Here is a 144,179-nt window from a genome sequence, read left to right as displayed (position 1 = left end):
TGTTGCTCATCTCACCACACTCTGGTACCCAGCAATTTGACACATGCCTGAGAGTTATTTGGATGATATCAACGTCCAATAGACTTTGCCTATTGGAGCGTCCTGTGCAAATGCAGAGATGAGACAAGCCTGCTATTCGGGGGGGGGGGGGGGGGGGGGGAGGGGGGCATGAATAAAAGAAAATGGAACTTGTTGAACAATATCAATCAGGTATGGTACACAACTGTGGGTTTAAGCATTCAGCAACCTCATTCACACATACTACCCCAACAGACAGGCACCAGAAAAAAATGGCCATACTAAACAAAAGCCACAAGACAACAGTGGTTTTTAAAATTTAACACAGGAATTTCTCTGTGAAATCCTAAATGTGGAGAATTTATTAATAAGCTACTTTTTATTGACACATGTAATGAGGGGGCTGGCAAATCCAACCACATGTCAGGTGAAGAGGCAATACACAGTTGCAAATTCCCATAAAAAATGAATGAGGAGTGATAGTATCTTTGTAAAGAACACTAGCAGAAACAGAGGTTGTTTTTACCACGGCTGTCAAAGGAGATTACTGTTATTCTCACAGATCCGGTGTAGCTCCCATCTGTAAACTACTCCTCTGTGTCACATAAAATTTAAAAATGGGTAAACACAGAGTGGATTTCTACGAAGTAGCCCATTTTATCACGTAAAATGCTAGTTACATGTTGGCAGCTTACAAAGACTTTTTTTTTTGACAAGTTTTCTTGCCAAGAGCAATTCATCAGTCATGCAATGTGCACAGTGCTGAACTCACTATTAATATCTCAGTGGATCATTTTTTCAGAGGCTGATAAGCTGATTGTAACATTAAAAAAGAGAATATACATAGATTTAAAATAGCTACAGTGAAGGAAATTTGAATTTTTGAAGGAATTTGGGGTTGAAGCCACAATGTTGCTTCATAATTTGTCACAAAAAAGGAAAATCCTTAAGTCAAAATATTTTTGGCCAACGAGTGATAGAGTGTTAATCATCTGGCAATGCTGAAACAGTATATCTGAAATTAATGCACTTCTGAAATGCATCTAGTGGAAAAATGCACATCTACTGATACACATGTACCTCCAAATGACTACTCAGGTAAGGTTATTTCTTTATTTGTTTATTATCCATCTGGTCTGGCTTTCACTCCAGTTATAGCACTACATCATATTTAGATGAAAAAGCATCTGCATCTAATTTGATGCAAAAAAGCGATTAATGGCGCGCCTGCAACTACATTCATGAAGAGCTTCAAATTACAATCATACAATGCATACACTGTGCCACTCATGCGGTTTTACAACAATAATTAAATTAAGAGTTAATTTCATAATTGAGTGGAACAACTGTTAGGAATCAAGTAATCAGAGGTTAAAACAGTGGGTTGGAGCGGTGGATGGAGCGGAGTTTGACAATCATACTTGTGCAAAACTCAGAGCCCTGATTGGTAGCCTGGTGCCTGTTTTATTGACTGGGGACAGTGGTTTTGTGCATGTGCCTGTAATTAACATAGACACCAGCAAATCAGTGAAGCGAGGTTTTCAAGACATTCCATCAAGCGGTTGTCCTGCTAGGGGTGACCGAATGGTCGTGTTCACAGTATCGGAGACATCTAAAGGTCCCAATCGTCAGATTAACTCAGAGTGCATGGAGAGCAGCCTGTGGTAATATAAAGACGGAGGCAGCAAAGGCGATGTGGACAGGGCTTTCACCTGGCGAGACACATCTGGTAGGTGACCTGCTAAGAGTTAGGCTTCATTTTTTTTCAGGGAGAGAGAAGCAAGGAGTTCATTACCCCTTGGCTGTAATTATGAAATATGCCCTTTTTTTATAGGTTAATACCACCATCCCAGCATGACACTATGAGGCCACATACTGCTCAGCTTTTAAAGAGAGGAGTAATTAGAGAGAGCAGTAGCAGCCCTGTTCATTTCCCATTATAATGGTAAAGAAAGAAGGCAGTGCCCAGAACATATGTATGGATGACAAGCATCTGGATAATAAAGAATGATGCCCATCTCTTGCATCAAATAGAAGACTATCTTTTATGCCATCCCTGGCTTTTCAGTGCAGTATTTACCATCGTTGAACATTTACTTCATTTACTGCTTTTGTCCTGTTTTTCTGTTTGTTTTCAGTTGTATGCCATTTGTTCCATGCAAGACTCCAGATATGTGCCAACCCTTAACAGTGCATATCTTTCTGTTTCTTTCTTCTGTAATTTGATTGTGTGGTATTTTTTCTGTCTATGAAGTAAAATTATTAATTTCCTGAAATGATTTTAGAAAGTGCCACAAAAAGTCATGTTCTTTGAAGGGATTGCTTGGCTTCAGACCGTGACAAGATAGCAGCGATGAATGGTTTGCTACCATAGAACATCCTCTCTGAACTTTTCCAGCTACTACTGCTTTGTTCAAGGCTTTGCTAAGATAACTGTTCACTACACCAGCCGGCAGCTGAGTTAATTGGACCTTTTAAGAATGGTAGGATGTCAAATGCCATTCCAGTGACAATGGGAATAAAGAGTGAGCGTAGCTTTCAGCGCTTAGTCTTCAGTTTGTCTCAGCCCCTGTTTTGACATATGCAGACTTCCGGGAACCTTTTGTGTTAGAGATAAATGCATGAGAATGAGAGTAAGAACAATTTGTTTTAGCTGGTTGTAATCTAAGCAATCCAAAACTGTATTATTTTGGGTCAAAAAGCAGCCTTTCATATTTTTTTCTGTAGGTTAGTGTGTCTGGTCTTTTATTTTAATATATCAATGAGCTAAAGTGAATTATTTGTTCTGTTCTCTGACCTTGTACTCTGTTCTCCCTCTCACAGAAAAATGGGTCCCCAACATTAGTTTAGCTGACCTGCTTGCTTACCAACATGTGCTAGTTCCCAGAGAGGGGAGCATGCTATACCTGTGTGTGAAATAAAATGAATGAAAACACCTTTAGCACCATGCCTTTCTGCCTCAAATCTGTTTGTTTGTGTGCCAGAGTAACCCAGATGAGGTCTTTCCATGACCTTTGTCTAGCTCACTATCTAGAGTATCTGTGGTCACCTTCACCCACCTTGAGATGGGTGTTGTAGGGTTCATGGACACATACCTGCAATTGAAACCCATTTTATTTTCATTCTCATCAATCTTCAGGCAATTCCTGGAAAGCTCAGGGCATGAATGTGTTTCTAGGATGACTTCAATTAAAGAGCAACCATCTCTCTCTCAGAATGAAGGGTGTATGGCCTAAGCCAACTAGAGAGATGTACTAGTACTAGTAGCGCATACTACTAGTAGATACTAGTAGTATGCGCTGCGTGACCATTAACGCTTACCAGACCATAAAACTACACTGTGCCATCTTAAAAGGAACTTTGCGTGCAGTGAACTTAATTTAATAAAGCCCAGACATTCTGGCACAGACTGGTACTTCAAACGGGATCTCCAGCAATGGTTACACAGAGGTTACTGGTAATTCTCACGTTCTTTGCTATGCTACACCTGCCTGGAATTCCATTGTCCAATTAGATTGTGTGCCAACTGGAGCCGCAACTTTTCAACCAGTGACCTAACAATGTGTGCCCATATGCAATAAAGCCTTCAAAATACAGCAAGAACAATGGAACTTTGTCTCAGATAGCTACTTTGCCTCTGACAGTGAGCTCTGATATGGGAGCCTCCTTGCTCTGGGGGGAGGGGAATCCCCCCGAAACAAATGCGACTACCGCTTTACCTCACCACTGGTTCAGGAAGGCAATGCTGTCAGGGTTTTGTGAACTGCTGGTCCTCTGCTGAACATGTGACCATCTAACCTGATCACAAAGACACCCCTCAGTGTGAGTGAACCACAAAAGCTGCCAGACACCCTGCCTCGTGGTGAACTCACCCTAGAAAGTTCTGCCTTGTGTGTCCAATGTTGCGTGTTCTGAGAGAGAGCTCTCATGTGCCTTGCATCACCCGACCTCAGGCTGTCCTCCACTGAACCTTTCTCACGTCCGGAGCCAAGACTACCCTGCCTCATGTTGGACTCTACAATCCCACAAGCACCGAGAGAGTCTGGATGCGCTTCATCATTACCCCGCCACAGGCTGTCTCCCTCCGAATCCGTCTCGTGTATTCTGAGACAGCCCTTCCTCATGTCTGCCTCACTTTGCATGTTCCAAGAGTCCCGATGTTTCTTGATCCTAGGAGGAGACCTCCTTGACATGTTTCTCCACCCACAACCAGCAAGGAAGCATTTGGTGGATACGTCCTGGAGTCTCCCCAGTACAACTGTTATCCATCCCATCTAATGGACTAGCCCTAATATCAGTAATATATAACATTGTTCTTTAATACTGGCAGTGTGAGTATAGCGGACATGATCATGCACAAGATGTGTTTAAACACATCCGTTATCTGTACATTCATCAATTTTTTGAAGTCCATTACATAATTATGGTGAGTTCATTCTTATAAGCTGAACGGCATGGACAAAACTGCGCCTGAGTAATGTTTTGTCAGCTAATGTCAAACTAGGGTTGTCATTTTATTATCTTCTGTAATTTGACTCACAGCTATTAAATCCCAACTCTGAAACTCCCACTCATACTTTTCTCTGTCATCTGCATTCCCACTCTTTCTGCCATTGTGTTCCCATTATTACCATATTCCACAATTATCCATTAATGCATCATGTATGTTGTCTTTATCTATTTGTTTTAGTCATTCTAGTTTATTTTGTTTCATTGGTGTTTGTTTTCATTATTAACAAGCTTATTTTATTAATTACACCATTGTCTTGTCTGTATTTTGTGTTGATAAAATTTTTTATTAAATTTTTTATTAAAAAATTATACTTTATTAAATTTGATAATAGCAGCAGAATTTAACTGTCCTCACCAAAAGACCCGTGCCTCTCAGGGGATAGTGATATTCTCTACATAACTGCCCTTTCTGAGGCATGTTTCTAACAGGGTGTCAGTTTCAGGGTATAAAACATCATGCAACCTAGACTTTTATTGCTCTGTTCTGCTTTTTTTGTTTTGTAGCTACCATGTTATCATGCAGCTGTCTGATACCATGGTCTTGCAGGCTCGCATTTTCCTTGCAAGGTCAAAATACTGTGCTATAAATATATTAATCATGCTTTCAGCATCCAGTAAAATGGCAAACAGTTTCTGTAGATTGTAGATTGTTTGTGTACTTGAGACAACATGAGACAGGTAGATGTCTGAATTAAATGCCTGGATAAAAGGCTTTTTATCACACGTGTCCACATACACATCCTGCCTCCTCAGCCTCTAGGAGCACCAGGCACCACTGACTCACAAGTTCTCAGTAGGTAGATTTAGAGAGAGTAGAGAGATTTGATCAGGGAAGAGAGAAATCAGGTGCTGGGTGAAAAAGGAGTAAGAAAGAACAGACTTCTGTGAAAGCCTGGAGAGAGGGGATTGTGCAGTTCTCCAAGCTGATAGGAAGCTGTAACCCACTCCAATGAAGAGCTTAAGGAGGCAGCTCCAGATCTCCACTGTGGAGATCTCTGACAGTGAGAAACACTGCATTCAAACGGAAAGCCACTTAAGACTGAAACAACTATTAAAGGTCAGGGAGGTGTATCCACTTCCAGAAATAGTTCCTGAGGTTGTAGGCTGTAAACGGGGAAAAGCTTCTAGAATAATAGGCACATGCTGCTCTTCCTCTCCGATGCAAGGAGGAGTATAATGGGATGAGGAGGATAAAGCAGCCCTCTGTTAGACCACATAGAACACTACCTGTCTTCTGCTCAGGAGATGCTGAAAAGTGACAGTGTGCCATCCCTGCTCTGCAATACTGGCTATGGAATGGAACTGCTGCAATGAACTCAAGCTTTACTTGTGTGTTATCCCAATCCAATCAGTTCCACTGTTTTCCAGAAATCTCTCGACTGCCAGAAGGTTCTTGACTAAGTCCAGGGAATAATTTTTCAATTTTTTTCCCCACCTGGCCCTGGATTTTCTTTTTTATCTTTGTTCCAATGTCAACCAGTTCTGTCTGTGATATCTAGTACAGTACCACATTGCTGGCTGGGCATCCAAACCCTCTCAAACCTATTCTGAGTTCCTACCAGTGCATCTGATGCTTGAACAATCACTGTTGTAAACAAGCCTCTACATCCCACGTGGAAAATCAGTGGCTCTCTGCAGCTACACGTCTTTGAGTCCAGCACATCTCCTCCTAATGCAGTTTTGGCTGGATAGTCATCTGCACTCAACATCTCCATTGGCGGTGACACATTCTCAAAAAAAAAGTGTGGTTTTGTCCTAACAGTTGGCTCCGTTCCTTGTTCTTAGATGATCAGTTTGTGTTCCTGTCTGATAGAATATGCAAACAGCGTTTCTCAATGTCCTTTCATAGAGGCAGTTCTCTCAGCACATTCTGTTTCCACCACAAAGAAAGCTGAAATTTACTGCTTTGCTCCATGACGGCCGCCTTTTGATTTGTTACAGAGGCATGTGTCAGTATTGGCTACACGCAAACATGACTGGCCGGGGTTCTGAACACGCTATGCAGGTTACAGGGTTAAGATCCCCCTCAGGCAAAACAGTTTTGCCTTTCTAAGGAGGAGCATATTTACATCAAGATATACATCAAGACTGCCACTGAGTCTCTATTACAATAAAGTGTCATAAAGGGGTATTTTTGCAGTACAGCACCTCAAAATGGCTTGTGAAGAAGCTCTTCACTACAGCAAAGCTGGAAGCTCGCTATTGATTGCAGGGCTATAAAAGGGATGAGCAGATAGTTGCAAACCCTTGGTAAAATGCATCCTCTAGCAGTTCTTTTGCCAGTGAATGACTGCCGTACAACCTGGGGGGAAATGAAGCGTATTTCTGTTGCTGTTTCTCCATCCATAGGCTGCTCTGTTACAGTGTGCTTTCTTACTATCGCAAGGCAGGGAATTCTCCGCTGCTGACTTGAAGGCAGAGGCATTCCAGAGGCCCAGTCGTGCTGCACTGAGAGTGTATATGCTTGTGCTGTGATTTAAATTTAAAACCCAAATGGGTGGTTTGCAGTTCTTTGTTCTCATCAGTTAACTAAAAAAAGGAACAGCATGTTTTAGGGCTAGAAGGTGGCGGTCGGTCTTTGCAATGAGCAGATTTGTGATGCAGAATTGATTCATGCCACAGGCTAATAGTCCCAGTTCTGTCTGTGTCAAAGGTACCCTTCAGGGTTACTGCTTATTACTTTCCCAGTATCAGTTAAGTAAGTGATACCAAACAACATCTTTGCCCTTTTGTGCCGGCACCTACTGATGACATAGACTCCTGTTCAGGCCCCTGTGGATGACATCATGGTTTTCTCAGCAGCCTTGACTACCTAATCTCAACACTGACATCAGTGACTCTGATCCATTTGTTGACCATGGATCTGCCTGATTCATTCGTTTTGTATTCTAATCAGCTGAGGCTGAGAGATGTTTTGCTGCTCTATAGATTCTCCCTCACTGGACCACCTGCATGACAGACTGATATCCTGTGACAGGATGGAGGGGGGGTTGGACGGGGGGATGTCACATTCAATGCCTTTATTCAGCCTTTTGGTGGCTGTATGTGCTGAAACAGTGTGAATGAGGAGCATGAGACCTGCCCGGCCAATGAACCCACCAATGAAAGAGTCCCCAGGCCTATCCAGATGAATTGCTGAATGACTGCGTAAAAACATGCACATTGAATTTGTGGGACTTTTGCTACCAGCCAAAGGGTAGCTACTATTACGTTTTAATGGCTGTTGGTACTTGCACTACAGTGGCAGAATACATGACAAAACACAACACATGTAGATGGGAGATTCTCAGATTAGGTGAGTTAGATATAGATACCCTCTTCTCAAGATATTTGACATTCCTGACTAAAAGTTTAAGCATGAAGCGTTTCCAACACATTGTACTATCCTCAAATCTTAGGCACAATTTAATCGCTGAATGCAGCCATGTTGAAGAAACAGGGTTTTGGCTGCAGTTGGATGGAGGCTCATCTTGCTGCCAACATGGTTGTAAAGGTGTGGGAAAGCAAAGCTCCAGCCCCTATGAGCTCACAGTGGGTAGGAGGATGACTCCGTCTCATCATCCTTTAGGTCAAGTATCCACCCCTATGTAGGTAGGTTTGCCAACACAAGAGCGTTCACCTCAGAAAGACTCTGAGCCCTCTGACTAACCTGTTCCTGTTGGCAGCTGAGGAAAATAGGTGGCTTTCAACAGCTCAGATTGCACTCCATTTGGTAGAGGGGATTACACTATAGGGCATTGCAGTATGGGAAGGGATAATGGTTCAATTTCACCATCAGGAGAGGTCTCAGGGTTCAGACTGGAGTGGTCCATTCAAATGTGCGTCTGCATTCTGAAAAAAGTAGAATTTTGCCAAAGAGCCAAATGCAAGAAAAATGTCATGTCAGTTGAGTGAAAAAAAAACACACACACACATTCTACTCCCATTCAGAGCTGTGATTGGGGGAGACCCAGTTGTGTCAATGTGAGGTGTCAGGTTTAAAACAGGTGGACTCCTGCAGCTGAAGAACCATAAGGCTTGCATCCACTCCCCCCTCCATCAATGTACCCCGCCCCCTGCTAATTGCTGACAATAGTAGCAATCCAGAAACAAAATGGAGATTTTTCACTAACTGCAAAATCTGCCTGAGGTCCTCTTGGAATTTGCTGCAAAGACTCAAAATGCTCCTGTGATGTTCAGTGTCACAGTTGGCTGGTTAAGGCTTTTTATGCTACATTGCAGTCTTGCTCTTATGATGTGTTAAGGGCCACTACATTGCAAAAGACTAAGGATGTTCATTCATTCAGGAGGTTTTCATTGCACAAAGACATCTTTAACACAGGTAAAATTGTGTATCAGTCTCAGATTCTTTATTGCATAGGCACAGGCAATTCCATCATCACCACACACTGCATATTGAAGCTGTGTGGAAAAATGTTCCTACAGTTGCCTACTAATTAGCTGGTGGGGTAGTTAAATTGGTGCAGTGCTATGGCGAGCGATCAGCATTTCATGTTACGTGTGGTACAGGGGCAGCAGTGCAGCACAGTGCTAAGGAGCAGCGCTTGTAACCCAAAGGTTGCCAGTTCAGGTCTCCGCTGGGGAACTGCTGCTGTACCCTTGGGCAAGGTACTTAATCCACAATTGCCTCTGTAAATATCCAGCTGTGTAAAAGGATAACATTTAAAAACTGTAAAATATGTAAGTCGCTCTGGATAAGAGTGTCTGTTAAATGAAAATAATGTAATGTAATGCAATATAATGTACATGGATCATGAGGGACGCTGGGTCTGATTACTGACCTTTGAAAGCAAAACAATTTCCTATACTTGTGATGTAAACCATGGTCTATCACTAATAGGGTTTTCATCACGCCCTGCTGGTGGGTACACTTTCAGCAGAGCAGTCAGAAGGAGAGTTTTAACAAGCATTTATGGAACACCTCTCTGATTATTATGATAACCAGTAATGAATAGAAAAATGGAACAAATTTGGATCTGGTGCATTCCAGCCTTCCTGTGTCACACCTGCTGAATCCATCTCTGAATGATTTGTTAACATAACACCTCATTACCCCATACTAATCCGTCTGCATGTGAATGAGGTTCACTGCTGCACTTTGATTACAAACATAGCTCTTCTTCAGAATGTTCCAACTGCTGTCCCTGTTGGGATAATAATGAGTGCATTTAAGGTCTTGGGTTTTGTATTTACATTTATTTGATTTATATTGATTATAGTTCTGTTCCTTCCAAGGGCACCTCCAGGCATGCTAATTGGTGTGACCTCACAGGAAATATTGTGTAATTGCGGTTTTACAAGTAAGTCAGTGACGAGAAGAATTGTCTCTGGCAGATTTAGTCTGATGTGTGTTGTCCTGAAATCCATACGCTAAGAGAGCATGCTTATGTTGGGACAGGAACTTGCTGTGTAACAACATACAGTACCAGTTAAAAAATTGACTCACCTGATTAAGAAAATGGGAAACATGCATTCAAAGACATATTGATCTAACGACTTATGCTTCAACCCTTCTATGGGTAGATGTGTTCCAACTTTTGATTGGTATTGTATTTCTCTTTTTCTTCATATCACTTGCACCTCTGTCACTTTCCTCCATTAAAAGCTACATATGTGCTCTTGAAATCCCCTACAATTTGTGATGTTGGACCTCTTGGATCTCTTTCTCTATAACTTCCAAACTTCCAAAAGAACCTAATACGGGACTTTGTACCATGGTTGCCATACGTACTGTGTGTGCTGTGCTCACTCACTGTAGTGCTGAAAGTACAGGAGAGGCTTACTCTACAGTCAAGGGCCTCTATGGCTATACAGTCATTCTGAAGGCCATCAGGGCCCACCTCACTTGACGAGGTGGGTAGGCCCTGTATGAATTGTTGTTGTCCCTGTAGCTCTGGGTTTGTGTGTGTGTGTGTGTGTGTGTGAGAGAGAGAGACAATCATGTCTTCAGCCCCACAGGAGGACTTGGAGCTTCTGAGGATGAATAACTATTATGTTACATATTTCTTTGCACAGATATATCTCTTTCATTTAACAGCACAATAGGTGCAGTCTATTGCTTCTACTGTTCACAGACCTTGTACTGCGAGAGAACAGTTTGTTCCCCAGCATCATCCAAGCTGACCTGTTATTACAGTAAGATGTACCGGGTCCCTGAGAAAACACTGCGCCTAAACTGTATACAAAGTACAGTTAAGATTCTTACCTGCAATAAAACCAGACTTTACTGAATCTGGCAGCCTTTATTCTTCTCGTCCTAGGTAAAAAAAGGAGATCACCAACAAAAAGTGAGCTGTGACTGGGCAAGGAACACCATAAATGTGCATGCAACAAACCCGGAGAAATGGCTTGACAGATTAAACTGGGCAGTGGTGCATTGCTGGGGGCATTTTGGCTTGGCGTAGGATGTTACAGAGAGGGACCGTGGCAGAACTGGTGGGGGGTGTGTGGGGGGGGGGGGGGGGGGGTACAGAGCAGTTACAGGGAGAGCAAGTGCACAACAACAACCACAGGCTGCTCTGTCCTCACACGGTAATGGCTCTCCGGAGGTGAGCGGATTAGGGAGCCGCCCACAGCTCTGCGCGCTGCAGGTGAGCTGCCCGCTGGGATGGCAGAGCCGGCCATGTAGCTGTCCTTGGTGCTGAACCTCCCAGCCATGCTGCCCGTGCTGCCCAGTTCAGACCTGCCTGTAGGGGGCGACGGAGCAACCCAGACTTCGACCTTGGAAACCGCTGCAAGCACCACAAGGACTCATGCGAGCAGAAGAGGCCATTGCTGCCGATGGCTGGGATATGGTGGGGGGGGGGGCATTAACTGATGACCAAACCAAATTCATAACTGTAGCATCCAGAGTTGAACTCTTGACCCGGAGGGGATCTGGGAAGCACAGAGGGCCTTATTAATGAAGTAACTGTGAGATAAACATTTTTTGTCAGTACCTTATTAGTCATGTTACTGTGTAACCAATTCATTAATCTCAAGAGCTCTCCATTAGAGGGGAATGAGCAGTTACCTTGTTTTTATTTGAGAATGCATGCTGACACAAGAAGAATTACCCACAATTGTCATTGTTGCTTGTGTGCAAACAGGGCTATAAAAAATACAACCATGTTCTTACTACATCAATCACTCACTATTTCCTGCTTTGCTTGGCTCCAGTGTTACATAATTTGTAAAACTTCTCTGGGTTTTTTTTTGTCTGGCTGTCAGTAGGTTACACCTCCTCCCTTCCCCAGGTCACCCATACTGCAAAATGCAAACATGTCCACTAAATTTGACATTCTGTGATTTGTGATTGGATTTTGGATAATATCCCATTTTAACTACGACCTAACTCTAACCCTAAACCTTATCCTAACCCCAACCCTAACATAACTCCTACTACCACAAACCACATGATGGTTTGTGGTAGTAGGAACCTCATGATCCCACAAGCAGATGTCATGGTCTTTCAGTTCGGAACTGCATTGCTCCTGGGACACTGACACTCTGCCCCCAGGCCCCATTGATCCAGGCTGCAGACAGCAGACAGCTCCATATGCACAATGTTTGAGGAAGCAAGGATCCTTTGGCACGAGGGAAGCGAACATGGCAACCCAACAACAAAACCATCATCTTTTTTGCTGCCGCATGCCAGACAAACCAAATTTTGCTCTGGTGTGACAAGAAATCTTGAATAGCTGTTTAAGAGCTGTGCTCAAGCGAAACAAGAAATATATATTTGATAGGATGGTAGACATTTGATAGGATGGTAGACAGTAAATATCCGGCTGTATAAATGGATAACATTGTAAAGAGCTGTAACCTATGTAAGTCGCTTTGGATAAAAGCGTCTGCCAAATGAATAAATGTAAATGTAAACATGCTGGAGGACACTTGGTCGCAGAATGTTGTGACATCTGAACATTCCCAGACCATATGCAAGCAAAAACCCCAGCGAGCATGCTGGGGGCAAAGCCAACATAGGGAACTCGGCACAACCTTCATGGAAAAATAACTTACAGAGGGATACAGTAAACGAAGGCATCTGCTCACTGGGACTGCTAGAAGGTAGAACAGTGTTGGGCCAGACAGTATCCCAGTCAATTGCAATATGGGAGGTAAACCTTCCCAATAGCTGCAGTGGATGGAACTTTATAAAATGCTTATAAAAGAAAAACAGGAGTCCTTGGGACCCCAATATTGAAGACCTACGTCCAGCAGCTTGTGGAGAGGATGTGTTATGAGCGCTGTTCCCCAGGGTCCTCCAAAGGCACGCAAAGCAGGCCGAAATTGCAGATGAAAGAGAAAAGCCTTTGCTGTTATAAGTCAGGGACGACCAAAGACTGCTGTCAGCATAAACATCTGCAAGGTTATGTATTCCCCTACCTCTCCACCACGCATACCAATTGAAGCGACCGCCCCAGAAGACAAGTCGAGCCCTGAAATAAAGCAGAGAAAGCTGCTTAAGCCATGTGTCTGCAGGTTTTTTTCCACAGATCACCATGCTGAAAGTAACTGTGACTGCCCCAAACGCAGCTCATAGAGTCAATTTCGTTCACACCTTCAGTGGATCGACTAAAGACAAGTTTTCGTTTTCAATGGCAACCTGGCAGAAAGACATAAAACGAAAAGACAAAAACAGCAACAATAACGCAAATGGCTTCCAATAGTTAAAGGTAAATATTGGAAGCCATTTTCCGCATGTCATTTAAAGGGAAAATTTTAAAAATCAGGACAGAGACAAACTGAATGTGAACCAACTTCTATTCCAGAGAGTTCCATGACAAGAACTGGTGATAATCCAAGCAGCAAGAGATCACCAAGCAGACACCAAGCGAGCACCAAGCAAATGACCAGAAACCCTGTTTAAAATGTGGCAAAGCTCCTGCATATGTCCTCTGATGCAACGCAGAAAACTTAATACAGCGACGTTTGCCCCTCCAGATAAGCTCTGAAATGAGAGCGTCCTGCAGTTTACACCAGCGCCCCTCAGGAGGTAAAAGAGGAAACGGAGAGCAGTAAAAATGGATGCGTGGAAACACATTCATTTTAATAATAACCCGGGACCGTCTTTCCACAGCATGTCTGACTCAGCCTCTCAAAAGATGTCATTAAAATGTGTCTCTAACAATGGTGTGCAAAGAAGGACAGATCTCTACGCCGAGATATTTAAAGTGCTGAATCACAGAAACAGTAGGAAGAAGATCTATGTTTCTCAAAGCCTCATTCATGGCCAATTATGTAGATTTGAACCAATTGATTTTGTACCCAGAAATCAGACTGAATCAGTGTAAAAAAGGACGAACTGAATGAGAGACCTTTTTGAGGAGCTGTGGTGGTGCATCATCTGCTTAAACTGGGGAGAGGTGCAGGGTGTTGCCAACAGGAAGGGGAGCACGAGGGACAAAGAACATAGCAGAGGGGAGAAGGAGCCAGGCTGGGACAGGACCGCTGGAAATCTTAAACAGGGGAGGACATTCATTACATGTCTGCTCCATCACTTGGGCGCTTAGCATATAAAACTTTTTATCATACTAATAATGTTTTGGCCAAAGCCTACAAGCTGTTCAATTATTGAGTGCTGCTCCAGGTGGTCAAATGCATCTTGAGTATCTCAAGATGGATGGGGAATAAATAATATGCAGACAGCACCAGACATTGTCAGAGACTTGACGGATTTTACTGCAGCGAACCCTTCTGACTGCAGTGAGTAAGATCAGTCATGTGGAATTCCAGGCTGCTAGCATTACTACTATCTTTAGGTTTTTCACTAGAGGAAGGAAATGGCTATATTAACATCACTTAAAAAAGGCCTTCTCAGCTGATGACTAAGACATCAATCATCAATAATAATGGGTCCAGTTGTGACCAAAAAGTGAGGAAAATTTGAAAGGAAAAGATGGCACATCTTCCTCTGGAGCTTTACTCCTTTTCACACCTTTGATCTGATAGAAAACATAAGAGCATCAAAGAGGCAGAAGGTGAGGGCAGCCATTTTAAGTCCTTTTCCAAACTGAGCCTGCTCCTGAGACTGCACTGCGAAGTCTAACAAACTCTTCAGGATGTCATTGCTGCAGAGTTCCTACGAAGCATGGCATTTTTGAGCGAGAAGAAGCTGAACATCAGCATGATAGATAGTTCACAGTCTTTCTATATATATAGGACCAGATAGTCGGCTCTCTGCGTGCCACACTGAAAATCATGCGTCTGCCATTGTTGATGGTGCAAGTGGTCTGATTAGCTGGCTCATTGTGAACATTCTTGAAGGGGCATGGTCTAAAACAGAACATCCATAGTCGGCACAGGGAGGCAGACAGCCCTGGAGCCTCTGTTACCAATCAGAATCATTTAGATGGAGGACAGGAAGGCACTTTGGAGCTGAACATTTTGTCATAATAGAGCATCCGTGGATAGGTTATTCTTTGATGTCTTTGATGTGATGTAGTAAATTGTTTCAATAATAACTGCAAGTGCTGTTCATACCAATAAAGCACCCTTGAGTCTAAATTTCAGAGGCTGAGAGAGAGCAAAAGAGAGAAAGAAGACAAGAGAACAGAACAGGAGATACACCTCACCTGCAAATGAAACCACTTAGCTAACTATGTCTTGATATATTAGATAGCTGTTTCCTTCCACTATATGTTTAGCTGGTCATGAAAAAAATGTATTTAAAAAATGAAAAAAGGACACATGATAAAAGGGCATGAGTATGTGAATTCTCAAGATATGGTGAGCTGATGATTAGCTGTATCGAGCTGAATTCTGTTTGATTAGTTATCATGTGTTCTGAAAGGGTGTGTGCTTCTGCTAGACATCAGTGTGCAAATAGACATGATGAAAAAGCTCCTGTTCTTCCTTGTAAGAAAAAAATATTATTTTGCTTACCTGCTTCTAGTAGCAGCTCCTCCCAAGATCAGTTTTTTTTTACTGGCATTTCAATAGATAACATTTTGTGGAAGTTTTTATTTAATTAAAAAAATATTAAAATAACGGTCCATCCTATTCATACACCGACCAGTTGGTCAAATACTTAGTTAGTTAGTTAGATCAGTGGGTGCCCTGACTATTGAAAGGATAGCTAGCTGGCTACATTCTTACTTTTTTATTCTTTGCAGGATCCCATAAGGGTTTGATTACCTACCAAGTGTTCAAAGAGAGGCAATTGACCATTATCCATAATCAAAATATTTAACTAGTTCTTTATTGAAGTACACGTTTAACAACTTAGTCTCATGAACTCATTTGTCAAGCGGTATGCCAGCTAGCTACAGCCAAAAACCTACATCTTCCTGTGACCTAAGGACTAAATTGACTCACTGTGCCAGTTGATGGTATTGAAGTACATTCCAGATGTATAGTTTTACATTTCACAGAGCCTCAGTCAGGGATGCATATGCACTTTAGAGCCTGGTGTAGGCTGCAGGGCAGACACTTTCCCACTGGAACTCAGCCAATGCAGGCAACGGGTACGCAGCTGAAAACTGCCATACTGCATCTGGGTCATGGTTATGAAACAAATTCAGTTCCTACAGAGAGAATGTAATTTAAAACTATAGTTTGAAAATCATGGAGGGGTTGGATTTGGTATTCACTTATTTCACTTGTTGACCCAGGTGCAATTCGAAAGTTTTTTTATCAGTTACCTTCACTTTTTTTTTTTTTTGGCTTGCACCTTAAAAACGAGTAGCACAATTTACTGTGATGTGCACTGTAAATAAAGGGCCTGGAATTTTAAGCTTTCCTGTTTGGGTATAAAATGTCACATAGAGGTTTCTCTCCTTTTCCCTTCCTGCTCCAAGGCAAGAATTGTTCAAATAGCCCAGCAAAGCTCTCCTGATCCAGTTCCAGATGCCTTACCTGCACTGCTGCCTGACTGTGCCCAGCCAGATAGCCAACCTGACCATCCCTTCCCCCTCAGACTTTTCCTCCCTATTACTCAACTGCCTGGTGCCAACCACGGGCAGATGCAGTGCCCCTTGTGCTGGGTTCTGCTCAAGGTTTCTTCCTTTTAGTTCTGCTCAAGGTTTCTTCCTTCCTTTTGAGGGAGTTTTTTCTCTTGGGGGTTCAGAGCCATGGCTCTGAAGCAGGATCTTCAGAAAGCTGATGTGTAACAAAAGCCCCATGTAAATAAAACAGAACAGAAAACTGAATGCTATAATGCTGTGTCAAGATCATTCTGCATTCTACTGCTACTGAAAGTCCCCTTGGGTTGGGTCGGGTCTCCCTTGGCCTGGGGTCACTTTCCTTTGCAATCAATTGCTCTTGAATAAATGTTGAAATCTTGTCATAACTAAAGCTACATTTTGATTCTGTTACAGTTGCATGGGTGTCAATAGGTGTTTTCCATGGATTATAGCTCACTGAGCCTCTTGCAGAGGAAGAAACTGGGGGCAGACATACTCTGGGGCCATAATTTTAATAAACCAGTAGAAGCCAAAGAAGAAGAAATTCACTCCCCCAACACTGTTCTGATGGGCAGGGAATGGACATAAACATTAAGAATTTCCTTCATAAACTGTCTTGACTGAGCTGTCAGATCAGCTATTCTTGTTATTCTTGCAGACGCCATCTGCTACCCTCTATCTCACACGAAGTTTCAAAACAACTGAACACATATTGAGATGTTTTTTTCAAAATTACTGGTTTTATCATGAATAATGCAAGGGTAATGTATACTGAAGACATATCAAGTTTCATTGTCAAACATTAAAAGAAGCCCAAATGCTGAGCAGGATACTCCTATTTAAAAGGCCTTCATCAAGGGGAACGCTCTTCTCTGTTTGTCAGACTATTCCCGTAAGGGGTTTGTGGTACTTTGGTCCAGAGTACTTTTTGAAATACAAAATATCCTCTATTACCCAAATTCTGTTAAATGACATATTATGACACAGGAACTTAAATCTACCTCCTTTGCAAACACAACTTTCCTTAATTGCTAAGCATATCAAATCAGCCATACATCTCATAACGCTTCTTGAGAGCCATCTGATTGAGGTGTATTCGGTTCATGAATTTGGGGATAAAGCCACAAAATTTCTTTCCATTTCTTCAGAAAAGGAAACACTGTATTTATGTTGAGTCTGTAATTCTGTAGCTACTGAAAGGAGCACATTGCTGGGTTGCCAGTTAATACCAGAAGGAGAGCATAAATATCAATGAGCAATGCTTAAAACAATTTGTTTTACTTAAAATGTAGGCCTACTAGAATGCGCCAATTATGGAATGACTCAAGCAAGTTAAACCTTTATTTGTTAATTATCAAAGAGACATGACTTTCATGTACATAACTGAACTCAATCTTCTTCTGTCATAAAATCTGGTAACATGCAACTGTGTAATGTTAACACCCAAGAAGAGGGCAATGGCTCCTGGGAAAGCATGTATAAATAGTTGAAATTTTATCCTTGGAAAATTCATTTACAGTTTTTTGACACCGTCATTGATACAAGACAGTTAGAACCTTGATTGAGGTCACTGTGCTGCTGAAATCTTGGGCAAATGGAAAAGCATTAATAATTAAAATATAGTTTGAAAAAGTGGATCTGTCTGCAACATCTTAGTTTTTTTTTTTTTGTTTTTGGGGGAGGACCAAAATGCAGTATGGAAAAAAAACAAGGGGCAAATAATCAGTATTTTTCATATATCTTACCAGACTTTTTAGTTACTTCTAAGGGGTGAGTTGGAAGGTAATGTAGCCAGGGGCAGGTGGAGGTCACATTTTAGCAGAATATGATCCCTATAGCAAAGTGAAACCAGGTCCTTTGAAAAAAACCATAAACCAGCCATTTTTGAAATCCATTTGCCTGAACAGCATTCTGCTTCACAAATTCAATCCAGACCAGTATTCAATTAACTGCTCAATCGAACTTAATTACTTGAGCTCAGCAGGGGCAAAACCTGCATTTCCTGGAAACCACTGTTCCAAGTAACATAATAATAATGCTAATAATACGTGAGTCTCGTCAGCAGCAGACTGTGTTTGATAACCAGCAGGTAATGTGTTTGATCAATTCTGTTTTTTTGTACAAAATTATAAATCTCACTTTTCGTTTTGTCTGCTTCACAGTCACCTTGGTGTGAAGATTTACAAATCTCATTCGATGGAATGAGAGGGACCAGTGGTGTTTTTTTTCTTTAGAAATAGAGGTGCATCATTTAACTGAATGCAGTTTATGTCCTTGAGGCTGTGCCAGATGTATAGTGCATGGTGAAAATGTATTCACAGTAGTATTAGGGTGCAAAGCTGTAAAAATCATATCAGCCATTTAAAAATGAAAAATATACCGTACTCTCTGGGGGAAGAAATCCAAGAAAAAAAAAGTCAGAAAACCTTACACTACACAGACTTTGTGCATTTACTCAAATCTGCACATGTGCATAACAGTATTATAAGAAATTATGAGAGGCTATGAGTGGCACCCCAGGAAGCTGGTACATGAGCGGAAGAGTAATGGACCAAGGGCTGACCTTGTAGTATGCCTTTTGTGAGAGGCCTAAGATAGAGGTCACTAGGCCTTTTAACAGAGGTAGAGCATCTTCAGGTGGTATCAACAGTCTGCCAATGAGGTGAGACAGCATAGGCCAGCACCTGAGATCTGCTTTACAGTGGTAGACAGGGCAATCTGTTTGCAAATCATGTCCAATACTGTAGACAGATCAAGGAGGGTCATCACCAAGAGAAGTGTGGCCGCACAATCATGTTGGGGGGCAATTTGAGAGCGGAGGGGGATGGGGGTGACAGGCTTCTTTGGAAATGGGGGATGGGGTGGTGGGGGCAATGAGAGAAAGTGATAGAGTCAGAGGCGAAGAAGGGGAGGAACTCAGAGTCTGAAGCTTAGAGCGGACAGGTTGGAACCGGATCTTGTGACAAGGACAGGTCCAAGAGAAAATTGCAAATGGTGGGGCACAATGAGGGCTTGTTAGCAGTGTCCTGGATTTTCATGTGGCAATGTACTTTTTAGCGAAGGAGAGAGGAGGAGAGAAAGAGGAGACGAGGGAGTGATAGTGGTCGATGAGCAATCACAATTTTTATCACAATGCGCAATCATACCTCTTATTAAAATGCACAATCGACAATAGGCAAGCCTTACAGCCACAGGACGAGACTGAAACGGATTCATCCAACACGATTCTCTACCGCGGTAACCTGTGCTGAATTCAAATTGAGACTGGCCTGGCATTTTGTCAAACTTCATGTGTAGGCTTATGGAGAACTGTGCTAAATTACTCTGATGTTCAGTGTGCAATAGAGTAGGTGCAGCTCATTTAGTGCTTGTATTTTCTTTCTATTATGTTGCTTGGCAATTCTTTATACAAAACCAAAGCTGCTGGCAAGTTAGCCACACTTTTTCAAAACTGAAATGTTGCCATAGAAGCATTAAAAAGTCAATTTAAATTGAAGCATTATGCTGTATCTAGCTGTATAACTTTTATTTAGCCTTTTCTGGCAAGTTGGACAACTTTTGAAAAGGTAAATCCTATTTAATACAGGCATTATTATTTACATAGCTACACTATATGTGTCAACACCGGTGATGGGTGTAACGTGTTACAAAGTAACAACAAAGTAACGCATTACTGTAATCACATTTGTCTGTAACACAGTAATGTAACGTGTTACTGTTCTAAATTCAGCAATCACACTACAGTTCCTAACAGCGCGCACAAAGATTACTGGATTCTCCTATAGAGGGTATGCACTGACGTCACTTTCCTGCCGGAATACGCCCCCTCAGTCGGACTGAGTGGCAAAACATCCTGCAACATAGTAGGGGAAACTGCGAAAGCAGGAGTAAAACAAACGATTATCTGCTTAAATTAAAGGCAGTTGGACTCGACAGTGATGATCACCAAATTTGTCTGACATCTCACATGTCACAAACACTCTCCTATCAAAAATGCATAACTCTCCATTGACGCCAATTATCAGGAAAACACTTGGTAGCTTAATTTTCCAAATCAGCTAACACAAAAGCAAGAGGACAGCACAGTAACGTCGGCCTAAATACCATATTCCTTGGATTTTTCTTTTTTTGTGACAAGAGATGTCCAAGAGAAATTTGGTGATCATTGATCGCTGTTTTGGAACATTAAGCCACGTTAAGCCGTTTCACCTTAAGCGTTTTAGAATGTTCCGCAAAAGCTTGGACGTACTTCAAGGCGGGATTTGTTGGCGAAATTAAAGTGACGAGGACACCAATGGATATTCTGGTTGCATGTGGACAGTTTTGTACAAATATTTTTATTTTATTACAACTTTTATTTGGAAACCTGTAAGCTACACGTTTCGGTGCCGGTCCAGTTGTTTCTGCAAATTGCAGCGATCCATTTGTTTCTCTTTTCTTTAGCTTTTGGCAGTAGAAAGATAGCTCCGATTTCTTGCCGAATCTATTTGTACAGTCAATCGCACAACAGCTCTTTCCCAGTTTAGATGTGTTTTTTTATGTTTTCGCAGCTTATTTTGTTTTATACAGGCTATTGATATCGGCAAGTTTTTTTTTTTGAGACACGTAGCCTGCTGCCATTGCCGCATTGATATGGCCTACTTGAAAGTTGTTCCGTTATTCAGACATATTAACTGTTCTTGCCATGACATTTTTCCTGTGAAATGCTCTTTAGGTTTTCACCAACTTTGCAGTCGGCTTTGTGGTAGCCTGTTTTATTAAAGAGCATAAAAGAAAGACTTGTGTTGTCTTCCTTATTACAACAGGACTTTGTTATATGTGTGCACATGTAGGCCTAAGGTTCAAGGTTTGGATATAGGCTGTTGCTGAGTAACACAAAAGTAACGACTAATGTAACGAGTTACTCTCCATAGAGAGTGAAGAAGTAAAGTAATGTATTACATTTTTTTTAAAGTAGCGAGTAATGTCTAATACATTACTTTTTTTTGAGTAACGACCCCAACACTGGTCAACACAAAAGAGTCTTTTTTCCTTAAGCCACAAAACAGGCTAATTCAGAATTATTTGTGGTTTTATTACCAACTCTATGTTAATCACAGTCTCATGCAAACCCCACGATTCATTTTGTATTCAAGCAGGGAGAAGAGGCTCAATCCAGTTTGTTGCGCCTGAAGACGAGGCCAGAGAGCAGCATAGCTGAAGGAACGGCTCTCCATTTTCTGTAAAAATCCAACAACTAATAACATTCATGTAAAAATATAAATGGACTCATTGGTCTAAGGCAGCCACCTACGCATGCTCCGAAGACTCATACCGTTGTAAAGCATACCGACTTGTTGCAGGGGAGTCAGAGCTGAAGTATCCACTCTCTGCCTGCTTCCTGGAGTGGGAATGCGTCACGTGCTACTGAAAGCAGTGGGAGAATTCTGCGCTCCTGAGATGACTCAGTGCACTCCATATGCATGCCAAATGAAGTGCAAGGCAAGGAACATGAAAATAGTTCTGTTTTTTTTTTTTTTTTTAAACAAAATTGCAACGCGCACCTTTGCAAATTAAATCTGCATCCACCGGAGCAAGCCGACGAGCCTAGCAACAATTGTTCATTAGAGTGGTATTGTGTAGAGAGCTGTACATGTCTTAAGGATGCTTCCTGAAGGCTTAGTGTCAAATGAGTGCCATTTGGAACATGAAAAATATCCAAGTGCAAAATATGTTTCTTTTATTATGTTTTTTTTACTGCTGCGTTTTTTTAACTTCAGCAACAGTGAAAGTATCCTCCAATGCCAAATCTTAGATAATGTAGATGGCCTGCAACATGAAATATTAACTGTATTAAAAGCTGTAGAGATATTGAAAAGAAAATTCTGAAAGGAGTGAAGTCCCGTATGTCAAAAGAGATACCAAATTGTGGAAGCATGTCAATTTGTGTGCTCTGCCCATTAAAATAATGGCATTCTATATTTTCTCTAGTTGAATGCCCTGTTTTTGGGGATCGCTTTCGCTGTCACTTCATTTGGAATCTTTGGTCCTTTTTCTTCTCTGTGACCTTCAATATTCAGGAGCACCTTCGGGAGTTTTTACCCTTCCCTTGATGTGCTCCCACAGCACTTGTTTTATAGATACCAGGATGATCTTTATTGTGCTCCTGTACTAAGCTTGGCCCCAATATGCCATGCAACTGTTAAACTTTACCACTGATTTATTAAATCATGTATAGTTTGATTCATGGTCATCTTCCAGGAATCTCTCCACTCCAGTTCTGTGAACGCCATACATAGCAAGCTCTTGGCCGTGCAGCTAAATCTCATCCCTCTCTGGTCGATGTTTTACTTCTTGCATTTCGTAAATAAAGGGATGGACTACCTCATTTACATGTGACTGATAACTGTCTCATCTCTGAACAGTGCTGCTCTTAACCAGGCAAACATTCCTGGTGCTCCTGCGCCTTCCGGCCTCAGGCTAACTGTGTTATTGCTGTCTTTGTCCTTCAAAGCCACCACCGAATGCATAGGCGGGGTCATCAATGCACAATTAATATTCGTCTCCCAGCATGCACTTGTGCGCACCACTGTTTTCCAGCAGCATTGCAAACACTCTCAGCATTAACAATGCAGGCTCCACAAAATGAGTCCAAATTTGCTGCAAAAGCACAAGGAAGCCCAGAGGCTGCAGGCAGCCACGCAGCTTTCGGGCCAAATGGCTGATGACTCTGAGATATGGTGAAGTGCAAATCCGCAGTTGAGAAGGTGATTGAGTGAAGGCTGACAAGCGTCACGCCAAGACCACGCTTAATTGCGCACAGTGAGAAGCCAGGGAAACTGCATGCGCGTACAGAGGGTTGGGATTATGGCTTCCTGACGTAAGCAATGTCATGCACATTTAGACACAGCCAGCAGTAAATGAGCCGAAATAGGTCAGGCGACGCTGTAAAAAGATATGAAATTTTACCGTCAGTTTTATGTTTTGTGACCAAATTGTGCATGGCCCAGTGATGTTCACAATCCATGCTTGGTAGTTGCAAATTCATGCACTTAAACTAAGATGCACTTAGTTTTTGTCCTTCGTATATTACCCTGGATAAGAGTGTCAGTGGAACGTGGAAACTAAACGTGAATCACGAGCATCCCAAATATCAGCTTAGTAAGGGAGTGTTACTCGGGGGTGACTGGGACACAAATGCGGACCACGAGATTTTCAGGTTCCGGGCGTGTGTTGTAATCGGCAGGCAGTTCGTAAGACCAGAGACAGGCCGGGTTCGAAAAACAGGAAAGCAGTCCGGGGGCAAATCCAAAGTCGGGTGAACAATCAGGCGATCAAGTCCAGGTGGCAAGCAGAATCGTGGTCAGGATGCAGGCAGAATCAGCAACACAGCAATCAACAGGACAAACTACGGCAGAAACAAGACAGTTAGAAACACTGAAACGAACTAGCAACAAGACAGAGACACGCAGGGAAGATATAGGGCTGGGGTGACGAGGAGATGGGATGCAGGTGAGCAGGCAGGCAGGGGAAGGTAATGAGGAAATCAGGTGGGCGGGGACCAGGCGGGGAGCGGGGCGGGGCTAGAACACAAGGAAAACAAAACCACATGGACAGGGAAAAACAAAAACACCACAGCTAAGGGCGCGGAGCTCTGTGAGAAGTCACTGAAGTGTGAAGAAAGCATTTGCCTTATGCACATGTACAGACTCCAACCAGTAAGTGTGCAGTATTCCAGCTTATTCAGGTAGCATGTGAGCGTCAATGACACAAACACACACACAGCTTGGGAGTGATTTAGTGTGATCAAACACTAAAGGCTTTGAAAAGTGTGTGTCTCAAGATAGTGTCTGATAAATGTGCACATTGTGAAAGCTGTTGAGTCATTGACATGTGTGCAAAAAAAGTGTTTGCCAGACAAAGTAGGTGTAGCCTATGATTTAGGGCAACAAAGGGTATTTCACACATATCTACAAGCTAGAATGTGACCAATCAACATGCTAAATCTGAATGAAATTAGGCAATGCTGTCAAGAGTTATGCAAAAAAAGAAAAAAACAAGAACATTTTGTTTCTGGGATAAAATTCATTGTTTGTGAACAATATAGCTTTGCTCTGTGCAGCACCATTAAGATAAATAAATACATACCTACATATATACATACATAAATATAAAGTATAACACTTCTCTTCATTATTTTAAGAAATGATGTGATACATACATTTTTTCTGTTACAAGGTGTGTGCTTTTTCCGGTTTAATCAGCTGTATGAATATATATGGAGGATTCTGTACATACGGCATACATTTATACATGCCAGATTATGCAAATGTGCACACTGAAAATGAGCCTACTATAAATAAATATAGGAATTTTGGATTAAGCATAGATGGACTCCTTGCTTGCACTCTACTAAAGTCTACAATTGTGCGGTGTGCATGCAGTGATATATGCAGTTTGCATGTATCGATGCACAGGATACAAACACGTGTTTTTGTGAATAGAAATGATTATAAATGCAGCGTTTTTTGGTGCATTTTAGGACAGATGACTGAGCGCTGTACAGCGAGCGTAGAATGAGTTACCTCGCTGTGCAGCGCGTTGTCACCCGTGTGTGCAGTACGAGCGTGTGGGCGTGTGTGGGAGTCGGGTTTTCAACAGGCCCTTGGTGATTTCATGTATGTACAGCCTTTTATTCCAACGCATTCAGCCAGCAACGCCCTTTGAAATCCACAGCGATGGATCTGCTGCTCTGTTGAGCCAAAGGACCGCTTTGATTACATTTGTCATTTAAGACTATATTCCACCACTCACTAATATCCGACCAGCATATATTAAGTGTAAGATAATTATGAAAGAATTTGTACTGTTGTAGAGGCTTTCATAGCAGTGCAGGGCTCAGAATGGTTTGGGCTGGGGATATGTCGGGACTGTGTAGCAAGGCTTCCTATGCACAGAGCCGTAACTGTTGCAGACAGCCATCAATAGCATAAAATCTGGTAGATCTTTGAAGGGATGTTGATTAATATGACATTTTTGCTGGTGTTATCCATTTCTGAATCTGTTGACAGTTGCCTTCGCTATGATGTAGTAACATTCATTTGGAACAAAGAACATGCCCGTCTCTTTGCACATAGTACATCAAAGCACTTTCACAGGTGTTCTGTTGGAATGCCTATAGTTAGTGATATTCTTGCACACCATACCATTTGAAGGCCACAGTACAAACAGTCTGCTTGTTCAAACTGAACTCATGGAAAAAAACTTTTGTAATGAAAGCATGTGGTGCAGCATTGTTTCAGATGAGAAGTGTTCATCTCCCCACATGCAGAGCAGAGGATTCATTGTGTTTTCAATTTGGTCGTCATTATTTCTCCCCCCCAACCCACAAGATGTTCCCGTTTCAATCACTGGAGCTGGTCTATTAACTGGCTTCACACTGATCAGTCACAATCAGTCCTTCTGCCCTCCTGTATTTAGTACAAATGTCCCCTTTCAAAGAATTTTAAAATAATCTACATGTTGTACATTTGTTGTACACATGCACATGAGTCTTGCTCATTTTTGTGCTTTAATGACTGCATTTAAATTTCCCAATTAAAAAAATGTTCCTGTCATTATTCAGGACTAAAGCAGGTGGAATTCTCACATACTGTAGACTGGAATCTGGCAAGATTCACTAGAGTAAATATGTAGCATTTTATCAAGTGATGGTCAATGATCACAGAGAGGTCGCTCTACAACAATGACTTGCTCAAACATTGAATGTGCATCTAAGGCTTAAAAATGTGACACAGATCAATTCTATTTGGTTTGTGAAGAGAACTGAAATGGTTTTGGTACAGTGTATCCTTGAATTTATTACAAAAAAACCTAGTCACACAACTGAGCCCCATTTTAAGAACTCTGCAGCACATTACCCATGTAGCTTATTCTCACATTTAGGATACAAAAGCACTCAAAGCATCCCAAGTGTGTCGCTGCGGAAATTGAGAGCTCGTTTAATAGAACTGATTTTCTTTCATGGGCCAAAACTTAATAGCATGCACACGCAGAAGTTTCCTTCCTAAAGGAGGTGGCAGTAATCTCATGATCCATTAGCAGCAGTATTACTGCATAAGTGCCTTCTGTCCTGAAATGAGGGCATATTCTGAACAGGCCTGTCCATATTTTATCACAGAAAGATTTCCTTTTGTTGCAAATTAAGGGAATCAAGGGAAAACCTGCTCATGAAACTGACAGCTCCATCTCATGGATGGGTCTGTAAGAGGCATATTTCTCCTTTGCTCCAAATAGCTCATGAAGTTTCTAATCAAAAGCATGATTCTGCTGACTATGAATAATTCACAGGTGCACACAGGGCTCTGCTAAATTTAGTCACAAATGCACTTTTCACAGAGGACTCACTGAAGCCTAAATGCCAAGGCTATGGCAGGCCAGCAAAGGGGTCATTTGACTTTGTTTCATAAACTTTGTTGCACAGTACCCTTCTATAGGTAGTGTGACGTGTTGCTGAAATTCACTTGATGTATGCTATGATTAATTGCACCATGACATCATTACGTAACATGGTCTCGTTTGGCTGTACATCATGTCATTGCATCACACGTCGTGTATCATAATTCTTCTAGCTATGACCACAATGTAGAGTCAGAACTGGGTGAAGGTGGGACCCAGCAATGCAGTGCTCTTCAGCGGCACTTTACAATCAGTATCTTAGCAACACGGTCAGTCTGCAGAAAGGAATTCAATGACATACGTGCAGGGGGGTGGTATCCTTAACATTTTAGCTGTTTCACCTCTCAAAGTCTACCAGTTGTTGGTGTGATGTCCCCAGATGTGTCACTAGTCACTATTGGAAGGGAAAGCCATGAGCCTGAAAAGTTGCTAAATATGGTGACTGTGCTGCTTAGCAGGTGACTGTGCGCATGTCAGTGGTAAACAGCAAAATGGACTCTGGCTCCCTCTGCTGGACATAAGTGAGCAGTTCATCTTAGTTTGGCCAATATCTACAAAATGCATTTCACTGCTTACCAGAATTGGCAAATGCCCACCACCAGACTGGGGACTGCACTACAAGCGCAAACATTGACATGGTCAAACCCTCCTAGCTAATAAGGAGTGTACAGTCAACGTGTCTGTGATGCACAGTATTGAAAACAATACACAGTGACAAAATGAAGGTGGCAGCAGACCAGTGAGGACGGTGTGGGGGAGAGAGAGGTGAGCTGAGAGAGCATGGGGGTCTGCATAAGATGAATCACTTTGGTTATTAAATCTGTTGTCTGGGAGATGAGAGTTTCCATAAAAGAAAAAAGAGAAGAAAAAGAATGGCCGGACTCACATTTCTTGTTAATTACTTTATTGTATTTCAGTGCCTGCATTTCATTTATCATTGTTCACTTTCAAAAGTCCCTGTTGATGCATTCAGAAACAAAACCATAGCAGTAATAAAAAACAACCAAACCTGTACACCTGCATTTATAGTAGAGTTTATATATATACACACACAGCCCAGTGACATGATTGTCACCGTGACCACAGGCTCAGAAACAGTGGCCACCTGTACAGTTGTCAGTCTCGAATATAGAAACCCTGATTCACACCTATTAAAACCATCTGGTGTTCACTGGGAAATACAATCAACTTTCTGGCTACCGCTGCATTCCAATCTGCCCCCCAGCTCTGGTGCTGAAATGCCCCAGTCCAGCTGGGAATGCCTCGGCCCTTGTCTACACTACAGAGTGGTGTGCTCGGAGAGCTCTGGTTTATTTGCACTGGAACTGAATGTCCAGCACAGAAGCACCGAGGGCTTTTTCCGGCCTGTGCTGGGACTGTTTCAGCCAAAACCTTCACGAGCTGCAGACTTTGAAAAACTGATTTTTGAGTGGGCGTATTTACAATGTCCTTTCCATCAGCAAGTCAGACAGATATCAGGTACATTACAATATACATTATAAGAGCAATGAGTTAAATGCAGCCATTTAAATACATTAAAATACATTTTGCATTCCAAATATCACATTTTTCCATAGGCAGACTGCTTGCCACACTAATAAGAAGCATTCCTTTAATTCCAATTTTTAGAAACTGATCATTATTTGCTTTAGTAATATATTTTAAGAAAACATTTCATAGTCATACCCAGAGATAACTTTTTTTTTCTCTGCAGAACACCAACAAGGAAAATATATTTTGTCGTTATTGGATATTGAATCAATCGCATCATTAACCTGGTTTTACAACAGTTGACGCTAACAAAAGATTAAGATATGACCAAAAGTTGGGCTCCATATCTTATTGAAAGGCCATGATCATGTGTTCAGAGATCAGAGATGGCTTGGTTCGTCATAAATATACTGCCTATAATGGAATTTTTAAGAGCATACATTTTCCAAACCCTTTCACAAACAAGCTGGGCTGGGGTTTTCCAATAAACTGGAAATCTGTCTTAATGTATATGCCTGTGGGGACAGCACTGGTATGTATGCTGCAAATGTACCAAGTTTGTCAGTACTGTACTAAAACAGGGTATCCTCACTTTTGCTGGAATCCTGGGTTTATGTACATCTTTAGCCCCCATCTGTGTACAAATCAGAGATGCATAAAACATAGTAACTAGTCTATTGCCCTTTGTTTTGATACAAATACTTACATACATACATACATACACACTGGCTGTCAAAATAATGGAGTCTACCTGGAGTCTGAATGCATATAATCAAAACAACGCAATGCAACAGACTTGATCCTAAATGAGTAGCCCATTCCAATGGAAAACATAACATCAGATTCCATTCACGTCCATTGTACCTCGGTTATTGTAGAGTGCTTACACGAAGCTACATCATGCACACATCGTTGCAGTGGACTGCGGTGTGTTATTGCTCAGAGGAACGAGGTCAAAACATGATGCATATGCATGTACCTCGGGTTAATATTGGCCATAGTCTTTTTTTTTCACATTTTTACAGGGTACTGTATGCTTTCCTCAAGACTCCATAACTTTGTCTGCCAGTGTTAAACAGTACATAGTTATCCCTTGGCAATCCCAACTACTGGTGTGGAACCAGCATGTCTTCAAAAATGCATAGAAGACCTGTACCAAAGTGATCTCTATTCCCCTGAACTTGAACCTGGCAGACTTTTCGGCCAGACAGAGGGAGACGAGGAGGACTACAGCAGGAAATGTGGAGACAGAGGTGTTCCCTGTGTCGACACAAAGAAGGCTATTTGTTAAGCACATCCACTGTTTGTTTTTACAGTGAAAGACAATGGGTAAATCTTACAAATGTAGAACATCATTGATTGATGCCTTTCAAAATATGCTTCCATTAAGAAACTTATTTTGCATTAACACTTAAATAAGAATCTTTAATTTAACGTAACATATCTTGCCATGATGGCCTTGATGCTATAGGTGAGAGTTTCTGCCAGATAAATAATATATAATAATCATCATGTTTTTAGGAAACAAGACTGAAATTTAATGGAATGTCTAATAATAACCATGTCAAGTGAAGGGTAACAAATGAAAATGTATGAATGTGGAATGTATAAGTTTCATGTCTATGCCAGAGGATGTGTTCAGGCAATTCAACTACCCCCAGCTGATCCAGTCGTTATCATTTACTGTCAATGTAAAAAAAAAATACATATGGCATAATGTAGAAAAATTGTAAATATGATTTTTAATAGAAGTAACAACATGTGTAACCATATAAGTTAATATGGAAAATTATGATGCCATCAAATTCATGATTTCTAAGGTAAAGTTCATCACTTTGGAGTTTGATTGAAATGGGCTCCAAGTGAATGATACCAACAGAAAGATGCACTTTGATAACAGGCTACTGAAAACAGAATTTGAAGAAGGGTTCAACAACCTAATCAATTTATATGAAGAATAAAAAAATAAATACAATTTTAAAGCTTTGATTAAAAACAAACCTTAATTTACAATGTACAGTTCCTACCCTCCTCATCATAAATGATTTCTAATAAAGTTTCTTTATTAAAACTTTCTTTCAGACTATGCTCCATTGTTCTTTGACACCCTCCCCAAAACAGATGTAAAAATTCTGCAAAATGACTCAAACGAAAAGGATAAACTCAGAATGAGTGAAAATGTATTTGCCACTGACAGACAAAGTTACAGATTTAAAGACCCACAGGAGATATATGTATATGCATATATGTTGCAGGTGTGAAATGAGGATACCTGTCAGGAATTGGCAAATACAGTACTGTATAATACATATACAGCACTGCTGGTATGGCCATAAAAAGGCTAGTATCCTCTAGATGGCAGTAGTGGTTTGTTTATGTCTGATGAAATTGGCAACAGTCAAGAAGTTTGCAGGAGCATGTATTGAGCTTGCACAGTGTTGAGTTTGAACATAATGGCTTGGTCCTGGTGGAGCAGTGGTCGGGATGAATGGAGCAGCAGGCGCTTGACGCCTTGTTCTGTTTTTCAGCTAGCGGTCAGTGTCACAGCCCTCCTCCTCGCCCCTTCAGTCCGTTCCCCTCAAAGACCTGACTCAGTTTCTGTGGGCTGGGTTTGAGCCAGGGGCCAGGAAGAGGCGGGCTCCGGGGCTGCGCTGGGGTTGCCAGGGTGTGCCAGCCTGTCAGGGCCGAGGCCTCTGTGAGGGACAGCCCTGAGACGCTGGCCCCTGAAACGCTAGCCTCGGAGAGACTGGCCCCTGACTCGGACTCCGCCGGATCGGCGTCCAGAGACATGAGGAAAGAGAAGGGGGCTGTCTCTGCACCCCTGTCCCCTTCGCTCCCCTCGCTGTCTCTGTCCTGCCTGGGCCTGGGTAGCCTCTGGTTGGGTATGGGAAGGCTGGTCTCATTCTCCTCCTCGCTCTCCTTCCTTTCTTCCTCTTCCTCCTCCTCCTCCTCCTCCTCTTTCCTTGCCCTCTCCCTGCTCTGGCTCAGCCTCGCCTGTGACCTCCTTCTCTCCCGCTCCCTCCCTCTCTCCCTCCCTCGCTCTACCTCCTTGTCTTCCTCCCAGTTCCTCAGTGCATCCCTGGGTAAGCTCCGGGCGCCTCTTCCATTCTCCTGCTCTCCTGCTGACCTTGACCTCCGACCCCTGCTGCGTTGGCCTGCCTCACTTCCCTCCTCCCACTCCAGGTCGGTTTCCGGGGTCCTTCTCCCGCCACCCCTGCCCCCCCTCCCTCCCAAGCTGCCTCCTTTCCTCCCCCTGCCCTTTCGAGTCCCCCTCTTTTTTTCCACCTTTGACCTCCGACCCTTCCTGGAGGCAGGGTCGGGATCACCTACTGCAGCCATACCCGGCTCCTCGGGGTACAGTGAGGAGGAGGGGGAGGCTGCTCCGAGCTCACGGCCTGCAGGAGAAAGAAGGTCAAGAGGAAAACCGCATTAGCTTCATGTAAATGTAAACAGAAACCACATGAACTTAGCAATGCAAACAACTATACAACCACACATAAACTTAGCAATGTAAAGAACTACACAACCACTTACCAAAGTAAATTACTACATAACCACAAACTTGGTAATATACATAACGTGAATAACTACATGCCCACAAGCACAGCAATGTAAATGCCACACAATCATAACACAAGTTAGCCATGTAGGTGACTACACAATCACAAACATAGCAATGTAAATAACTGCTTAACTGCAAACTTATTGCAATGTAAATGACTACACAACCACAAACTCAGCAATGTAAATAACTACACAACCACAAACGTAGCAATATAAATGACTACACAACCATGAATTTGGCAATGTAAACAACTTCAAAATCACAAACCTAGCAATGTAAAGGACTACACAACCACAAACTCACCAATATAAATGACTACTCAAACACAAACTCAGCAATATAAATGACTATACAGGAATGACACACAGGAATCATGCTAAGGGTGCAGGGCACGTGACCATAAATGAGTGGGTTCACTCCTGAGAGGCTCAGCACAGCTGTTACTTTCATTCACACTCAATTACTCCTGCTGCAACAATGGCTTCTGGACTGTAAAATTTCACTATTTTAGGTCAGTACCAATAGATAATGTAAATATAGTCTTCAGACAGTCTGAATGGGTCCTCTAATTTAAATGTAATTGCATGCTAATGCCCATAAAACATTTTAATCCTAATTTAGTTTGAACACCTTTTCCAATCAGGACACTTATTGTGACACAATGATCTGAAGATATATTTCTTTCATGTGACAGTGACTAAATATAATTCACAACATTTTCACTTTTATAGGGTAATAGTGTAAAAATGGCTGGGTAAAATCACTGATAACACAGATGTTGTGTTTACTGACCAGATATTCAGCTTCGCGTAACTAAAACAAAAAATTTGGTCTCAGCTGCCATTGCTGAAGCAAGTGTCCATATTTGCTGGCCAGTTATGAATATTCACGAAGGGGTCTGGTTAAAGACAGAGCATGGATAGCAAGCCTAGCAACACAGACAGCACCAGAACCTTCTAGACATGGATGTAAAGATGGCGGAAAGCAGCGGAATATCTGTTCAGCAAACACTACGTCTGCGAGTCTCTGGGAAGATACGGATCTAAACAGTTCTAAATGGTTTATTTCTGGGCTCGCCCTATACCGGTCTTCAGACCACCCTGTAGCCCTAAACATTGGGAAGCAGTGTGACAGTGCAATTACAGAAATGGGCTTGTAAGGAGAACGATGCGGGCTCAGATCCCATGTGGGGCGCCGTGGCTGCGCCCTTGAACAAGGCACTTAACCTGAATTTCATCAGTAAATATCCAGCTGCACAAATGGATGTGCAAAAACTGCAAGCTATGCAAGCCAGCGCAGATACATGAATCTGCTAAATGAATGATTAATGTAAGGTAATAACCCCGTGGGCTGTCTCTCCACGCTGAGCCAAAACCTGCACTCTAATGACACTGCTGCTGTCTACAGACTTGCTGCTTCATATCAGAGTTCCCTTGGGGACAATATATGAATCCCAAATGATACTATTAATAAAACAGAACTTAAATGGTAAATTATACAGCCAAAAATGTATTTTTTTTCATAGCTAAACTGTAACACACTCCCACTTTGAACATTACAGTTACAGCTAAAAAACATATATGTCGTTGAATACCTCTCTCTTATAACAAGGTTGTTTTGCATATCTTTGAAACATTTCTACTGTTTGTAGGAACATGAGTATTCTCGTGTGGACATGATTATGAACATCTCAGACACCTACAGTAACATGAGTATTCTAAAGTTTCTGAAATGTAGCCATCTATACTCGCTATGGTTGCAGGAGTGCTCTAGTGTTTCTGAAATAAAACCATCCATACTCACTACACGTCATGAGCAATCAACTGTATCGTTACATTACATTATTGTCATTTAGCAGACTCGCTTACCCAGAGCAACTTACATAGGGTACAATTTTACATGTAATTCATTTCTACAGCTGGATATTTACTGAGGCAATTCTGGGTTAAGTACAGCAGCAGTGCTCCAGCAGGGAATCAAACCAGCAACCTTTCGGTTACAAACCCTGTTCTTTACCACTATGCCACACTGCTGCCACTCTATCTGAGATTATAAATGTCTTAACTACCTATGGTGAGTACTCTAATGTAGCTGAGATTCTAACCATCCCTGCTGCCTACAGGAACAATATTCTAGTATATTTGAGATTCTGACCCCATCTGTTGGGTACTATACAAATAGAGTACATAATGCAGTCCTGAATGAATGACATGGGAATGGTGTGACTTAGCCATGTGCAAACATTAAAGACCGTCAACAACAGGAACATGAAGGATGCAATAAAAAAGGGATGTAGAGAAACGAAAAAATGGAGAACTAACAGGAACGGTTACCAACCGCATATTCTCTGTTCGTCCGATGACATAGAAACAAGGCTCTCCAAGCTTGGAGTTGGTCATACAGAGAGACAAGCTGGACAGCTCCACTGAGAGAGAGAGAGGGAGAGAGAGAAGAAGGAAGGAGAGAGAGAGAGAGATGGAGGGAGGGGGAGTGGGAAAGAGAAACAAAGGAGGGAGGAAAAGAAGGAGTCAGAAGGAGGAGAGAAAGGTGTGGCAGAAAGGGAGGGAGGGCCAAAGGCAAGGAACATGGAGAGAAGAGAAAACAGCACAGGCAACAGGGGAAAGAGCAGGAGAGAATGACAGAGAATCAGGAAAAGGAGAGAAGGAAGAAGAACACCCAGACAGAGAAAAGAAGAGAAGCAACCACTGTTAGTGCACTGTCAGAGAGAGAGAGACCATCTGTGAAGCACAGTGCAGAGAAAGAAACCCAGTCCCAGAGAGCCAGGGCGCAGCTGAGCCATGCAGGCCGGGAGGAAAGCCCTGTTTCGGGTTCTCTGGCTCTCCGTACCCCTCCAGGCCCTCGCTCCCCTCCCCGCACCCCTCACCATAGTCAGGTACGTATCCGTTCCCCTTCTTCAGCACCAGGTGGATGCGGTGACCCCCTCGGCGGATCTGCTCCACTGCCTGGCTGTGGGTCATGCCTGCCGTGCTGTCCCCATTGATCTCCACCAGCTGGTCACTGACCTGCGAGACACCGTGCCAGCCTCTTTCAGAGAGAGCAGTACACAGACACACACAAGACTCTCACAAAGACAAACAGACACACACACATACACACAAGCATGCATGCAAGCAGTCTGCACACACAGGCATGTGTATTTTAACAAAGGTAGACACACACACACACGCAAGCAGTCTCCACAAACACGTGTACTTTCACACAGATACACACACACTTTCACACATACACAAAAACACAAACAGAAGCATATTGTATGCACACACAAACCCTTATTCGTTCTTTAGATTCATTCACTCTGTGCTACTGAAACTTACTCCATGCTGCTCCCTCCCACTGGCATTACTCACCTGGGAACTGGGAGTTTAAGCTGATGCTTTTACATCACAAAGACGTTACTGTCTTTGGGATTTACAGATACTTTTATCTATCACACTTTGATATTTTGTTTCATAGACGTTCAATACAGTGCACATCACACACCACATAACCGTCATCAGATCAAGGCATATGCACTGAATGAATTTCACAACTGATGCTCGGCAATAATAAGGACTAGTAATACTAAAAAGAAGAGTACCATTATTCAAGCACCACAAAGCTTTTTACTGAGGGGGTGTGCGCTCTTGCCTCCACCTGAAATCACCGGAAGTCACTATCAGGTGCACGAGGCGGCCATTTTGCACCAGATCGCACAGTATGCCATGCTGTTAGAGGAGTGTCAAATCTGACTGTACAACGATTAGATGGCGGTCGAGGGTTTGGGAACTCGGCCAGGACATCCCACCTCTAGGAGTGTTAAGCGGCACATGGCCTTCAGAGGCATTGGTAAGCTTGGTAAGCTGAGTTTGGAAAGGGGCTGGGTGTTTGAACTGAAAGGACAGTGTGGCAGCGGGGCGCCCCCACTCACCTGGATCTTATGGCTGCGTGAGGCGGGGCCCCCCTCCATCAACCCCAGCACGTACAGGCCCATGTTGTACTCACTGCCCCCCCGCAGGCTGAACCCGAAACCGGTGGGACCTCTCTCCAGATCCACACTGTAGTATCTAGAGTCCTGCTGGGGAGAGAAGGAGGGAGAGAATGACAGAGATGAGGGGGAGCAGAGAAAGAAAGATGGAGAGTGGGATTGAGGGAAGAAGGAAGAAAAAGAGAGAAGGAGGGGAAAAAGAGACAAGGATGGACAAAGAGAGGGGAATAGAGGAGGGGGAGAGGGGGAGGGAGTCAAAGAGGGACAAAAAAAGAGTAGCAAGAGAGGAAGGAGGAGGGGAGAAAAAGAGGAAGGAGGGAGCGAGAGATGAAAGGAAGGTTACAGAAGAGAAGAAATAGGGGAAGAAAGAAAAATGAAGGAAAAGATAGAAGAAAAGGAGAGAAAAGAAGAGAACAAAGGGTTGAGAGAAAAAGGCAGAAAGTTGAGACAAGGAGACAAGTTGGCACACAGAGTGGGAGCGCAACATTCAGACAAACTTTGAGAGGGGTGTGGAGCGCAAGCACACCAGACAAGTTTCTTCACACGCACACACACACACACACACACAGGCAAAGGGTGACCTCCGACCTCACCTTGGGGCGTGACCTGTGATTTTTCCTCGTTCTGTAATTGGGGTCGAAATCTGTGGACTCTGACAGGCTGGAGGAGTCTGAGAGAGAGGGAGGGGGTGGGGTTAGTGTGCCAGCCTGCGCGGGTGCAATACACAGAGCGCGGAGCTGACAGTGCGTGCGCGAGCAGCGAGTCTGGGTGACGGCCTCGGTGGCAGTAGCAGTGGCCGTGACTGCAGCGCTACCAGACTGGACGAAAGCTCAGGGGCGCGTGAGCGTGTAGGGAGCGGCACGAGCTGCGGTGGTTCAGAGAGTGTGACCGAGCAAAACGCAGACCGGTGTGTGCATGCTGTCTGTGATTCCCGCAGTGGATGAGTGAATTCGCCCAGTGCATTTCCAATATTGTGTGTGTATGCACATGCATATGTGTGTGTGTGTGCATGTGTATCTATGTGTGTGTGTGTTAGTGTGTATATCAACATATATGAATATGTGTATGTATATGTGGCATGTGTGTATATGCATGAGTGAGTGTGAGTGAGCATGGCATGTGTATATGTGTGAGTGTTTGTATGTGTGTGTAACTCTGTGTATATGTGTGTAACTCTGTATATGTGTGTAACTCTGTATCTCTGAGTATATGCTTACAACTCTGCATATATGTGTGTATCTCTGTGTATATGCGTACAACTCTGCGTATATGTGTGTAACTCTGTTTATATGTGTATAACTCTGTATATTCGTGTAACTCTGTGTATATGTGTGTAACTCTGTATATGTGTGTAACTCTGTATCTCTGTGTATATGCGTACAACTCTGCATATATGTGTGTATCTCTGTGTATATGCGTACAACTCTGCGTATATGTGTGTATCTCTGTGTATATGCGTACAACTCTGCGTATATGTGTGTATCTCTGTGTATATGTGTGTAACTCTGTGTATATGTGTGTATCTCTGTGTATATGCGTACAACTCTGCGTATGTGTGTATCTCTGTGTATATGTGTGTAACTCTTGTGTATATTCGTGTAACTCTGTGTATAGGCATGTAACTCTGTGTATATGTGTGTAACTCACTCTGTGTCTATGTGTGTGAGTGTGTGTATATGTGTGTAACTCTGTGTATAGGCGTGAGAGTGTGTATATGCGTGTAACTCTGTGTATATGCGTACAACTCTGCGTATATGTGTGTATCTCTGTGTATATGCGTACAACTCTGCGTATATGTGTGTATATCTGTGTATATGCGTGTAACTCTGCGTATATGTGTGTATCTCTGTGTATATGCGTACAACTCTGCGTATATGTGTGTATCTGTGTATATGTGTGTAACTCTGTGTATATTCGTGTAACTCTGTGTATATGTGTGTAACTCTGTGTATATGTGTGTATCTCTGTGTATATGCGTGTAACTCTGTGTATATGTGTATCTCTGTGTATATGCGTACAACTCTGCGTATATGTGTGTATCTCTGTGCATATGCGTACAACTCTGCGTATATGTGTGTATCTCTGTGTATATGTGTGTAACTCTGTGTATATTCGTGTAACTGTGTATATGTGTGTATCTCTGTGTATATGCGTGTAACTCTGTGTATATGCGTACAACTCTGCGTATATGTGTGTATCTCTGTGTATATATGTGTAACTCTGCGTATATGTGTGTAACTGTGTATACTGTATGTGTGTAACTCTGTATATGTGTGTAACTCTGCGTATATGCGTGTATCTCTGTGTATATGTGTGTAACTCTGTAATATATGTGTGTAACTCTGTGTATATGTGTGTAACTCTGTATATGTGTGTAAATGCGTATAGGCGTGAGCACTCACTGGTGCTGGAGCGGGGGACGATGGTGAGGCGCAGGGTGTTGCCAGCACGGCGCAGAATCTGGGCGAGCTCCCTGTGAGGCAGGGCGACCACTGAGCGGCCCTCCACGGCCTCCAGTCGGTCACCTGGGCGGATCTGCCCGCTGCGAGCCGCGGGGCTGCCCCGGCGCACCGTCACGAAGCGGTGCGGCAGCAGGGAGGAGGCTGGGGGGGAGGGAGACAGCAGCGTGTTAGAGACGCCCCCCCTACGCACCAAACCCCTCTGTCCACACACACACAACGAGGGAGGGGCCAGCCCCACCCGAAAGAGTCAAAGCCCGAGTGACTTCATCCAGAGGGAGCAACCCAATATTACTCATGCTGTTCAGGGGTGCGGCGATACACCCCTGATTTAGAGAGACCTTGATTACCTGACTGCTGCTCTCCCCGATAAGGGCTGCTTACATCTGCATTAGAGTAATGTCGAGAATCAATTATCTCCTCCTGAGGGCTCCGCACAGGTGAGTCAGAGAGGAGGGCTCGACTGGAGAGAGCACTGAAGCGATTAAGTTCTCCCTCTCTCTCCTGCTCTCCCTCCCTTTCCTCTTTTGTTTGTCCTCCTTCCATAAAGCAATGTCGTTTTCACTTAAGCTAGCTCTGAGAGAGCGAGAGGAAGAAAAAACACAGCCGTGCCTTCCTCCCTGTGCCATGACAGATGGTCACTTACAGTATCCCTTTTTGACACAGAAGGATTTTTAAAAGTCAAAAGTCTCTCACTTCTTCTTCCCTCTCTCTCTGTCCTCGACACTCTGCTCCCTAGAACTGCCAAGAGCGCTGAGATGCCCAGGCTGTTCCTTCCAGATCTCTCCAGCACTGTACTCAGAGCTGCCCCAATCCCATTCACCTACAATGTACCAACAGCCATTGTCCTGTGTTACACACAACACTCTAAGATGTTATCGGTGTGGGTGCCAGCCACCAGGCTCCACAACACACCCAGCACAATCCATTCCCTTTTTTCACCTCCTTAATTCAGATAAAAGCGCACGCCTCCGCCCCGAGCAAATTCATTTGGGTGCTGTTAAAAGACCAAAAGAGGTGGTCCTTCAGCGCAATGCCACGTACAGGAAATGGCAGCTCTGCGAATAATTGATGATTGACTCAATTATTAACCAGAGGCTGGAGGCGACGGTAAAGCTTTTCAGCCCTGAGTCAAAGATGCATCCGGACAGCACGTCTGAGGGGTGTGCCAAGGAGCACGGCGATTAAGCGAATGCCCACAAATGCTGTGCTAAGACGTGGCTTACCAGTGTCCATACTGTGCTGTGTAAAGCAGCTTGCTGAAGGTGAAAGTGAGAAAATGCCGGAAGACGTTGCACACATTAGAAAAATGCGTCTGGCGGCCATAGTGACAGGGCTTATGATCTGAGGAAGGGAAGACTTATTTTTTGATCATATAGATAAGGAGTGATGAATGTGTTAAACTTGGTAAACTTGGATATGGTGTGTAAAGTTAAAGTTAAGGTCGTGTTTTGGGAGTGGCTAGGTGTGGCCAGGGACTGAGAGTCATTATCGGCAGTTTTTGCACGTCTACAGTCTGCAGAGATGAATGGGCGAACGCTGTGGAAAGTTACTGATGTGTATGAGCCACACATTTGTTGGCCATCCTGGGCTTTGCCTTAGACCAGGGGTGTCCAAACCTCCCCATGGAGGGCCACTTGTCCTGCATGTTTTAGATCTCTCCCTGCTCCAACACAGCTGATTCAAATGATCAACTCGTTATGAACTCCTGAAGCTGCTGAATAACAAACTGATCATTTGAATCAGCTGTGTGGCCCTCCAGGAGAGGTTGGCAATGAAGATTACTTTACAAACAAAACAATAGGCTTTCAACCATCCTGACATAAATGCCTAAATGTGAACCCTCCCTTCCCACCCTGAAACAGTGCAATACACTGAATGGTGAATTCCTATCTGTGCAGTGTGTTTATGTATGTGTGTGTATGCATGCTTTCACATCATGTCTTTCCCAACACATACTCCATGGCTTCTATTTCATGTAACCTAATCTCTCAAAGTAATGCCAACATGATTATCTGTTAAACTCTGCCACACGATATACTGCTATCAAATGTGCCTATGGTCCCAACCTAAGTACAACCAACTGACCAATGTGCAACACTCATAGATGTGCTCATGCTCATGCATTTTCATGTTCAGTGGAATTTGTACTTTAGCTGAGGTAACACAGACGAAGTGGGTTTTCTTATCCTTGTCTAAATGAGCAAGCGAATGCTCCTAATGCTGCAAGCTAAGGCTAATATAAAGCAGTATAACGTTCAGAAATGTTTTTACAGTGGTCAATCACTGTATTCCTGTTGAATGAACAGTGATGCAGCCAGACCCCAGCGACTGATGTTCACCAGTCCATGTGCGCACTGCATTTCTCAACAAAGTATGCAACTGAATCTTAACGAGATCGAAAATATTTCTCATACTTCTATGATCATAAATATACTGCTCATCTGTCTATGTGGCAATCCCGCATAGGTTTTTGCCAACATATGCGCCAGCCGGCCACCGTGAGTCTGGCTGCCCGCCGGCAGACATAGCCCAGTTAGCGGAGAGGGTTAGGGGTTAAACAGGAAATGCAAACACGCCGCTGAAAGCTTTTCCGCTCCACCGAGTCCCAAATCAGCAAACAGCAAAAACAGACGCAAACTAGACCGACTGGGGAAATCAAGTCAGAGTCAAAATAAGAACATTGAAATGACGCTTTAAAAGGACAGTTTAATCACAACGGCAAACCCACAGCAAATCCCTGGTCTCTGAGATAAGGGTGGAGGCGGGGGGTGGCGGGGTGGGGGATCAGCACGAAACAAGCACAGATGAGCCCAACTCAGCCTCTGCTCTCTGCCACGTTCTGATCCGCTCTTGTGGTTCGCTGTGCGGCTGGCTCGGGGGGTCCACCTCCCCGTTTGCTGTGCTCTCCCACGTGCTGCAGTAACCTGTACAGAAACTGCAGCCCACCTGTCCTCAGAGCAGAGGACAGAACAGACCGGCTCATTGCAGTCAAAGAGCATGAGGGCACTTCCTTTCCTTTGTACACTCCCTACCCGACAGTAAAATGATAAATCAAAGCGGGGAGCTTCTAACAATAGCAAAACGAGCAGAGTCATACTTATTTTACAGGTCATTTTTTAAAAAGACACTAGGACACAAATTAGACCGCGAGTCTTCCGTGAGCTCATTTCTGTATGGGCAGCAAGAATGTGAGAACGTGTGTGTGCATCCACGGTCAGTGTTTGGCAGTCAGAAGCCGCCGTATGCAGAGTGGAGAGCTTAATATACGCCATTACAGTTGGTTCACTGCCTGTCCTTACCACCCTCTGTATGTGCGTGTGTGAGTGTGTGTGAGTGTGTGTGCGCGTGATTGTCAAACAGAGCACTTTGTCCAAACCAATGGATGCATAGGCTGATTATTCAGCATGAAGTAAACTGATGTAGAGTATTATAGTAATGTACCAGGTTTATGTGTATCATCACTGCTTTAGCTAAATCCTCCTGCTGTCCCTATGTTAATCTGACAGAACAGTCCTATTAATGTAACATACTGAGGGTATCACAAGGCGCATACAGTAGTATAGCACTGTATTAGGACCAAACATGCACCACAGTACACCAGCAAACACCTGCCCAATATTGCCTATTTTAGTACAACACCTCAAAAAACTAACATGACAACACATGTTAACAACTGGAACTCGCACAAGCTTATGAATTATTATTCTCTTTCAAATAAATATTTGAATGCTATGCCCTTTCCTCTTTTTTCCTCACGCCTTTCTTTCGCTCTATGATTGTCTGCTCCCCCTCTTGCTGAGTCTGTGTGTGCCAGCTCTCTGTTCAGCCTCCACTACCGCCACCAAAGTCAATATTGGAGTTCGCATTAGTTTGTGCCATTAACTCCGAACACAAACTTTTCCCCATGCTGACCTACTTAGCCACACACACACAAATCCACACACACACCCACACAAACAGAAATGCACACATGCACACACGCACAAACACATCCACACACATGCATACATATGTGCAGTGATACAACTAACAAAAGGCAGAAATACTCCTGTGCACACACATGCATGCTGTTACACACACACACACACAAGCACACAGACTTTCCTGTGAGTTTGTGGAATCCAGCAGGCTCATTACTATTTCATGTGTACGAAACAGTACTCTTTGATGTTAATGCTGACGCCAAACTTTCTGCTTCCGTTGAGCAAAAGCAGACAAGATGAGCTTTAACAAGCCTTTACCTACGGATCGCGCAGTGGGAGCGGGAGCGTTGTGTGACGTTATGGGACTGGCAGGCTGGCGGAAGGCCCTGACTCAGGCCCCGCTCGCCGCGGTTGCTCAGGAGCCGCCACACATGAAATGGTTACTGATGCTCAGAGCCATGAGCCCCACGGATGAGAGTTGAATGCAGGTGAGTTCCAGCTCACTGCGCTGTGAAATGAAACAAAAAAATCAACGGTTCCCCAATGTGCAGATCTGTGTGTAGATGTGTGTAGGTGTGTGTGTGTGTGTGTGTGAGTGAGTGCATGTATGCACGTGTGTGTGAGTGTATATGTGGTAATGAAAGTCGGTGTGTGCATGCATGCGTGCGTGCGTTCAAGTGCAAGACATGCGATTCACTCAAAAAAGGCCAAGTTCACAGGACCACTAAAACCTTTATAATTGTAATCCATGTGCACGGTACACATCGTAACAATCACTGCTATCAAATCCAATTACATTGGGCCTCAACACTCCCAGATGTAAAAATAGAAGAGAAAAAAAGCCCTAAATCCTCTCCCCTCTTTATGGAGTTCTGGCACTGTCATTACAGTGGTTGCTGCTGTTGTTATTATTGTTACTGTTGAGATTATTCCTTTGTCACACGCGTGCCTCTCGGCCTGCTTATCTCAGTTGTCTGATTCTCTGCCGTTCAAGTCCCTCCGCGCGCTCTCTCTCTGTCCCTGTCTCTCTCTCTATCAGCAGTTAGATAAAGAGCCACAGCTGTTGTTCTGAGAGGGCGATGGAGAGAGGGAGTGTTGGATGACTGCGGCACGCGCCACGCCGCACTGTGGGGCCGCTTTGTTACGGAACCATGGGGTTAGGAGGGAGATTAATTCAAAGACAAACATTTTCTCAGATCAATAATCTCAGACTGTGAGAGTGGGTACAGGGACAGAGAGGGCTTGATGGTGTGTGTGTGTCTTTGTATACATGCTTGTGTGTGTCCGTTTGCCTGAATGTGTGTGTGTGTATGTGTATGCACGTATGTATCTGTGTGCTTGCGTGTGTCTGTTCACCTGTTTGTCTGTGTGTATATATACATGCATGCACATATGTGCACACTTTTGTGTGTCTGTTTGTGTGTGTGTCAACCTTGCCTTTTGGTTGCGTAACAATCTAAGTGAGGATTGCCATGGAAAACAGCCAGTTGGTTGAGTTTTCGGCCGGGGTTACACAAGCTGCCTTCCCCTCCCTCAGCATTGCCCTCCCCTCATGTAATTCCATGTGCCGGATATATGCAGGTACACCCGCACCTTTTGACAACAGATTGATGTTTTAACCATTCACACACTGTGTTTTACTGAGTAACATGACACCATTTCAACATGGACAAATATATTTGAAAAAAAATGAATTATTATACATACATGCACATATCATTTATATCCGTGATTAACACATTAGGAATTCAACAGACTTTAAGTGAAAAATTAATAGAAATTTAATCATTTGTTATTGCTCTTTTTCCTGTAGTCTGCCTGTTTCCCTCTGTTTTCCACCTCTCCTCCTCTCAGAGTGAAATCTAAGGTATATTGTAATGGCAGACGTTGGCACTGCATGGTGCCAAAGCCATTATGTAAGACATCACACAGAGCTGCGTGTGTAAACATTGTCCACACGCTTAGTGCACATCGGTTTACATGATACACAGGCAAAGTGGCTCTGAGACAATGGGAGCTCACACTGAGGCCAATCTACTGCTCATAATGACAGGAGCAGAAATAACAAAAACTACTGCACCTAGAAGAAAATATTAATCACATGGTTAAACATACAAACTACCATCCCACTCCCTCTTAACCCGCATTAGTCAAAAAGAACATTTTTGGCCATTGACTTGCATATCAGTCAGTTTTGCTATCAATTATACATTATTGCTATCAATAACACACCTGGTTAATAATAGACATAAGAGTAGATTAAAAACATGGGGATGACAAATGTAGTTAATATGGTTCACACCACCATAAAAAAAAAAAAAATTGGTGGTACCACTCCTCCCTGCCCCTTGCCAGTCCCTTTCCAGTCCTGTTTCACAGGTCACAAACACTCTCCCGATTCCATCACCGCCTTCTGTCAATCATTAACCACTGACTAAACTAGCAGCTCACTTACATCGAGTCCGTACGTGACCAAAGGACCTGACTGCAGACTCATGGCACACTTAGTATCACTGTAAATAATCTCAGCCTTCCCCCCTGCTCCCCTAGCTTTTCCCCTGGCAGCTTTCACTATGGATCTGGGGGGAGGGGGCATTTTTGAATTGCCTGTTCCCCCGTCTGTGACAAACGGGTCGCTCACACGCCCGCGTGTCCCTCTGTTACTGCAGCCGTCTGACCTGAAGTGGAGGCTTATGCAATGAAGCGTCCTGTAAGAGCGGATTTGAGCTGAAAGCTGCCAGAGACTGGCAACCCTCGGTAATGGAAGCCACACGGTTCCTCCGCACACATGCTCTGCAGTGTGGGGTCTGTCCTACGCACTGGGGGGGATACCCAGCACAAACACAGGCTACACACTACACACTACACAGACAGCGGCAACACACTACACATTACACAGACAGGGGAAACACGCTACACACTACACAGACAGGGGCAACACACTACACACAGCACAAACAGGGGCAACACATTACACACAACACAGACAAGGGAAACACGCTACAGACAGGGGCTACACACTACACACAATGCAGACAAAGGCTACACATAGCACAGACATGACCTGAGATACAGCACAGCCATGGCCTTAGATACAGCACAGACATGACCTGAGATACAGCACAGCCATGGCCTTAGATACAGCACAGACATGACCTGAGATACAGCACAAACGTGTGCTTACACAAAACACAGACATAGGCTCTGCCTTTCTGAGAGTGAGCCACATGGTTTCCGCTATCGGAGCTGTGGATGGCTCCCTGTTTTGCTATGAACTACCTGACAGTCCACTTCTTTCGGTGGAAATGATGAGTCACTGCAGTGGGATCTGCCTTCACACACACTTTCAGACAGGAAAACCTCATCTTGCCGTACCACTGCCGTCATGCAGGGCTCCTAGGTGCTCTGTATAGGTGTTCATCGGACAAGCTCTTCTCTTTGCTTTTAATGTAAAAAGCATTGTGAGAGAAAAATCTTGATGTCAGTAGAACCGTGAAGGAGATAGAAAGGGGTGAGCATAAACACGGGGCAGCTGCTGAGGAAAGGGCGCTGCAGACGTGCGGCCGTGAGCACAGCCTCATGACACGGCCGTGCAAACAGCGACAGATTCAGCCAGGAGTCCCACCCACGCTCTGTCACATCCGCTCAGGTGACAGAGGAGAGTGCGGAGGGGCTAGCCACCGCTCCGGGCGCCCCCCGCCCCCCCGTCTGCGCAGACCCTGTCTCTATCCCCAATCTGCACCCCCCCCTCGCCGGCCAACTGCATCCCAGCTGGCCCTCTATGGAGTCTGCGGTGACGGCGCGCACTTCGGCTCACCCCGCCAGGGCGGATCCCCATCTCGCTTTCAGCGCTATTCCCTGTGCGGCTGCCCGGGTCGGCGGAGCGCACTCAGCGCGCCCCAGTTCAGTGCGTAATCCCGGAGCAAGTCGACCGTCCCGAGTATCGCGGCGAGCGGGAACATCGGATTCCCCTTCATTCTCTGGGCACACTTTAAAACCCCTTTGTTGTTTTGGAGCAGGAAATGCACTTAGCCTGCCAGGCGGATACTACTGACACTACTGATCATGTAGAAGCATTGGAGCGTGCCTGGGGTAAACTGTCTGAAGGTATGTTTACCCCTGGCACACCAGTCTGCTGTCCAGCATAAATCCAAATATGCAAAAATGACTCACACTGTGGGGTCAAAGGGAAAAACAATATTGTTATGACCTAAAAAAAAAATTTTTTTTAAATATATCGGACATTTTTTTCTTCTGAGCCCAGAGGGTAAGCAATTTTTTTGTTCGGAAATACAATTTATAATATCTATTTTTTTCACTGAACACTTCTTTAAAGCTCCACATACCCAAATCTTTTGTCAATCAGTACATTGGTTTTAGGCAAGAAGGCAGATGTGCGGCTTAGCCTCTCCATGAGTTTGTGTGCAGCCTTCATCGGCACGAGCTCAAGGAAGAAAAACCTGAATCACCACTGAGGCAATGCACAAATGCTGGGTGGTGAGAGGACCTGTTGGAGGACGGTGGCTCTCCACATGTGAGCAAATGAAATGCTGCCCTCTGTTCAGACTTAACCTGTGTGCTGGCCACACAGCGAATGCCTCACTCTGTTTTGATCTTTTCTCTGGCTGTTAAAGCTGCATGGAGTAAATGGTGGGAGCTGAACCATCCTCGGACCAAGCAATAGTGTGAGCCTCTAACAAGGCCGCACGGTCACATTCATTTCCCATTCAACGATTAGTCAGAAGAATCCAAAAAAGTTCACCCAGGACACGACCATCTCAGCAGCTTATTTGGCTGTTCTGAATGTGAGCTTTCTGGTGTGGGATTCATATTCTCACTGATGAAAGAAGGGCAGTCATTTGAGAACATCGTAGGCACAACTCTATGCATTTCTGGAATAACTGACCTTTGCAGAAGCTGGCGGCAGCGGCTATTAGCCATAGCATTACAGTCCAGTCAGCAGTGTGTGCTTCTGCCGTCTCCCAGGAAATGAGCCTTATACAAATGTTTGAACATCAAGTCTTGCTCTGAATACAGATCCCGTAGAGTCTGACACTGAGTGAAATGTTAAACTTTCTGAGCATGTTAACATTTTACTCTGAACTTTTACCGTTCTCATTTTGAAATCTACACATCAATTGAAACAGACACATAATACCAGCAGCATAGAAAGAGTTCAGAATATTGTGAACACAGTCACAGTTGTGACAAATCCACCTCACTGGTTACTGGGTCTGTTCACTCATGTTTGATACTGGATGGAGAGCAACAGCCACGCAATACACTGGTGTCCTGTCTTTCACGGTTCACTCAATCCAAGCTCGCTGAAGAGGACAAACCACCATCAACAAGCCACCACCAGTCCTCGTCATCTCGAGAGGACCGTACTGTGACGCGCTGGGACCCCTGCGCCCGTCGTCACAGCACGGCAAACAGGTGCCTGACGCTCCATGGATGATTACCACACTTACAGCCATAGCATCCCTCTCCAGCCTGGGACCGGAGGTACCTCCGGGCTGCAGCCATACACCCCTCTCCGGGGACCTCCATGGGCAGCGTACTGAAAACCAGGACACCGAGGAGCAAACGGCACATGCGCCCCGGGATCTCCACCACCGCATGCCACAGAACAGCAAGCAAATGAGATGGAGTCACATTTATGTGGGGGAAAAAACATCAAGAATGTCAGCATTAGCGAGAATTTGGAGTGAACGGCTGGTAATTTTGCCCGCGATGACATCGCCCTCGCTCCCACCCACAGAAAGCCCTTCTTTGGTTTCTGTATGGGACAGTCATGGAGTAAGGAAATGAATGATGACACTCACATTTGCACAGAGACAGGGTTGCTTTCCCACTAACCCTAACCCCCACTAACACACGGGACATACACTGATACTACCATTACCGCCATTGTTACCGCCATTCGATACACTGGGAAAGATTACTGAGTAATCGTGCCAGCTACAATCACAATGGAAACAACTGTCAACCAGGTGATCTAATTACAGACATTATGAATAAGATTATGGATGGGGCTCAAACACTTGGTCCCTGACCTCTGAATACATCTGCCCACTTTGACAAGCAAATACATTCGACACATATTAAAGACTCCATGCAGGAAAAAATGCAGTCAAAGACAGCCTAGAATTTTCACAATATGACACTAAGGAGAAACAAAGGGAAAGCACATTTCCTTGGCTAGGCAATTTGATCCCATTTCTCAGTAAAATGATGCTCAGTCACAGGCAGCTATCTTCTCACGAACTGGTCTGAGCAGCCTGGACCAGTACTGAAGGGCTCTGAGTGAAGGAGTTACTGTTGAGAACCTGATGAGGAACCTGATCCCAGATCAGGGGAATAATGGCACCTTTCATTGCTGCTACCTATGGTGACAGATCGGAAAATATGCCAGGCATTCCTGTGCCCAAGAATACAAGCCCTTCTGTAAGCGCAGTATAATCCAGAGTCCTGACGGTTTCTCTGCGATACTCAACAACACAGAGCGGGATGAGTTCAGATATGTTACCATAAGTGCAATTTACCCACATGCATCTATGCCTCCCACCTGAATGCATAGGTCACTCCCGCACTCACAAACATGCACACGCTTTTATGAATGTACAGACACAAACAGTGATGCACAAGCTAGGAACTTGCTAGAACACGACACAACACTACTACAGTGTATTCTATAACTGTTACTCACAAGATCTAAGGCTAAACGGCTAAGAAAGGGAGTAAAGAGAGAGATAGTTACGTTTGGAGTCCTTCACAGTTTTCAGCGCAGACTGTAGTCGCTCCAGCATGGCTCCGTGAGTGCGAGTGTGCGTGCGAGTTACAATCCCAAAGCCCAAACTGACCCAACCTGCAGCTGCTTAAATCCCAATGCATGAGAGTCTACTGAAGGAAAGAAAGGAGCGAAAAAGGAAACATCTTTCTCCCTCTCTCTCCTGAGGGAGTGGGGTTCACTGTGGCAAGCTGTGATATCAAGTGAGAGCAGAGTGAGAGAGAGGGAGTGAGAGAGAAAGTGAGAGAGAAGGAGAGATAGAGAGCGCTTTAATCTACAGACACACACTAAACCGAATCTGTACTGCAGAGGGTGGGGGCGGAGACAGAGGCAGAGGGGCGGGAGATGGACAGCTGAGGGGAGGGGGGAGCCAGAGAAATGCATGTCGTGTGGGAGGAGCAAATGAGGGAGAGGGACCTATTTAATGGAGGGTGGGAGAGGAGACAGAGCAACAGAGAAAGCATTTTAATTAAGGAGAAAGCAGGAGTGAAGAAGATGGCCAGGATAGGATGGGGATGAGGGGGGCAATCACACAGAGGTGAGCTGTAGGAGGGAGAGAGAAGCAAGAGGAAAACCAGGGAAATAGAAAGAGAGAGAGGTCAGAGGGAGAGAAAGAGAGAGAGAAACCAGGGAGAGAGAAAGAGAGAGACAGACCAGGGAAACAGAGAGAGAGAGAGAACAGAGAGAGAAAGAGAGAGAGACAGACAGACCAGGGAAACAGAGAGAGAGAGAACGGAGAGAGAACGGAGAGAGAAAGAGAGAGAGACAGACAGACCGGGGAGACAGTGGCAGCTGCTGAGTCTGTATTCTACCCATCACAGCATGACGTTTTTTTATTCATGCTTTCTGTAAAGCGTGTTTGTGTTTTTTCCCCCCATGACCCCAGAGGAGGTAACGTTCTGCATGTCCACAGTGATGAGCATAAATCCGTGAGAGATTCACAAACAGCGCCACACGGGCCTGCGCATACTGCATACTGCAGCCTCAGTAACAGGGCTGTCAGTAACAGGACTGTACTGTCTGTGCAATACAGAGACCACAAGAGGATTTAGCAGAAATGCGCATGAAACTGATAAATTACATTACTCTAATCATCTATATTAGTTTCCTTCATGCTGAATAATCCTCTTTGCCATTACATATGCGATTCCATTGATTTTCAAGGGGCATGACTGGCCACAGATACACCCACACACATACACACCACCCAGACACATCCACACACACACACACACACACATTCTCTCTGTCTCTCTCTCTCTTTCTGTCTTTGTCTCTGGTTTATAGATGAAATAGGCAACACCCCTATACTCCTCCATAACATCCACAGGTCTATGCATCAATCTGTGTACAATTTCAGTGTTTCACCCACAATGCACTTGTGCACTTGCACAGGATCGCTTAGCAATAAGGGTCATGACAGAGCGCGACAGAGATGGTCTTCAGAGAAACGACAGCTGTGTTGGTACGTGCGCCCTTCACAAAGCACAGGATTACCTCTGCCATCAACCAGGAAATCTCCCGAGACCCCAGGGAGAGTTCGGACTGATTTAGAAAAGTGTCAGAGAGCGAGATAGAGAGAGAGGAAGAGAGAGGCCCATTGCTGAGCTGAAGACTGACTGCGTTATCAGACCCAGCCGACGGGGCTGAAATGCAGCAGCTGCCACTCCTGTGGATACCCGGCGGTGGCGACGGCTGACAGCCCCATGCAGCCACGAGCGGGTGCACTCTGCCAAAGACACACACTCTGCCAAAGACAGGCTGTCAGCGCCACTGAACAGACCTGAAACTTAGAAAAATATCTGCTGCAAATAAGCCAAGACTTGGCCTTGCTGGTGCTGGCCTAGTGTTAGCTTAGCAGACTGACAGTCAAGCAGACCAGGGCTGCTAGTGTTGCTTATAAAAACATAAAAATTGTAGCAAGTCTCCATTAGAACCATGAGAAGAGCAACAGATTTCAACTGCTTGAAAAAGAAGGCGCTCACAACGTAAAATGGCATACAGTTAGCTCAGATTACTTTTCATAAAGACAGTCAGCACCACGCAAACATCTCTGCAAGAAACTTCCCGTACTCCATTAAAGTGCGAAAGCTGGATAGTGTCTGGGGCTTACCAATGCACACGGTATATCCCTGAAATTGCTAAGGTCAGCCACATCTTGTGACATACAGTATGCATACAACTGCAGATGTTGAGATTTTCATGAAACACTCAGAGTTGGACACAATTTTGATTCAATAGTTGTGAGCAGTGTGCGAAATACACGGTGGCAATCGGGGGGTCCCCCCTGCCCATACCTGCCAACATTTAGGTTTCAAAATATGGGAGGTTTTTTAGGCGGGGGGGGGGGATGTAAATACATAAGTAAATAAATAATTGTATGTAGTGTGTGGATTGTGTGTGTAGATTGTGTCATAGACGATCTGGCAACTTGGGTAACGTCAGAAAAACATACAAAATTCATGGATCCGTGTATGATGATTATTCATAATAAAGTTTGCCATGCAAATTACAGGAGTTTCCCGGGAGAAACACCTGCGCACGTCTTTCGACCACAACTTTTGAATCATTGCAATGAAAAGCAAATACATTATTTTGTGTTTATTTTTCCATACAAAGTGGGATGTACTGTCAGCAATATGTTGGAGACAATGCAGAAATTTTCTGTGATTTCAAAACCGGACTACTCAACAAGGCTTTGTCGCACAGAGAAACATCTAGTATCATCGGAAAGGGTAAGTCCTGCTGTTTATTTTGATATGCGTTGTGAAGCGATAGGGACTTCGTGACTTATTCAACCGAGAAGCATGAGTGTGAAAATGGGTGAAGAAATTAGTAAAGATATTACTTTCCAGAAATTTGATCTGTCTTCATAATGTGATTACTTTGGTATGTACAAATATGTGACTAGCGTCATTACAAAGCTCTGGTTTCGCTCTTTCTTGTGATACGTGTTCCATATTTATGCAATGACTAGTTCATGAGTAATTCAAACAAGAGTAATGGGTGTGGAGATGGACGCAGAGCTGTATGCAGATTTTCACTATGATTAAATTTGATGTAAATTCAAAATGATTTTTCTGGCCAACACTTCATCGCATAGACAAGCAACTAGCTTCATTAGCGATGGATACTTCGTGAGCAATTTTGCTATTGAGGCTTTCAGGGGGTCTCAAGTGTCAGTCAAGGGGTCTCTGACCCCCCCGAGACCCCCCGTATTTCGCACCCTGGTTGTGAGTATTTCACACATAGAATGGCACCAGTTCTCCCCTCACAACTGCTTTGAGAAAGTGTCCTAATGACCAGAGGCAGGCCATGAACCATTGTGCTTTGCGAAATACAGAGACAGTCCCATTACCTGTTGTGACAAAAAAGACATTACATGTCATGTAGGCCCTACACCTGAACTGTGCAGGTATACACCCACTGGACTCCAGTATGAGGTCTACAAAGAGCAGAATTCTATATTACACACCTATACAGTATACAACTATATGCAGAGGCCACACTCATCATACACAGAGAAAATTGTCTAGATATCACTGCTAATAGGGAAATCTATGACTACCGCACTGTATCAATGAAAAAGACTTATGTGAAAAAGTGACTTCCTTCCTACATTTGTTCACTCACAACATTATTAATAATTAATAATGTAATAATGTAGTAATAATTAATAATGTAATAATGTATTAAACAACTGAATAATATGTATTTTTCTGTAATAACACTGTAAGCATGTATAATATGTAATATGAATGTAAGAGGGCATGAGCTGACGTGACGCTCTGTGACCCCAAGAGAAGTGAGTGAAACTGGGAATAGCCAGTGCAGCCAGGTGGAACACCACAACTTGAAAATCCACAAATGCAGACAGTTGACTGTCTAGGCTTATTCAGTGAGTTTAGCCTTATACCTTCACACTTCCGCCATAAAATTTGCCCTCTCCCTTGCTGCTGCTACAACAGGAGCAGTTTCTCCAAGCCTCTGTGCAGCAGGCCTCTTCAGAGATATGCAAGCCCCGGCGAACTGAACGAGGTCACTGACCACTCATGTGCTTGAGCAAGCACAGAGGCCCTGGCTCCTTCTAAACTCCGGTGCTGTCCCGCTAGGCTAGCGGTAGCCTTCTCCAAACAACATGGGGGCTCGAGCACAGCGGAACAGCGCAGACGGCTCGGTCACAGCGAGCCTGACTCACCCCGGCCATTCTCCACGTCCTGCGACGCGATGACAAATCCAAACCCCTCCCCCGGCCTCCGCCTCAGCTCCACCTCGAAGGCCCGGGACATGAGGGCGTTCCTGGCCTCCTCTGGCCCTCTGGCGCCCAGTCCTGGGCCGGCGGCCGCGCCCCTGTCGGCCAGGGCCAGGGTGCCCCCCTCCTCCACGCCCAGCCAGTCCCTGGGCTCCAGGGTGAGGGTGACAGGCACAGAGTCCAGGAAGCTGGTGCTCTGGACCAGGGAGGGGAGGTCCAACGAGGGGGATGGGGGTGTCAGCGTGGTTTGGGGTGGTGCGAGCGAATCTGAGGGCGGGGAGGGGTTGTTGGAGGTGAGGGAGAGTAGAGGGGGTCGGAGGAGAGCGGGAGGATTTCGTTTCAAGGAGTTGGGGGAGATGGGGGAACATAGGGACCCTTAAAGAGAGGTTTTGAGTCAGATTGTTATAGGCAGCATTCGTTAAAGATAAGATGAGCAGCAATAACATGACCCTGTTGATTAACGTGCTGGACTACACTGATTTATTAACACGCTACAATTAGCGCACTGATTTAATTTAATTTCCTCTATGGAGATTTTTTCATCCACCATTATCAAGATTCATTCAATTATCTTTACCCTTCCTTTACTATGTTCATATACTAACCTTCGGTAAACACATGTTTCTGAATGTGAATTTAAACTGGTACATGTGTAAAGTGTAGTACTGGACAACAGTTCTGCTTCTGTTTATACTATACTAAGGCTTACTTTTGGACCAAGAAATTGATAAACTCCATTTTATTTGAATGAGAGTCAGCAAACAGATTCTTACCACCCCTGTAAACCAGTAGGACCACTTCTCCTTGTTTGGTGTGTTCCTGTAGGACCCTCTGAACCTAGAGGACCATTGCATGCAGATAAGGAGGTTAAATTCTAAGACACCTAATCACATAACCCACTATGACTGTAAATACCCCCACCACCTTTTAAAAATACAGGTGGTCACAGCAATCACATCTCTGAAAACATGCTACCAGAATAATCAACAGCATGACAAATCACTGTAGCCATCAGTTTCCCGAATGAATGTGATGATGTCATTTCAATTCTGCCTGAACAACATCTCTGTAAGGTCTGCGACTGGAAGTGTGAACACAGAGTGTGGACTTAAGGGGCTTCCACGCTGGCTTTTATGAAAACTTCAGCTGTGGTGGACTCCACTGTTTTTCAGTAAGAGCCCTGTATCAAAACACACAGCATCTGCCATTTTGAATTCAGACCTTGCTTTTACCCTGACTTCATATTCACCCTTATTATGTAGCCAGTGTGGTCCCACTGCATAGAGGGCGGGATATACAGACCACTCTCTGCACTCATCCCCTGGAGTTTAGCCAAAACTCTGGTGTGCACCCCCCCTGTGGTCAAAGACAGGGCTGCGGTCTGTCAGAGAATGGTAGGAGGACTGCCCCAAAAAAACAGACATCCACCTCCTGTTCCTGAGTTATTTGCGCATGAGATCATTTAAAACAGGTTCAACCCCATTCCTGGTGGCCCAGTATGTACACAGGTTTTTGCTGAAAAATTTCTTTATCTTTATCGTTTTTCAATAATTTTAACAACTTCTAAAGGACCAGTGAACTATGTGAGAGGACTGTTAAGCCAGGTAACCAAGTACATCAGTTAATAGAGCATGGGGTGGGGAATTCCCTGCATACAGACTGGCCCTCCATGATCAGAGTTTCACGTTTCCACGTTTAGAGGGAAGGACAGTGGGGGGCCCTGCCTCTGGGAGGGGCAGTACCTGCGCGAAGCTGAGGCTCTGCACGTCGGCCCCGTTGATCTTGATGATGGCGTCGCCAGCCTGCAGGGAGGGGCACTGCCGCCTGTCCCACACCCTCTTCACCAGCGCCAGCCTGCCCCCCTGACCCCCCGCCGTCACGCTGAACCCCATGCCGCCGCCCCCTTCGCTCCGGCCCAGCGCGACCGGCACCAGCTCACCACCGCTGCCGCCCGCCACCGTGGCCCCGGGCGATGGGATGCTGCCGGGGCTGCTGCCGCCAGCGCTGGCGGGGCAGCCGTTGAAGCCGCAGGGCGGGGCCTCGGAGGGCGGGGGCATCAGGAGGGAGGGCTGGGGCTTCATGAGGCGGGCGTGCGCCCCCCCGGGGGACGTGGCTGTCCCCACCTCCGGCTGCGGGAGGGGCAGCTTGGAGATGGGCAGCGTGGAGGTGGACAGGTCGCTCTCCGAGGACTTGGGGGTGTGCAGGAGCGGAGGGGGCCCAGGGAGGGAGTTGTTGTTGTGGTTGCGGATCAGGGACGCCCTGCGAGCGGGGGAGAGAGAGCAGAGACCGAGCTGAGACGGCATAAGAGGAAAGAGTGAGAGCCGGCTTAGAAAGCGTTAGGCACTTTCTGTGCTGTGAGATTAGTCAAGGTTCTCCTTACGGTCATTCCAAACACTACGCGTACGCTTGTTTCAGATTGATTGCATGCTTATCTTGGCAGCGTGTTTTTCTGCTTGATGCATTATCGCTAATGGGTTATGTGGCGCTCTGTACCCGTGCCCTTGTTCTCGCAGCTCTTACGATATGCACTTTATGTATCTCGCCTTGATGGCCTTGTAAGTCGCTCTGGCAATAACGAAGTCCGATCTTCTTGAAAATGGAGGAGAATTAATTGCATAAACAACACAAGAGGACAGAGAAGAATAGCAAGACAGGAAATGTCATTACATTACAGAAAACTGTGGTGTTCAAAAGCACAGTGTGACATGACTGACATCCCCTAGGTCAGAGACTTTGCTGCATCCACATTATATTGATTAGCGCTAAACTCTGACGCTAGCTGAGACAGAGGGCATGGCATCACAGGACCGAGCGCGGTGGCTTACCTGTGCGAGCCGGCAGACGAGACCGCCTCGCTTTCACTCTGGCTGGCCGAGGAGCGCTCGGGGGGTGGCGGTGGGGGGACGCCCTTCAGCGAGGGGGGCGGGCGGACGGAGGCAGAGGGGGGAGGGGCGTTCCCGTTTGAGTGGGGGTACGAGGGCGGGGCATGGGGGGCGAGCGGGGCCGCGTTGCCGTTGGCGTCCAGGCCCGGGCCGGGCTGCATGCCGGGGTACGGTGCGTCAAGGTGGGACAGGATCCCATTAAGGCCGAGGTGTGCAGGCTGCTGCTGCTGCTGCTGCTGCTGGACGCTGTGTCCTTGCGGGTTGTGTGCCTGGGGCTGCGAGGTGGTGGGGGGCGTGGAGTCCCGGGTGTCCATGGATACGGAGTGCGGCTGTTTGGGGCAGCCGTCCGGGTTGTAGAGCATGGGGTAGCCCCTCCGCAGGACCACGTCCACACTGTGGCCCACTGGGACGGACTTCAGCATCTCCACCACCTCCTTGTGAGACATCCCCAGTACACAGGTGTCGTTGATATACACAAGGATATCCGCTGGAGAGACAGACAGAGGGACCTTAAGCATCTTAAAAAACAACAAGGACAGAGACGGAGGTGCGTATGAGATTTATTTCAGTACATAAACTTTGGTCACCAGTACTGTTGGGGTTGTATGATGTTCTTCATTTGCAACCATGGGTGTGTGTGCCGATGTGCACGTAGGTGCATGTGTGTTTCTGTGTGTGTGTGTCTGTGTGTGTGTGTGGATGTGTGTAGATGTGTGTGTGAGTGTGTGTGTGGATGTGTGTAGATGTGCGTGTGTGTGTGTGTGTGTGTGTGTGGGTGTGTGTGTGTGTAGATGTGTGTGTGTGTTTGTGTGTGTGTGTGCACGCACTGATAGCTGGATTAAAGCCTACAGGCCCATCAGGATTAGGGAGAGATTGAGATATTCCCTCTATGAGAGATCTCACCATCACACAGCTCTAATCCGGCAGAGAGAGAAAGAGAGAGAGAGTGTGGTACAGAGAAAGGAAGTAGAGCCATAGGCAATGTAACAATTTGCTTATGGTCCCAGCGCTGTTCATTTCTGCCCCAACAGCAAACGTCAACCATTATGTGAAAAAAAAATGAACTGGTACATAAACTGCATGCCCTTCTTGATTCTTGCATTTAACTTGTTTGCAAGTCCTATATAAATCAAGTGAAACTCATATCTTTACATCAGTCATGATGTTGAACACTATGTCCAGTGAGAAAAACAGCCAAAAGGAACAATTAAAGTCACCGCTTAAATAAATAACAGAACTGAATAATGACAAATATCACAGTGTGATCCAGTACATCCTGTTTCTGTCTAATTTAGCCAGTAAGCTAAAACTGTCTCAAACATATAAATCGCTCAACATCCGTGACGCTCTTCTCTGAATCTTAGTTATTTGGACTCAAGCCACATACTTGGCACAATGAGCTAATTTGTAAATGGCAAACAAGTATATGGCTTTAACCACTGGAACTTTCTACAGCAGCCCTTTTTTACACATGGACTTGATATGAAAAACATCCTAAAAGAAACAGGTCTAGGAACAGTTCTTTAAATGCCATGAATACCTTCCCACCAAATACAGTGACTGAGGAGCAGGCTACTAAATAAGCAACTAATGATTCCAGCACCAGCATACCCTTTACCCAGATCAGCAGAACAGAATAGCTACTCTTCCCTTCACTATCAAAACTACACATTCAGAATTCAGTTTAATTCTGCATTATAGACAGTAGACGTCAAGATATTCCAGGCCACACATAAAATGTGATATTGTATTCAAATAGGCTGCTTGAAACCGACACATGGACCCATACAAAAATAATATATTGAGAATATATTTTAGAGAATATATTTTTTAGCTCAATGTGTTTAAAATGTGTAAGTTATTGCCATTTTGGTATATTGCAATATATTTCTGCTTTTCATTACTATATTTTGCATGCATTTACGATATATTCCTGGGCTGCAGAACGTTCAGTATACTGCAACAGATTTCATTTTTGTATGAATAGTGAAACAGAAAACATTTTAAATGTGCAGAGGAAAACAACAATGGCACCAGTTAAACATGTTTAACTGTATCTGTGATGGTATTTTGTTGAAAATCAACCACTCTCTGAGGTGAACAGGAAGGAAAGCATAGTCTTTTTCAGGGGGGATAAGGCTCTAAGGCTGCCTTTGTGTTACCAAAACTCACACTGATCTTGGAAGTTCCTGTCTCGCCATGGGGCCCCTCCCTCTTCCCCAGTACCTGTGTTGAGCGCAGGGGGTCCTCCCGGCGTGACACTGTACACCTGCAGGAACTCCCTGGGCCTGCTGCCCCCGACGATGTTGAAGCCGAAGCCCCGCGGTCCCTTGGACAGGCGCGTGTGGATGGAGTAGCCCCTCAGCTCACTGGGCTGGTCTGTGAACGGCGGCACTGAGAGAGGGAAGGAGGAAATAAAGGGAAACAACATGGACTGAGTAGGGGAAAGAGATGCACAGAGACACTGGAAAATGAACTTAAAGCAGTGTGTGTGTGTGTGTGTGTGTGTGTGTGTGTGTGTGTGTGTGTGTGTGTGTGTGAGAGAGAGACGGAGATATAGAGAGAGGTAATCAAATAGAAAAAAATCTTTTTGGTGAAGAGACTAACACTATAACACCGACACCAGTATGTCTCTGCCTTTAACAATTTCACTGAGGGTGTGTATGCTTGATAAGACAAAGCTATAACATCAGTACCGTCCTTTATTCTGGATTTCTGGGACTGAGGTTTGCCATTTCATTTAAATTCTATTTTGCAATGTTTAATTTTTTTTCTGAAACAAAAATTATTGTAGCATGTAGCGTGTTAATCATTCGACATCTTGTACAATCTCATTTAGTTTTCCTGCAAGTGCTTTAGCAACACAAGATTTCTTATCAAGCATATTAAGCATATTTGAAAGTGAATTTGAAAGAGGAAGACAGACTGAGATTTATTCACTGTGAGAGTGACAGAGAGAGACAGAAAAACTTGTTTCATCTGAAAGAAACAACTGGATACATGGGGAAAAAGATTAATTTAACATGTGAATGGGATAGAGAGACAGAGAGAGAGAGAGCGCGCGCTTTAATCTACAGACACACTAAACCCACTTTCCTGCAGAGGCAAGGGGTGGGGACAAAGGGAGAGATTGATTCACAAAGTGAGTGTATCAGAAGGAGAGAGCAGCCATAGCGGAACTGAATTAAAGAGACACGCAGGGACACTGACAGGGAGAGAGGATCAGTGGTGGTTGGAGAGCCACAAACAGGGGGAAGGAGAGAACTCTCCTGTAGATTGATAAAGGTCCTGAACCTGTTTTTCATCATAAACAAGCTTCCTAATTTTAGTGAGGGTGAGGATTACCCATCAGCACATGATTCATTTTTGCTAAATTTTATTTTGTGCACAGGGCGCCCATTTTTTTGGTGTACCTCTCTCTTGGTATTACCTGACTTTAATCATGTATCCAATTTTGGCGCGTATGAGCATTGGTGAGCACTGCAAAGCGGAATCCCATTCCATCATTGTTTCAGCAGCGTATATTCAATTAGCGAAGGAAATCATATTATGCCATAGCGTTGGGTTCATTTGGACTGAATTAATCTCGCAGCCTGACATGATATTTTAAAAAGCCTTGGATTTAATTCGTCATCGAAATTGAAATAAATGACTTATTTCAGAAACTGAGGAGAGAAGTGACTAAACTGCAGCGGGGGGAATCTTAGGCAAACAAACACACTGTAACACACAGCTATTGACTCACTGAAACACGGCAATTAAAGCGAGGGAATCGTGTAGTTTTGCCATAAAGCTTTCCCGCTGAGAAGTGGGAGAATTGTTTACGTGGTAACCTAGCTCACTTCACGTTAAACAATTTTAATGATGACAAAGAGCGACCTTTTCCTTTCAAGGCAATTTTGTTTTGTTCCGTTGTGACTGAAACGATTCCACCTGAAGTGGAAGAAAGCCGAGCCACCAAATAAGACGCATTCAACTGAAGACGGAACGGGCCGCTAATGGGCTATCCATATTTAAACGCTTGTTAATCTCGCAAAAACAATCTAAAACGCAATTATCACATCAAGGTATGTTGTCTGCCTCCGCTGTTTGCGGCTCACTGGAGAGGCAGAGGGACCTGAAGCTGACGCGGGCCGCCGAAGGAGGGGGAGAGCGAAGGACGAGCGCAAGGGAGAAGAACGCACAGCAGATGGCACCGCGGACGCAGGAGCGGACAGGCACAAGAGCAGCGTCTGGCATATATAATGACACAAATCGCGGAGAACGGCGGGCTGAAGGCACACACGGCAATCCACAGCACCCTCTGCTGTGTTTTAAGATACAGTGCGACTGCTCTCCCCAAGTTCGCCTGCTGTGCTGGAAAAGAAAGAAAATTTGCAGACGGAGATTTTAGGAGAACAATTATCTATCGTATGCCTACATCAGGGGCTTAGCTGCTACAGCCTTCTATAAGGGACCATCATTAGATGCTTAGGCAAGTATGCCATGCTCACACACAATGGAACCTTGAAACACACACTTAATGTCATGGAGGGTTTATATGCTGTATTATGTAAGCATTACAAGGGATTTGAACAGCTTTGATTATTTTTTAAAGCAATTCAAAAACAGTGCTTATGTCCCTGTCTCTTAACAGCGCTGCCTAAAGAGGGTGAAAGTCAGTTTGCATCAGCAGATGCCGGAATGACGTGGCCTTGTCTTAATCCACCGTGTGAAGTGTTGAGCGCACAGAGTTCAGCTCAGTGCTGGACATCAGCTGTCACCATTTCAACAGACAGAAAGACAAGAGAACAAGGGATAGGGTGGGGTGGGGGATGAGAGAGGCAGGAGGGCAGAAGAGAGTGTAAAATAAAGAGAGGGAGAGAGTGAGCGATTAGGATAAGGAAAGAGGGAGTAAGATTGCTGTGGGAGGGTATTTTATGAATGTTGTTAGATGAATATGAAGGGAAATTATTGGCTGTATCCCAAACCACTCACTTGCCTGCTTGTATGCTTGCTTTACTGAAAGCCAATGAGTATAACAACATTATAATGTTGTTGAAAGCGTGTGTGCATGACTGGCAGACTTGGTCGCACCCTTCCAGGAAGTCAATGCAGATGCTGTCTGAACTGAAGTACATTTGCAATTACTCTTTGTGTGATCATTTCAATGTAGATGGAAGACAAAACAAACAAAATATCATTTTCAATAATGAAGCTTTTCTCTGTCATTTTAATCAAGTGCCAAGGTACAGAACCACTGTGTTAAGCCTATGCCAGGTGGTTACTTAGCCTTATGCACAGTAGCTAGCTAGCAAGTAATTTCCGTCATCCAGTTATTCTTGTGAGTTAACAATCATCTCATCTGTCGACAAAACAGCCACTATACACATACTGAAAGTGTACAACACACACAGAAATGCCACTTAAATTACTATCCCAGTCATAATGGATACTGTAGCTGAAGTGTGCTCCAATAGAGTCATTTTTGCACAGACTCCCCCTAATCTTTTGCCCACTTGATCGCTCTCCAATGTCATGCAGACTATCTTCCTAATCACCTCTTCAGAGAGCAAGTGTGCCGTTTGGGACACAGCCACAGAGAATGGTAGGGATGGAAATAGGCAGAGAGGCTGGAGAGGCAGAGAGAGAGAGACACACACACACATACACAAAGGCACACACACAATCTCCCTCTCTGCATGGGGGGCTTGTGTCAGTGAAAATTAAAAAGCGAAGCTCACACTCTGTCTTGCTGACAACCTCTCTGCTCTGAGCCCGTGGGTCCAGCCAGCTGGTGGTCTTCGAGTTGTGACTGGAAAAAAAAAAAAGAAACAAAGTTCATCGTTATCCCCATGATGAGACACTGGAGATGCACCTTCTTATTCTCTTATTGCCGCACAAACACAGACAGAATGAAGTAGCACCATTGTACTTATTCATTTGCACAAGCACATCAATGATTTAAACCACACGAAACTGCAGAGCCACCACCCTGGGCCATACACAGAGCAGTACCCAGTACTCAACCTCTGAAATTGGGCCCCGCACATTGCACTCACAGGTTCACTGGAAATGAGGAGCTAATTTTGAAGGGCCAGTGAAAGACAAACAGAGAGAGAAAGAGAGAGAGAGAAAGTCTGCGTTTCAGTAGCTCCTCCATCCACCAGACTTTCTGTCCCTCCTGTTTAGGGAAACTCAGCAGCCGGAGGAGTGATGCATGCTCTGCTCAGCGGCCGAAGGGGATGGTTGGAGAGGTAGGGGTGAAAGTACAGAACATCCAGTACCACTGTCAGTGGCACACACTGAGTCACACTGCTAGTTCCGCTACATGCGACTCAAGGCCTTAATGAATTAAGCCAGCGTATCCCTCCCCCTCTGGTCCTTGTTGTGGTCGCATCATCATTGCTTGCTTAAGAGGCCACAGTGACCTGCGGCTGAACATTCAGAAAAGGCAACACTGTGGCTTGGGTTGGGGCCTAGCAAAGAGAATGGGTAAAGCATTTGCATTCCTTATCCCAGGAACCACCGGCCCTTCCTCACTAGTCTGTGCAGGAGTCCGGTAATGTTGGAGAATGATCGGAGGTACAAGGCCACGTCCTCACCTGTGCTCATGTATTGCACTTTTGGGGTTGGGCTATTCTAGTATCACCACCATCTTGACTAGACCTGAGAGGATGGCATCCATAGCATGTCCCAGGACATGCATTTTCGCAAGATTTAACACATTGCCGTGGCAATGCAGGAAGTGAGCACATGCCAACAAATCGTCCTCATACACTGCGTAATCAGTGTGGGGTATCAGGACTACAACTTGCTTGATCAGCCTTTCAAATACTGTCAGGGCACTGCAGAGTTCAAATGACATCACAATGGACTGACACAACCCCCGGCTGATGATGAACACTGTCTTTGGCTGAGACTGATGAGAAAGCTCAACTTGATGGCACCCACAATAAAGGTTCAAGTAACTAGCGATACTTATCAGTTGCTCATCTAAACAAGGAGAGCAGTAATTGTTACAGGTTACTGTGCTCGCAAAAAACCCACAGCAGCTTATGTGCCACTAAAACCTGTGCTCCCCAGGGGCTATCAGAAGGCCCTACTGCCCTATGACTTTTTGGGAGCTTCAGCTGATTTTTCAAATGCATCCCATAAATGATAAATAACAAACTGAGCCATTTACCTTCTTATATCTGTGAGTAAAGTCCATCTTTTTCTTCAGGAATACAATGCCTAATGAGACCTCAGTTAGCTAGCTAATTAGTACTTAGAATGATCTCATTACCAAGAGTTTCCTCAATCAGACACTAGCAAAATCTTGGCACTGCACTGCGCAAAAGGAAATATATCCACTTCTCAATAAGTGATCTTGGTATGACACTGCAGAAAAGAGCACTGATGTATCACTGAATTCTCCCCATATACAAATACATACACAACACACATCACTGTATGTGTAGCTGCATATATACCAACTGCTTCATCAGGGCAGTTGTTGGGTAGAAATGAAATTAAGAAAAATGGATCTGTCTTTTGCAGTAATACACAGAAAACAGTATGCTCTATGATCACATGACTAAGGTCAGCAGATTCTCCAGCCTATGTATTTCTCCAGCCAATGTATTACCTGATGGAAAGAATTTCAGTCTCATATTTATACATACTGATAACTCACTCCACTTTATTAGAAATGCCATTTCCTCAAATTCCAATAAAATCTGAATTTTAAACATTACAACACCTAGCTCTTCCAAGTCTCACAGAAGGAAGACTTCATTAAACGTTGTGCTAATGATTTATGATATGTGATTCTACGTATTTGAAAATGTTGATTACAAGACTTTTTTACAACTAATTATGATATAACATGTATATAAGGGGATATGACATGTAAAACAAAGTGGCAGCAATAATCAGTATGCATTGAAGTGGAAATTTTGTGAAAAGGGGTACAGTCATGCTTTTAAAAGTAGCTTATATTTTAAATATTGAAATCCACGTTATGCACCTAACAGGCCACAGTTCCACTGTATTATTATGTTGTAGATTGCACTATGCAGATTGGCTATCAAATGTAAATGTAAATGCAATCCATTTCATTCTCAGTATCCCAAATATAGATACTGAGATACTATAGCTACAATTCTTGAGCCAAAGACATTAAATATGATCCATGCATCATGGTTCTGCTACCCCAATGGCCCCAGTCATACTCACTCGATGTAATATGGCTCCCCTGAATCGCTGAATGCCAGCTCCCAGTTTTCGGGCAGCCCCCCTCTTCCACCACTCGTGCTGCCACCATTCTCCAAGGCACTACCGTCCCCTCCGCTGGAGTCCCGGGACTGGCTGGGGGACAGGGTCGGGGGAGGGGCGCTGCTAGCAGCCACTGAGCCACCTGGGCAAAAATACAAAGATATTCTTTCAAAAATGAGAGCTACATTCAAAGAAGCCACATCTTGTATGCAGTTTCCAAATGTAGCCACAGAAATGTGCTGTCATACCACCATATCTGTCTCCACCATCTTTGTCTCCCTCTGTCTGCTAACTTCTTACCTCTTTTAAAAATGTCTTTTATTACTCTTTATTTTAGGAGCTCTGTATATTTTTATGGAATAAGACACCCAGTAACCACAAACAGTCATGCCTACCAGACAAAATACAGAAGAACAGCAAACATGGGGGTGCTAATAATATGTGGGGTGTTGGGGAAAAAAAGCTCTGCTAGCTAAATGCTGACAAACTGTTCTTTCTGAGTTATTTACATACTCTGTATTTGCATACTCTACTGTAGCTGCTAAACTAATGAAACTGCACTTTTTTCAAAGTTCCCATCCATATGCACCAGTATTACACAACTGCCTGCTTTGTTTGTCTGAAGCATGTGAGAAGAGGACCCTTCATTCTCACTCTCACACACCTTCATAAGGTACTTTTTTACATAAGAGACTGAGAAGTCAGCTCACAGTCCCAGCAAACTCTCATATAATGTAACATGCTTGGTTAAAAATTTAATTGAAACACAACTAGACAGATGTTTTCAATGAGAGGTGGCTCTGGTGAACGAATGCACTATCACAAGTGTTCTGTAACTTGTCCTCTGTGAAATCACAGTCCATTGTTTGTGACAGACCTTGTCATGAACACACCCCTTTTCTGCTGGGGGTGCCATCAGAGCCATCTAAGATGTTTTCGGCTCATTTTTTATTTTTAAAGGAATTAATAATAACTGTCTTTCTGACAAACTGAATATACTAAACTATGCAAAATTAGCTAGCAACATTGCACCTATTTTGAAAAAAACATTCTCTTTGGGTCATGAAACTATGAAAAATCAGCAACAAATTACTGTCCTCACTGTATAATGTATCTATAATGTACAGTCTCCGAAGCTTGCAAAGAGAAATAGGTCGTTATCTTGCTAACAAGCTGCTTCCATAATTATGGTTCCCTTCCACGGGAACAGCCAGCTGATGTGCAAGCTAGCCAGAACATGTCACTTTCTTCTCATACATAAAGCATTCTAAACATTCTGTGCATCTTGTGCAATCTAACTGTAAATAGACACTAGTGCTAATGTGTTATACCTGGAGCTTTTATTACACAAAACATGGAATCTGTAACATGAACCCATGATACCTTTTTCTTCATCCAGCTAAAAAACTCCCAAGTCTCAAGAGGCAAAGAGTGTATGTTTACACTGATACTGTATTTAGGCAATAAATTAATTTCTGAGGGTATTCTTTGTAAAGTATAACAAGGCCTTGTTATTTTGAGTCAAACTTCTGTCTCTCATTTGAAATTTATTCTGACAGTTGTTTGAAAGCAAGTCCCTGTTTTATTCCCGGCAGCATAGGCAGACGTTAAGTAAGCTGTTTCTTTGTGTGCTCTGACTCAAAACAGGGTCACAGCTGCCTGAAGTCATCATTTTTGTCTCTTACCAAGCAGCAGTCAGGATTCGTGAAGGGATCAGTGACAACTGAATGTGACCAGAATGGCTGACAGATTCTTGTTGGTGTTTGGTGGGAGTTCTTTGTCCTTCTCACTGACTGGGGACAGACCGCACATAGGAGATCTGGCTTATCGTCACATATTATAATTAGGCCTGTATCTATTAAACACACCTATATGTAAGAGTCGATAATTTGTTGACAGCCCCTGAGATTTAAGAACAAATAAGCACAACTATTAGTCAGGATGGCCCTGTCTTCTGTTTTAATCTAAGTCTAGGACCTGTTCCTTTTTATTATCCACATTGCTTAGTGAACCTAAAAAAACATGACACAAGATAGGCAGCACCCATGAAGCTATAGACAGTCATGGTGTTTGACTTGCAACCGAAAGTTAAATGTTAGCTATGTGCACAAACAAAAGTATTATACAATTTTAGAGTATCTGACTGAAGCCTACTCAAAATTTACTGCTTAACTAATCGTAGCTAATAAAGAACTTTTTGATATTTAATTTAATTTATACTTAATTTAATACACATTCCTTTAACTGCAACAATGTTTTTTTTGCTCATATAATATCAAGAATCAAGGTTATTCAAGGTCTATGTATTCAACAAATTCTCATTCTCACTCATAGCTCTAAGTAACACAGCACTGTTTCTTCTTCAAAAGGTATGGAGGAGGTGGAGTGCAGGAGAGCGATCTGATAGAATATTATGCTAGATGTGGCTCACTTCATTACCCTGGTGGGGGGAGTGTCACTGCAGGCTGCGGGGGGAACTGTCTGGGCGTAAGTAAGGAGGCATGGGCGTGATGACCTTAAGCACAGCAGCTGGAGTGCATGCCCCCCTTGGACATTAAGCCCCAGCGCCCTAATGTACCGTGGAAATATCAAACCGCAGAAATGTATCATAGTTTATGAGTCACATTCAACATGATGAGATATGGGTCAAAATTTCAATAATAATACCTTTATGTCTGCAAGCAGACACCCTGCTGTATCGTTATAGAGTATATGCAATCTATTAACTCCATTTATCATCTGCATTTAAGTAGTGGTTACCTGCTGTTTAAAATTTTATAAAACATTACACCTCTTGTTTTTTCCCCCAGACACTTAGATTTCACAAATGTATCCTGTGAGATGCCGAAATATAGTTGTGTCCAACTTCCATGTGCATGATGGAAATATTCTATGAAAACATCCATTTCCAATATTCTTTACATTTAACACACAAGCATGTTGCCCAGTATTAACAGCCAGGCAGACAATTTGAACACTTGCATGTCATCTTACATGGTCCAGGCAAATCTGTCTGCAAAACTTTAAGAAATCTGCATCTGTACATCTTAACAGATGATCAACATGCAGGTTTCCTTGTGGGTGTGACAGCCGCACGACTGCCCCTACTGAGACGGAGGGTGTACCTGACAGCCCTGAGTCCTCCTCGCTGTTCTCCCCCTCTTCGGCGGCCTTCTCCAGGTTGCTCAGGGACTTGCTGCGGGTGCGGAAGTTCCGAAGCAGGTTGCGGTGTTCTTGGTAGGTGATGGGTGGGCTTTCGGGTCCGATGTGCACCGGTCGAGGGGTGCCGTAGTAGTTTCCTAAAGAGAGAGTGAGACAGCGCAGGGGGTGGGGGAGAGTTACGAGCGGTTAGTGACGATCTCACTCGTCTGAAAGATTTTTCGGTCGGTCAACGATGGCATTGTTAGGTTTACCCATTAGTGTCCGCAGAGCTTCTTTGTGCTTCTATATACCTTTCAATACCTTTCCCCCCCAAAAAAGCTAAATAGTTGTCCCTTTGCCACAAACCCAGCCAAGATCTGCTGCCGAATGTGCTCAGCTTCTATGGGCTTCACTGACTTGTGAAAGGAAGGCAGCAAGCTGATTGAAGATTTGTCAGGGGTAACTAAGTGCAGTCAGACAGATGGCACAGAAGCCAAAAAAAGCCTTATTTGATCAGCCCATTCTACCATTACTGAGGCTCATCGCATCCAGCAGAGTCTCGGATGGTTGTTGCAGTGACCATAACTCAGCATGTATCACCATGGTGATTCCACATGACTGGTGTGTTCAGTGCAGACTCAGGCCTCTGCTAGAGGACACAGTGTTGGTGAATTTCCACACAGAAACACTCTTCAGTGTATTGACTGCCTGATCTTCGGTTTGGTTTAATGTTCAGAGCCATTCAATTTTGAGGGCCATGAGGGGCAGCCGTGGGCTCTCCACTTACCAAGTGCTGGAAACAGAGTGAGTGTCTTAGCATTAAAACACTGCTCAGAATATGCTAATTAAATAGGCCAGCAAATAAAATATTGATTTATTTTGAACTATCCATTTAGATAAATGTTCAGCGTTAAAAGTGGGTGTCCTGCGGGGATAGACAATACTACCCTTTAATTAGAGGAACTGCCTCTGAGGCAAGCTACAGTATCTACAGTGAATGGAAACAGGCAGGTTTTGATAGCTTTCAAAGATTTAAATTAGGATACTGTAGGTTCACATTCAACCACAGGTACAGGGTATGGTGTCCCCCGATGACCAGAAAAGGTGCACCCTAAATTCAAGATTCTCACAACAACTGAAAAGTTGGCAGGGAGCAAGACTGACAGCGTGAAGCTGGCATGCCGCAAAACCACGAGCTCTATGTGGCACCACGAAGTCATGCAAACTGTCCTTACTCAGTTTAAATGGTTCTGATACTAGCAGGGTGAGAGTCCAGTGGCCATTTCTCTCTGCAGAGGTGGCATCATCACACTGTGCCCTATGGCTGACTTTCTGACTGTAAAAGTGAGCCAGGTGATTCATTCATTCTGCCATTTGAATTTTGATTTTAATTAAACCAAGATATGGCAATTTACCTAGTTTAACAACCCACAGAAAGTCACCGCTTACCTGAGCCTTAAATATCCTGACCTTACACTTATTCCTCTGTTGTTTTCTGGATGTGGCTGCAGCTAGCATTTCTTTGGAAAGTTTCAAAGGAACTCTTGACACTATCTGAATTTTTTTGAAGTTATCTCCAATTATTACTAAATAACTCACTAAGTAAATTACAAAGTAAATCACTAAAACTGGAACACTGATGCCTGACATTTTAAGAACTCAGATTTTTGGATTTAAGATGCGTTGATGCATGGGCAGATGTTTGCGGCATGTGTGATAGATTTCCTATTACTATTAAATATGACAAAATACATTTAAACAATCAAAATTCCACAACAGGTACTTACTATGGATACTTTCTTGGCTAAAATATTTTCTAAAAAAATTATCCTAAATATATTAAATAAAACACATTTACACAGTAACAGATTCTTAATTAATATGTTCTGTTGGTTCACATGTTATTTTTTGAGATGTCAAGTAGTTTTTCAAGTACTAAAATTGTTTAATGTGACACTACAAATGCTTGTCCTTAGAGGCTATACACACAAGCATACAGGAAGTGAAGCTATCTGATGTAGACAACGTAGAAGTACACAATGCACACACACAATGCTATCTTAATCCCACCTCTCAGTTCATCTAAAAGGAGTGACAGAGAAAGAGAAGCTTTTGACAGAGGGAGACTAGCCCAGAGAGAAAGACAGCAAAAGAGAGAGAGAAAGAGAGAGAGAGAGAGAGGTGGTGATTACAGGGAAAAGCCTCTTTTCTCCACAGAGCTGAAACGAATATAAAAATGGGAGGTGCTGTTTCAGGTCATGCCTCCTGAACAGGGACTACTGATCCCAGCTCAGTCTCCTCTGCTCCCCCTGCTGTCAATAAACTGCACTGAATGTTATGAATGCTGAACACAGACCACCCCCCGGGCAGAAGCTACCGCTTACTTTACTGACAAATTTGCCACGTTTTTGGAGAATGCCTAATTAAATCATATACTATGTGCAGTAGGATGATGTCCCTAATTCCCTGTGAGCTGTCAGTCATACGTTTGCTGCCACACCTAGCTCTTTGGTGCAGACTACAACATCTCTGTGTTGTGTATGTGACAGAGGGGGGTGCGGTGTGCCTCAACACATATTCCTCCTCACCCTTAAACTTGCCACTCTCCAGCAGAGCCCCAGACTCCTCCAGGGAGAAGAACTCCTCGATGGAGACGAAGTTGTAGTCCACCCCCGAGATCTCCCCGTCCCGTGGTTGTCTGGTGGTACCTGGAGGGGGCGAGGCGAGAGGCAGTCACACTCCGAACCCCGAGTGGAAGTGGCAGACGGATCTGTAAACAGCTGCCGGCAGATCATCTCAGCTCAAGCAGAAACGGCAAGGTTTGTCTCCCCAGTTACTTCACTGATCTTCATGCAAATCAAGCAGTAGCTACACTGTCGCTCTGACTACAGCAATTAAAAACAGATCATGTATATCAGCTGGATATACAGACCACAGATAACATTTTCATCAAGATGATGTTAACAACTATTATCATCATATTATTATAGTTATATCATCATTATCATAATGTCAGTTTCCCTTACATATACAGAAAGGCGTTAGCAGGATGAAATTAATCTCAACACAAATTAAAAGATGTCAAGCAACTTCATCAAGTAGCATTGAAAGTTACAACGAATAAAAACACCTTAATATCGTAAATCATGAGACACAAGGTCATAAAAATATGTACAGCGTGAGAAACAACTGTGAGAATCACAAAATATTCAACTACTATTGTCAATCACATGATCTGGAATCATTTGCTTAAAACAGTGTCAAAAAGCAAAAGATTAATAACAGGACCAGTGTGCATGGTCTCCCAATGCATGTGTTGAGCTTGGTTTAAGTACGCAATGTTCCACAATTACGTGAGGCAGTGCACATTAACACACAGATAGGTGGATCTCAGTGTAGTGCTTATGCACAGCCACTTCATAAACACTGTGATTAATATGCCGCTGTTGCGCCAAAGGGGGGGAATGTGGTCAGACGTCTGCTGCCAGATACTGGAAGCTTGTTTTCCAATGCACTTTACAAGTCTCCTCTCCTTAACGGCCCCGCAGTTCCTACCTGCTGGGGACAGGAGATTAAAACCCAGCCGCTAATTAAAACTTGATAGCGAATCTCCTAATGCATTGTGATATATAATTCTCCTTCAGGACTGGCTGGCCAGGACTGAAGGCAGGGCGCCATTAAAACCCCCAGCCTTATCTACAATATAAATTGGGTGTCAGTGGGAAATCGTCCAGAATATTGATATTTCCAGCCATGCATCTCCCCGGACTGTCTCCTCATCCCTGCGGGGATAATTAAACACTGGGACTTATTAAGGGCCCCGTGAGATGTCAGCGAATATTGTGGCGACATTCTGACTGGTGACCGAATGCTCCTAATGATACTTATCATGTGCACAAACATAGATGTGTACTGTAAAAAACGGAAGCTGCATTTGAGGTATTAGCGCACTGAATTTTTTTGAATGTGGCACGCCTGTGTCTAGTGTGGTGCCAGTTATGACAGCACTGCGCAACAGACTGACACATGCTCAGATGTGATCTGTCATTTTCTATCATTCACTGTCCTTCATGTGTACTCTTGTACCTGTGCTGTGTCTGCAGATAAGAGTGTCTGCAAAGTGAATACGGGTAAATACAATCGTGCGCTGCAGATTCACATGCGAACGCTCTTGCTCACTGGCTGTAATGGATCCATAATGACCCTGTCCGTTTGCCTGGGGGTAATGTATTTCTCAATTACAAAAGCCGTCAAAGAATTAAGAGGAATGAAAGGGCATATTAATAGCCTGAATGGGCTGCCATCGTTTCTCAATACATGGTTACACTATTGCTCAATGAGCACAAACACTGCACCCCATTTTTAGAATTCCATTCCATTGTGTGCTCAGCTATACTCTGAGTGAGTGTTTGTGCGTGTGTGTGTGTGTGTGTGTGTGTGTGTGTGTGTGTGTGTGTGTGTGTGTGTGTGTGTGTGTGTGTGTGTGTGTGTGTGTGTGTGTGATGAAGGACCTGCAATGAGTAGACAGCCAACAGGATGCATAGGTACAGATTTGACTCTCCCCAATTTCTAAAGCAACCTACAACACATAACTAGGTATTATATCAGGAGATATATACATGAAGCTGATTTTAATTTCTTCAAACTACGCACTGTGATTTATACAAGTGCCGCTCCTCAGTTTGCAGAAAAGCCTACCACAAATGATGTCTGACATTAACTCTTCAAGTGCCACCTGATTTGTGTGTGTGTGTGTGTGTGCATACTGTAGGGAGCAGGGTTGTGTCAGTCAGAGGGCCCAGCACCCTGTGTCTACGCCAGTTATTGAGACGATTTCTGTTAGACAGACTTGCTCCGTGACAGTCCTCAGTTGTTTGGCAGTGTGGCATAGCGGTTAGGGAGCAGGACCCGTTGCTGGTTGCAAAAGGTTGCTGGTTTGATTCCCCGCTGGGCCACTGCTGTTGTACCCTTGCGCATAATACTTAACCCCAAATTGCCTCAGTAAATATCCAGCTGTATAAATGGATAACATTTTAACTGATGTAAGTCGCTCTGGGTAAGAGCGCCTGCTAAATGCCAATAATGTAATAATGTTCACCCTGTGATCTTGTGAATCCACCTGATGTTTAAAACATGCCGCTGCCTGTTATGTCAGGCGACTCTATGCGTGGAGAAGGCGGTATCAGGCCCACCGCAGATGCGGATTGTTCATCTCCGCAATGCGTCTCTGCATCCTGACATTCTCTCCATACATCCCGACCAAAGAGCTTTGGGGAGGCTGACACTTACTCATGTATGGATGCCATGGCCGGTTCTGCAGTGGATCGTGCCTCCCAGGTATTTAAATTTGCCTCCCACTACTCGTTTGCTGCTGCTGCTGATTACGAGTTGGGGTAATCTCTCAGCAAACAGGCACAGGGCTAGGTCTTAGTGTGCGTTTGATCAACCTGGAGAGGAGCCACAGAGTTCTATATGCAGCAGTGCAATTCTGCAAAAGCAATTACATTCGCCTTCTTCCCTTTACTGTTTCAAGAGAGCTGTGCCGTGATGTGGGAACCGTGTGGAGGTCCAGAGCAGTGATAATACTGGGACCCAATGGCTCAGAGCCAGAGGCACCAGCTGCAGGAATTGTAGGGGTCTGTACTGCAAGGAGAGATTGTTCGGTCCTTATTTAAAGCTGTGTTTTCTGAGGAGTCTGGTGATGAATGCTGAGTGTCTGCTGTTGAGCCACTCATTCGTCTAACATTAGGAGCTGAGCATCTCATTCTAACAAACTGTGTTATTAATCTGGAACAGATCATTTGGTTTCAGTTTTATAAAAAAATTTCAGCTGTGGCAGCCACTTTGGTAGGCTGTTTTTCCCATGACTGTACTGAGCGAATGGGTATAAATTCATTATCTCTTATTTTGGGCCTAGCTTTACCTTCAATTACCATCAATGGCCGAATCTCACCCATACTTGGTTCTGTGCAAAGTAATTTTGTGATCTGGAAAATTCAGTGATGTATCCCAATAAAAAGGTTCTATCCAGGTTTAACATCTTCTTAGGAGGTCATTTCTTGGGTTGGTACAACTGGAGATGCTGTTATCATATTATGTGGTCAATGCTTGGCTCTGGGCTGGCATGGAGGGATCTGATTTTTGCCAAGAATGATGGGCCAGCAGTTTTTATACAACCTGTGGCAGTACACATGACAATTAGATGCCTAGGAAGACACGGGTACTGTTCTGTGTCTGTGGCTCCAGCTGGTATCCACTGGATGAAAACAATCTTTCCACATTCAAAGTGAATGAGTAGTATGATCACTCACCAACGTCTCACACTGACAGAGCATGGGCGAGCGTCTGAGGCCACAGGAGGAGGTTTGAGAGGAAGTCCTGATTTCAAACCAAAAACATCAGTCTTGCTTTGATATCTGTCCCACTTTCATGATGCAAAAGCTTTCACAAGGGCGCAGTGCCTGGGGATACAAGGCTATAGCCCTCAACTTCCATTACCGCTAAAGGCAAAGGACTTGACCTACGACCGAAGCTTCTGCCAGAGTGGCTGTCGCTGTAGCTACACTGTGTAGCTACACTGTGTACATAAATCAGTAAACAATGCGACATAAAGCAGAGAGGGGGGCGATACCACCGCGGCCGCGTGTGTCGCTCTATATTAAGAAGCGGGCTCGCTAGGCCGCGTCTGCAGGCAAATGCGAGCCCTATCTTACTCTTTCTATGAATTAAGAGCATCTCTGTGGGCAGCGGCATTTTCAGAGTTCTGTTCCACTTGACCTATTTCATGGCATAAATGGGAGATTAGTCCTAAGGGTTGGGACAGGCTGTTTGCAGCGCTGGGAGGGGCTGGCCGTGTCCATCGTGCTGGAGATGTCGGTAAAAGGAAGAAACGACACAGAGCAGTGAGGAAGTGAACCAGCGCGGCACACTCCAGCTCTGACAAACCCTCCCCCTCCCACACACACACACACACACACACACACCACTGCAGGCACTGCCGTGCTTCACAACAACCACCACAAACTGGACAGAGAAACAGGAGGGAGGCGGCATTCAGCAACTCTTCATCACCTCTGGTGCCTTTATCTAATAGCAGCAACACTTTGACATTTTGACTAGCATATTGTGGCCATTTTTTTTGCAATGTATTACTTTTTCCCCCACTTCTGAAACAGGTGATTTACTTTTTTTCAGTTCCGATGTGAAGTAAGTAAGAAGTAAGAGTGAGTAAGATGTGCTTTTAATCGTATTTTAAGTTGACACGACAAAAGGCCATATATTTACACATAGAGTAAAAGCCTCAATGCTACTAATGGCAGACATAATGATGCAGTAAAGAAATTAGCCTTTTAAGGGAGAATCTGAGAAAATTACAGAGAGAATGGGAGGGGGGAGGGGCTGCCACTCTGAATAAAAATACTAATGTGACATTCAAGACAGTTGCCATGGAAATGTTTGCAAGTGCAGTCTTTTCACCTCTCTCTCTCACTTTGACTTTTGTGAGATTTTGTGTTGAGGCAAGCATCGGGGATTAATAAACCTCACACCTAACCCCCTCAAACTGACAGACGGAGAAGCACAAAAGTATGCTCTAATCATCTACGAATAAACATAAAGCTGACAAGGGCAGGCTCTCCTGGACCTCTGCACATGCATCTGTGTGTCAGTTAATGCCTTATGAAATAATATATGCAAAAACACTATTGTACTGGGGGTGTGCCCCTTTAAGAAGAGGTAGCCATTTTGCCATGGGAACTACAATTTAAAGAGAAACAGATACTGTGGGAATGTGAGCTGGAACTGCTCAGCAGAAGCAGGCAAATTAACTATGAGCCAGGTGGGCGGCATTGATAATCAGTGACTAGAGCCTTTTCAAAAAGACTGAAAGCCTTATTTCAGGGCACTGTGGTCATAAGCACAGGGTGAGAGGAGTCTGTTTGACAATCTACTTCAGAGAAGTGGATTTAGGATTGGGAACTTGATTGGCTGAGATGTAAGAGTTGGACTTTGAACCCTGTTTGGAATTGTTCACTCAGAGTGAACTCCAGGGCTGCCAGGTTTGGCTTTTTCAGCCAAATTGGCTGAATCGTCTGTGGTTTCGCATTGACTTGTGGGATTGAAAAAGCCAGCTGGTATTTTGGCTTTTATTGGATTTTTTCCCCAAAAATTCTGTCACCTCACCAAAAACATGCAGTTTGACACAGAAAATAGGATATTAGAACATAATAGAACATTAGAGCAGAACAGAATATACTGGTTTTTTCTTAGGGATTGATCTGTTGGGAGAATGTCCTGGTTTTGGCTTGTCTGACTGAGAGATGGCATCACATTGCTTGGGATTCTGCAACAAGCCTTGGCAACCCCAGTGAACCCCCCAGCCAGTCCTGTTGACAACCCTCTTATTACCCTTTTTGTTTGCTATTGGCACTAATTAGTGAAAAAGCTGTTAATTAGGCTCTCTAAGAAGCTAGGCCTTTTATTTTCCTTTTCTATAGTGAAGTGTTTGTTTTGTTCATTTGTTTAGTCATTCTTTTTTGATTTATTTACAAATGACTTTATAATGTATGTAGATACAAACATCAATAAAATACATGTGTATGAAAGTGATGATAATTCATGAATCTCTAACTTGACATACATTTTTACTCTTATTTCATATTTTGGGAGTGAGGTAGAGGGATGTCTCTTTGTATGTGAAGAGGGGACTGTTTGAAGGCAGGTAAGGTGTTTGAATGCAGGTCTCAGTCAGTGTGATGGGATAGGGTGTTTGAAGGCAGGTCTCAGTTGGTGTGATGGAGTCAAGTGTTTGAATGCAGGTCTCAGTTGGTGTGATGGGATAAGCTGTTTGAATACAGGTCTCAGTCGGTGTGATGGGGTAGGGTGTTTAAAGGCAGGTCTCAGTCGGTAGCCGTTTTCACATATGAACTCCGGACAAAGTGCGGAGAATCAGGTCCGCAGCTTGGCCAGAATTGCCCTTTCACACATGTAGCACACAACAGGAGATTGTCCGTGACAGACGCGTTCTCACCTACAGGAAATACTCCGGTTTGGTTTAGGTGAGGGGCGGTGCCTGGGTAGAGCGTGCAGGAGGCAGGACATGACACAAAAAGTACGCTGCAGAAATCGCAGTGGCTGTATTCGAAACCACCTACTGCATACTGTGTACTGTCTACTACACAAGTATATACTGTATACTGCATGCTATTTTTCAGTGTAGTACCCAGTATGCGACCATTATTAATTACATTGTAGTATGTTACATTGTTGCTTGAAATCATTGCGAGTTTAGAAATGTCCAGATTTCCTCATGGTATTTTCCAGTTAGACGCCACTTGCATTCTCATGAGTGAAAAGTATTTACGAGATTACCTAAAGTATTCGCGAATTGAAGGATTTTCAGTTTTTTTCTTTTCAATGTCTTACCTTTCGGTGGTATGGGTACATAATGTGGCACGGAGGAGGAGAAGGCGAACATAACTATTGTACTTTTGGGTAGCCTATAAAAAAATCACACATAGACATCTAAATGGTGCTACCGGTACACATAATTTATTATTAATTATACATTTATTATAACAATGAGGTAAGTTTTTGTTGTTCGCTATGTAATGTTAGGTCACCAGTTCACCTATCTCACCTATATCTACCTATCACTATTACTTAGCTACAGCTTAGCTAACTACCAACCAGATAATAGACTACTAACCAACATTATTAATCATCGTAAGAGACAAGTTTTGGCAGTATAGCTATAGCTAACTATCTCTTTAATGATCATTGGACTCAAAATAGCATGTATTTGGACATATCCGCAATAACTAAACAGTGGAAAGCTATGTACAGGCACGCGGAAAATAGTACGAGGCAGATGTTTGTATTCTTCTGGTTTCGCGCAAGTCACATAATAGAAACATTATCAACATGCCCACTCGCTCGCGGTGGATTCTCCAGAATGTTGCCTGCTCTATTCACACACAAGCTCACTCCGACATGAGGCGGACTTTGTACTAGGGAGCTTGCAGAACAAAGTCCGTTGCATGTCCGGGCAAACTGATTAGGACATTTGCGTTCTCACATACAGCTCCTCCGGCTAAGGGCCGGATATGTTCCGGCGTCCAGTGCATGTGTGAAAGGGGCTGGTGTGATGGGGTCAGGTGCTTGCAGGCAGGTCTCAGTCGGTGTGATGGGGTAGGGTGTTTGAAGGCAGGTCTCAGTCGGTGTGATGGGGTCAGGTGTTTGAATGCAGGTCTCAGTCAGTGTGATGGGGTAGGGTAGATGTTTGAATGCAGCTCTCAAGTCGGTGTGATGGGGTAGGGTGTTTGAATGCAGGTCTCAGTCGGTGTGATGGGATAGGGTAAGGTGTATACAGGCAGGTCTAGTTCAGTGTGCTGGGGTAGGATAAGGTGTTTACCAGCAGGTCTAGTTTAGTGTGCTGTGTAGAGAGGCAGCTGTGGCAGAGAGGGGAACTCACAGGGGACGGCCCGTAGGTAGAGGTTCTCCCGGATGACCTGCTGGAGCTGGCTGTCCATGGAGCCCGGCGTGAAGCACTTACTCAGGTACAACCTCAGGTCCTTACACAGCGAGGAGCCTGGCACAGAGGGAGGCAGACAGACAGAGAGTGAGGAGAGGGAGGGCCGGGGGGGAATGAGCAGGAGGAATGAGGAGAGAGGGAGGCAGAGTGAGAGAGAGAGAGCAAGGTGGGAAGGGAGAAGAAGGGAGAGTGGGACACAGAGTCATGAAGGTGGGGATGAAGAGAAAGAAGCAGAGAGAAAGAGACAGTGATGAAGGAGAAAGAGAAAGAATAATGAAGAAGAGAAGTAGAGAGATAGACAGAGAGCATAATGAAGGTGGAAATGGAGTGAGGGATAGAGAGGGAGGAAGAGAAGAGCAGAAAAGAGGAACATGTAATGAGCAGATGACAAGAGGAAGACAGGCAGTGTACTTAAGATAGCCACAGTGAAATCAATGTGCGCACACACACACACACACACACACACACACACACACACACACACACACATACACACACAGACTAAAACAATCATTCCTTATAAACTACTTGCACAGAATAAAATCAAATGAAACTTCCAAACCTCACTTCTTCAGCACAGTACTGATTAACCTTAGCATGTCTTCATGTTGATTCCTATCAATCAAGCTAAATGGTTAGCTCGTCAGCTTTAGTTAGTCACTGTGAAAGGATGAGGTCATTTCCTTCCTCACCCCTGGTTTCAATCAACATCCTTAACTGTGACTGACGATTAAATTCGAGTGTTATGTTTTTTTAGTAAACACTTTTTTATACAACGTAGTGACTGCTGATCTTATGGAGGATGAAAGCTGACACATTTAAAAGTAAATAAAAAAATACTAAATTAAATAAATAAATGTTACATAAATAAATAAACATGTATACATGATCCATATTTATTTATTTCTGTATTACTTAAAAATTTATTTATTTTTTATGTCTACATTCATCCTCAACATTAATTATTTGATGCATTATTCTACACATTCCTATTATTATTCCCAGTATTTATTTATTTATATTTAAATAAGTCTGCTTTCATCTTCCATGTAATCTTGTCAAAGAACTCTGCAATCAAGGCGTTGTGTTTATAAAGAAGAGAGACTTGTGTTTCATTGTGAGTCCCTCTTGACTGTACCCAAGAGTGAGATTCAGAGCGAGGGAAGGGTGCAGTTCAGGGTTATAGAGCCTATTATACACACACTGAAAAAATACAACTCACATATGATAAATCAAAAAAATACAGATCTTGGCATGGACAGTGTGCTACACATGAAATACTGTATATGAGCTATGAGAAAAAGGCAGAAAAAGTCCATCAGCTGATGGAACTGCAAGATCTGCAAGAAGGTAAACATGCATGTAATATATTCAGAAGTATGTTCACTAACATGGCTGGTAAATCAATGAGGTGCCTCTGCCCGTTTTCAGCCAATGCAGCCCAAACCGAAATGCAGAATTTGAGCCTGAACCTCTGCCTCTCTGCAATGTCACCTCCATCCATCTTCCAAAGCATAATATTTATAGTGGCGTATGTGTCATGACTGCTCTGTGACGCTCTGAACGTTTTCCCTCCGCTACACAGTGTTCCCGAAGCTTCGCTCATTAAAGCTCTCAGGGACGCGAACGCGGTGCCCTCGCGCCGACACGCCCACTGCCGCGCGGGCATACGGGGGTTCTCATGAACGTAGGTGCCCACCCCCCCACCCCCCTCGCTGATCTCTTCATTTTATCTGAAGTGTTTTATGGCCGCTCTGGTGACAGGTCACTTCCTTTTATTGATGGGCTGAATACATTTTCCCTGTCAGACAGAGTGATGAGCCCTCCCTGGCCTCCTGACGCCTGGCCGTGGCGAGAAGTCCTCCTCCAGCAGGACTGCAGCACCGGGAGCCAGAAATGCAGACCCCCCCCCGTCTACCAACAGTGACTGAAAAGCACACCTGTTCATGCTTTACTTTGGTTCCCAGAATTCCCTGGACCTTTCCAGAATTCACTTAAGTAAATTCTGAGGAATTGTTCTTTACTAATAATTGTTTAGTCACTTTGAGTGTACTAACATGACTCAAGTAAATGTTGCTCTTATGGATCACTGTCTAGTACCCTATAAAGACTATGATTTAAGTGACTGTTGCTTTATAAATCATTGTTAGATTCTACACTCACTTTAATATGACATACATATGTTGCTCATTAGGATAAGTGTTGGGCTCTGTGTGCTGCACTATGTACTATGTACTGTACTATATTTTTGTTTCAGCAGTTTCTCAACTTGAAGCCCATTGTACTGTAATCCTTGCCTTTCTGTACCAACCACCATCATTCATTTGCTCTTGTGATATGCATATAATATATGGTGTACTATGCATTAGCATTATGAACTAATGTATTATCCTTGTATATTATTCTGGATAAAGGAATGTAAGTAAATAATTAGTGACTTTATGACAGTAATGAGAGACATTTGCTGCTTAGTGTAACAGAGAAAGGCTCTGCAACGCCTAAACCATTTAGTTTTGTTTGCTCTTCTAATAGGCATCAGACAATATACATTGTGAAATAATGCCTGTTACAGCGAACACACAGTTGTGCTGGTGAGTGTTAGTAATGTACTCAGTTCTGTCTTAGAGAGGACCTGGAACCAGTCACCCTTGTATAAATTTATTGTACCACAGAACACAGTCCAGTTCAGTCTGGAGTAGTCTATCTATCCAGTGATGTTGTGGTTGTGGGAATGTCCAAGTTGCCATTAAATTGACACTAATGCGGTGGAGTGTACAATTCCGTATCCAAACACAACAGTTAGTTATAATTCAGAAAGGCAGGGCCCCACCTGCGGCGAGGGACCACAACGAGGTGTCGGGTTTCTACCGCTGTGGGCAGTGCAGCCATCAATCTGGATATTAGGGACCAATGGGAGACATTGCCCCATGACATATTGCTGAGCTGAGACGCCAAGCGCAAAACACATTCGTCTCCCGCTCTATAAATACCTGTGTACCTGTGGACTGACAAACTTAAGTACCGTCACACTTTGTCTCTGCATTTGTCTCCGCTGAATTTTTTTATTCTTGTTGTCTTGACTGCATCAGGATAAAAAGATACATTTATATTTTTGTTGCTTAGCAGACTCGCTCATCCAGAGCCGCTTACAAGGTGTGAATATGTGAACATTTACATTTTTGACATCCAGCATTACACTACATTGCACTACTGTCATTTAGCAGATGCTCTTATCCAGAGCGACTTACACAGTGAATCTAATGAAGTGGCATGAAAAGTTGCACCAACAGGACAACACTAACCACACAGCGTCAGTGCTAATCATAGTGCTGAGGATGCAAAGTAATATGTACGGCTAAAGGATTATATCATTCAAAATATAATGCAAACACATGCGCTACACGCATGCAAGTAAACGTCCACATACAAAATCTGCCAACCACACATGACCAAATGCTAGAGCCACACACAGCGCCAAGACCACAACTGCAGACCAGTCCCAGCATGCACATGCAACACAATATACCCGGCAGAAGTACTGTACTATTCCAACATCACAATCCAAAGCAAGGTTAGCAGTGATCGCCGAGGCACAAGCAGAGTAGCCACAGCAATGGTCAAGAGGTGAATCATTGAAGTCTGATGAAAATGTACACAAGAATCTTGTTTAGATATCTGAGTTAGGTATATGTGTAAATAACACTTGTGTTTTTCATAAGGGGCGTGGCTGGCTGTTGCCAGAGACGTAGCACCATGACCAGTGGTTTGCCCACGTAGAGAATGACGAGCGTGCCAACTGAATAAGGAAGTTCTCAGAAACATGTGAAAGATCAGTTGGTGGCCACAGCCTAGGACCTGTGGCAACAAAAGTTATTTCATGCAAATTTACAGATCATAACCAACAAGCATTCAATGAAAGCAAAGCAAGCTTAATCAGGTTAATGTGTGAGAACCAATGAACAAAGCTGTGCTTTGAGAACATATTGGCTGTGGCCGGCTGCGCCAAGGACCAAGAGCCAGAACAAGCCGTGTGCGCCCCATACTGGATAAACATTCTGTTTGTGAGATGAATAAGCTAATTCTGCCAAATGTTGTTGACGCGTGTGAAAAATGCTTAATAATAGCAATTCAATCAAGGCAAGGTGTATGTAACATAAAAATAAAGCAAAAGGGTAAGTACAAGTTTACCATGAATGTCAAATAAAACTGTAATGACAGCAAGTAATATTCAATCTGACTCAGCTTCCAAGGTCCTCTGAAAACGAGACTATGTAATAGTGGATTGCTCTCCTGTGCATGCACAGAAGGGGGCAGTATTACCAGTCCCTTTGATGTTGTTTGACAATGTCTGGGGAAATTCAGTGCAATCAGTGTGGTAAAAGCCAACTGAATATGAGCCAACATGCATTTATGCATTTAGCCAGGGTTTACCTTTCTGTAAAGCTCATCCCATAGATCATTACAACCAGAGCAATGTTTTTTGGTTGAATCACAAAAGAACATGTTTCTACAGCATTCCTTTCACATCAAACGATGCTGACTATTCGCTTTGCAAGGCACTATTTCTGGGTACACTGCCCCAGAAATACAGGACTAAAACCTGCAACCTTCTGGTTATTCTAGTCTCCTGATCCCTACACCCTACACCACACTGCCACCAACACGATGGGTAATATTTTCATACTGCTATTTGAATATTATTTACTTATTTATCCTTTATTTATCAGAGCTGATCTGATAGTAGTCACATTCCCAAGGTTGTGTTTTGCAAAAAAAGCAAAGAAAAAAATTATGACTAAATACACCCTGGCATTTTTGTGCACAATCTAACTGAGCAGCAGTCAGGAGTCAAAAAGATTTTTGGCACAATGGCTAAAAAAAGACCACTGAAGACCACAACTCACTGGTCCTTGAGAGATCAGGCAATTTTTAGTGGATGCCCACTTAACATCTGTGGTCAATAATGTTCAAAAGGAACTGATTAGCAAGCAAAATGATCTGTACTTGGGATCATTGATGAACACCCCTCAGCCCTTACATTGATGAGAACTGAGTTTTTCTAGTCAGATAAAAAAAAAATGGATATGGACATGAATAATTGCAAGAGGACGCTTTAATTTAGCGGTCTTAGCGAGCAGCACTCCGCAATCAAGACCTTGTCATCGCACTTCAATAATGGTTCATCGTTCATGTCAACCACAGATCACAATTATCTGTGATCACTTAACCATCCTTCAAAATTCTGACTGAATTCACTTCACGTCCTGTAAAATAATACCGACCATAGAAAGTAAAGGTTTGGCATGCAAAAAAAAAACTGATAAGTGACAGTGCACACAAAATTACCTCAACTGGTTACAGCCCGTTACAAGCCCACACTTATTTAGTGCCATGGACTGCCACATTTATCTGTCACTATCTGGCACTAGAAACAACTGGGGCTTGTCATCCAACAACACTGGCAGAAGCTGAAGGCACTCAAATTCATTTCCTAATAGGAGAATTAGGTTTGGTGCACAACAGCCAGGTCTAGTTTCTTACAAAACTACACACACGAATACAGATATTGCATATTGTTAGAAAGCACTGCATATCCCTTAACATAGACTTCTTAGATCTTCCTGTACATTAGACAGACATTTTGAGTTGGAATAAAAGAAATATCTTTTTCAGGCCATATATTACTTCTTTGTTTATCTTACTTAAACTTTGTTTATTAATATAGTTGTCATAATCATAATTTATTTACTAAATTTGACAGTGTTTATTGTATAGGAACACAGAAGTTTTTTGGCTTTTTCCCCCTTTAGGCAGCCCTCTTGTCAGAATCACCAATTGGAAATATTAGGCTCCACTCACTGTGACAACTGCTGCACTGGTACAGGAGTGCTGGGGCATAGTGAATGCATTCCTCTTTCATACTTACACCCCAGCTGCAATTATTTTTCAATCCAGTCACCCAGCACACTACAGTGGAGGATGGGCATGGCTTACTGACATCATCTGAGCGACATGCAGGCACCTGATGAGTTATGAGGTGCCTGAGAGTGGATAAATGAGCAACCCCTGTCGAAATACCCAAGGCAGAACACAGCAGCCGATGGGTGATGAAATAGCTGGGATCGAATCTGAGCTGCAGATCCCAGCTTGCGCTCAGATGAGATAACTGGGAGCCCTCACACCATTATTTTAGAGGTAAGTAAGCAGCAAAATCGTAAACATAATCTTATCTTTACATTAGGAGGCAACCATTAGAATTAGCTTGTTTTAACACTGAAGGGTTAATTCTGAGACAAGCTAGTACATAAATTATTTTTGCAATTCCATGGAGACTGCAGATTATTTGCCATTGAGCTATATTTTAAAACTAGCAAACTTAATTCTACATTGCTAACTTGCTAAGTTTAATTGTCTAAAATTGGGTTCAAATGGTAACAAAGGTGATAGTTATGGTGTTTCTTTAAAATATTGGTTTTAACACACATTATTATCACATTAGTCACATTGAGCATTTTCTCAATGACATCAGACAGTGTTGACTGGAGAGTTCAAACATGTAATGCCACTTTAAACAGTGGGCTGTTCCCTGGCAGCACCTAACGACTCATGATGTCAGCAACAGCCACACCTGCCCTTATTTTTGAATCCGTTACAGGCAAGCTGCTCAACTGAACAATTCAGAGACCTTAAACTGAGGATTGTATATCAAGTATGCCATAGGAGGCACATCGTGGATACAGGAATGTATTCCCCTATGATCTTTTTTATAAGAGCATTTGAAGAGAAATCACAATGTGAGAAGCAGGACTGAGTGTGCAGGTCCAAGTATCAATGCAGAGACATGGAGGAAAGTGGGTGGCTCTCTCACAGAACAGACGGCAGACATTAGTGGTCTTATTTAGTTCATACAGGAATGTACAAAGCATAACTATTTTACAATGACGTATCATGTAGTACATTTACTCTGGACAGTAGGGTATTTCAGTAATAATACGATAATGAAGCAGTAATGAAGTAGTCACTTTGTACTGCTGCTCTAATCCTGAGTGTTTTATCACTTTATTCCCGTTTTTCGCCTATACCCAGAATGCACCATAGTATGCGCCAGCTGATCACCTTCTAATTGGCTGAAGTTGATGTAGCTCTAAATTCCACACATTAAAAGGTACTGAAACTAATGAGGAGACCTTTGGTGAGGCTCTCCAGGGAAAAAATACTAAATTTGAGATTTTTTGGAGAAGTTGCACGTTAGGTACGGCACAGTAGACATGGGATGATAGTGCTGAACTAAACACGATCATGCACTTCTCTGACATGATATGGCACATTGATAACACACATCACTTTGTGACAAGGAGCTACGCGGTACCTGGAGAGACGGTCTTGATGCGGATGGGATGGGGGCAGGAATTAAGGACCCCCCTGACATCCCCCAGTGTCATTCCCAGGACAGGAGTTCCTCCGATCTCGAGGATGATGTCACCCACCGTGGCCCCGCCCCCAGGAGCCGCGGTGACAAAGGGGAATTCTCCGTAGTCGGCTCCACCCCCGATGGCCACGCCCAGCTCCCCAGAGGCACCGCCAAGGGGGACAAAGCTCTCCTGCACCTTGGAGCGCCAGTGCAGCTTCTTCACCGCGGCCTTAGACATGGTTAAAGAGCTGAGAGGGAGAGACAGAGGAGCGGGAGACAGATATTACTATATAAGCTATGGCTGCTGATCAGGGAGAGAGAGAACGTGTGAGCGACAACAGAATTCAGACGCCCACACCGCCTCATGCCAACACCAATGAGAGAGAAAAACTAGACCGCTGTGAGTGTGCGTGTGTGTGCGTGCGTGTGAGTGTGTGTGTGTGTGTGTGCGTGTGTGTGTGTGTGTGTGTGTGTGTGTGCAGTTCACAGGCTTTTGACACAGGTATTTGACAGAGTATACATTTTCTCTGCACAAAACGTACCTGCAGGCTCTCCAACTCAACATCCATCAGCATATTTTATTAGCTGCCCTTTTGACTGAGTGTGTGAATCAACAGATTTCACCACAGCAGGCTGCTGAAATGTTCCACAAACTCAAAGTTGGGAAAATAATTAAAAATGCATGAATGCACCTTAGCATACACAGCTAAATCAGCACATGACAGTGTCACACTCAACTGGTAACATAATTTACATAATCCCTATTGCAGACATTTGTAGTGCTCTGATGCATTTTGTGTATAAATAAACCAGGTTAATACCTATTAACTTTCAATATTTCAGATGAAGAATTCTAGATGGGTCAGACACAGTACAAACCAGGCCTCATTGCAGAGCAGTGTCATGTATTTCACCCTAAAATCTGTAATACTCTCCTCTGTGTGGATTCTGCACTCTACTTATGTACTCAGTGCATATGCATGGTGTGTATAACATAGTCCACCAATGAAATGATATGCCCAAATGAAAAACTGTCATATACACCACAACCAACATAAATTCCATAATCTGCTTACTATTTTATAAATCAGTGAAAATATATTGTACGCCAAATTTGTAATATTATTTACAACATTTTAAAGGATAAACTTTTTTTCTAACTGCTACAAAATACTGCTATTTTGCAAAGAGATTGCCAAAAACAACTGTTTTCACAACCCTATCAGATCCAAGTCACCTTGGATGAAGATATTAGTCATACAGCGCAAGAGTTTGTTTGTTTTGCAGAGCTGAGCTCAGGTGTAGACAGGTTACACCCCCAAGCACTGACCATAGATCAGTTTCGGTTCTTCTCAAACAACGGCTGCAGGTCGTATTGGGAGTTGGGTGAGTCAACCCTGGATCAGCTGCTCAGGAGAGGAAAGCACCCAGAGCTCCAGTTCTTCAAATGCCTTCCACCTTTCCACCAGGCAAAGAATTCACTGTGTTTACATAACATACACTAACATTCCACTGGAAAGAGACTTTGTGCTGGCCCCCACAAAGGCCAGAAGACCAGTCCGCTTCACCTTTGCAGGAGAAAAGCTGTCCTCAAAGCCTGGCTTTCAACAGGTGACCACCTGTATTTCTAGATTTCCCTTTTTGGTTTTTAAGAGGTACCATTCCTCCTCTCAGCACACACCTATACCAAAGTCCCCCTCTCCCTTCCTCTATCTTCATGTGTGTGCATGAGCGTGATGGGCGTGGCCTAACGGCACCTACAATGGTAGTGTAAACAGAGGGAAGGTGACACGGCTGCAGAATGAGCTGGGAGATACACGGATACGGAAGCAGGCACAGACAGAGAGAGAGCGAGGGATAAAATTCGGTTGTCAGCTCCGATTGTTATGTAATGAGCTGAGCACAATAGAGATAACACTCGAGAGCCGTGTGAGACTGCACAAGGATTTCAAAACATTTTGACATCATTTTTACGATTGAAAAGCTGCTCTTTTTATTACTATACTACAAAAAATGTAAGTGAATCTGAGACTCAGACTTACAGTCTTAAATACTCTGTAACAATGAGCTTTATTATACAGAATAGAGAAGCAAAAAAACAGTTTGCTTGCACTGAGAGCCTAGTCTATTTATAATATTGTTTGATTTCAGGCATGCATTTAGTGTTGTTTAATAGCCGTGTAAACTATACTTCTAATCAGTCATGGGTGAACTTTGCCCTCACGTTTAAGCACTTCCTGTGATCCCCTCCTGATCTGGAGTCAGTGATACTCAGTGACCCACAGGCAGGGGCAGCTGAGGGCTCCGGTGCTGCCGGCTGGCTGAGCCCCCGAGCCGAGCGCAGCGATCAGTCACTCCACGGCAGCGGGAGCGGCGGAGTGTTGGGGCGGCCATTGATCCAGCGTTATGATTTACAGCCTCTTCCATTTGCCGAGAGTCCTGCGCCTCTGCTGCTGCCGCTGCCGCTGTGGCGGGGAGAGCCCCGCCGCCGGACCTGTGCGTGCGAGACCGGGCGAGAGCACGCGGGGGCAGGAGGACCTCGGCCCTCGCCCTCGCCTTCACTGCCACCGTGTAGATGGAGAGGACAGATGGAGCGCAGCATGTAGTTACACCACAGTGTAACACATCCTCCTTTGTCTACAGTCACCTTAAGCAGAGCATTTACCAGGCTTTACACATGATTAGCCAGCACGTATTTGGGATATGTGAACAGAGTCTGGGTGACAGAGTCCTCTTAGGAGCTATGAATATTTCATAAAGGGAAACGGAGGAGAGAGTTGCCTCTGAAGATGCCATTGCTTTGGACTGAGTCCGGTTTGTTCCTCTCTCCACACCTCCTTCCTTCATGCTCTGTAGCGTAGTAAATATCCAGCACGTGTCCATTTTTCACTACATGAGTACTCTTATAAAAGAGCATGTAGCCGAAATGCCCATGCAGCAGACAAACAGACAAACACAAGACATATGACAGAACAGAGCGCAGGGAACCGGTTTGTCTGTTTATCATACAAAACCATGTGCTTTAAAATAAAAAACTAAATGAAGAATCAATCACGAGAGTCAATGCTGGCCATCTACCTTTGGGAACCATTCCTTTTATCGACCGGTGGGGGGAGATGCCCAGCTATCTGACCGCCGGTCACATTGCGTGCGTGCAGAGGTGGTTTTGACCCGTCAGGGCCCGGCTCTGACAGTATTGGAGCGCCCTGTCAGAATGATATAGACAGCGCCAAAACTGACTTTGAGACAGAGAGAGAGAGACTTGGAGTGATGGTGACTGTGAGAGACGAAAAGAGAGAAAGACAGAGAGGGAGTGGGATGCGCAGTGAGCAGAGAGAGAATGAGAGAGAGGAGGAGAGAGCCACACACAGATTTGGAAGTGTGCTCTGAGACCCTTGGGCAAATGGTGGAGATGAGAATTGACCACAGGGAACAAGGTGAGGGGGAGAAAAAACCTCAAATCTCCATAGCTCCTCCTGAGTACACACATATCAACAGGATCAGAGCTCCTCTTCTTATTCCCCCTGCTATCTCCATCTCCGTGAGGGTGCATTCTGAGGCACAGCGAGAGAAGACCGAAGCAATTGCGCCTAAGACACAGGGACCTCTGCTGTGGTCTCTCTCCGCCGCGGGGAGACGGAGGGTCCTTCCCTATCTGAGAAGCGGACAAGCCGAAAAGCCCCCGGGTTTGCTTGATCAAAAAGGCTTAACATTCTGACTAACCAGCAGGAGAAAACACCCAATTGCTTCTACATGAATGGTTGGGCAATCAGAGAACTACGCCCCCTCCTCCCACCTCTTAGAGGCGGCGCGTTGATGTAAAGAGCTTTTTTGGCTGTTTGAGACGGAGGTAGCAGGAGGATTGGGGCACCAAACGCTCTCGGCTTGGCAAAGGTGCTGTGGGTTTGACCTTGGAGGTATTGATTCTGGCCTTCTTTGGCTCATGTCTGGCACAGAGGCATCTCTGACTGGGAGACATTTTTTCCCCTACATCCAAATGACCCCAGACACATTTCTATGCATTTTTTAAATGAAAGGATGGATCTGTAGGTAAACTATGCTGATAGAAGCCAAGAGTGTGATGCATGTCCAAAGGCACACAGAGGTACCCGCACACTCTTCCGCTCACACAGAGCTCGCTGCAGTTCACAGCTCATGATCCTCATCACTGCACCTCTCTCTCACTGTCTCATCTCCCCTTCCCGTCCTCGCTGCATCCCACTGTGAGGCAGTCTGCAACTGAATCACACCTCTCCAACCCAGCAGTCTCTGTCATCACTCTCTCTCTCTCTCACACACACACACACACACACACACTCAAGCATACACATTTAAGCATACTCAAACATGCACACACACAAGAACGCACACACACTCAACCACTCAAAAAAAACACTCAAACAACCCCCCCCCCCCCCCACACACACACACACACACAAACACACACACACACACTCAAGCACACACATTTAAGCATACTCAAACATGCACACACACAAGAACGCACACACACTCAACCACTCAAAAAAAAACACTCAAACAACCCCCCCCCCCCCCCCCCCCCACACACACACACACACACACACACACAGACAAACACACACACAGACACACACACACAAGCACTCAAAAACAAACCCAAATAAACCCACACCCAAATGCACATGCATACACATAGGCACAAGCACAAACAGAAAGACACACACACAGGTAGATACACATGCACACAAACAAACATACAGGCAAACACACATACACACAGAGATACACTCTCATCTATGCAATTATTGTACAAATACTGACCAAGTGTAATGTTGCGGTCTAAGACAAAAGAACTGACTTGCGTGAAAAACTCCACTCCAGCAGTTTTCTGTTGCTCTACCGGTCACATAACATAAATAAGTAAACTAGTTTCATCCACTGATCAGTACCTTTGAGAAAAATTAATATAAACTTATATTAAAAATGTTCCATACCCAAGTATCACCCACCCACAAGCAGGAAAATGCAGTTCTTTCAAAGGGACTGCTGTGTCTTTGCTTTGGGAAGCCAAGTCTTTTCACAACAGGCTATGAGGTGCTTTTGCCTATTTTCTATTTATCCACTTAAATAACCGAGGGGACCTTCACGTAAGATGTACTGTCAGGTCCGGTGAGCGTCTGGCTACTCCCCGAGTCTAACGAACTGTCAGCCCTGCTCGGGCTTCTGGCTCTCCATTAGGTGCAGCATGACCTGTAGATCACTAAACTGTCACTAAAGGTAAAACTGTTCCATGAAGAAGGCGGAGCTATTGTTTCAGTGAAAAAAAAAAAAATCACATAAACTCTGTTTACAACTGAAAGGCCCGGAGCGATAGGGACCACATGACTCCTGTGATTTTTGCTGTAGACCAAATTCAAATGGAGACCATGTTCAAATGGATGGCACATTGAAATAAACAACACCCACAAACAGAAGAGTCATGCTGATGACGTGCTGTCATTTTTTGGCACGCCGTGTGTTTATTGACATGCGACATTCGCATGTGTTCCAACACACAGACTGCAGATATTTTCCAACTTGGCTAAAATTCAAAATGAAAGCAAGTCCCCATTGTCAATCTGTATTTGAAAACAGGAAAAAAAATCCTTACCCATTTACAGGGCAGAGAAGACACAGAGGTATTGGAAGAGTGACCATATTACAGAAACTGCCCCCTCACAATGAAACTCTATCCAACAGATCATTCACTGATAATGCAGATAGGATAGAATAAGATAACGCTCTAAGAATCCTGTTTCGTTTTAAGAATGGTGCTATCTACATCTGCCAACGCACTCTTTTGTAAGAGAGACGCGCCATTCCTTCAAAGAGAACCAAGCGGCAAAAAGTATCTTGTGTTGACAAAAAAAACGCTGACCCTAAGCTTTTGGAGAGAGCTGACCACTCCGTATCTGTTTCCATGTCCTTCCTGTCTCCATCTGATCAGCTGCTATCAATGTTTCCCTGTCCTTGCTTTCCTCTGAAATTCCATATGGGGGAGGAACAGCAAAATCTGAAACCCAAGTCTCTGTTGTCTCAATTTATTTATACCACCTCTCTCCCGATGGAAACCATTTTTGGAGGTCAGTGTTTATTCCGGTACTAAGAGAATTTTAATCAGTCACAGCTAGGTCACTGTGTCAGGATTTATTCTTGTCCCTCCAAGAATGTGAATGTTTGGTGCCTCAAAGTATTAAAAGCAGAGGGTGTGGAGGATGCGACAGTGAATTGAACGGGAGTGCTCGGCTCTGGGGACCAAAAACCAATCGATGGTGTCGAGGCGAGGTCCCAGAGACCCTCCTCTGTCCTCGTGCTCACTGTGCTGACGATGTTGGTCGTTTCCTCGGACCGGGGCACTGGAGCGGTGTTGTGCAGTGTAGGCACCTGCAGGTAGGTGAGGTACCTGCTGAGGCCTCTGTCCAGCATCACCTTTTCACACCAGTTCTGCCAACCACTGAAGGAGCTGCTCAAGTGAGGCATATTTTACAAGCAACTTGGAATGCAACCTCAGTAAGAATCGTATGTATTAGAAAAAACGTCTAACTACGGGAATCATTACTTCAATTACAAATGCAGAGAGCCGTCTGGGAGCTCATTTGGAACACAGAACAGAGAGCGCATGGACGACTTCAGGACTGGGTTTGCCAGCCCATGATACGCATCTTCAAAGACCTCAGATATGAGAGCGAGCAAATTGCTTCAATTAAGGACGCGCTTAATTGAATTCTGTAGTTTAAATCTCCGGTGGGAGCGAAGATCTTGGAACATGAAGGCCCTTCATGTCTGGGAAAATGAAGAGAGGTAAAAGCTAAACTCTGTTCCTTTGAATAAATCTGAACCTGGAAGCAGCTTGGCGAGATGGGCACGTCGCGAAACGGGGAGAGGCCAAGCTGAACTGAAGCTCTAGCCATACGGATAACGTCTTCGCTACACAGGCAGTGTTGTGATTATGCCCGTTTTCCTATTAATAACTGAAATAACTGAAGGCATCTTCAAGTCAGATGAACTGTCAGGTCCAGTGAGTGTCCAGCTACTCCCCCTCTCATTCAAACTGTCAGCCCCGGTCCAAGTCTGTGCTTGCCTGCGTTGCTACGGCGATGCACTCCCCTTACAGGAATTGCAAGAATCCAATGCTATATGATGCTTATATGTGGGTCTGATACCTATGACTACAGTTTTATTTTGAACATTTACTGAATAGTAAACTTTACCTGAACTTATACCTCTGTAGCATAGTGGGTATTTCTACTTTTTTTGGTACCTTCTGTTTTTGGTCATTTTCCCTGGAAGCATCAGCCAAATAAAATAAATAAATAAATCAATTCAAATTAAAACAACAATAACAAGAACAAGAAAAATAATCACTGTCAGAATTGTTCTCATTGTTATCATAATTAATATAACAATAGTAAGTTGAGTATGTGAAGTGGTGTGTAATAGTGTGCACCAATTATTTTTATTGGTATTATTTTTCATTTTGGTCTATCTGTTTTTTTCCCTTGTGTTTTGCTTGACGTGGTGCTATAAACCTTGTGGCTGGGTCATCATAATTTAAAACTTGCTCTGAATTTACGTTCCTGGAAAAGCAGAAGTTATGTAAGTGAATTATAAACAATTCGTTCTTTTGTCAGTGATTATGTAGTAGAGGGCTGTGTGGGTGGAAGGCTGGCGAACGGTCACTCGTAGCATTTTGTTTATGGTCTGTATGAAGCCAGGTCATGCTTCATTTGGCATGCGGTGTCGCTCCAAGTGATGCGGTGAGAAGTAAATGTTACTGCGACCTGCTGCATCCCACTGTTCTAACCCTTTACTATGATCCCGAGGGTAACCCCAAATACAACTATCTTTTGGAAAACCTTAATAACGACTGCAACAATCATTGCACATAAACCTAAACATTAATACCGGTGAATCCTGAAGCACAACTTCAGCCTGTATGGCCATTTCGAACAATCCCCAAAATCTAAAACCAGACCAAGACTTTACTCTCGCCAAACATTCTCCTTCGGAGTCCAAAAGAGAACCCTTTTCCTCAGATCCTAAGTGTATGGCCTCTGACAGTGTCCGCATGCGTGTTGGGCTCATGCAAACGCCGTCCTCAGGTTTGCGGAATGACACAGTCTTAAGGAGCAAACAGCAACACGTCAATCTGAATGACATCTCCTTCAGTGTCTCTTCAGGACTTTCAATCTGACCGGCTCCCTTTGCTAATCTCTTTCCTGTAAAGATCCACTCGATTGCTTAACGTGGGAGCATTAGATTCAGTGATGTTCATTTATTTTCAAATCTAGGACAGGGGGCCGCTGAACACACAACAGACAGCAGTGGCAGATTTAAAAATAAAAGATTAAGTGCTTGTGGGATGAAAAGCGCATACAGACACACGGGGGCAGGAGGGAAAGGCAGGTCTGAATGTCCACAGAGAGCCTCCGAATCAGTCCACGAAATCTATGAATTCGGGATGAAATGAATCTGTGTCTGCTCTGCTTCGAATCCTGGAATATAATGTTCTCTGCTGCTCTCTCCATCCCAGTCTAGACCTCTGCTGAATGTAAAGCAGTGCAAAGCTCTTTTGCATGATGTTTTTGACTGCCCTGCAGAGGCTTAGCTGGCTAACACACAGCACAAATAAAGTTATCTTGTACCTCATGGAAACGCATACGATGTCTGAATAAAATCGCAGGCCTCGTTCCCGCAAAATGACACCTAACCTACACCTACACATTCGTACACTGGAGGGAGGGTCAAAAAGTTTGTAGACTCCACCCACATAGCTGTCTGTCTCTGCCATCTTAAAGTTTTTAACATGAACTTCCCTTTAAGCAAAGTCATATCTAACAAGTGGGACCACTTTTTACTTAAATGTCTTCATCTGCATTCACAATAACCAGTGACAAGGCTGATAATGTGAGGCTTAACCTGGAAAACAGAGAAAACCAAAAATAAAAAAAGAGTAGTGATAAAACACCTGGGAGAAATACGGGTATGCCACTGCTTCTGGTGATGTAACACAGTACACGTCCCTCATCCCCTATATAAAGTGGAGTCTCTCTTTTGTGGAAACAGTTTTGCCAGTTAAAATGAGCTCTGTGTACATTCTACGCCTAGACCTAAAATCAGCCTGACCACCCCAAATTCAACCCCATCCATTTAGTTTTAAATTTTTATTCTGCTCCAGGATCAGTTGTTAAAGGTACAAAGTCTCTGGTGCATCTGACACATCATGGCCGGCATTAAGATGATCAGTCCTAAAATGAGGGGATGTCAGAGTTGGAACATCACTGCAAAAAAAGTACGGAGGTTACGGGAGAACATGTAGAAAAACAATTTATGAAGAGTTACATTTTGTTGAGGACTATACAACTGAGACCAAAAGGGTGAGACTAGGCTATCAACCCTCATAGCTGGGCATAGAAAAACGAGTTTAGTCCACGTCGGGCAATGCATAGGCCATGTCAGTATTTATTCCTTTTTTTCAATTATTGCCCTCTATGTTTGTTGCAACAACAGATTTCAGCATTCTTCAGCAGCATCCGTGACTGACTGAAAATGCTGAACACTTGGTAAAACGATAACAGAGCTCGTATTAGGCAAGATATCAGTTTAATTAAGGGATCAGTGGAGTACTGCAACTGCTGCAGAGGCGAAGATGATGGATAATGGAAACTCAGTGCTGCATGAGTGAGGGAGATGGGGAGAGAGAGGAAAGACAAAGATGAAAAGGAAATGGACAGATGGTAAGAGAGTGAAGAAGGGATGGAGAGAGACCAGAGGAATAGGGTGCCTGGGTATCATGTTGTGTTGCAGAGGTCACTGCTCAGTAACCCGACGCCTGTTGGGTTGTGCTGATTCAGGCAGGATGGCTGAAGGTGACCCCGCCCCCTCCCCTCCCCTCTCCTCCCCTCCCCTCCTCACACTTCTGTCCAGCTCACCACCTGATATTGATCCCGATTTCCGACATCGAAACTGAGCACCTCGACCCAGCCGCCCTTATGACCTCGCGGAAGGTTGTGACATCATTATGCACAGGTTAGTTCACACAACCCTATGTTTTTCCCTCCCATAAGTCTGTCCTCTCGCCTCCCCCTGAGTTCCAATTCCCACTTTGTGCCGCCATTTAATTCTAGAGAAATCTGAGCCCTGCATAACCTTCCCAAGGGTCAACGTCACCAACAATATATTTATTTTTGCTCTGAATATCAACAGCGTGTACTGTGCACCAACAGAGTAAGAACAGACATGACCAGCGCTAATTGCATGCAGTGCTGCAGAGCCAGCAGTGCCGGATGTGTCATTTCTCATTTGAGGGTGGGTCAGCTTGTTGACTTTTAACGAGGAAGGATAGCATCGCAGAGACCTAGCTGGGTCAAGAGAGCACAATGCTACTAATTCAAACCAGTTAAAGGCTGAACACCAAGCGTCAGCAGCCTTGTATACAGCTGCAGAATAAACTACTTCACGACAAGCTCAATGGTCAGGCTAGAAGTGCATAATGAGGAGCAGTTTATAAGTTTGAAGCATCAGGGGCAAAAGTCACGGGGATTCACTAGACAGGTGAGGACAGTCAAAGTGCGGATCTACCTCCAGTAGCGCTGCTTCTCTCCAGACTTAATTAATGATTCATAACAGCACGATAACCTTGACTGCGCTCAAAGCCCACAGCAACGCACAGTGTGAAATCAGGGTCAGAGCATCCATCACTCTGAAACAGGCTCCACCACGCAGGGACACGCCCTGTGAGTGCAAACACACACACACGGGTACACACACACACACACACACGCTCACATGCAAACACATGACTACTCAAACACATTCACACACAAATACAAAGCCTCTCCCGAAGGTAATATATGCAAACACCTCTTTAAAAATACACAAGAAACACATTCCTGCACTTTCTCACACATAGCTACACAAAAACAGGTCTATATATAACCTCACGCAAGCGCACACATACACATGCATGCACACACGCACACACAGACTCAAACACACCACAGAACAAGACAAATGTTATTATATGAGAGATCAACACGAATCCAATTTAGAGACACAGAAACAAGTCTGTCTCCACATACAATATTTGTATTAATCTGACAGGGTAATAAAAATAAACAGTAAAACAGCATGGAACACTGCTTTTTTGTTTTTACCTCAGAACACAGTAAACAGTATTCTGAGTTCCTGATTAGGTGCAACCAAGTAATATTACTACCATTCAATTACTAGTAATATTACTACTTTCAATTAACTAACATTAAAATATAACCTTCATTATAGATCTACTTATAATCGCACCAAATCACATATTCAATATAAATTATCACAATATACTTAATATTCACAAACATCATAGAAGCGGAGCGAAGTCACCCTAATTTTAGCTATCTTAACAAGATGATCTTAATTTTGACATAAGCACTTGTGCGTGGACATCTTATCTCGCAATCTGTGTTTTAATAACTTTTTTTGCTAGGAAAACGCTGCATCTTAAAGAAATCCCACTGAAAGCGATCATTTATCTCAAGCAGTTCTTCTGACACTGTCCCCACGATGTCCCTCCCTCATTCTCTCACGCAAATACATACACACGGCGCAAATGTTTGCGGAACATACTGACCTGCATTGGCGCTGACACACACACATTCTTTTCAAGCAATTCAGACGCTCGAAGAAAAAACGTTTAAACACGTCAATATACATTGACCCGACCGAAACTATACTTGACCCCCAACGGTCACAGAATAAAATAGTAATTCGACCACTTGATACTTTTCTCAAAAGAAAGAAATGCAACGTGCGATTTATGCAATTATTCTATGCGAGTTTATTGCTTTTTGCAATGCATATATAAATTGATGTAAATATTTTGATCTTTTTTTTTCTGTAATCCGGAGACAGAGACAGCGGTGCGCTCGCCAGACGGTGTGTTTGGATACTGTGTGGCAGAGGATGCTTCACAGCTGAGCACGAGACCCGTGATGATCTGAGAGAGGGAAAAAAAAAAAAAAGAAGAGGAAAAAAAAAAAACGGCAAATCTGACAGCGCGTTTGCTCTTCGTTTAAAAACGTTCAAAATGCACGGCGTGTACGGGCTACAGCCGAGAAAACAAACAATGACATGCGAACATTTAGGCCTGCGCGTTTGTAAATGTATAGACAATTTATAGATGCAACTCGCGTAATTTTAAAAATGCACATGTAAGACACAAGATGAGAAAAATAGACAGAAAATTAGCCAACATCGCGGAGGCAAAAGGCATTAAGGCATAGGACTTACCTTCATAATTCCTACTTCCTTCTCAGCGTATTCGCTTGTTTTAGCTCCTTTTGCAGCTTTATTGTATTGCCCGGTTATTGATGTTTCGCTGAATCAATTATTGCAGCTATTGTAGCTCGCTAGCTATTCTAAAGGTTACAAACCCAAGCACGGCGACGATATTGATTTAACTGAAGAAAGGTACCACGGACCTACAGCTGCTGCCACAGCCCAACGAGGTAGCCATGCCTTCGAGCAGTTTAATAGGACACAGGTCAAAATTACATTGCATTTCAGCACAGAGCAATATTCCAGGCAATGGCAATGAGGAAACGGTGATAAGACCAAGGAGCAACAAGGGAGGGGGGGTTACGGAGGGGAGGGATAGAAAAAAGAGAAAGAGAACCGCCCCTGGTGTGAACGGATTGGATAGTGCTTCGGTAGTCGTGTTAGAGTACAGTATGCGTACGAATGTTGCGCTACACTTTATACAAAATCTTACGGTGGGACAGAATTGAATACAGTGAGGTTTTTTGAGGCTAGACCCCACTTGCCACAATAGCAGAAGACTAGAGCACCGTATCAATTTGGAGCCGAGCCTTGAGAAATCAGACGGAGCGAGTGCTGGAATGAACTCGAGATGAGGGGAATGAGGGTGAAAACAAGGTCATGGTGGGGTTATCCATGACAATGCAGGTATTTAGGCAATGCCTATCGTGGGACCTGCGCGTCATCATATTTTTACTAGTAAAAATATTTGATGCATTTCTGATATTCATATTAAAGTTGATTGAATAAAGTTTCTTAATATGTTATCGAGAGAAGATTGTAGTTGATATACAGCAGGGATATGAATTCTGTTTTTGTGTTATATTTTAATTTGCTTTCTGCTGAATGAAAGGATAACTTACATCAATACTGAACGACGCATGTAGCGCAAAATATGGGGAATACACAGGAAATTGCCTTATTTCTTAAAATTGTAAGTGATTCGGTTGCTTTGGAAATTAAAGGTGAAAATGTATCAGGAGTACTTCTAAGATTCACAGTAAACAAAAAAGTGTGGCTATTGAACAGAAGTCAAATGGAAGATACTTTGAAGCAGGTGCCTCCATTGAAGTCTTCCCTGAGAAAAGGCCAATATTCTCACATTTTCAATCTCAATTTTCAAGGCATGAATGATTGAAAAATAATTTATTTTATTTTATGAATGAGGACAAATTTAAACTGCACTCGACCATCATGACTTAAGAACCCTTTGCCATGGTATGAACTGCAGTTCCTGAAACATACATACTGTACATGGCTATAAGATCCAGTCTGAAGCAGGTTATGAACAGACTATTTTGACTAAACAAAGAAACAAGGGATGACTAAATGATGCTGTTAACCATTAATTGAAATAAGCATTGCAAATCATTTGCTTCAGTGGCTCCATGGCTTTCTGGTCTTTTACACTGAAATTAACAGTGACACAGTTGAACCATATGACTAGATTTCAAATCAAATACATTTTTAACACAAAAAGACATTCTGACTTTATTAAGAAAGTGTGGAATGTGAACCAGATAAAACTCTTCCACCAGATACCTGTATCTCTTATGAAGTGTGGAGAGTCACAGTCCACAAGGACTGTGCACCATTGGTTATAATTAGCAAATGATTTACACTGAGTGACATCCAATGATGACAGTTTTGAAACCGACACGCTCTCCTAGCGGGAGACAGTGCAGGGGGGAGAGGAGAGGGAAGTCCCAGGAGTAAATGAGCAGCGGGGCTTTTAGGTGGATTCGAAGGAGCTGGATCATGTTGTCAGCAAAGCCCACCGGGAGGAAGCTGATCCCAAGAGCTGCTGGCAGGTCTGGGTCAGCAACGAAGTGGCCCTGAGGGTAAGTGGTGGCAGATACAGTTCAGCATCGCTCTGAGTGCAATTGCTGTTTGGGATGGGTTCGGGATGGTTAATCCGAAATGAAATGGTGAGAGCATAATCCCTTCGCTCTCCACCTCAGCCGATGTGTGATGAGCAGTCTAGCGTGAGCCAGGTGGGTGCTGTGCACTGGTGGGGGCTGAGATGAGTCACCCTCCTTTCACTGTGCAGCACTCTGACATCCTTGGCAGCTGCTATGGTAAAGCAATCCATTCTTGTTGTTATGATATTTATTATCAATGTGAGACAGCCTCTAAAACGGACAACTTATGGCACCTAGAGGCACACGTCTATGAATATATTCGCATTAATAACTTACAAAATCAAATCAGTGGTGGAACTGACCACTGCAGATTCGTGCTGCGCAAAAAATGTGTCATTTACTTCCCGGAAGGCTTTAAATAGTTTTATCTCCAGCCATGTGCTCAGTAGGTTGTGATTACAGTGTCCGACCTGACATCAGATGGTTATTGATTCAGTGTCTTCGGTGTATGCTGCCAAAGCCTTTACGTTTTTACACATATCATTTTAATGCAGAGGGAAGATAGCATGACGATTCATGGTTTCCAATGGATTCCCTGCTGTGAGCCATGAATTATTAAATCACATATGTGAAGGCAATGAGAAACGAGGGACCCTTCATATGACAGATGTTGATTGCAGGTATGTATGAACTGGACAGTGTGATGGTAGCAACTTAATAAACTTTAGTTTGAAGTATTAGATTGTTGAGCCAGTCATTGTTTTATTGTGTAGCGTAGTGGCCAAGGAGCAGGACTTGTAACTGAAAGGTTGCTGGTTCGATCCCTGCTGGAACACTGCTGCTGTACCCTTGGGCAAGGTACTTAACCCACAATTGCCTCAAATATCCAGCTGTATAAATGGATAACATTACAAAGAACTATAACCTATGTAAGTTGCTTTGGATAAAAGTGTCTGCTAAATGAATAAATGTAATGTAAATTGCAGCAGTTATAGTCAAATTATATTATAGTCAAAGTTAATCAACTGCAGTGGCAAATATATCTTACTTTGGTCTAAGTTTTTATATATTTATTTTGGATTCCTGGAGTAGGCAGAGAGTGTTTGGCAGCTGGATAGTCTGCTTAGTGTCCCCTTTTAAAAGACAAAATATGGTACTGCAGTTCATTCAGTTTCGTAGCCATAGCGTTGCTAAAATACAGGGGGAAATCATTTCCTTGACTAGCCCACAAATTTAAATCCAATGTCCTGTGAATATCCAGTGTCTTTATTAATACATAAAAAGTAAAGAAAAGGCCTAAAAACTCTTTAGTTTTCCTCATGAACGGACTAGCTTGAAGCAGTGAACTTGGTGTGCTCGCCTGCTTCATTCTTTCGTGTCCTTTAGCCTGTGACCTCATGTGACCTGTACTGACCGGCCTGTGTACCGCCGTTGCACGCTGGGGAATGTATTGTCGTAACGAGGCTACATAATACACTACGACGGCAGCTGAGACTACACGAACCAGAATTCCATGCTGCAGCCGCTTCCTTCTCGGCCCCAATCCACATAGGAAAACACATTTTAAACATGGCGTCGGATTCAGACATGAAACGGGAAAATTCTCCTGAAGAAGACGTTTCTAAAGATGAAGAGGGTAAAAAACCCGGGCCTATTTCATTTGGTTTCAGTAAAACAGTAAGTAAGTTTAAAACGTCAAGCTTGAACCGCGACGAAGCAGGCAAAGCAGAAGACCGAGATTATTTAACAGGCGTTGAGGGAAAAGAATTGAAAAGGTAAGACGCGCTCTTGGCTAGTTAACGTCACGCTAACGTTAGCTGGTTAGTTTAGTCAGGCATATCGGTAACTCACTCGAATTTAAATGACCTCCGGTGTAATTACTGAACGGAGCATATTCAGCCTGATATCACACCATCAGTTCTTCTGAGCGCTTCCTTTGAACCATGCTTGGACTTACATCCATCTCAGTTCAGGTCTGACTCCTTGAGGTCTTCGGCACATCACCACACAGTCAGCTCACAGGACTACGTTGAAAATAGGGCCCAGCCCTTCGTTACATACATTTACAAAGCTGTTTGTGTGGTCGTAAATATTTTGTAATCGCTGATGGCGTTCCATTAAACCATCAGTGAAAAAGTGTTATTGTGCAACTGTAACTGATCTAGACTAGATAGGTGTGTGTGTGAATTGTTGATACGAGATGTGATTTGGGTGAGGGTCTGAAAGCTGCCTCTTAAAGCTTTTCCAGCTCACCCGAAGCGTGGCCAATTTACCTGCCGTTCAGTAAACCGGTTCATGCATCAGGCGCTTTTGTACATGGTGGCAAGTGAGCTAACGTGATCATTTCACACAACATTGCAAATTACTCATGTTTGAACACCACGATGAGTTCTTTAAAGGCACATGGGTAAACTGAAAAATTAATCATGTCATATGTGATATATATATAATGGTTATTTACTTGCTAGAGAGTGCGGATATGGGGAGAAAAAGCCAGCCAACACATTTTATACGGTGTCTCTAATACGAGGACTAATTTGGCGTGCCTTGGTTTGATAATTTCTAATGATTAGATATGAAATGCCATATCTAAAAGCTTTGTGTCCCACAGTAAATACTGAATTTAATAAGTTACTTTGTATATTTGCGTAGTATGCGTTCTGTACACCCCTTTCCCAAAAGAGAATTGTCTCTTTTCTATAATTCAGCCTGTTGGTCGCTAAACCAGCCACTGGTCCTCACAATAGACACACAATGGTATGGTAATACAGAATGTCATAATATTACTAGACACAATGTAAGATAAAATATTGTAACTGTGTCACACATAAACAGCATGCCTTGGCCAAATGGTATGACAGTTTCATTTATGATAGTCTGTCAAGCTGGCCCAATAGTACAGCAGTAGACAATTATAATAGATGTCCTACAATGGTGATATATGATTGTTATAATTTGAATGATGAAAGACTGCATTGTGGAAATGCTGCTTGAAATCTGTAATAAGGATCATTGGTAGTTTTGTTGGACCAGTTGGAGCACGATATATGTAGTGGGAGTAGGTCTGCTGCAGGTTTGAAACCCCTGCCTATCCCTAAGCCTGTGGGTCTTTAGCTTAGAGCTAAAGAGTAAGCTAAGGACCCACCTAACAGAACTGATCACATTCAGGATGCTTCCTGAAGAATGGAAATATGCATGAATTAATTGGCCAAAAATTACTTTTTGGCAGTCATAACATGAATTGCACATGCACAGTTTGCAAAGATATTTGCTCATACGTTGTAATGTGATAATGTATTTGTTTTATTGAATAGAATATCAATTCAATATTTGACTGGACATCTGATGGAATTACTTGGCGACTTTATGTATTCACTTTTATGATAGACAAAGCAGTTTTACTCATATGGAAACCTTTTCCACTAGGATTATCTGTTGTATTAGAATGTTATCAGACTGTTATATACATCATAGTAAAACAATGCAGGAGTGTGTGCAGTTCCTGGAAATGCAGGTGTATTGGCTAGTTATTGGATCGGGTCTGATATAGGGCTAAAGTGCACTGTCAGCAATTAGCTGATGTGATTTTTTTTTTCTTTCCAAAAGTATAGCATGTCAGCAATGTGGAAACTGACCAGCTCTGTCTCAGTGTACATCCTGAACTGCACCACAGCATCTCAAATCTGTCCACTCAGATAACACTGCAGTGGTGAGCTTTCAGAGGACATTTGTAGCTGTCTCCTGTCTTTAAAGAAGCTGGCCAACGCTTCTCACTGAAAAATGAACATAGGAACAAAATTTACTAAAAGTTTATTTAAAATAATCAGCTAACAAAGACCCTGCTTCAGGATAGAGTCTTACCACAACAGCAAGTGCTGCTCTCCAACCACACACCTGTATTTAATATAACTTCAGTTAGGCAGGTAGGACCCATTAACCGTTTGCTGGCTCACGAAAATATAAAGTCAGACAAATAGACAGTCACAAAATGACAAGTAACAATTAACCAGTTCAGATGCAATTGATTGGCATGAGCTCAGTTACTGACACAGTAGCAGTTGGGAAGACAGGCCCTTAGACACACACAAACTAGTTTCTCATACGTGGAAGCATGCTACATATTAGTGGCAGCTGCACTGAGGAATCCCCAGGAGTGACAGATTCAGTCCATTACTAAACATTGTTAATTGGCTAGCTATCTGTGTGCAAGTGCTACAAATTCAGTCCGTTAGTAAGGACTGTTAATTAGCTTGCTGAGTGCACGGGCTTGAGCAGGGTGTAGCTTATCTTTCTGTCTGTTCTTCAGCATCGAGTTTGTCTTGTGGTATCTTTTTGGCAGTCCACACACTGTCCAGGGCGTGTCAGCCCTGGTGTTTCAGTCCGTCCGTCTGCTTTTCAGTCAGTCTTAGTTACGCACCTGTCTACATTTTGTTTTGTTTTCCCTGTCTCTGTTAGAATTTCTCCCCGTACAAATGCTCGCGGTATAATTCTGTTTGTTGTTTGTGTCGACATTTCATTATTCCTCACCCACAAGTCTGTGCATTTGTTTTATTTTTTTATTGGTTTACTTGACCTGTCTTGGTCAGCATTTCTCCCCTGTGGGAGTATTCACAGCATAATCTGGCTGCCGTTCTGCTCTCCCTTATATCGGCCTTCAGCTGTAGTTAGCTGGCCTTCTTACCTTATGACACCTCTCTCTCTCTCTCTCACTCCTGTCTGACTGTCTCTAGCACCAAGCCTGTGGAAAAGCCAAAGGAGCTCATTATTCCCCTGATCAATAAGAACCGCTGGTACAAAGCGGAAGGTGCCGGAAAAACAGCAGGAGAGGATGGTAATGCTCGCCCACCTCAGGAGCAGGACTCTGTTGAGTCTCAGGCTGTCAAGGAGCTCATTGAAGGTAAGCTTATTACAGCTGCTAAGTTCTTGCGTTTTTTTTTTTGTGCACTTAGATTGTTTCAGCACCGTGTTACACACTGAGACAGTACCGAAGTGTTTTGGTTGTCTTAGCTCTTTATTTAAATGTCTCTCTTCAGTATTGCCGTATGGATATTACACATCTGTGTTGTACATTGACGCTTTTGTTCAACTGTGTTACTGGCATTTTCTGCAGCTTTATGGTTGTCTGTGAAGACTTATTAGATGCACTGGGTACCTTGCTTTGTAAGTCTCTGTGGGTAAGATCATCAACCAGAAGAAGAAATGTAAACGTAGTTGGTATGAGAAATAATAATAAAAATGATGATGCTTATTTGAATAATTGTATTAACACATATATGGGCGACGTTGGGACAGTGAAGCAAGTTTAGCGGTGCTTACAATAAGCATTAAGAAATTTGGGAAGTGAAGAAGAGTGGGATATCATAGGCCATAGTGAGGTTTGAAGGACACATGTGATGGTCATTTAATCATTTGTTTGTTACATGGTGTGCCGCTGAGGTAATGTAACAATAACCTGCAGCAGGGCTTTTAACAATCACCTTCCAGGCAGCATTGAATATTATAGTATGTGAAAAAGTGGCAGAATTCCTCAGCAAACTAAACAAGGTAAGGTGAAGCTTACGTTTGCAGAATGTTTGCACCCCTATATCAACCAATAAAGAATCACTGAAGAATATATAGACAGAGCGCTGTAAATGCACGAACTCCCTACTCATTTGTGAGGGCATTTTAATGCCAGTCTGTAAGAAGAAAGACAGCCAGTCAGTACCTAATGGCAACAAGCAGTTTTGGAGAAGCAACCCAGGATGTGAGAAACTGTTGAAAGGAACAGGCTTAATGTTATGAGGCAGGCAGGACAGAGACGTGAAGGAGTACCCATCACTGTGTCGTGTCACAAGACTTCATCCTGATTGACAGGCAGGCACAGCAAACAGTGAGATTGTGCTCGAAGTAAACAGTGGGAGCAGGCACAAAATGGCAAGGTGTCAGTCAGGATTAGAGCTCAGGAGAGAGTGACACAGGTTAATAATTAAGCCAGCCAGCATTCCCGCAGAGAGAGAGAGATGAAGCAGGTGAGCCTGATGAACAAGGCGGAGTAAGCATTCACAGCTTATGGAGGAACTGTAGATAAAACAAACGACAGCTTCACAACAAACGCACAGAAAGCAGCCCTGGGAGCGGGACAGTTGGCGGGTGAAAGAAAGGGGCTCTTGTGTAGATATGCAGGAATGTGATGATCCAGGCGCAGCGAGGACGCTGGGCCTGTATAACTGACGTAAACTAGACTGATAGGGGAAGACTGATAGATATTCAATATATTCACCATAGTTCAAATCCAAGAAACACAGCAGGTGCGGCAGGAGTGTGAACAGGACAGAGACGATGTAGGAAAGAACCAGATGTTTCTTCTGGATCGTTGGGGCAACAGTTGAATGAATGATATGATAAAGAAATAACAAACTGGTGACCTGGTATACCCAGACGTCCCCATTGTGATATCATGATGGTACGGAAAGTATTGCCTGTGATGAAGAGCAGCAAAGCATTGAAAATGGGCTTAATAATATTGATCTTATTGGGCCGTAAGCGCCTCAGCTGTAATTTATTTCTGAAATACCTGTGGTGGAAAAAAAAATAAGTTACTAAAACTAAGGACTTCTATCCAAAATCTCTCCAAAAGGTTTTTGTGGTTGTCTGTTTCTAAAAAAAGGTCATTACAGATGAATTCCAAATATGAATGCCCCCTCCCCCCTGCTTTGTTCCAGAGTCCCAGAAGCACCAGGAGCGATGGAAGAACGGGCCACAGGCAGACCCCAACCTCGCCATCCCCCTGCTGATGCAGAACCAGGTCCCGCAGGGTTACGAGGACGGGGACAAAGTCAAGGTCGACCTGCGACCCGAGTCGGTGAGTTGGATAAAGAGCGTAGAGATGTAGCAATAAAGGTTTTCCCAAAATAAATAAGATCTGCCTGCTGTTCTCAAAACTCATTCAAAAGCTTCCAGTCCTCCTTGGTAAGGAGAGAAACTTCAACACTGATGGCACAATGTATCACCACCTGCCATAGTTTGAAGGACAGGAAGGGACAGGTTGGCAGCTTTTAATTTCATTTCGGTTCAGTTTACAAACATGTAGCTCATTTCTCTTGGCTGTTAATGTATTGTTTGTCATTAAACGGGCTTCGGGAATGCAAATGTAATCTCTTCCACGCCAGTAAATCAAAACAGAATTGGAATATATGGACTTAGCAGAGGAGAAGGCATTCGCTTGTCCGCTGGTGTCAATTTGGGAGACGGGCCTGCCCGGTTCCACTGATCATCATAATGCATGGATTTGGTAGCGTAATCGCCCGCATCCACCGCAGGCCCATCCTGACGATATGCGGAGCGGCGGATCCGCTCTGAGGAGACGCCGGTGACTGAGCACAGGGTGCTGGCGTCAGTGCAGGAGCCAGGCGGACCAGTCTGAGCGAGGCGCGTGTGAAAGGCTGCCGAAACTGCAGCAGCAGAGAGGACGCGTTGAGCATTGAGCTCAGGGCCAGACAGACCAGTCCGACAGTCACTGAAACCTCAGTGCGTGTGTGGGTGTGAGAGAGACCTAAAGGGACTGTGCTGACTGCAGCATCTGCCCGCCACCCAACCTGAACTAAGATCAGCGGCGATGATAAACAGGAGTGTTGTGAGACGTTAAGTGTGTTTGAGAGCGTGCTGAAGTCAATGTTTAAGCGTCTGTGTGTTGCAGAGGGCATATTTGTGTGTGTGTGCGTGTGCGTATGTATATGAAAATGGTACATATTAAGCAGCTCTGTATGTTAAGGTGCATCTAATTTGCATACCTCTGTGTCAGCAGGATGGCGTAAGACACAGTAACCCTGGTTGTGTGTGTGTGTGTGTGTGTGTGTGTGTGTGTGAGTTCCTAAAAGAGATACTGCTCTACAAAGTGTGTGTTCCTGTAGGAGGTACCACTGCACAGAGTGTGTGTGTGGGTGTGTGTGTGCTTGTTCCTAATAAAGTAAAAGCGCTAAAGCACCCCCATACTAATGTCTAAAGTGCACAGTCAGCACTTTCCCCAGCTCGCCTCCCACCTCTCCTCTCGGGAGACTGCAGATACGCTGCCACATCTCCCTGTCCCTCCCTCTCCCTGCTGTCACCCTGCATCTTTATCACCGGGCCGCCGAGACCGCTGGGATCCCCATTCGCCAGCTGTGGGGGCCAATCACTTTTGGGGACGGAAGGGGTGGTGGTGGAGGGAGGGGGGGATTGTGATGGATGTGGGGATCGTGGCGCATCTGTTCACGAACCAGAGCGAGAAACAGAAACAGAAGTGTCCCTCCTGTAAATGTGATCATATTTACGTTACATTATATTCTTTGAGTGCACTGGGTGGTTTACAGAAGAAGAACATAATGTACATTAAATACACTCAGAGACTAGAGGAGGAGTGTCAGTATTATACAGCTGCAGGTCTATATAGGTCAGCTTGTGATGTGTACTCACTCCAACTTGCCGTTGACTTTTAGCCACTTCGGTGATCTGTTCCTCCTCTGTTTTATGTTCTCATCCCCCTCGGACCTGTAGCAGAGGGCACTGTAAACTGTGAAGGCTGTGTCAGCTGAATTGAAACCTGACCGCTTTTCCTCGCAACCGTTCCCCCCCCCCCCCCCCCCCCCCTTCCTTTACGATGAGGTTTGGTAGTCAGGTCAAGCCTGTTCTGGTGACACAACAGTCCAGGGTTTTGCAGCTTCTGCTCTGCTGTTTCTCCAAGTGCAGGCCAAGATTTCCAGATTTGAGATTACAAGTTAATTAGTGTTTTCTGTACGGATGTGAGTGATGTCATGTTTTGTGTAATCTCTGCGGTCTGTATAAGCATATGTGGTGGTGTTTGTGTAATCAGTGTGCTCTGTGCTAGTGTGTGTGTAATCGGCATTTTGTGCATGTCAGTCCACAGATGCAGACTATGACAGTGTGCCTGTGGAGGCCTATGGCTTGGCTATGCTGAGGGGGATGGGCTGGAAGGCAGGAGAGGGCATCGGCAGGACCTTCAAACAGTGAGTCTCATTGCCATTCTCTTCACTGCAATGCTGTGCTACAAATGGAATTATCTCACTAATTATTCTTCACAAGCTGTCTGTAGGGCATTTCTGTACTGTACAGGAGTCTAATGTAGTGTAGTATGCAGATATAGCAGATTATGTGAACAGCAGTGAAATAATGCATGACATCGCTTAACAGTGGCTGGCTTTACGGCATATTTTCGTTTCATTTGATCTCCTCAAGTTCTCACTCACTGTGCCACTCATACGCCATCTGAATCGCTCTCCATCCACTCACCCTCACCCTCTCACGCTCAATTCACTTACTGACTCATCCTCTCTCTCTCTCAATTCACTCTTTTGCTTACCCTATCGCACTTCATTTAGTCATTCACTGTCTCTCCACCTTGTCACTCCATTCACTCTGACTGTCCGACCCACCCTTTTGATACTCTGCCCTCAGAGACGTGAAGCCCATAGAGCACCAGCTTCGCCCCAAGGGGCTGGGTCTGGGTGCCGACCGCTCGGCCCTGAAGGACCTGGAGCCCAGCGGGCCCCGGCGCCCCCCCAAACCGGGTGAGGAGCGGGGGGAGGAGGAGGCCTTGACATTAGTGCCGGGTGGGTGTGTTCTGGTTGAGTCCGGATCCCACAAAGACCTGTATGGGAAGGTGAGCTGCTGTTTGTCTATGTCTGTATGAGCTGTAGGTCATCTCTATCTACATGATCTGTAGATAATCTGTCTGTGTGATGTGTAGATTATCCTATCCCTGAATGATCTGTAGATGATCTCTCTGTAGAATCTTTAGATCATCTCATCTGGTTAAATGGTGACCATCTCTATCTACATGATCTCTAGTTCATCACTCTGTGTCTGTGTGATCTCAGTATCTATGGTTATGTTTACTCTCTGTTCTTGTACGCCTGTGATTGTTTTATACTCTGGAATAAAGGAGAATCTGGTGACTTTTGTCTTCCGCTGCTCTCCCGTTTACCGCTCTACTCCACAGATAGAGGGGGTTGACCCAGACAACGCTCGAGTCATGGTGAAGCTCGCAATTGGTGGAAAGACAGTGACCATCAGCCAGTATGCCATGCGATTGGTTGGTCGCAAAGAGTATGAGAAGAACAGCAAAGACCTCAGTAAGTTACAGACACAAGCAACATTTACAGTTGTCCTGTGACTCATAGTGACATACTGCTTGGCTCTTTCCCTTGGTTTTAATGCGTAGAAATTTGAACGTCATTTGATTCTGGAAACCCACATTTCCTGTATCACTGACATCCCATGTCATATTAGTACCAAAACTGCTGAGGTTGACAGATAATTTTATCTGATTTTATCTGTCTAATTTTATCTGATAAAATTAGGTTAAATGTAATTCAGAATGATTTTGGCTTAGTGTCATTAAGGCAATCCATATTAGTCCACAGCTCAATGTACAAGCCACACACTATGGTCATTGTGATAGTGCCTGTATTGAGCAGGACTGAAGAAAGTACAATGTCTGGTAGACTACGGTCTGCTGTACTACATATTACAAGTCAATGGCCGGCTGTACTGCTCATTATAAGTGCTACTTCAATGCGTATTAGAGGTTAGACTATTAGAGAGAGCTTCAAAACAGTGTTGATCCGGTCTTGTTTTTGTTCAGTCAGTGTTTTTACAGTACTCACACATCATGGTTTTTAGGGTTAACCCCAGTGTTTTGTTCTGTACAAACCACTTCAGTCTGAATTCAGATTCATACTCATGTAACTTTTTAAATAACAAACATGGTCTGTTTATGTCTAGCCTTGTCTGCTTGGTTCTAACTGTAGCAAAAGTACACCGATATGAATCTAGTCACAACCATCCATGAGGAGAAGTTCGATTTGCTCAGAAATTCTGACACATTCTGGTTCCGGAGTTACAACACAAAAGAAGGACAGGTAAAATTCCAGTCTCAAGGTAGAAAGGGCTCTGCTGGCTCTGAAAGTAAAAAAGCGAGTTATTTGTGGGCCCCTGGGTTACACGCCATCTGTTCTGCGTGAAACGGAGACGTCAGTCCGCTTCAGCAACGCTGTTTGGGGTTGACATGGGAGGTTTTGTTTTCAGTAATCAGAACTGCCTGTTCTTTTGCGCACCTACACGCGCACGTCACTGAAAGCGTGAGGTCAGTCCGCTGGCACGTCTTTACCACTGGCCACGTTGACCCTGAGGGTCAGCAGCCACTGCGGATACAGATTTGTCTTTAAAAAAATGAGCTCCGTTACCTCACGTTACATTGAAGTGCCATTAGTTACAGAAGTTGGGAACATGTAATAGCTAGTGCAAATCCTGGGTAGATAAGGAAAGATAACTGGCTCCTAGTCACTGGGAACTAGCTCGCTAGGTGGAAGAACATTCCAGCTGAAAGGATTTTAATATCCTTCTGCAGGATTTGGTTTTTAACAATAGAAAATTAAAATTCTCTTTTCACACATTTCACCATTTTTACTCACTTGTCAGCAGATACGCTTACAGAGAAGCCCCAAGTGTGGAAAAAATGCTTTCTTCTAGGGGGTCGACTGATAAGGTTTTTTCAGAGCCGATACAATAATGGTCATCTGTGGCAAAAAGGGGACGATAACTGATATTTCAGGCCGATATTTGAATGCTTTTAACGTTTTTTTTTGGTGTGAAGAGAAATAGGCTGTGACAACATGGACTTAATTACAAACCCTCTTTACTTAGTCATATGTTTTCAAGCATAAAGTTAAACAAAGACCAAAAAGATCAATCAGAGCAAAGAGCAAAAAAGAACAAATGAAAATTCTTTCTCAAATATAAAAATAAACTAAAAATTGCAATGACTGAAATGACCACATTTGGCATTACAGATTATCTGTGAGGGTCACATTTGAGCTGCAGCGTGTGTGAGAGGGTGTACACATTCGAATGAGACGGTGTACGAGAGAGAGACAGGGCCTTCTAAAAGGGGGCTAATATTGACGTTGTGGGTAAATTTCTCTACAGTTATCTTATTTTGGCTAGGCAACAGATGCCTATCGCTGTTTCAAAAGCATTCAATTATCGGATGAACGATGGCAATCATTGCGTAAGAAATAAAGCGAATTGATACATCATTTAGGCTGCATTTTCATCATAAAGTATGAAATATCAAACCTTAAAACTATCCTGTGCGTCCATGCTTTTTCTGAAGCTGCAGGGAGATTCTAGGAGCCCATTTGCTCATAAGTCATTTATGTGAAAAAAAGGACAGCTCATACAAAAGTAGGGTTACTGGAGTACTGGATACTTACATTCCATCCTTTTTTCCAGCAGCAGGTCTGAGAAAACATTTGATTTTCAAGGTCAGATAACGTTGACTGTCTCGGCCAATGAGGGAATTTTGTGGAAAGAATGTTAGCCATACCAGTAGCATTTTTTCTGACAGAGGAGATGTGTTGGGATAGTACACGCATTGCTTTTATTTATATATATATATATATATTTTTTTTTTTAATCGGGAATTTCGTTAAAAATATACCGATGACAGATAATCAAAAAATTTGCAAATATCGGCCCCGATTATCTAACGACCAGATAATCAGTCGACTTATGCGCTTACAGAAGCAGCATCAGACACGCTGCAGCACCTGACAGCAGCGTTCACTCTCCCTCTCTTCTACTCTGGTCAAACCCAGGCCCTTGAGATGGTTACTGGAATGCTAGAACACTCGTATACTGGCACTCTGGAACTCCCTCTGGGCTCTTGCAAAGTAGGCAAAAGGATTGCATGCACAGGTATCTGGGGAAAAAACTGAGATTTTAAAGACTTGGTTACACGCGAGGATCAGCTGGTACTGCTTTGTCAAACAATAATCCTTTTTTTTTATCTCTGGTGTTACCTCCCCCCTCCCCCCGCTCCAACTCACAGGTCGCCTCAGCAAAGCCCACAAAGAAAAAGAGAGAGAGAAAGAGAGAGAAAAGGAAAGAGAGAAGGAGAGAGATAAAGAGAGGCAGCGGAGGGAAGAGAAGGAGAGGAGTCGTCAGGAGGAGAAGGGGAAGGACAGAGAGAGGGAGAAGGAGCGAGGGAAGAACAGAGAAAAGGACCAGCTGAAGAGGAAGCACCCAGAATCCAGCTATGACAGGTAGGACCAAGATTTGTCCTGAGCTCAGGAAAATCTGCGCTGTCAGGCTTCAATGGAGAAATATCACAAATATATTCAAAAGTGTTGTCTTCATATTGTTGCATGGGGTCATTTAAAAGTGTTCAGTCCAGCACAGCTCTGTTCTAAACACGATGATTGTCATTATCTGCTGTATTTTCCTGTTTCCTGGCACGCTCTTCAGTAAGTGTCCCTCACCCTTTCTCTTTATGCCCCCCCCTTTATTCACATCAGAGAAAAGCCCCTCCCAGTGAAGGAACCCCGCCTTCCTCCCCCAGCCACATCCTGGCTGCAGAGAGACCTCAGGGTGCGCTTCATTGACAAGGCCTTCAAGGGGGGGAAATACTACAACTCCAAGGTATGTACACACACACAGTCGCACATATTAACATACTCACACACCCTTATGTGCCCCCCCACAACACAAACACACTCACTCATACATATTAACACACTCACACATACACACACTCTCAAATGCCCACACCGATACACACACACACACACACACACACACACACACACTCACTTACACACTCACTCACTCACACACTCACTCATACATATTAACACACTCACACATACACACACTCTCAAATGCCCACACCGATAAACACACACTCTCTCTCTCTTACTGCGTGGGTGCAGCATTAGCTTTAAGAAAAGCAGCTTAAACTCCTCAATGGAATTGACTGTTGCTGGTGAGAGAGCATGAGGCTTGGGATGCTTGCATCCCCAGATACCTGTGACAGGTGGTCAGAGTAAATCCCACTGATGTTCAGAAAGACCTGCCAGCATTAACAAGGGATTCACATCAGGATGATGTCTTCGCATAATCTGTGCCGTAATTCATGTGTGCAAGTTAAGCTGCACAAGGAACATTCCCACGTATCATCAGTGGATACAAGTATATGGTATAGCGCCAATACAAACATACAAGTCAAGTGCATATCAGAAAAGTATACGTTTTCAAGTGACTGAATGAATTTCATGGCATTTCCTGGCTATTATAACAGCTTGGCTGCTGTGTAGATGGAAGGTGAATAGTACAGTGCAGACTGATCCAGAGCCAGTTTAGAGCAGCGTGCAGATTGGGTGGTGCAGCTGGGGTCTCGGTACAGCGGTACAGGGTGGGGGCAGATACAGCTGGGAGCCTGAGTGGTGTGAAAAGTGGCTGAGCCGGGTGTCTCTCTGCGCAGATGAGAGTGGAGGACGTGCTGACCCCCGAGACCTGCGTGTGCCGAACCGAGGAGGGCAGGCTGCTGGAAGGTGAGTGGCCTGTGCCGTGCACAGGAGACCAGAACACGCTGCTGTCTCCACCAGCTGAGCCGCCTGAAACGAAAGACGTGCCTGGTAGAAAACAATACGTGCTGGATTCCTATGTGAATAACCGTGCAGTTGTTCAGGTGGAAGCAGGCGCTTTGGTGCAGAGCGGCTTTGTAACTCTGATAAAGGCCTTGAGGAAGGCCGTTGAGCAAAAACCGCTTCATCTGTCTGAGCAGTGGCTTCAGTTCTCTGCACACCATATTGTTCCACAGTAGCTGTACCATTCTGAATTCCTCACAAATCAAGCGCACAGATGCAGTCACATACAGGCGCTGATAATCCCAGACTGACTCTGACTCCTGCCTCACCTCTCTGCCTCGGCTTGCAGATGTGAAGCAAGCGATGCTGGAGACCATCGTGCCCAAGAGCGACGCAGACTTCGTCATGGTGGTGCTGGGAGAGCACAAAGGGCAGGTCAGTTTGGCCCCCGCCGCGGCGCTGGCGTTGCGCTCCGGCTCTGGTTCTGACAGCGTGCCGCGTTTTCCGACAGGTGGGCCGGATCCTGCGGCGGGACCGGGAGCGGTGCCGGGCCATGGTGCAGCTGGAGCGGCAGGAGGAGCGCGTGCACACCCTCGACTACGACGCCATCTGCCACTACGTGGGAGGGGTGGACGACTGACGCCCCGCGGGTGACGCTGCTCCACCTCCATTCCTCCACCTCAGACCCGCCCCCCCACGTTGTAGCTCATCACAGCAGCTGTTCCCGCCCCCTCCATCTGATTGGCTCCGCCTGGCACATATTCCCTCTGTACCCATGCTGCTCGAGGGCTAGCCCTGTAGGGCCTCAGTCTCTGCAGTTTTTACTTGTAACCAGGAGTTTAATCACCTGACTAAACTAATTGGCTGATTGACTGGGCCTTTATTTTGCAACCCTCCCGCACTCTGAGTCGACTCTTGACTGTTGGTGCACAAGAAAGCTCAAGAGCCTGCCCGATTGTGGACCTTCCACATTCACAAAATCCCCATTCTGCACCATGCCCCTGCCACCCAGCCTTTCAGAGGACCAAACAGAGAGGGCTAATGGGGGTCCAGAAAGAGTAGGGAATGAAGGGGAGATTTTGTATGCTGGACATACTGAATGGTAATGGATATGAAAGCATAGACAGTAGGGTAGTGTGTATGAGGGGTCTGTTCACAGCCACAGCGGGAAACGGCTGCCCCATGTACAGTGGCTATTAAAGGAAGCAGAGCTCCGGGTTCAAGTTCCATCTCCGCCAACCTTTGATAAATGTATCGCCGGTTCAGCCAGACCGAGAAGCATCCGGAAGCGTAACTGAGATGCTATTGTCCAGAAATAAGGCTCTTCAGTACGGCGATGCAAACAAGACGGGGGCAGGGTGTTTTCACTTACGAAACTGTCACAGAGAGTCCGGGACGCTGTTTCAGCGAGTACGTGCTGTTCCTGTGGAAGCGAGGGGACGTGACCCGGGACAGGGACGTTGCACGTGCGGTCACAGGGACGGGGGCGGGAGTAACGCGATCCGCATGGACGCTGCTGCAGCGTGGGAACTCCACCACTTGCAGGCACAGCAAGCTTTCACAGCAGCCCTGTGATAACTCGCCTCCTCCTGCATATGCAGGTGAAGAAAGACAGGCGCGAGGTGCAAACCCAGGAATGAGCTCCCCCACCACCTCCCCCCACACACACACGCACACACACACGCACACCCCTGCCCTGAGTGGGGGAACGTGTAATCAGGACTTCACAGTGACCTTTCCACAGACACACTGTCTCCCCTCCGCTCTCTTATCAGTGTTGTTTCACCTTGTTTTGTAATTGCAGAAAACTGGATGTACTTTAAGATTCTGAGTAGCATTTAATGTTATTTAACTTTTTTGCAATAAAATCATTTAAAGACACATACTGTTTGCTGGTGAACTGCTTGTAACTGGTGATGAAGCTTTCTGAGGAATGCAGAGGGAGGAATATGTCACTGCATGGTATTTCCTGGCCTTAGCCACTGATCATCAGAGTCAGGTTTTTTTTTTTTTTGGCTTTAAACAGTTTGGGGTTAGGGTGATAGGGTCAGACAAGCTGATCTTGGATCTGTTGAGCGCAGCCAACATAGGAGAAAACAACCCACTGTCCAGGTCCTAGTATCTGATGTCAAACTCCAAAGAGGAACCCTGGTAGTGCTACACAAGTGTACACTGAATGCTGACAGAACTCTGTTCTGTTACACTGATAAGCCAGAACCACTCTTATTGTGACACCCCTGATAAAGCATTTTATCTGCTAAGTGTTAAAGGGAGAAAGTGTACATTTATTTGGAAAGCTTTATTTCAGCCATTCAGACCAAAAAAGCCTAGCATTAATACCACTGCACTGGTGGTGTTAAGACAGTGTATTAGAGACTGCATTAGACAGTGGAGTACGAAAAGGGATAGCCACGAACGAAAAAAAAATTTTGGCCATCCTCAGTATGGTTCATTTAGCAGATCTTTATAAAAAACACTTCCTCAGCATAGTACAATGGTATGTTTCAAACAGCAAGTGGCAAATGCCAATCTTTATCACTCTGCTCCAAACCTGTATTCGGTCTAAAAAATGACAACACATTTGCATTACATGACAGTCGGCCACAAGGGGGCATCATAAGCCCCAATTCCATAGCTGAAAAAAATCCCATTACGCACATCCAATTACTAAATCCATTACAAAACATTGGCTCCAAATTACACATTTTAATTTGTCAAACAAATAGCATGTCCTTTCCAATTAACTGTCCCATCTGTATTAATGGTTCACTAAGCCTGGATGGCTTCATTAGTTGGTGAATGCGCGCTCCCAGTCAAGCTCTACTGCAGGGACTTGCTGTTTACTTTTACAAACCTGACACAAATATTTACAAATATTCTACAGTAAGCAATATATAAACAGCATTTCGGCTTCTTCCAGTGCGTTTGGACGCAGAGGATCACGACGAGGTGAGGTCCGTGGCACGTCTGTCCCATGTCACCCTCGTGACCTCGCGCCCCCCCACCCCCTGTCACTCCTTGACCTTGGTGAGCTCTGCGTTGGCCCGCAGCACGGCGCCCGGGCTGGGGTACGGTCGCTGCTGGAACAGCGGCCCTGCCGCTGTGGTGTCGGCCCCCGTTTTTGCCTCATTCCTCTTGGGCAGCCCAGTCGACCACGTCCCCCTGGGGAGAGGAAAGAAATAAGCGGTTGGTGCTGGGGGGTAAAGTTTTGCAACATTACATTACATTTTACATAACTGTCATTTAGCAGACGCACTTATCCAGAGTGATTTACATAGGTTACAAGTTCATCCATTTGTACAGGCAAATATCGACCGAGGCAATTCTGAGTTAATCCCCCTGTTCAAGGGTAGAACACAGCAGTTCCCCAGCAGGGAATCGAACCAGCAACCTTTTGGTTACAAGCCCTGCTCTATGCCACTACGGCACACCACCACAACGACCAAGAGAGTGCGTTTCAGCGCTACCCAAACGTGTTATTTTGAACACCACCTCTGGGACGCTGTCGCCTCAGGGCCCTGCACTTCTTTCTGGTTGGGGGGGGGGGCGAACTCGCACCTCTTGGCAAAACCCCTGGCACTGGCTCGCCCTCTGAAGGCGTGTGATCCATTACACTCACCAGACGGCGCTGGAGGCTGGCCGGGCCCGCTTATTTTAGTAAGTGGACACGATCGATAAAACTGACGCGTATGATCAATGCATTAAATAAGCCGAGGAAATGTGCTCCTCCTTAATGATGTGGTAACTGAGAGCAGGGTGGCGGAGGAGCGAGGTAATTAAAATGAGACTCGAATTTGCACGTTTGCTAGTGAATCAGTCGGGAGCCCCGCATAACAAAGCTGCAAACAGCTTCTCCGCTAAAGGTGCTAGAGAGCCGAGCCTGCTTCTAAAAAACATCTGTCTTACATCTGAAGCAGGATGCTAATCGAAAATAAGTACATTTTAAGAGACTGATTAAAACAGACAGACGGAGGAGGGTGGGAAGAGAAAAAGGAACAAAGGAAGAAAAGAAAAGGAGAATGGGAGTTGCTGCTTGTGGAAAAGCCTGACAGTAGGTGGGGTTGCCGAAAGGGAGAGGTGTTAACTGAGGGAGGGGATCAGGAAACGGGAGAGAAAGGAGCTGTTCCGCAGAGGGAGATGAGGTGAGGTGAGACAGGTGGCTTAGAGACGAAGCGAGACAGAGGAGAGGTGAGAGAGGTTACCGGGGGGCATCGGAGTAGGCGCTGGGGTCCATGGGATCCATCTCCTCGTCCTTGCGTTCCCTCCCTGAAGGACAGGTACAGGGGACAGGGCGAAACGAGTGAACTTCGAGCAGCACCGAAACGGGGCTTTCAGTCTGTCACATGCCTTTCTGTCCAAGTTCATCACGAACGCTTGCTGTTATTACAGTCGGTCTTGTAAGATTTTGGTCCAGATCCCTAAACCAGCTCACTCAGTGCAGCATAAGATAGCACAGATCCTCTCACTTAAAGTACGCTAATACCTGTATTCATTTGTCTAGATGGCCTTATTGTAACCACAGTCCTGCTCACAGACTTCAACTATCACTTCGGCGGCAGCTAGCTGCTGCGACAATTGACATTTCTAAAGGAACCAGTGATGGGTGACTGAGAACTGTCCTTGCTAGGGAAGACAATCTAATTACCAGACCTCCGGTAGTTCACCACCGGTACTCTATTGTCTATCCTGATCAAAGACGAAATAATCTCATTACCAAACCCCCGGTATTTCACCATATGTATTCCCACCCTTATTGATAGTTATTTAATTATTGTCTATCCCGATCAAAGCGCGGCATCTGTATAAAGAATGCCTTCAGTGGGCCCTCATGGTCAGATTGACTCCGCTGAACCCAGAGTGCGTTTTCACGTATTTCTGACAACTGCCGTTCCTGTAAATAAAGAAGTCTTTTTCTGCGAAGATCGGAATTGCGCCTTGTTTTTCCTTACAGTCTCTTCTGGTCGTGCACAGACATCAAAAATTAACGCCAATATTCACCTGCGTCTGATGGCCTAACCCCATTTATCAATGTGTCTGCTACCAGCTAACTGTCAGCACCTGTCTGCTTCCCCCAACACTGCATTTGCTGGTTTTCTAACAGGGAGTCTACAGATTTCTAGTTAATGAACCCCCGATGTTCCCGCTGCATATTTTACAGATTGTGGGTTACCTGTGCAGAGCAACGCTGCAGTTTTTCACCCTCTCCCAGTTTGTTTCGCAAGTTCTCATCAACGCTAGTTACCTAGTTACGTTTCCTCATCTGACTGCATGTCTTCTTCAGTAGAAAATTAATTTATGCAGTGTTTAAACAGGTTCTTCTCTCTGCCGTTAGCAGTCCTTTCTTCGTTTTGTTTGACGCTGAATGTTATTTGTGGATTTACAATGTAAATTAACTACTAAAATAAAATTGTGCGTATTCTCTGTGCTTTCAGCTGTCAGTGCCATGACTTCCCCCATTAGCCCAGACAATCTCTGTAATTCAGTTTCTTTTCACTTTTGCTTAAACCCACAATCATTTTGGCAAGCAGCTGTGCGTCTCAGCTTTGGGCGCTGTACCTCTCTTGGCCTTGCCGTAGGGGGCGCTGTCCTCTCTGCGCTGCAGCCGCCTCTCCCTCACCTCGTCCCTGTCCCGTTCTCTCTCTGGCTTCTCATACTGCCTCTCTCCTCGGTCCTCTCCTGCCTCGGCTGCTGGGGGAAAAGGAACCAGAACCAAAACTGAGAGCCACAGGCTTTTTCCAGTCGGCCACAAACCCTGATCCTGGCTCACCTGAATCTAGCTCCTCCTATGCCTAACCTTCATAGACAGAAACTAAAAATGCATAATAATTACATATAATAATTAGATTATGGACAGTTCCTCTTTTCTCCTTTGGCTGAGCATGATAGTGGCTCACAGGGCAGGCCTGGTCATTTTAAAACTGTACTTCTTGAATAATCAAACCCCCCTGTTAGCTAGGCATGAACGGTTCGCTTCCCCCAGAAGCCAATTTTCACAGACGATTCTCCAATCCTTCCGGACGGCGGCTCTCTGCCGAGGACGACTTTGCGCACCGCCCTCACCATTTCAGTTTCCCTCACACTGCTCTGTACCATACCTCGCATCCTCTTGGCTGCCTTGGTAATGACAGCGCCCGGGTCGTTCGGGGAGAGCCAGCTGACCAGGTCGGTTTCCACATTCCAGTAGTACGGCAGACCGCTGCAGGGAGAGAGAGTCGGCTCCTGTTAATGGAAGCCTGCAACTGGAGGCGATTTTGGAGGGAAAACATTGGGGATGGCGTTTACAAATAGTTCATCGAATTTTTTTTTTTTTTTTTACAACAGAAAAGAACAAATGTAAAGAGTAGTCAAATAGCCTCAGTTGTTCATATCGATTTGACAAAAATAACTCATTGGATATGATCAATTATGCGTGCAGTGCACGCTCAGAGAACAGACAGCAGCTGTAAAGATGCAGTCAAATATTTACTGGAGCTGGCAGTCTCGTATTCATTGAGCTCAGATAAACAGCGCAAGTCCGAATGCGCTGCAAGCTCGTCAGTGAAGACACAGCCACTGCCGGTTTTTGCTCGATTTAATTTCATTTGAGTGGTGCCTTGTTGTTTGTACAAACTCTATGATTGTACTTGCTTGCTGACACCAATAAATGCTCAATGGCTTATTTATGGCCACTCTCCTTGTTCGCATGTTTGTATTGCCCGCTGGAGTGCATCTATACTCCCACTTACAGGCTGTGTGCAGCACAACATCCGACAGCGGATAAACAAAGATGATTTAAGGACCTACTGAAATACACGGTTATAATCAGAAAGACAAAATGGAAGCAGCAATAACCAGTAAGAGGTAAAGCAGCCAACTTTTCCCTTTTCAACAATTACGAGACAGCCCACTCCAGCCATCGCCTCTGTGCTTTTCATGAAAGTTGCCATAATAAATTAGAAACACAAGGCAGCAACTTAGCCAATAATTCAACTTATAAACTACCTTTCAACAGAATTATTAAATGAAGAGTATAGTATTAACAAAGTATGCATATTAGTAGGCTGGGGATATTGTTAGTTGTTTGGCATTACGTTACACCTTATTTTCCTATTAAAAATAACCAAATAAACCGATTTAGTGTGATTATATAAACACTCCCAATCTCAGAAGGGCATGCTCTCGTGTCTCGTACCAGGGAGCAAGGACCAGACACCAGCCTTGAAATATTACTAATCATACAGTGCTAGCTTGCTAACAATGACAAAAACTTATCATAATCCAGTCATGATTCCAAAAGTTTTGCAGTTGCCATTTTGTTTGCTTCCGTCCGCTACACTGGTGTCTTAATCAGCTACACCGATACAGGCTGAATCATAGTATTTGCTACATAATTCCTCTACTGAGAATCATAACCATTCTGTTGCTTGGAAAATCACAAAACTTTCAAAACTTCTACGATGACCGCAAATCCCCCCACTGTGAAGCGACGTTGTCACATGTAACAACACACCATGAATACTTAACTGTAGTGCATCCTTTTATGTATATTCATGTTATGTCTGCATTATAAAAATCCACAGAATGTAAAGCATTACCAAATGTGGTCTGGTATGGTTGGTGAACCATGAGGTAGGGAAAATATTATATGAGGTACTGAGGGGATTGCTGAAGCCTACACAACATACAGAATAAGAAAGGATCAAATCAAGTGAGAATGTGAAACCAGGAATTAAGGACTTCATTCCAGCTGAGGACAGAGGAGCATACAGTTATCTTACCAAGCAGGGTCAAACACCTTGTACCAGTTCGGGGGTAGATTCTCTACTCTGGTAGCCTCGTAGTCTACATTGTTGTCGTCATAGTCTTCTGCAATAATCTCCTCCTCTGTTTCTGAAGAGGAATCAAGAGACTAATGTAAGTACAGCAACCAACTGCAGGTATGCAGGGAGAGTGAAATGACAAAATATTAACTGCACAGGCAAGTAGAGACACAAACTAATCACAGACCTTCACACATTGGCAACCATCCTTCATCATCCATTGACTGTATCAGAAACGTAGGGGTAATATCACGTGCTTTTATTTGTAATACATTTACATTTATTCATTTAGCAGTCGCTTTTATCCAAAGCGACTTACATAGGTTACAGCTCTTTACAATGTTATCCATTTATACAGCTGGATATTTACTGAGGCAATGGTGGGTTAAGTACCTTGCCCAAGGGTACAGCAGCAGTGTCCCAGCGGGGATCAAACCTGCAACCTTTCAGTTACAAGTCCTGCTCCTTAACCACTATGCTACACTGCCGCCCATAATAACAAACTATCTACATTTAGGCCGTATTACAGAGGCAGCATAGATGTGTGTTGTGTGTTGTGTGTGAGACAGCACAAATTTCTCACCGTGCTCTGAATGTTTCAGAATTCCTCTCTTGGCTAGGCGAGCCAGCAAAGCAGGTGGCAACGGCATCCTTCCTGAGAGAAAATGCACTTCTGGTTAAAAAATTACGTCAACATCTAAACTAATAAACTGGCACATACAGGAAGATTACTGACTATGTAGCTGAATGCTTTTAAAATCCATATACCTACGTGACCTTCTTCCAACAACATCTAAAGTCTGGTTAGGATTTGGGATGTGTGTCATTTCGCTGAGGAACCTGCTGTAAAATTGTACACGGCTACAACTATCCACGTTAGTTCTACTCAGGAAAAAGTAACCAGTTTCCAAAACTGAAACATTATACAAGATCAAACTTTCGTTATGTAGCTGACTCTACATACTACAAGATGTACTGCTGCAGCCACACCTCACGGGTATTCTGTGAATAATCAAGGTCTTCGGTAACTGGCTAGCTCGTTATAAGGGAAAACTAACATGCAAGACTAGTTACCTATCTAGTTATCTAAATACTTCGTCCTCAAACGATCTGGATTAGATAGCCCATACAAAAATTACCGCGTATAAAAAATAATTATACTGTGTTCGTCTGGCATTTAAATCGTTATGTGCCTAGTACAGCTAGCTAGCATTATCACACATACATGCGTTCGCATGCATTCTAGTCTACAAATTGCAAGCAAGCTAGACGAGCTAGTTAGCCACATCACACTGTAGCTACTTGTTTGGAGTTAATATTAGCTTTCTGGATAACTGGTTGCAAGACTTTTTACATGGTAACTATATGAAACTAAACGGTCCCCGTGTTTGTGTTGCTATGATCACTTAAATTGTTAAAACATTTGATTTACCTTTTTGCTATACTTAGCCGCCTCGCACCGCTACTGAACACACTTCCATTCGGCGCGTTCTGCTTACGTACACAATCAAACGCAGCGTCAAAAGCTCAACGTACTCAACTCCGATTGGTTTGAATGCTCTCAAGGGAGCTGAAAGCCAATGAAAGTGAAATTCGCTGGCTGGTGCGTTCGCCTGCGCAGCCAACAGAACTGCCTGTGTCCACGGGCCTAAGTTTAGCGCAAGCGCAGTCCAGGTGTACTTAACTTTACGTTATCAGAGTGGGTTAATAAGGGGCATTCAACGTTACTTTCATTCATACATAGGACACAATAATAAAATCACCCCGCTTCAGGTGATGCCCAGAGACATCCATCTTTGAACAACTCTCTCTTATTTCCGTCTCAGCTCAATTACCTCACATGTTTGGCGTCAGCGGCGCAATATGGAGGAGTACGCCCGTGAACCTTGGTAAATTAACATTGACAGAAATGGCCGGCTTGTTAGCTAGTGAGCCAGTCATGCAGCCTTTGTTTATTGGAAAAGTTGTTTATGAATGTATCGAGCTGATCTAGTATTTGCTGCTTGAATGACGCAAAACCTTTAGTTCTATCCAATACGCCAACCAACTAGTCTAGCTAACTAGCTAGCAACTCTTTCTAGCTATCTAAACTACATAACTTAGCTAGACACGCTTCGCGATTTGCTACTGATGTCACGTTACCATGAAAATGTGTACGACCAAGACAGTTTTTTAGATTTGGCGAACTAGCGAGCTGTACAGCTGTACATTGTTGTTGATGCGATGAATGCACCAGCTAACTAACCGGCATGGCTGCCTGTAATTTGCCAGTACGACGTGTAATCATTCCTAACTATGTCACTTTAACACCGACATAGCTATGACATGGGCACATGCCGTGTCAGTAGTTGCTAACACAGCTGTAGGTCATTTTCCCACTCACCTGTCTATCTAGTGAGCTAGACTTAGATGACTGAGTGTCACGTTGGTACACAATTGGTAGGCATATAATTGACTGGCAGCTAGTCTAGATTCAGGTTCCAGTCACTCCATTGATCAACTCTTGTACTTTCCCAAAGGCCTGTCATACTCTTGAAACCGTGTGAAGTATAATATAACTTAATCTTCAAAATGATTTACTAAATGTAATGAATCTCCTCATTTTCTATCTCCCCCAGTTTGATTTCATCCTCCTCTCCCGATTTTTCGCTGCTCGCATTGACTGTTTTGCTCTGTCCCGCACACGCACACGTGTTTCTCTTTCCCACGTAACGCTCTCATGTTTACGCTTTCATGTTGCCTGTCCTTCTTCTGCCTTTATGTCCAGTCCATGGAGGATTGTGGATGACTGCGGCGGTGCGTTTACTATGGGGGCCATCGGTGGTGGCGTCTTCCAGTCTATCAAAGGGTTCCGTAACGCTCCCGTGGTGAGTCGCTGAAACCCGGCTTTAGCCTTTAGACCTTTTTAATAAATGACCGCGGTGTGTTTTTGAGTATTTATCACTTTTTTAGTTGCTGTTTAGACCTCGTGTGAATCGCCCTGTTGAAATCCAAACGTAAACCAAATTCTACAAGTAAGTTTAATCTGTCAGTCATCAAATTTGATATTTTGATATTGCATTATATTTTGGGTGTGTCCTTGTGTCCCCATCTGCACAGGGTGTAAGGCACAGGCTGAAAGGCAGCGCTAACGCTGTGAGAATAAGAGCTCCACAAATAGGAGGTGAGACTTTGTCATTGTGTTCTCTGTCAAGCTTATGTCGTATTCTCTGCCTGCCAGCACTGAGTCAAAATGAACCTAACAAGCAGAATGAGGTTTGGCATTAGAAAAATTGTCTATGTATTTGTTTTACTTGAATAAATCTTGATTATGTGGTCAGGCAGCTGCATTCTTTTAGGCCTTATTATTGGTGGGAACGGTCAAGTGTTGCAGAGTAATTCTGTGACTGCCAAGATGAGACTTGGTGTGATTTTGTGATCTCATCATGTGCCTCACTGGTCATGGTCACAGGCACAATGGTCAAGGTCACAAATATTCCCTAATACGTACCAATATCCAGTCCGTCCAGTATAGCTTGGCCATACAGTCAGCATGTGAATAAAATATTCCAAATGAAGCAGTGTTTTAAATGTGGCAATAACCAGCAAGAGGGGCAGGATGGTCCGTCGATATTCCTGTTAACTATAACCACATTAATTTAATATTTGTAACACAGGCTGGTTGCAGAGGAGGAATGAGGCAGTGGGACCTGATTTGGCAGGTTTGGGTCAGGATGAACCATAACGCCACCATTCTCTCCCAGGCAGTTTTGCAGTGTGGGGCGGCCTGTTTTCCACCATAGACTGCGGTCTGGTCCGTCTCCGGGGGAAGGAGGACCCCTGGAACTCCATAACCAGCGGGGCCATGACAGGGGCGGTCCTGGCGGCACGCAGTGAGTTCGTCTGACATCCTGTTCACCATTCACCTCCCTGCACTCTCACAGTTTCTCTCCCTCATTCACACTTCCCACACCTCATAGGGCTGTTGCGGGGCCGACTTCTTCTCAGGGTCGACCTCAGCTCACTCAGCTTCATTTTCTTTGGATTTCTATAGAATTCTCTTTTTGTACATTCCTCTGTTGAGCTCATTTTGTTTCCGTCTCTGTGGCAGCAACGTGAACTCATTCCTCACTCTTGTTCTCTCTCCCTTCAATTCAAGATAGACATTTCCACTTTGTCGGCTTTGTCATTCATCGGTCACATTTACATTTTGCCAACTTTATTTACACTGTGTCTACATGGGTACCAGCATGCACCTGCATAGTTACTGGTGTGTACGTGTAGCAGAGCTGAAGTGATTAGCTTGTGTGAATCCTGAGCCTCAGGTAGTGGGTAGCAGGTAGCCGAGCGGTTTCAGCGGCTACGTCACTCCCCACCTGGTTAAGTAGCGTTGTTGCCGACAGGTTAACGGCAATTTGCCTTTTGCTCAACTGGCAACGACGCTGGCCGTAAGGGGTTGGCAGCGAGCAGTGAGAACCTCGGTTCGAAACTCGCTCGCTTGCTGACCCACGTAACATCATATTAAAAACACAACGCAGTAAGATGCCACCCGTTACATACATGCATGTTGTGGTCATCACATGTGTGTAATTGCACAAACCAGAAGCAGGGCTGACGGTTGCAAGTACAATGTGTGTATGTAAGGACTGTGTGTATGTGCGCGGTAGGTGCACTGTGTATGAGTAAGGTACAGTAGAGATACGCAGGTATTAAGACTTCTGTTTGTTAAGTGGGATCTGCTATTCTGTGTTCTCATAGGTGGCCCCCTGGCTATGATGGGCTCAGCAATGATGGGGGGGATTCTGCTTGCCCTCATCGAGGGATTTGGGATTCTGCTTACCAGATACACAGCACAGCAGTTCCAGAACCGTGAGTGGGAGTGGGAATGGGAAGGAGAGGGTGGCCAGGGCCTTTTATTTGAGCAAATTCCTCAAGCTTGTCATAGATGCCTGTGTAGTTGGCCACATAGATAACACTGCAGTGATCATTGCTAAAATGAATCACCACAAGGATGGCAGTCATGGTAATATAGGTAGTTAATTTATAACAGTAACTGTAATTACAACATTAAATTGCTGTTAAGATGAGACAATAACAGCTTGCGTGTCTTCTCATGCATTCGCATCTTCTTCTCTCCTTCCTGGCCCAGCGAATCCCTTCGTTGATGACCCAAGCCAGCTTCCCCCAAAGGACGCAGACCAGCAGCAGGGAAGCCGGGGGTTCGGCCAGTACCAGTAGAACCTGAGCCTGGGACCCAAGCTCAGACACGCACAACTTCATCCAACCAGACGGAGGGAAGGGAAGGAGCCGAGATGCTGAGAGAACCTCGTAGGGGACGTGGGGGACCGGGATCTCTGACTTAATCTCACTGTTCTTTACAGGGGTCTTAACAGACGCAAGGGCAGAATGCAATTCATTTACTTTATTTATACATTGATACAGTGGAGTGCAAAAGTTTTGGCACCACTGGTCAAAATTTCTGTTACTGTGAATAGTTAAATGAGTATAAGATGAACTGATCCCCAAAAGGCATAAAGGTAACGATGAAACGTTCTTTTCAACATTTTAAGCAAGATTAGTGTATTATTTTTGTTTCGTACAATTTTAGAATGAAAAAAGGAAAGGAGCACCATGCAAAAGTTTGGGCACCCCAAGAGATTTGAGCTCTCAGATAACTTTTACCAAGGTCTCAGACCTTAATTAGCTTGTTAGGGCTATGGCTTGTTCACAGTCATTGTTGGGAAAGGCCAGGTGCAAATTTCAAAGCTTTATAAATACTCTGACTCCTCAAACCTTGTCCCAACAATTAGCAGCCATGGGGTCCTCTAAGCACCTGCCTAGCACTCTGAAAATTAAAATAATTGATGCCCACAAAGCAGGAGAAGGCTATGAGAAGATAGCAAAGCGTTTTTCAGGTAGCCGTTTCCTGAGTTCGTAATGTAATTAAGAAATGGCAGTTAACAGGAACGGTGGAGGTCAAGTTGAGGTCTGGAAGACCAAGAAAACTTTCAGAGAGAACTGCTTGTAGGATTGGTAGAAAGGCAAATCAAAACCACGTTTGACTGCAAAAGACTTTCAGGAAGATTTAGCAGACTCTGGAGTGGTTGTGCACTGTTCTACTGTGCAGCGACACATGCACAAAAATGACCTTCATGGAAGAGTCATTAGAAGAAAACCTTTCCTGCGACCTCACCACAAAATTCAGTGTCAGAAGTTTGCAAAGGAACCTCTAAACAAACCTGATGCATTTTGGAAACAAGTCCTGTGGACTGATGAAGTTAAAATAGAAGTTTTTGGCTGCAATGAGCAAAGGTATGTTTGGAGAAAAAAGGGTGCAGAATTTCATGAAAAGAACACCTCTCTAACTGTTAAGCACGGGGGGTGGATCGATCATGCTTTGGGCTTGTGTTGCAGCCAGTGGCACAGGGAACATTTCACTGGTAGAGGGAAGAATGTACCAGTAAATTCTGAAAGCAAACATCACACCCTCTGTAAAAAACCTCAAAATCCGCAATGGACTACCTCAAGAGGCGCAAGCTCAAGGTTTTGCCATGGCCCTCACAGTCCCCTGGCCTAAAGACCATCAAAAATCTGTGGATAGACCTCAAAAGAGCAGCCCAAGAATCTCACAGAACTAGTCGGCTTTTGCAATGAAGAATGGGTGAAAATCTGTCAAAGAAGAATTGAAAGACTCTAGGCTGGCTACAAAAAGAATTTACAAGTTGTTATACTTGCCAAAGGGGGTATTACTAAGTACTGACCATCCAGGGGGCCCAAATGTTTGCTTAGGGCCCTTTTCCTTTTTTGTTATTTTGAAACTGTAAAAGATGGAAATAAAAAAATAATCTTGCTTAAAATATTAAAGAAATTTGTCATCTTTAACTTTATGCCTTTGGAAATCAGGTCATCTATTACTCGCTTAGCTATTCACAGTAACAGAAATTTTGACCAGGGGTGTCAAAACTTTTGAATGCCACTGTATGTGTACATCAGTATTTATACTGGCCTATCCTGTATTTTTATGTACATAGCACTTGTATTTAGAGAAGATTGTTATAAAGAATATAAAGTTTGAATTCAATTTGTAGGAAGGTAATTTCTTGTCAACCTTACCTTATTTAACCTGATGAAGAACTGTCATTTCCATCCCAGCACTACTCTGACATCAACATCAGTCTGTAAACGATATCAAACTGGACTGAGATCTAGACTGCATTCATGTACTGTAAATTAAGAAACGTTTACAAGCAATTCATTTTAGCTAATGTGTCTGGTTTCTGTCCCTATGGTGAAGCGTATCTCCATCATGTCTCCGCCAACTAGCTATGACATTGTGACTTGTTCCTATAGACTATGGTGAAGTTCTTGCAGCTGAAAGCTACTTCATAATAATGGTCTAATTTGGTAATATTAACAAACCCGGACCACCTGACCCATACATAGGAAGGTGGCACAAAAGCCATGGCTGTTATATCTGCTAATGATACTAGTTGTAGAGATAAGTACAGTATTTCAAAAAAGAAAGGTATGGGTGATACAATGCCTTGACTTGGGCAGAAGTGGCCAGATAAGTAAAATTGTCTTTTTTTACAGTACTCATATGATTTAAAATAACACAATCATGTTCCAGGTTCCACAGTTTGTGTAAAGTGTGACTAGACTCAGGAACTACATGTTTGCTAGTAACAAACTAACCTGGATATATGTACACTGTAGTCACATGGTTCAAACAAAAAAAAAAGAAAGAAATTTTCCACTGTAACTCTGGTGCTTAGTGAAGTTTTGACTGCCACTGCAGATTAAAAGCAGATTTCAGGTGTCATTACCTATGCAACGAAGCTGTGAAAGAAGTCAAAGAACAAGCGCGGAGAAACGGAATCCTCAGAGCCAGACCACCCTCGTCATTGGGTTTGGTTCTGCTGAGTGACGCATTGGTTTCACTGTCACGCTGCTCTGTTCTTTACCTCCTCATTTCCAACGACCCCTCATTTGCCCCACCATTCTGCAGCCTGTCCTTTCCGCTCTCAAAGGGCCTGTCTTTCCCAGCAGTCTCTCCCTCATTCTCTCTGTCTCCATACACTTCCATCAGCATCTCATGGCTTTTAATCTCACATCTTCCCTGTGTCCCTTGCTGCATCTCTCCTCCTCTCCTTCTGTCCCTCTTGTTTGTTCTCTTTCACTTTCTTGCTCGCCCTCTCACTCTGGCCTGGATAAGGTCAATGTATGTCCTTTGACTGGCAAGTAAGTGTAAGTGTTGCTTTTTTCCCCATTAAAAGACTTTTTCCCATTGATTTTGATGATCGCTGAACTGTGTTCAGGAAGAAAAGTCACACTTGCATTCAGTTGTTAACTTAAGGGCAAATGTTATTTGAAGCCAGACCTCTCTCTCTCTCTCTCTCTCTCTCTCTCTCTCCCTTTCCACCTCTCTCCCCTTGTTTTTCCCTCTTTCCACACCTACTCCCACATAGCACTTGCTCTTTCCATCTCTCTCGCTCTGTTGACACGTGTGTTGATACGAAAGTAGAGGGAGGGAGCTGAGCTTTGAAACAGGTGTAAATATGGGTCGGTGTGTGAAGCCGCTAGACGTACAAAAGATGCGTGTAGATGTGTCGTTTTTGACGAGTCTTTATTTATGCTACAGAGAACAAAGAAATGTTTTTAATGAATAAAGTATTTTGTGGTGAATTTTCTGGCTTGATTGCTATTGTTTCATTCTGGATTTGGAACTATGGCACAGAAGCCTTTGACGTTATGAAACAACAGAGAGGCTTGTCCAGTGTCGTCTACTTACTCCCTGTGTACACACTTTGCAGAGATTTTTCTTGATGCTGTAGGCATTTTGATATGGTATCATTATTTTATTCATATATGTTGTTTACTTATATCTGTGAACATTGTCTTTTCCTTTATGACACTTTAGGACCACAGCCCACATGTATGGCCATTTAGGACACCATATGCAAGATGTATCAAATAGGGTAGACCATTATCTCTCAATGCTGATCCTGCCAGACCACTGCACATGTTACTTGTATTCAGTTATTTCAAATGAGATGAATTAGAAGTGAGCTGTTCATTCAAATGCTGACTGAAATCTGCTTTAAGTTCTCCATGAAATTAGTGTACTACTGGAGGTGTATTTGTGTAGGCTCTGTTAGTAGCAATTAACGCCTGTCAATATTGGCAAGCATTGTAGTATTCCAACAGAGGACTCTGTGTTCTGAACAATGTCTTAAACTTGCAGCCCTCCATTATTTTTTGCCCCTTCTCCCTTTTAAATAAACATTTTTAGCAGTATGTGATTGTATTTTTTCCTCATTAATTCACAGCTGTAGAAAAGTGTGGATAGGATTGTACATACACATTTTATATAGAAGTGACTCACCATAATAAAATGACAATTATAGGAATGCTACATGAAACATTGTACACCCAGCAGGCAGACTAATATATTGAAAAATACAGAATAATCAATACATTTTACAGGAAAGAAATCAAGACAATATCTAAAGAGAAAGTGCTGCCACCATCTTTATGTAGCACATTTCCTCAAGAAGAGTAAAAGATAAGCAACACATTTCTTACAGCTACAACAACTCTCCCACATCAGACTTCTACCTGCAGAACACCTGATGCTAAAATATGCCGCTTGCCGTAGTGAATTCCGAAGGCTTTCTCTGTCAGGTCTGAGAGAGCCTCTCTTGCCTGGATTTCTGCTGTTTGGGGCGAGATTGTTGGGAGAGTGTGCATCTGCTTTGATCATGTCACCGTTCTCCATGAACCAGCCACAACTGCCGAGCGCACTGCAGTCTGCAGTTTTCCAAATGGGAAATTTTAACTCATGAGAATGCATAAGAATGACTGAACTCCATTTTTTTTGCCTTGACTGTCAGGAGAGGAATTCTGCCTCATCTCGTGGACTTATTATGGGCAAATGCATCTAGTCTTCAGTATCTGGAGTGAATCTGCAGAGGGAAAAAGGAAGCATGAAGCTACAGACCAATAGGAGGGCATTCACTGAGGAATCTGAAGCATGATTATACTTAGATTGCCTACAGGGCTTCATCATATGGAGGCTGCACACCCTAGAAACATAACTTGGCTCATGTTGCCAGTGTTGGACATTGTTTATCCACCTATAAGCAAAGATCCAGCATTAAATATCTAGCATTAAATTGTCCTTTCATTGTGTGAATGATGGGAAATATCCCATTTGCAAACCTTTAGAAATCTATAGAGGATGTTTATGTACCCAGACTTGCCTTTGCATGCATGCTAAAAGCCCACTAGCAGGAAGGGGTGTTCATCTCAATCAAGAAGGATGTTTCCAACTGTTTACAGGTGTAGATACGTCTAGTCTCAGAATAAATCTGACACCTCCAAAGCAACAAGACAAATCTGTGTTATAAGCAGTAAGACACCCTCCTTGAAACTACCCGCAGAGGAAGTCTTCTGTGTTGAGAATATAACCATATTTATGTGAAATACGCTTTAATATATTATGCAGTGTTAATTAAGTGTTACCGTATTAAGGGGGATACTGTATTTAACTTTATTCTGTCTTTTATTAATATTCTAGAAGCATGAGCAGAAAAGAAGTATTTCCCATCTGAGATTGTTTTCTTCCTCTTAGTATCTCTTAGAACAATCTCAGATGAGAGGTACTCCTTTTCAGCTCATGCCATCAGAATATTATTAAAAGATAGATAAATAATTTTACAATGTAGTAGAACTGGACAGTTTACCCTCATAATGGAGTACATTTATGCGGTATATTCCTACAGTGTAGTGCAGTCAGACAGTACATCCTCACAGTTTAGTGCAGTCAGACAACATACCCTCACACTGTAACGCAGTTGCACAGTCATCTGTACCCCAACGATGTAGTGCTGTTGTACATTGAACCCACACAGCATAATGCAGTCACATAATATATCCTCACAGCGTAATGCAGTTGTAAAGTGTGTCTTTGGGGGCAGTCTCTTACCTTGGTGGTCTTTATGTGTGTATTTGTGAAGCACACCCAACCGGAGCTGTCCGGCAGAGTCTTACACTCCTCCCCCTCCAGACACGGCTCCATGTCACACCACCATCTGCCTTGCACTATGGAGGCTAGGGACAGAGAGAACACAAGCACTGATGCTATGGGGTGTCAATAGCGTAGCAGAGAAAGGGACTTTAAAATAATAAAAAACATTCAGAGGCTGTCACAGCCAAGAGACAGGAATAATGAACCAGTGCTGACGCCAGAGGCTAATCCAAAGATAGAGAGGGAGGGACGGAGAGAGATGTGAAAAAGACAGTACCATGAAAGGGCCACAAGTGTGGAAAGTAATGATACAGAAGTAACTGTCTAGAGAGGAAGAGTGAGAGAGCTAACGCCACTGACTCAGAGCTAATGCGCGCGGCACCTGTTTCTCTCTGAATTTGAATGAGCCAGATTGAACCTGAACTTGTGAAATCGGAATCAGGCAACAACAGCACTACGCTGGCTCCAGCGCTGCCTTTAACAGGTAAGCGTAGCAGTGCCAGTCCGGATGCCGCCTTCACCCCAACCTGCTCACCCCGCCCACCCCACTGGAGCCCCGTCCCGAGTCGCGCTCAGCATGTTACCGTCCACGCAGGACGGCCTGGTGCGCGTGGTCCCTGCTACCCTCCCTGGCTGGCACACACACTGCGCCGTCTGTGAGTGCTGCTCCACTCGCTCCTGGTTGCAGCAGCGGCCGTCCCTCAGGACCACGCATTCGCCCCCGCCCGAGGGGGAGACAGAGCCTGGATGGGGGGGCGGGGAGAGAGGGCGAGGGGGTGGAGGAGGGGGGGAAAGAGAAAAGGCGGGGTGTTGGAGGCGATCTCACCTGAACTCGTTCACTGATGGCGTATGATGGTGGGTGAAACGGGTCAGAGAGTGAATGGTAAAGGGAGGGAGGGTCCACGGCCACTTCCTTGGGCAGTCCTCAAAGCCTCTCAAACCCACTCTAGGTCACAAACTCACCCACAGAGGCTGGTCCGGGCATTGGCTCGTAGTGGAGGGTCTGACGCACTGCTGGGCTCCAGTGCAGCTGACCAGCCCCGCAGAGGAACAGGGACTTTAAACACAGCCACATGCACAGCCTCTGCAGGGCACCTTGGGAACAGGCACACAAAGAAAGTGTTGCACAAATGCAAGACTCATCTGTAGAATGCAATGTCAAACCCACGTTGTACCATCCACATAACATCTCCCCATGGGCAATACACAGCTACACAGACATGTTTCAATGACACACACTTTTTACAACTATTTCTGTCCACAATCTTCTGTCCTCACCCGTCTGTTTTTCTTTTTTCATATTCCTTCCACTCTCTCCCTTGTCCTCAGTCTTCCCTGTCTTTCAGACAGCCAGATCTTGGTTTCCGACACACTCGCTGTTGAAGCAAACAAACAGCTTCTAAGTGAAATGCCTTTTTGCTTTGATTTTGGTGGCTCGCTTACTGATGCTCTTGTACTCTCCAGCGCACAATTCTCATTATGGATCCAAAGGCATTTAGCAGCTGTACGCAGAGTGACAAACACGCACATTGATTGTTAACAGCTTGTGGAAGAATGGTGCGGGGGGGCTGTTGTAGAAAGCTTTTTTGCTTGGCATTCTTTCAATGCAATAACGTACATCCCAAAATGCAACCCTGGTGTCTCACTAGCTGACCAGAACACAGCAGTGCTGAGTGGAAATAGGAGCAGTACTCACAAACCCTCGTCCTCAATTGTTCCCCTGGAAGCAGCTCCCCTGGACCATCTGTAGACTTTTATGGCATGCTGGATGAATCCCTGCAGGGAAGAAAACGCTTGTAGCACTACCGCTACAGAGTTGCTGGAAGCCTGGAGCGCTCACCTGTCTGCGTCCAGATGTTTCTGAAGCCTGGAGAGCTCACCTGTCCGCATCCAGATGTTTCTGAATCCTCTGTGACAATGATGCCTGCACAAACCCTCCCACTGTCTTCACTCGTCAGTCTGGTCTCACTGCTGGCACTGCCCTCTTTTCTGACTCTTAGGTGAGAAAGTATCTCTCTCTCCCTCCCCCCCTCTCTTCCTCTCTTTCCCTCTCTCACCCTCTCTCTCCCATCCCTGACACAGCTGGATAGGAAGACATACGGAGGTGATGAAGAACAAGAAAGTAGAAAACCCAGTGCTATTTAGAGTATCACTGCTGTGTTACTTCATTTCATGCTCTCTGCCTTGGATTGGGAGGCTCATGGGGAAAAACACCTTTTCTGGAAATAATGATTTGACTAATGTTACACAGGGGCTCTGCTGTATGCCTATTTGCTGCTTACAGAGATTTGTAGCTGGATCAGGGAGAGAATCCACAGGTTTTCAATTAACCCATGCAGTGGGTTTTGTTTGCATCGCAATGTGTAGAGAGACCTGTAATAGTTCACCCCAAATGTTTTTTCTCAATTTCAGAGTGAAGTGAAAATATTGAGAATAACTTTGAAATGTTGTATGCAGTTTCAAACTTGTATATTGATATCTGGCCGAGTCAGTCATTAATATTAATATCAATGTTTTAGCACTGATTAACAAATGTACATTTGACTATGACCAGGCATCACTGTTTGGCTGAAGTGGAGTCTAAACTTCAATAGGATAAACTTCATTGGCTAACTCATGAGCTGTGACTTTGCTATTCTAGTATCCCTGTTAATGTTGACTGCTAATGCTGTGTGACAGAAGCAAATACCCTGGAAAAGTGATGGTGGGCAAGGTAACAAACTCTAGATTAAATAAACAGATAATGTGATGGCTGTCAGTCATGTTAGCATATTCTCAGTGTTGTCCAGATGACAGGCAGGAAGAGTGAATGACTTTCAGCAATATGCAGAGATCCAGCAACATTGCCGGAACGTAAAACAGATTTGAGGAATTGCATATCCATTTATATAATGAACAGTATCATACCGTAAATTTACACTGGAGTTCCCCCTGCTCACTAAATATTTGGGGAATTAAAACATTAATTCACGTATACAAAATATCACACACATGTTGTCAGATTTAATAACTTTCAGGTCAGATGAAAATCTAAACATTTCAATATATTGAAAATTCACTTTGAAAATGAGATATTTGAGCTTCTTGAGAGAATTTGCTTTGGTTCGTTTTATAAAAGTTTCTCTGGAGACATCTAGTGCTAGTGCCATGCAGATGTGGACAAGGAGGTTTATATCTGTACAATAATCATATATTTAACTATAAACTTCCTTGATCTGGGTAAACCTACACTGGTCATCAAATTTATCAATTTAGAAGTCTCTTGGTGGGTAATCCTGTTACAGCACCAGAATCTTTAATCCATATTATATTGTTTGTAAAGACAAGTGACACAATTTATAATACACATCCTCCTTCCATGCACATGCACTAAGTAATTGTTAGTGCAGCTGATGTGGCATGCAGCAGAGTTCACAGCCAGGCAGCAGACGCAGAGATAGTCTCATGAGATGCTTCATTTCCTAATGTGTGAGAAAGACTAATCCCAGTCGGGACGCAGTACCGAACAAGAAACACTAAAACTCTCTCACCTCTCGACAACAGCTATTCCTCCATCTTTCTCTTAATGTGATTGTCCTTTTCAGTCATCTTCTCGACCTTGTCACCACCGAACACTCCCCCCATGCCTCAGTTGCTATTGACACTGCATCCCCTATGAACACAGTTGTCTCCAAAAGTCCCCATTCTGCTCCCATGTGTGCCCCACTTCATTCCTCTGTGCTCCCTCCCCTCCACGCTTCTCTCCCATGTGAAACTCACATGTTAGACCTGTGTTTCTTCTTTTAGCCCAGGGACCACAACTTTGATTGCCACTGCAAATACCTGCAAATGTCTGCCCGGTTAAAATATAAAAGTGCAATTGTGGCAGTCATGCGTATATCCTCTATAATGCACCAATGGACTTTCTTTATATGCCAACAACAACCTTACTACATTTTTATGCTCTATTCAAAGAATGAAATGATAGCTAGACAGGCAATACACGAACACAAAAAAATATGGCGTCTTATGCTGAGACAGAGGTTTCATAGGCTACCAGGGGATTATCACAAGATTTCATGATAAAATAAGTCAAATTGCGCCATTTGTATACCGTGCCAAAAATTTTGGAAACAAGAAGATATTCTTTTATTTTTTCCTTAGAACAGCACGATTGTTGTACTAAGGGTGTTGCTCGTAACCAATGACTCAGTGCACTAGCCTCTGATGGTGGTGCAATAAATCTGGGTCAGAACACAATCAGATCACATTCTCTGTGCTGCACTTCAAGTGTTCTAGTTTTTACCTCTGCCGTAATATTAAGCAGAATAAATGGTTTTGTTGAGTGCCAGTACAAATAGGGGTGAAGGGAAATGAGATAACAGACATTCTAGCAAAAGAGTTATTCAACAGGGAAGGGTGGGCATTAATGTCCCTTATAATATGAGTGAAGTAAAGTCCTGTTTCAATACAGCAAAGTAATACAACAGCATATGGCAATGCTCCTCGCTCTGGAGGACAGGAAAACATCTGCCTGATCTGTACTCAGTATTATCTGGTACAGGAGACAGCACCAGACATTTTGAGCACTGTACAAAATATGATAGGAAGAGGCAGGTATTAAGTGTTACCACTGGGGAGGGAAGATTTCAGGGATTATTAGGCACGCCAGAAGGCTATAGGGAAGTACATTACTGAGAATTAAAATTTATTCTACAGGATTGGGGGAGATTATCTGACCTCCTAATGTAACTCTCACTCCATACTCCCTTACAGTAGGTGGCACTATGCTCCATAAAGATGGTTTAAACCTTCCATTAATTAAAATACCAAAACAAGGAAAGACTGTAGTTTTTAAGCTTGTTTTGAAGATGGCGGACGTACAACCTCCGCCTCTCCGGTCCATGGATGATTTTCTTTTAGGGTCGGCCCGGTTTTCTGTTCCAGATGTTCGGAACTTAGACCGATTAAATAATCGTATTATTAACAACCTGCTTTACTATCAGTCCAACTATTTCGTGTCCGTCATCATTTTCCTGGTCATAGTTGGGTAAGAGATGGGGTACCTTGGATTCTTGTGACTAAACCAAACTAGCTAACGTTAGCTTTACTCAGAACACATTGTCACGCAAGGAAATCAATAGTCATAAACCCTTGCATAAACTGACACTGATTGATTGCTAACTAGCTAGATAACGCAGTTTTACAGATATTATAGCTAGCTAGGTTGCAGGCTAGTTGATATCGAGAATCAAATGGCTTGCTAACTTTCATTGAGAGCGCTAGCCATGCTAACTGTTACCATTTTCCATTAGTGATGATGATCATATCTATGCTACCGATTTTATCTAGCGAGCTGTTTGAAGACAGGGGCAACATAGATAGCTGGACCATATAGTTGCCTTCTTTAATTTGTTGTCACCTTGCTGGCTAATGTATATATGACACATAAAACTTTACCATATTCTCTGAGTGCACTCATTTGGCAGTTGGTTATACTAGCTTGCAGGTTAGACTCATTCTTCATCTGTCTGATGTACTGGATCATGATAAAATGTTTCTCTCTGACGGAGTAGTTAACTGGATTTTGGGCTTGGGTATGACAGCAGGTAATCTGCAAAGTGTAGCCACCTCACATTCACTTTTAACAAGCTTATAAACAGACTTGCAGTTCCTAGGTAAGACCCTATAGACAGTGTGCCACGTCGTTTTGTTCAGTCATCTGGCATATTCCTCTTGTTATTGTGGACTTCTGTAGCAAACAAAGGGAGAACTGTAGCGAACTTTTGAACTGCCTCAGCTGTTGAACTTTGTTGTTGATCTTGCAAGAAAAAAAACAAGAGGTTTAGCTTGGACTGCTGAGTAAATCTTGTGTTTATATTTCCTCTTTTCTTAGTAACAAGTGTCATCACTAAGGCACCCACCTACTCTGTCTCTAAGTACTGGTCTCTTTCTTAACACACCTATGTATTGTGTTTCTTTAGATATTTCCGGCCCATGCAGCTGTTTCTGGGGGCCACAGTGGTGACGCTTGTGTTTCTGGGGTTCGTGTGGGCGGCAGAGAACCAGGCCAGCATCCGGCGATTCCGCCGCACGCACCCCTCCCTCTCCCTCACTGCCATCCTGGGCGCCTCCTACCTGCTCCTGTCTGTGCTAGGCGGGGTGGCCGTCTTCCTTTTCGGGATCGCCTGCCCAATCCTATGTCAGTATTTTCCTCGAGACTTGGGATGTTCTCACTGTTTTCTGCACTCCTTTTTATCCCATTGCCAGTGTGATTTTCAAAATCCTGACTCCCAACAATGTTTGATATGAGGGGAAAATGAGATAAAATTGCTAGTTGGCTTCTTACAACAATCCCATCACTACAGAAGCACCAGTGTGGCTATATCAGCTCTGGGACTCTCTAGCTGTTTTTACTTAAAATGCATGTTTAGGTAAGTTGACACAATTTGAGGGAAAGAAATCAAAAATTACAGCTAGGTTTTAAATATCACAAGTTAGTGTAAACTTGGAGACAGTTCAGCCAGTTTTTGTGCAAAGCAAAATCTGGCAACCCTGAGCGCCAGCCTCCCTCACCTTTGCATGCACCCCCCAGACTCACTACTTGTTCAGTTCCCTCCCATGGCTGTACTTGTCAGTTCCTGTCAGTGCTGATCTAGGACGAGATTTCCCTTCCACAATTCCAACCTTAATCTTCAGAATCTGAACATCAAAACTGATCCTAGATCCGCACTTGTGGGAAACATCTGACTGAAGTGTAAAATCGTATCTAAAGTCAGTGTCCCAAGCGGTGAAGGTGGTCTCACCCGTCCACCCCCCACCCCCCCTCTCTCTGTCTTCCAGTTGTCCTGATCCATGCTTCGGTGCGCCTGCGCAGCCTGAAGAACAAGCTGGAGAACAAGCTGGAGAGCATCGGGCTAAAGAGGACTCCTATGGGGCTGCTGCTGGAGGCACTGGGGCAGGAGCAGGAGGCAGGCTCATAGGAGGGGAGCGCGGCAGGGAGGAGGAACAAGAGAGCGACCCGAGGCAGGGGGAGCGAGATCTCCCGCGATCACCCGACACCACCGACCGCCAGCCCCGCCCGCGTCCGGTGGCGTAGCTCTGTTTGCTTTTTCTGTTCTTTTCTTACTTTTTTTATTTAAAGACTTTCGCCCATCACAGTAGCTGCATGGCATTTGGTTCACGCTTAAAGGAATAATCACTCTCTGATGTCTTCTTCTGCTCTAAGGCATATTAGTTACATTTAAACACCGTTGAAGAAGGGCATCATTTTTTTTCTTTGCACAGTAATTTTATAGAACACTCAAGACTTTTCTTTGCAAAGCTCTCCGCTGTCCAAGAAATGAAGGATTCAAGTGTGTCTTTATTTTCTCATAGCAACTATGAATGAGAGATGGCATCTTTGGATGGCCATCAGTGCCCTTATGGATTCATTTTAAGTGATTTTGATTTGAGGGGCTGTTCTTCATATTAAGGAACATTATAGAAATGTTGGTTTCATAGTACATGCAGAATGCATTTAATTTTTGTCCTATCATACTCCTTCAGTATGAATAACAGCACTTTCTAAGGTGTAGTCACCCGGATTTAGGAGGAAAAACTCTGCAGCCCTTCAGAGCTGCAATTTCCTGTACTTGTGAAATTGTGGAGGGGTTTCATATATATGAAGGCCAAACTGATCTATGTTAGCATATGGTTAGCAGGAGTGTAAACGTCTGTCGTAAGAATGTGATACAATATTGATACCCAATACAATATATCAGAATATATCTGAGAATTCACTTCAATACGATTCAATGCGATACATTTCAATACAGTATGATTCAGTCTGAGCTTGACATTACCTTATGCTTATAAAGAATTGCCGAGTATCGAAGCATATGCAATTGAAATAACACTGTGGCAAGCACTGTAGTTTCATACAAATTCATCTTGCATTTGTATGAATAAACCAAAAATATCAATGGTATGGATGAGGTCTCACAGTCTGACGTTTATGCATCAGTGCATCAATACGAAACAATGTTTCATTACACCCCTATTTGATTGATCAGTGGAATATGTCTGACTGCCACATATTTTGAAACAATAGTGTGTTTGTATTAGAAAAGTCTTAAATTTTCGCCTAACTTTGAGATTAAGTTTGTGTTATGCATTCATTTTCACTTCTTGGCCACTGAATATATACTGAACACTAAGCTGAGTGTTTTTCTGTTTTTTTTTTTTTAAGTTTTTTGATGGAGCTCCCAACTGGTGCAGTGAGTTAAAGGTGCTTGCTCAGAGTGCAGACTGAGCCCAGTGGCCTAAAACTTAGGCAGCTTGAGGCTGGGCTGTGTCATTAGTCGACACTGACTGGGAATCCGCAGTTGTATCCCTTCTCCCTCTGCTCAATAGCATCCTCAGTGACACATCAGGTGTCTGTAAGTTACTCAGATATCATCTTTTGAGATGAACCTGTCCTCCATTTGGCTTTTGCTCTGTTGTGCTGCACAGTGGCAAATGCATAACCTGCATTTGCCAAGTCCAGTAGCTGGGGAGAGAAGCATTAAAAATAGGTTTTGAATACTAAAGATCTTTGCACAAGAAAGCAGCATATAGGATTTGAGCCCTTCTGATAGTATTATATATAAATTTAAGACACAAGTTGTGCATTTTGAATGGTAACCTCAATAGGGGAAAAAAAACACCAACTTTCAGTTTTGTATAGAGAGACATGTTAAAAAGTAAGTACATTTTACATGGAATGATAATGTCTCCAAGCAGTAAAATAAATGATAAGTACACTAGCACTAATACCAAAAAGAAGCACCCCTAACCTGCGAATTAACCTAGTTCTTGTTTTGGCCTAGGGTGAATACCAGATTCTCTGTTAATTCTTATTTAATGTGTGCCATAGGATTCATACGCGCAGGCCCTTGAATCCAGTGTAAATTGAACAGAAGATTTTGTGGTGATTGTGCAAACCTGAAAACCACCTCCATTTAAACAACACAAAAATGAATAATTCCATGTTCAAAATATATCAACCTGAAGGAAGTTTGAGAAGTGGGAGCCATCTTACCCTTTGTGTTACACTCCATACATTGAAGACTGCAGCAGTTGGAGCACAGAAACCCCAGTCTGTTCAAAACAGTTACAGCATGGTGTGACATTGGGTGGCGTAGTCATGTTTACATTGGTACATTACTTTTACATATGCTACCAAACACTTCATTGTTCATGAAAAGCAATTTTTTTTCCTTACCCATAAACTGTTATGACGATACAGCTTCATTAATTAGTTAGTATGATTCACATATTGTGTCATCAGAATAGACTGCAAATTTCAATATGCATCAGTATAATCAAATCTCTAATGCCTTTACACGGGTGGATGTTGCAGAAGTATTTGTAAAGTCGTAGATGTGCAGTCGTCAGTCACAAATCTTACAAATGTGTTTCAGTCAGAACTGTCCGCCATTGACTTTTAATGTTAACCCAGCATGTAATGTTCAAGGTTGGACTTCGGCATTGTTTCTGGTGTGTGTGTTGGGCTTTGCTGAAGTGTGCTTTGTTTTTATATGCTGACATACAAAAGAAAGGACTAGAGGATGTGCATGTATACAGTGTTAAATGAAGGACCAATTCATGGAATAATCATGTCTGCTCCTGTCAGTGCATTCTTAAGGTGTAAAAATGCTAATCTCTGCCTTTTGCTTGTACAAAATATTTGTCACTTTATTTTGTTTGATGTGATTATATATTTTGTTTTATCTCTCAATATGATGACTTTGACATTGCCTTACATGTACTTTTAGCCTGTTTTAATGTGCTTGTGGTGCCATTTATTGCAGTTGGTAAAATACAGTAATACAAATGGATATTTACCAATTTTGCGGTTTGTGTGTTTGTATTTGATGTTCCGCTGGGTCACCTTCAGGTTCAGTAAGTGGTGTGGTCGTGCTAAAAGGATCTTCGACTGATCTGTGGTTTTTAATGAATCCTCTTTGTGTTGTGTAGATTGACAGATGAACCATGAACATCCCAGTCATTTTATTTCTATTACCATAGAAATGTACAAAACAGGTTTGGAGATATTAATGTACATTACTATGTATAATTTATGTAAGGCAGACAACTATGGTAGACTGTGAGTGTTGAATATGTTAAGGGGGTTTGGTTATTAACCAGGCTTAACTGTGCTCTCTCAAACTGCAAAATAAAAGTAATATGATTCATATTCGTATCATATGATTTATAAAATAAAAGTATTATGATGTGAGTCATTTTACCAAGAATAAAAGTAATATGATGAAAGTATAGTCACTTGGAGCCTAATTCGAATTGTTGTAAAACAGGAGATTTCACAGTTATTGTCCTATAGTTATATGAAAAGTATCTTCTTGTCTGTGGAACTGGAATATGGATATTGGCTGATATTTTTGCCATTCTGTGAACTGTGAATGCTATGTGACACAGAATACAAGATGATATCATTTTCACAGTATGCTTAGCACCAGGGTTTTCTTTATTTTTACTATTTTCCACATTTTAGAATAATTGTAAAGACATCAAACTATGAAATAAAAGAAATTATGCAGTGACCAAAAAAGCGGTAAACAGCATTAAATCAATTCTTCAAAGCAGCCAAAAATATTTTTACATTTTTTTTTTTAATGAAATTCATACATAGGCATCAGCTTCACTATTTCTGTTTGTCTAAGAAACAAATTTCAAGTATTTAAGCTTGAAACTTTGTCAAAATGTCTTTTAATGCATGTTTCCCATTATCTTAATAAGGTGTGCCCAAACTTTTGGCTGGTACTGTAAATCATTTAGAGTAATGGATCTTAGGTCTGTCTGTGATGTGGATGTAAGCCGCCAGTTCTTGAAAGGGTGAGATGAAGGGATTAGAAATTCTTAAACAGTAGCATCTCATCAACCTAAGAACAATCTGCATGTGTACAAGTTGCACACAGTATTTTTCAGATATGGTGTCTCAGGAAAGTAAAGTTTATTAAAGTTTTATTAAAACTTTTTAAATTTAAATTTGTTTTACTTTACTTGTACATAGTGAAAGCAGGCTGGAGCAGTGGGCTGATTGAAATCAGTACAGACAAGAGTGTATCAAGCATCTGAACAAAATTACAGTTAAAAGTCATTGGAGTGTAAAATTGAAATCATTGTGGATGTGTGAAGATGTGTATGTAAAAAATTAGGTCAAAGGCCAAACAGACTCGTGGACTTTGTCAGTTGCACTGCGTGTCTTCGTATACATATGTCTGCATTATGAT

The 144,179-nt window shown here is 43.9% G+C and overlaps 6 protein-coding genes across 8 annotated transcripts; 3 read left to right on the top strand and 3 right to left on the bottom strand.

Annotated features, from left to right (window-relative positions):
* Window positions 1–30,426: 30,426 nt before the first annotated feature.
* LOC118778900 (general transcription factor IIF subunit 1-like) lies at window positions 30,427–31,450 on the bottom strand. Its single transcript, XM_036530693.1, has 3 exons — window positions 31,440–31,450; window positions 31,389–31,396; window positions 30,427–31,297 (listed from the first exon to the last, which is right to left on the bottom strand). Exons 1-3 carry the CDS (start codon window positions 31,448–31,450, stop codon window positions 30,885–30,887), a joined length of 432 nt encoding a protein of 143 aa, XP_036386586.1. The 3' UTR covers window positions 30,427–30,884.
* Window positions 31,451–31,588: 138 nt separating this feature from the next.
* On the bottom strand, window positions 31,589–98,149 carry LOC118779323 (membrane-associated guanylate kinase, WW and PDZ domain-containing protein 1). The gene is made up of 18 exons (XM_036531370.1): window positions 97,827–98,149; window positions 85,482–85,771; window positions 78,053–78,169; window positions 70,170–70,289; window positions 67,566–67,739; window positions 64,402–64,582; window positions 61,926–61,996; window positions 58,429–58,596; window positions 56,146–56,689; window positions 55,063–55,579; window positions 54,094–54,157; window positions 53,267–53,695; window positions 38,296–38,496; window positions 36,487–36,563; window positions 35,837–35,983; window positions 34,793–34,931; window positions 34,230–34,333; window positions 31,589–31,738 (listed from the first exon to the last, which is right to left on the bottom strand). The coding sequence occupies exons 2-18, from the start codon at window positions 85,759–85,761 to the stop codon at window positions 31,670–31,672; spliced, it is 3,402 nt and encodes a 1,133-aa protein (XP_036387263.1). The 5' UTR covers window positions 85,762–85,771; window positions 97,827–98,149; the 3' UTR covers window positions 31,589–31,669.
* Window positions 98,150–101,278: 3,129 nt separating this feature from the next.
* Window positions 101,279–115,795, top strand: gpkow (G patch domain and KOW motifs). The gene is made up of 11 exons (XM_036531569.1): window positions 101,279–101,490; window positions 104,446–104,612; window positions 106,420–106,559; window positions 108,593–108,699; window positions 109,148–109,352; window positions 109,692–109,824; window positions 112,584–112,797; window positions 113,050–113,173; window positions 114,015–114,084; window positions 114,470–114,555; window positions 114,632–115,795. Exons 1-11 carry the CDS (start codon window positions 101,285–101,287, stop codon window positions 114,758–114,760), a joined length of 1,581 nt encoding a protein of 526 aa, XP_036387462.1. The 5' UTR covers window positions 101,279–101,284; the 3' UTR covers window positions 114,761–115,795.
* A 707-nt stretch (window positions 115,796–116,502) lies between these two features.
* Window positions 116,503–123,421, bottom strand: pqbp1 (polyglutamine binding protein 1). 3 transcript variants are annotated; one of them, XM_036531869.1, is made up of 7 exons: window positions 123,352–123,421; window positions 122,503–122,574; window positions 121,878–121,989; window positions 120,216–120,316; window positions 119,677–119,808; window positions 118,323–118,386; window positions 116,503–117,282 (listed from the first exon to the last, which is right to left on the bottom strand). In XM_036531869.1, exons 2-7 carry the CDS (start codon window positions 122,567–122,569, stop codon window positions 117,132–117,134), a joined length of 627 nt encoding a protein of 208 aa, XP_036387762.1. In that variant the 5' UTR covers window positions 122,570–122,574; window positions 123,352–123,421; the 3' UTR covers window positions 116,503–117,131. The 3 variants fall into 3 exon arrangements, with proteins under 3 accessions (XP_036387762.1, XP_036387764.1, XP_036387763.1); XM_036531871.1 differs by having other exon boundaries at window positions 119,677–119,805; XM_036531870.1 differs by having other exon boundaries at window positions 122,503–122,570; window positions 123,352–123,412.
* A 346-nt stretch (window positions 123,422–123,767) lies between these two features.
* timm17b (translocase of inner mitochondrial membrane 17 homolog B (yeast)) lies at window positions 123,768–127,307 on the top strand. The gene is made up of 6 exons (XM_036532051.1): window positions 123,768–123,808; window positions 124,687–124,786; window positions 125,019–125,082; window positions 125,663–125,791; window positions 126,657–126,767; window positions 127,048–127,307. Exons 1-6 carry the CDS (start codon window positions 123,783–123,785, stop codon window positions 127,134–127,136), a joined length of 519 nt encoding a protein of 172 aa, XP_036387944.1. The 5' UTR covers window positions 123,768–123,782; the 3' UTR covers window positions 127,137–127,307.
* A 10,464-nt stretch (window positions 127,308–137,771) lies between these two features.
* praf2 (PRA1 domain family, member 2) lies at window positions 137,772–141,115 on the top strand. The gene is made up of 3 exons (XM_036531856.1): window positions 137,772–137,956; window positions 138,891–139,108; window positions 139,750–141,115. The coding sequence occupies exons 1-3, from the start codon at window positions 137,778–137,780 to the stop codon at window positions 139,887–139,889; spliced, it is 537 nt and encodes a 178-aa protein (XP_036387749.1). The 5' UTR covers window positions 137,772–137,777; the 3' UTR covers window positions 139,890–141,115.
* Window positions 141,116–144,179: the final 3,064 nt, after the last annotated feature.

The sequence above is a fragment of the Megalops cyprinoides genome, chromosome 6 (genome assembly GCF_013368585.1).
Source record: "Megalops cyprinoides isolate fMegCyp1 chromosome 6, fMegCyp1.pri, whole genome shotgun sequence".
Classification (NCBI taxonomy): domain Eukaryota; kingdom Metazoa; phylum Chordata; class Actinopteri; order Elopiformes; family Megalopidae; genus Megalops; species Megalops cyprinoides.
This window is presented reverse-complemented; position numbering and strand designations above follow the sequence as displayed.

Excerpts from the sequence above, each read along its gene's own strand:
- LOC118779323 (XM_036531370.1), bottom strand. The coding sequence starts at position 85,761 with ATGTCTAAGGCCGCGGTGAAGAAGCTGCACTGGCGCTCCAAGGTGCAG. Across the intron at positions 67,740-70,169 it reads GGAGAGTGGCAAGTTTAAGG|GAAACTACTACGGCACCCCT; the intron begins GTGAGGAGGAAT and ends CTCTCTCTTTAG. Across the intron at positions 35,984-36,486 it reads ATCACAGGTCACGCCCCAAG|CAGGACTCTAGATACTACAG; the intron begins GTGAGGTCGGAG and ends TTCTCTCCCCAG.
- gpkow (XM_036531569.1), top strand. The coding sequence starts at position 101,285 with ATGGCGTCGGATTCAGACATGAAACGGGAAAATTCTCCTGAAGAAGAC. Across the intron at positions 104,613-106,419 it reads TGTCAAGGAGCTCATTGAAG|AGTCCCAGAAGCACCAGGAG; the intron begins GTAAGCTTATTA and ends GCTTTGTTCCAG. Across the intron at positions 113,174-114,014 it reads GGAAATACTACAACTCCAAG|ATGAGAGTGGAGGACGTGCT; the intron begins GTATGTACACAC and ends CTCTCTGCGCAG.
- pqbp1 (XM_036531869.1), bottom strand. The coding sequence starts at position 122,569 with ATGCCGTTGCCACCTGCTTTGCTGGCTCGCCTAGCCAAGAGAGGAATT. Across the intron at positions 121,990-122,502 it reads TCTGAAACATTCAGAGCACG|AAACAGAGGAGGAGATTATT; the intron begins GTGAGAAATTTG and ends ATTCCTCTTCAG. Across the intron at positions 117,283-118,322 it reads GCCTACTCCGATGCCCCCCG|GGGGACGTGGTCGACTGGGC; the intron begins GTAACCTCTCTC and ends TCCTCTCCCCAG.
- timm17b (XM_036532051.1), top strand. The coding sequence starts at position 123,783 with ATGGAGGAGTACGCCCGTGAACCTTG. Across the intron at positions 123,809-124,686 it reads GAGTACGCCCGTGAACCTTG|TCCATGGAGGATTGTGGATG; the intron begins GTAAATTAACAT and ends CTTTATGTCCAG. Across the intron at positions 125,083-125,662 it reads AAGAGCTCCACAAATAGGAG|GCAGTTTTGCAGTGTGGGGC; the intron begins GTGAGACTTTGT and ends ATTCTCTCCCAG.
- praf2 (XM_036531856.1), top strand. The coding sequence starts at position 137,778 with ATGGCGGACGTACAACCTCCGCCTCTCCGGTCCATGGATGATTTTCTT. Across the intron at positions 137,957-138,890 it reads ATTTTCCTGGTCATAGTTGG|ATATTTCCGGCCCATGCAGC; the intron begins GTAAGAGATGGG and ends GTGTTTCTTTAG. Across the intron at positions 139,109-139,749 it reads GATCGCCTGCCCAATCCTAT|TTGTCCTGATCCATGCTTCG; the intron begins GTCAGTATTTTC and ends TCTGTCTTCCAG.